Source organism: Ictidomys tridecemlineatus, chromosome 11 (genome assembly GCF_052094955.1).
Source record: "Ictidomys tridecemlineatus isolate mIctTri1 chromosome 11, mIctTri1.hap1, whole genome shotgun sequence".
Lineage (NCBI taxonomy): Eukaryota > Metazoa > Chordata > Mammalia > Rodentia > Sciuridae > Ictidomys > Ictidomys tridecemlineatus.
The window spans coordinates 95,793,710-95,937,888 of NC_135487.1; the positions used below are offsets into that span (position 1 = coordinate 95,793,710).

The 144,179-nt window shown below is 36.1% G+C and overlaps 1 protein-coding gene across 3 annotated transcripts; it reads left to right on the top strand.

The window, feature by feature from the left end:
* The first annotated feature begins 52,680 nt into the window (after window positions 1-52,680).
* On the top strand, window positions 52,681-109,877 carry LOC120890497 (uncharacterized). 3 transcript variants are annotated; one of them, XR_013427974.1, is made up of 6 exons: window positions 52,681-52,828; window positions 75,100-75,196; window positions 88,715-88,777; window positions 90,441-90,504; window positions 103,004-103,130; window positions 107,913-109,877. XR_013427974.1 is itself a non-coding variant. In XM_078026852.1 (3 exons), the coding sequence occupies exons 1-3, from the start codon at window positions 56,831-56,833 to the stop codon at window positions 80,465-80,467; spliced, it is 417 nt and encodes a 138-aa protein (XP_077882978.1). In that variant the 5' UTR covers window positions 56,683-56,830; the 3' UTR covers window positions 80,468-81,106. The 3 variants fall into 3 exon arrangements, 1 of the variants encoding a protein (XP_077882978.1); XR_013427973.1 differs by lacking the exon at window positions 52,681-52,828 and adding an exon at window positions 56,639-56,877; XM_078026852.1 differs by lacking the exons at window positions 52,681-52,828; window positions 88,715-88,777; window positions 90,441-90,504; window positions 103,004-103,130; window positions 107,913-109,877 and adding exons at window positions 56,683-56,877; window positions 80,195-81,106.
* Window positions 109,878-144,179: the final 34,302 nt, after the last annotated feature.

The window sequence follows — 144,179 nt, forward strand, 5'->3', positions numbered from 1 at the left end:
AAAAAAACAAATTCTGAATGTTACCTTTGATATAAGGAGGCTGATTGATAGTGGGATACGGCAAGGGAGCATTATATTAATAGACAAACTCTAGATAGGGCAGAGGGGTTGGAGGGGAAGAGAGAGGGCATGGGGTAATTAATGATGATGGAATGTGATGATCATTATTTTTCAAAGTACAGGTATGAAGACATAAATTGGTGTGAATATACTATGTATAAAACCACAGATATGAAAAATTGTGCTCTATATGTGTAATAAAAAATGTAATATATTCTGCTGTCATATATGAATAAAAAATGAAAAAAAATCCAAAATATGAAAAAAAAAACATTTGTTTATATTCTAGGTGCATTACTTCAAATACCAAAAAACCCTTAAATAACTAAATACAATATAATAGACAATAAATTGAGAAATACTATGCCACAAAATACTTACATAATAACTAAAAAAATATCTTCTTTTACAATGTACACATCATGAAAAAGTTAATAAAGTGAAAGTTATAACCTTTTTAACTTTTAATTTTATTTGTAAACATTATGGAATCCCACTACATTATTTTTGTACTTGTAAAATTATGTGTGTCAAGCAAACTAGTGAGTAAGGAAAGACAGTTATTGAATAATTAAAAGAAACATCTTCGTAGAGGCTGTCCTACAAACAAGAAAGCTTCTTACTATTAGGCTACAGAGAAAATTCAGAGGAAAATGGTGCCTATAGCCAAATTCTGAAAACGTTATGAATTTGTTTTGTTTTTTGGATTGGATAACTTAGCATTATCTTCTGTAATTTCATCCATTTATCAAATGAGAATGGTGCATGTGAAGAGTGATCTGGAAGTCCAAAGATAGGGCAGGAAGTTTAAGGAGAGAACTGAGCAGCATAAGTAGGGGATGCATTTAAGTATTACAAGAAAATAGGGTCCCAATGAGTTTGCATGATAGTTATGACATAAAGTTATGCATGTCCATAGTATAGTGCCATTGAAAACAAATTAGGAACTATTTCTTTGGAAGGACTAGATCCAGGTTCTGTAGTCAGAATGCTCAAGTACAATACACAGTCTTTTTTTTTCTTGAATATTTTTTGTTATAGATGGACACAATACCATTAGTAGTTTGTTTGTTGGTTGCTTTTTAATGTGATGCTACACAGAGTAATTAAGGCACATACTAAAAGCTTGGTATAAAACATAGAGACAAAAATAACTATAGAACACCATAGAGAATTATACCTAAGTGCTAAGTAGCAAATTCATAGTCTTTAAGTACATGAAGAGACAAGTTATCATAGCAAATTTTATAACTCAGTTGCTGCTAATATACAGAAATAAAGATATTTATTAAGAGATGGTTTTATGCAGATTTTTGGTTTAAAAAGGGAAAGATCAAATAATGTAGGTGATTCAAACATGAGCAACAATATTTTTCTGCATTCAGTACCTTTTTTGCAGATATATAAATTATAAGTAATTCCAACCAGTAAAATGCAGAACTAGTGTAAAGATAATTCACTGTGAGTAAAACTACTTAAAAAGAGAACCAAAACTTCCATTCCTATCAAAATGTTTATTCCTGACAAAAAGACTGCTTCTTTGAACCATTTCTGTAGATATAATTTTTTGTAATAAATATTTTGGTGATTTTTGTGCATATCACTTAATACATTCATGCTTCACACTTTCTCTTTTGTACTACTTTACTACCTATATTCTGATAGAAAAAATTTCTACCTCCTAAACTCCCTTGATATTTGAGATATCTTTTAATTTTTAAGTTTATATCATTTCTATAATGAATACTGTGCTTTCAGTAAGGGATGACTATTCTTATGCACCTGGCTAATTTACAGGAGTTTTGTTGTGTTCTTTGGTTTTATCTACAGTGAAGTTAAAAAAAAAAAAAGGTTGGGCTGGGGATGTGGCTCAAGCGGTAACACGCTCGCCTGGCATGCGTGCGGCCCGGGTTCGATCCTCAGCACCACATACCAACAAAGATGTTGTGTCCGCCAAGAACTAAAAAATGAATATTAAAAATTCTCTCTCTCTCTCTCTCTCCCCTCTCTCACTCTCTCTTAAAAAAAGGTTAATTTTAAACCAAAACACAAAGACCACCAACTCCAATTTTAAATCTAATTAAATAAAGATTGTATTGTGTACACAAAAGCTGGCCAGGACTATCTCTTACAAGATTCCATGCTACAGATCATCTCCCTGATCTTCAGGAAAATATTTTTACAGCACAAAAATTTACAAAGGAGGTGGGTGCTAACATTCAAGGGAGGGAATAAATTCAGCTCCAGACATTAGAATTTATAAGCTGCCACTGAGATTTAGAGAGAATTGTTATTTGGTCAGCAGGAGCCAGAATTTATGAGGCACCAGTAAGGTTTTAGAGATGGTTGCTATCTGGTAAGGGATAGCCAGGCATAGGTGAATTCAAAACACAGGTAGAAATTGCAAGCAAGTGTAAAACATCAAAATATTGTCAGGCCAAAGAGAAATTTTAGTTTTCTTACAGAAAACAGAAATAAACATTTTACCTCTGAAAGCTCTAAGAGAAGATAATAGTTTTTGTATTTTCTCACATCTAATGGCTTTTGGCATTCCTTTGTTTGTGAGCATAAATGCTTCTCTTCTGTGTTCATGGGGCTTCCAATCCAAACAATATAGGTAATCCCTTCTTATAGCGAAGATGTTTCTAACATAGCAAGTAACTACCTTTTAACCCACAGGGTTTGACAACCATATTATAGGATATGAAAGACCCTCCAATGTGCTTGTTCTTCTAACCATTGTTGGCAAAGACTTACAAAAGTCAATTCATTGCACAGAATGAGTGAGGTGGGTCTCTGCTCTTCAGTCCAGAACAGGAGGTAAAAGAGCCCCCAAAGTGAGTTTAGCCAGGGCTTTACATGACATAGCTGACAAAATCCTAAAAACAAGAGAAAACATAAATTCAGAGAGAACCATACCCACATAATCTCATTTGACAGAATCAAATTCATAAGAGAAACAGAGGACCGAGGCAAATCTAAAGGGATTTAACTATATTTTCTTTCTCTAAATTGCTATTAATGTCTCCCACAATTATAGAATTCTGGATCTCCTCAGTTATTACTTTATCATTACCTTCAACCTACAATGAATGAGGCACACTGAATTTACCCTACTCATGTACTTATCACTTATTTTTTTCTATAGAAATGCATATGAATATGAATATATTTTCCTACATTTCCAAGATTCTACCATGAAAATTTCTGTGATATTACTTCCCTAAAATGCATTTTCATTATTTCATGTCAGTTCATCTAAGTATTCCATATCATGTGTTGGAAAAAATGAGACAACTCTAAGGCCCTTCTTATTTGACTATTTATAAACTATAATTAAAGGTCAATCTCAGTACCTCCAAAGAACTTAAGTCTCATTCACCTTTCTCATTCATAGGGCTTTATTTTTTAAGTAGGTAACAGAAATTTTATTTTGAAGAAGAGTAAGTAATTTAAAGCCATTCAGTGTACTTTAGAGGATCCCAAAATCCTATGGTTGTGGTTCTTAAACAACCTTACCACTGAAAGACCTGGATTACACTCCAGGTTGGACACTGATACTATGCTTCCATGGGAAATGGTTTCTTGGTTGTGAATATTGTCTTTCCCTTTCCTCTATAGTCTTGGAAATGTGTAGATTGTGTGAACTTTTAGAATCACCATTTTAAACACACATAGCATGGACCCATTTGATAATAGAAGACATCTATATCCTGAAAAAAAAAAAGACCCCTCACCAAGCCCTAAAGAAGTGATAAAATAGTCTCTGGAAAAAATAACAGTCAACCATTACATTATTAAAAAAAATACGAAGAATAAGGTTAGTTAGTAATAAATTACTAGGAAAAGTAATATAAATTGATATAAATGATATAAAAGTTATATAAATGCAATTTTAATTTTTAAAGTTGTTTCTGATTACTACAAAGAGAGTATAAAAAGCTGGGTACATGGGCTGGAGTTGTGTCTCAGTGGTAGACTACTTTGCTAGCATGTGCAAAAGCACTGAGTTTGATTCTCAGCAATACATATAAATTTTTTTTTTGTTTTATTGTTTAAATACATGACAGCAGAGTGCATCACAATTCTTAATACACATATAGAACAATTTTTTCATATCTTTCTTTGTATATAAAGTATGTTCACATCAATTCCTGTCTTCATATATGTACTTTATTTTTTTTAAGAGAGAGAGAGAGAGAATTTTAATACTTTTATTTTTCAGTGCTCGTCGGACACATCTTTGTTTGTATGCAGTGCTGAGGATCAAACCCCGGCCGCACGCATGCCAGGTGAGCGCACTACCACTTGAGCCACATCCCCAGCCCCATACATGTACTTTAGATAATAATGTCTATCACATTCCACAATCCTTGCTAATCTTTACTCAACACTCCTACACTGGCTACTTCACATAAAATGCCTCAGGGATTTAATGCAGTAATCAAAAAATTTTCTGCAGTCTATGCAGTGCTGTTGAAATGGCTATTATAAAAATCTAAAATTGTCATGTATGGTGGCATATGCCTGAAATTCTAGAAGCTATGGAAAATGACACAGAAGAATAGTTAGTTCAAAGACAGCCTCATTAACATAACAAAGCTACAATAAACTTAATCAGAGCCTGTCTCAAAATATAAAAAAAAATGTGGATGTATCTCAGTGATATGCAACTCTGGGTTCAATACTCAGCACCAAACCATACAAAACCAAGCAAATATCTCATAATTAATAGGGATTCCAGGGTACACAAATATGTAAAAATATTGGTGAAATTTTTAAATACATTTAATAAATATATTTTAAATAAATTTAATAAATATCTTTTATAAAAGGGTTAAGGTTCTTTAAAAGCCCCCCAAAAATGCACATAATCCACTAGTAATAATTAGGGATAGCGGTGCAAGGTTGTACATGTCTGTACTCCCAGTGGCTTAGGAGAATAAGAGGTAGAAAACTAGGGGTTTATTCTCAAGTTAAAGACCAGCCTCAAGAACTTGGCAAGGTCCTAAGAAACTCAGTAAAATCCTCTCTCAAAAATCAATAAATAAAAGTGTTGGAGATTGGGTATGTAGCACACTGGTAAAGTGCCCTGGGATTAATCTCCATTATTTAAATAAATAAAAAGATATAAATAATAATTATTGGTAAAAAATGCCATACAATCCAGTAATAATAACTCTGGGTATATATGTAAAAAATTTGGAATCCTTTTGCTAAATATATTGCCACACATCTATTTTTATTGTAACTTTATTCACAGTATTTAATAAAAGGAAACAAATGAAGTACCTTTTAGATAGAAAGTATATCAGAAAATGTCTTCCAGCTGCAAAACATCCAATTAGTCCATCCCTTCAGAAGCTACACACTTAAAATTCAAACTGGTCCCTAGAAGACAAGACTCAGATAGTGGTGTTTTCTAAATACTCCAAAAAATTTGGAATCTCTGAGAACCTTGTTTAAAATATTTTAAAACTCAGAACTAGATCATATGGGAGGTCAGAATGAGAACACAACACACAGTAAATTCTTTAATGGGGAATCTTATCTCAGACACTGTTATAACCAAAAGCAGTGTTGGAAAAAAAAATAGATTCCGTTTCACTGTTATGTATTCAAATCAAATATATATTAGAAAAAAGTTAAGGCTACTGGTTAAAATCTACTTATAACAGGTATTAAAAATGTACCAGGGACAGGGTGTGTGGGTGCAAGCCTGTAATCCCAGTTGCTGAAGAGGCTGAGGAAGAGTTATCAAAAGTTCAAAGCCAGCCTTAACAGAAGCGAGGTTCTAAGAAACTCAGTGAGATCCTGTCTCTAAATAAAGTAAAAAAAATCCTGAGGATTTGTCTTAGTAGTGAAGTGTTCGTGAGTTCAATCTCCAATATCCCCCATAAAAAATGTTCCAGGGGGCTAGGACTGGAACTCAGTGGAGCTCACTTGTCTGGCACATGTGAGGCACTGGAATCAATTCTCAGCTCCACATATAAGTAAATAAAACATAAGGTCTATCAACAACTTTATATATATAGTACCAAGATATTGAGATGGACTTTGATCTAATTTGCCTGTACTTTAGCCCTTAAGATTGAAGTTGGCCAGGCATAGTGGTGCATGCCTGTAATGTCAGCTGTTTACAAGACTGAGACATAAGGATAATGAATTCAAAACCAGTCTCATCAATGGTGAGGCACTAAGCAACTCAGTGCAACCCTGTCTCTAAGTAAAATACAAAGTAAGGGTAGGAATGTGGCTCAGTGGTAGAGTGCCCCTGACTTCAATCCCTGGTCTCCCCCCCAAAAAAATGAGACTGAATAAATAGCTCAGCTTGTAGAGTGCTTGCCTTCTAAGTATGAGGCCCTAGGGTCAATCCTCAGTACAGAGAGAGAGAGAGAGAGAGAGAGAGAGAGAGAGAGAGAGAGAGAGAGAGAGATTGAACTTGCATGTATTTTAAATTCAAGTGAGTCCCACTTTTATTTTTTCCTGCCAGACTAGAATAAAAGAGTTTCCTGAAATGTTTGGAATGTTTCTGTGGGTCATTTATTTATTCATTATTTGCTTATTTTTATTTGGTGCTGAGGATCGAACCCAGGACCTTGCATGTGATAGGTGAGTGCTCTATCACTGAGCCACAACCCTAGCCCCTCTGTGGGTTATTTTAATGAAATGATCTGACCATAAATAAGTAAATGAACAAATTAATTAATAAATAAATACACCCTCCATTGATGAACCATTACAGTTTTTAAAAAAAATTTAAAGGGGACACATAAACCTCATTTAGGAGAGATTCATTCTTTTTAATGTCACCTAATTTTATTCTGCTTTTTTTTCATGTGAAAATCTCAGATGATAAATTAAAATCTTTTAAAAATGCCCTCCAGTTTTTGAAGAAAAACATTATAAATGATGCATACATTTGAAATAAAACATGGAAAAATAATGACTAATAATGCTGAAAGTGGAGTTTTGAGATGAACCAAAATTTCTCAGTTTGTCAATTGAATCTGGGTGGTTGTCTCATAAATTTTAAAGAAAAAAAATCTACTTAAGCAAGAAGAAATAGAATGACCACCATGTGGTATGAGGATTGATATCAGAAAAAAAAAAACTCATTTTTGTGTGCCATCTTAGAAGTTTACCGATGGTTTTGGGCAGAACACAGAGCATAATGCATTTAGAATAGGCTTTGGAAAAGGCATCCTGACTACCATATGGGTTCACTTTTATTCTTTCTGTGACCCATCCTTTTTCCTTCAAATTCAATGAGGAATCACCCCTGGGACAAAGGACTTTGTAGAAGGTGTTCCCACAAGTGTGTACCAAGGTCTTTTACATGTGAAATAGGCCTTAATGGTGCTCATTAACATCTTTCAGTTAGCCACCAGGTGTCTTTGAGTGAGGCCCATTATTCTATTCGCATTACATGGTCATTATATTAGCTATTCTATTTTATAATTATTCTCTGTGAACAGAGAACCCTAGTTTTGGATATGTGAACAGAGAGCTAGAAAACTAGGGGTTTATTCTGAGACCTATGGAGAGATAAGCTGAAGTTCTGGATTTCAGATTTTTGTTCTGGATTTGAGATACTGCTTCTGCTAACATTTAAAAATTTCAGGACTCATGAAAAGATTTAGTTAAAAGCCATCATTATCAAATTTGTGAGGCCCTAAGAAATTCAAAGGGACCCTCTCTTTAAATAAAAATATTCCTAAAAAAGGGGGTGGGAATGTGAATCAGTGGATGAACACCTCTGGATTGAATTTCTGGTACCAAAAAGAAAACAACACACACACTCTCTCTCTCTCTCTCTCTCTCTCTCTCTCTCTCTCTCTCTCTCTCTCTCACACACACACACACACACACACACACACACACACACACACACGCACGCACAAAATAAATAAATAAACAAACAAACCCTCATGAGTAACAAGCCCTAAAATCAGCAACCTCTCTCATGCATGAATACATCAAGTGGATTTTGGGTTCTCTCCTGGTAATTATCTCAGTCTTCACTATGCAATCTGGAGACATGCTGGACTCATTGGACATGGAAGCCCACAGAGGAAAGAAGCTGAAAACACCATACAATTAGGAATAAAATTTCCAGGTTTTCAACTTCTGGTCTAAGCCTCACTAGACTAGTCAGACGGAGGTTAAGGCTAAGCTGCCACAGAGACTCTCTTGCCACAAGACTCTGGAGAGGACCATGAGGAGTCCCTAGCCATGACTACCAGTTACCACCATTGCCACTCCTGTCAGCTTTAAGCCACCTTCCTACCCAATCTCAATATAACAAGGCACACTTACCATTCCCTGGCTCTCAGGGTTCTCAGTATTCTCCCTGTGGTTTGTTTTCAGATTCTGCATAGCACAGACACCTGTGCTTGGATCCAGGAGAGAAGCTTACAAAAAGATTGAAAAAATGGTGGGCTCCAGACACCAAGGGAACAGAAGATTTTGGACCCTCACGGCTGCGTGAGGGTTGGACAGTTCTCACCTAAGTGACTGATTGGTCAAGGCTTCAGGCACCGCCTCCAACCTGAGATAAGTGAGTGCAGAATCAAAGTCTGAATGACAGGCTGCTCCATTATCACTTTTAAAAGACTACCTCAGGGGCTGTGGATGTGACTCAAGGGGTATCGTGGCTCGCCTGGCATGCGTACTGCCAGGGTTCGATCCTCACAGCTACTTATAAGCAAAGGTGATGTGTCTGCAGAAATTCTCTCTCGATTTTTATTTCTCTTTAAAAAAAGACTCCAGATCAGGGCTGGGGATGTAGCTTAGTCAGTAGAGTGCTTGTTTTGCTTGTATAAGGCCATAGATCCAATCCCCTGCACTACACGCACACACTCCCGCCAAAAAAAATTAATTAAGTAAAAAACTTTGGGGACTAGAGTTATGGTTGAGTGGTAGAGTGCTTCCCTAGCATGCATGAGGTACTGGGTTGACCACCCAGCATCACATTAAAAAGCCAACCAACAAACAAACTACTAATGATATTGTGTCCATCTACAACAAAAAATATTCAAGATAAAAAAAGACTGTGTATTGGACTTGAGCACTCTGACTACAGAACCCATATACACTTTTTATAAATAATATTTACATATATGTCTTCAGACAGTGTATAAAATTATCCTGTGATTGCTTTTCAAGTAACTTATATTACAGATATGATTTACAACCCTGAAATCTTCCACACCTCACTTATTATTATTATTATTATTATTATTATTATTATTATTATTATTATTTGATGGCCTATTAATTGCATTAAATCCCTCTGTATGGGGTTATTTTAAGGCAAAGTTTTCTTCCAATAATAGGACCCAGCCCAGAGAGAGAAGTGCATTGACACTTATAACTGTTTATAAGGTTAAAGCAATTTGTGAATAAATATGTATATATTTTTATTTATTAAAATGATACCACAATTGCTTTAATATTTTTTAACTTTTCTGTTCTTTGTCTTATAAAAAAAAAACAGTTTGAGCTTTAAACTTATTAGCAATGTTCTTATATCCCTTCTGCCACAAAAGTGACTCACAGGTCAAATTATTGAGACTCATAATTTTTTGATCCTTTATTTTAACTAGTGAAGTCTAAAGATTTTCTTTTTATTTTCACCTTTAAAGGAAGCCCACTTTTTATAGCTTTTTTGTTGTGTAACTTACCTTTAATATTCTGCAAATTTTACCCCCATTCTGATCACATTGGACTATTGATGTTTTGATGGAGGGGATCTCAAAGTGGCCATGCACAAGGTTGGAAATGGATATATTAAGATATAAGATTGGTAATTGCTTAGTATGTAGATTTTGCTATACAAAATAAGTATTGGTGGATGATATGGTGGTAGGGAGAAAAAGAGCAATAAAAAAAAAGAAAAACTTGAACAGTAGAGGGGTTCACATGCTACATGTCTACAATGATAGCATGAATATAGAGGGTAGTATTCTTGGAAGCAGCAATAAAATTTGAGGGAAAGAAAAAGGTAATTTTTTGCACAGTTCCAAAGTGAGAGAGCCAGGTGAATGGGTTCTGGGTTCAACTTTTCCCACCTAGGAGTAAAATTTATAGTTCATAGGGTATGTCTCAGTAAGTAGTAAAACACCATTTCTATGTACCTTTACACTTTTTCATGGCTGCAAGCTGACTTTGACAATTCCAGTCACATTACATCTTTGTACTTGTTAGCTATTTATTAATGATTTCATTCATTACATTATCTATTTTTTATTAATTCATTTTTTCTTTAGTTGTCATTGTTTTTACATTACTGGTGATTACATAATTGCATAAATGTTCAGAATGTTGACTTTTGGTTAAATATTGTGTTATGTGTTTATTCATACATTTACTATTCATTGAAATGTTTTTCCTTTGCCAAGCCTGATTTATATTAGACCTCAATCTTCATTTATGAAGACTCAATAGAATCACATTATTCCAAATAACTCAAGGATTTGTCATCTTGGCAGAACCCTAATCACCCACTAAAGTTGACCCAATCTGGGTCAACTAAAAGCTGTGTCAAAACTCCCCTTTTTTCTTTTACACACCTTAACAAAGAATTCCTCTCTTACTTTTATATGTTGGAGAGAAGACTAATTTTCTAAAGCATCAGTTAATAACCTAGATGTGTTTTCCAACTAGCTCACTATTACATTTAAATTATTTACATCCTTGACACTAAGAGTGTTACTGATTTTTTTTATTTTTGCAAGATCTCTCTCTCTCTCTCTCTCTCATATTACAAATTGAAATCAGATATGATTTTTGCTAAGAAACACTCTCAGTCTTTAATAAAATATTCTATAAAGAAAAAGGGTTTTGTTGATTTCCTTACAGCTTCACAAAGTTGCTGAGGCTGGCTGACTTTAATGTTTTAGAAGATAATGTTATAGAAGTTAGCATTATATATATATATATATATATATATATATATATATATATATATATATATATATATATATATAAACACACACAATTGTGTTTGTGTTTGTGTGTGTGTGTGTGTGTGTGTGTATCATTGAATACTCACCAGGAGAATATACAAAATAATAGTAAAGCAAAAGTGAATGAAAAAATTGGAATGAATAAATAAATAAATAAAACAGATAAAAAAGTACAAATATTTTATGTGACTGGAATTTTCAAATGTTGATTGTGGCCACACAAATTTTTAAAGCTACTTGGAAAATGCTTTATACTACCTACTGAAACATACTCTGTGAATTATCAATTCCACTCCAAGGTGGGAAGAAATAAACACATAATCCATTCATCTGACTCTTTTGAGCACTGTGACAGAGTTACCTTCTTCTTTTGCTTCTACATTATTTCTGCCTCCAAAGTAATTACCCCTTACCCTCATGCTACTATTGATCCACCACTAGACGTTTTAGAACTGAACCCTTGAGCTTGTCATTTTTCCCTCTCTCCTTCACAGCACTTTTTTCTCTTCCTCTATCTACTCCACCAATACTTTTTCATGAATACTCACTACTACATACTCAGCATACACCAATCTCACATCCTGACCCATCCTGATCCTGCCTTTTCATTGGATCACTTTGAGATCCCCTCCACTCATATATCAATAGTACAGAGTAAGGTCAGGTTAGGGTGTTATATATGCAGGTTTTTAGAAGTCATTTACATAACAATAAATCTATAAAAAGTGGGATGTATTTTAGCTGAGTTTAAAAAAAATCTACAGACTGCACTGTTAAACTGAAGTGCCTAATTCACTAATCTCAATAATTTGGAAAAAGAAATTCTATAAAAAGGAGAATAAAGAAAAGAACATAATACATAAAGTGACAAATTTGAAGATACACCAAGTATATATATCCAAAGAGTGTCATATATTGGTGCTTTCAAAAGACAAAATTAATTTGATATCAATTTGGTTAATGTGAGATGTAGTAATCATTTATTAACTATATATATAGGTAGTATATATGTATATGTACCAAATGCATCTCATATAATTATGAGTATATGTTGCAAAAAAATGAGCTCTACAGTATTTTTTAAAATTTTTCTGAAACACTATAAATATCTAAATCTGGGTTTATGTATCACCAAATATTCAGGATACATTTTGTACTTTGTAAAATGTATCACTGACCAATAGCCCTTTTTCTTCAAGTTTTAAAAGGAGCAGCATTTATTTCCAATTACAACATAATGCCATCTTTTATTTTTATTTTTAATTACTTTTTAATTATATATGACATCAGAATCCATTACAATTCTTATTAAACATATAGAGCAAAATTTTTCATTTGTCTGGTTTTGTAAAAAGTATATTTACACAAATCCACTTTTAATATATGTACTTTAAATAATAATATACATCATATTCTACAATAATTTATTTTTTAATAAAGTTGTTTTAAAGAGAAAGAGAGAGAGAGAGAGAGAGAGAGAGAGAGAGAGAGAGAGAGAGAAAAAATCTTTTTTTTTTTTTGTAGATGGACACAACACAACACAATGCCTTTATTTTTATGTGGTGCTGAGAATTTAACCCAAGTTCCACCCATGCTATGTGAGCACTCCACCACTAAGCCACAATCCCAGCCCTCCACTATCATTTCTAAACCCATGAGCCATTCCCTTCCCTCCCAACCCCCAAAAGGTCATTTTGATACACACTGAAGTATGCTATGAAGTTATAGAAAAGAGTATATACCTTATAATAAAATGAACAGATAAACTTTTGTAACTAATACATAGCATACTACTACTACTACTACTACTACTAATAATAATAATAATAATAATAATAATAATAATAATAATAATAAACTTTGCATTTAGAAAACAATAAAGTATACATCTGGTATTACTGACATCTTTCCCCCCCCCCAAAATGACATATTTTCCAAAAAAACCGGGGGGGGGTATTTGTGGGAAAAATTATATTCTATGCTTTCTTAATATCAAGAATAAATTATTATCAGAAGTAATATATATTTCAATATAAAAATAAATAGAACAAGGTTCCATGCACACTTCTAATCCCATTGGATTGGGAGGATAAGGCAAGATAATCCTGAGTTTAAAACCAGCCTCAGAAACTTAGCAAAGCCCTAAGCTTCCATGTGTGACCTGTCTCTGTGTGCCCCTGATTTAAATTTCCAGTAAGAAACAACAACAACAAACAAAAGAATAGAGAATATTGATGAGGACACTAAACAAATCCTCATGAAGTAAAGATGGAGTAGAAATTGCTGTTATTTCTTCATGAAAAGTGTTTATGTATATATGAAGTACTCCTAACCAAGCAGCATAGACCTGTAGAAATTATAGCATGTGTGTACCATGACAGTGTACAATTACATGATAGCATAAGGCTAGAGTAATACTTGTCAACACAGTGGAAATCTATGGCCTAGGAGGAAAGAGGAGATGCATTAAAAAATAAATAAATAAATATTATGAAGTTTGAGAAAAATTGGTTTCTAGAGCCCTGAAAGATTTTTGGTTTAATTAGAGTACTAAATACCTCATAAGTTTTATACTGAAGGTACATCTGTTAAATATATTACATGTATAATGTCTTTCAAAGCAAATATATAGAACTTATCAAAAACTAAATAAATATTTACAAAAATATATAATATACCATGTGTGTAAATAAAACTAATCATTACAAAGACAACTATTTTAACTAAATTTAATATATAATATTTTCCATGAAAATTTTAGCATGTTTTTCTTTAAAAAAAAGAAGAGAGCTGGATATGCTACTGCACAATTGTAATCCCAGCACCTTGGGAGGCTGAGACAGGTATATTGTGAGCTCAAAGCCAGCATCAAAAAAATTGAGGCCCAAAGGAACTCAGTGAGACACTATCTCTAAATGTCATACAAAATAGGTCTGGGGATGTGGCTCAATGGCTATGTTCCCCTGAGTTTAATTCCCAGTACCAAAGAAAAGAAAAGAAAAGAGGGGACCAAATAATTATCTTGGAAATAAAATATGTAAAATACCACAAAACCTTTAATAAAAAAGCAAATAATATAGTTATTATTATTTGACACATTTAACTATATTGCAATAATAAAGAAGAAGAAATCATAAGATGAATCAAGTCTGAAACCATATATATGTCAATAGTATTGTTAAGAGTAATAGAAAGGCATATGTAAAACCAACCATATAAAAATAACATTAGATTGAATGAATAAATCTATCCAACCTAAAGTTAGAATTGGGACCTAGTGGCAAAGTTTACTGTTAGAGTATGTGTGCAGAATGTGCAAGGTAGTCAGTTCCAACGTTAGCAACAGTATAAAAGGCAAATGTTAAGAGGAAATGATGTTGAAAATAAAGCAGAATATTAAAATGAGACACTCTCTCTCCATCTATAGATATATTTAAGAAAAAACTACTATGAGTGTCTCTTTGGCAAATTATAATGAGTAGAGTGATTTAGATACAGTGGATGTAAATCCTGTCTTGAGCAATATACCACATTTGAGACAAAATACCCAATTACCATCATCACCTATAGTAAACAGAAATGTGAGAGAGGGGCTGAGAATGTTGCTAAGTTTTTAGAGTGCTTCCCTTGTATGCACAAGGCCCTGGGTTCAATCTCTATCACCACAAAAAAAAAAATTAAGAAAGAAAGAAAGAAGAAAACATGGTAGAAGTGATACAAAAAATTGTGGTGATATCTAGGAGCCATAAAAGCCTTTTCAAGGGTTTCATCAGCTGTGATCAAGACACATAAATAGGGCTGGGAATATGGCTCAAGCGGTAGCACGCTTGCCTGGCATGCGTGCGGCCAGGGTTCGATCCTCAGCACCACATACAAACAGAGATGTTGTGTCCGCCTAAAACTAAAAAATAAATACTAAAATTTTCTCTCTTTCTGTCTCTCTTTCTTTTTAAAAAAAAGACACATAAATATCCAAATATCAAATCTGTCAATTTATCTCAAAAAAATATTTGTCAGCATATTTTACCAACTGCTGATGCTGACAGATGAAGTTCACACTAGCTTGTATTTTAGGGGAAATAGGGAGGAATCCAGTAATCTACTCTTAGTTTGAGTGAGATTTTAGCACTTCCTCAATCCAGTCCCAATCCTGATACACTAGTAATAATGCCAGAACTACCAATTGCTCCTAGAAAAAGTTGTGTGTGTGTATGTGTGTACTGAATGTCTCAACTTTAACATATTGTTTATGTTACTATGTCCCTGATACACTAGTAATAATTCCAGAATTACCAATTGCATCTAGAAAAAGTTATTTTTTTGGTGTGTGTGTGTATGTGTGTGTGTGTGTGTGTGTGCGTGTACTGAATGTCTCAACTTTAACATATTTTGTTTACATTACTATGTCCTGAAGTTCCAAGCTCTGGAACAGAAGGTGACTGAGTTTATGTAAATTTCTGTAGATTCAAACAAATGAATTTACATCCTTTCTCAGCACTTTTATGAACTATGATACCAAGCAGTAGTTCAGAAAGGAGGTTGAAAATCAATGATTCCTATTTATTCCAACAAATCTTTACAGAATAGTCCTACATTAGCTACTTATATAAACTTTTCTCAGGGATAAATTGCATCAAAGAGATTTTCTGTAGCCTGAGCAGTGTTGTTGAAAAGGTAATTTTAATAATCTGAAATAGCTAGGTGTAGTGGCAAATATACTAGTGGCTGGAGAGGCTGAGTCAGGAGGATTTCAATTTGTTAGACAGCCTTAACAACATAGCAAGGCTATAAGCAACTTAGTGAGATATTAGTGATATATCACCTGTCTCAAAGAAAAAAATGTCTGGGGACATAACTCAGTGATTAGCACCCCTGGAGTTCAATTCGTAGCACCAAACCACACCAAACCAAACAAATAACTGAAAGATAGTAGGGACTCCAGAGTATATGTGTATATGAATAGATAAAAATTTTGATTACAATATAAAGTTAATAAAGATACTTTTGAAAAATCTATCATGGTTCTTAAAAGCTCAAAATAAAAATGCCATATAATCTGACAGATCCAACCTGATCTTTTCTTAAAATTGGGAGCCATCTTGCCACAAAGCCATGAAAAGATAATTTTGGCTTTACTATAAATTACTGCAAATCCTGAACCTGCTTGGAATGTCTGCCCATGCCTTGAACTCACCCATGCCTGGCTCTCTGACCAGATAACAGCCCTCTCTGAAACTTTAGTGACACCTCATAAATATCAGCTTTTTTTTTATTAAAGTTTAAATTTAAATTAATAAAAATTTAATCACTCCCTATAAGGCATGATGTGTTTTTCACATAACTTCAGTTCCATGTGTGATTGAATCCTGGCACTCAGTTAGTGGATTAGTTACCTATCACTGAATAAGAAGAAACTATATAAAAGTTATTGTCTCATGTGTGGAATTAACATCAATTAAGGCTGATTTCATATAGGATCTTTTTACTGCATGTAATTAGGTGATAGATGATAAGGTTACTGAACTTCAGAGGGAGATATGGTTGCCAAAAAAAGCACCCTTCATCTCAGAATCAAATAAATTAAGGTGGACTCATTCTCATGAAGGTGATGGTGTTATGAAAGCAAAAACAAAGTATTCAAAATGTTTCCTGACTAATACACTTTCATAGTCACAGCTTTACATAAGTCACACACACACAAAAAGTAAGAGCTCAGATCCAAAGTTTGGGAAACATACTCTGCACTTTGGCTAGAAGAGGAGTAAGAACACATTGTCAACTTTATGTATACAGATAAAGCTAAAGAATTGCTAATATGTTGACATTCAGTATCATTTTTCATGTTGTAATAGATGAGGTTTACATAGCTGTTCAGTGTGAAAGAATATTTGAAAGGTCTCACAAATATTAAGCAACATTACTGGAATTCAGGATCAACTCTATGTGACCCTCTAGATTACATGAATTATCAATCTTTCATTATTGTCTTATAAGTTAGATCGTGTCACAAAAAAAAAAAAACACAGGATTTTTTATTTGTACAAAGGACTAGACTCAGGGCACTTTATCACAAATCACATCTCCAGCCCATTATTTTAAGACAAGCTATGTTCTAAGATGCTTAAGGCCCCACTGAGTTGTTGAGTCTAGCTTGAATTTAAAATCTTTCTTCCTCAGCCTCTTAAGTCACAAAAATTACAGACATGCATTAAAATATTGGCTCTTGTTCTCAGGTTTATGAACAGACCAAATTGAAATGCTAAACAGAGAAACAGTTGTTATATTCACCCCTTTGTTAATTCTGGCTAATTTTCTAAGGTTTAAATATTAAAACCAATATTTCAATGTATACTTAAGGTAACATTATTTTATTATAGTCAACAGTCTGTTGATCTCCATTCTATCCAGACAATTTTTTACTGACTAAACTTTGATTTAATTTGAAAATGTTATTCAATATGTTTGAACTTCTGGTTTTTCTGCTGGCATTGTTGGGATACTAGGTTCAAACCTTACAGCCTATGGAAAATTATGGTGTGGTTATAGTTAAAGAAAAGACTATATGATAAATAAAATTTTAAACTCACGAGGATGAGGTATTTTATTTGTTATTTTTATATGTACTATTGGTGAATAAGATACGGAGTACCCAGTCAAATCTTAAATCATACAAAGCAGGCTCTATCTCTAGTTAATAAAGAAAAATATCAAATACAAAATGTTGTGTTGCAAAATCACATGTCACTTGGTTTGTTAACAGCAGCACCTAAATGGATTTCTGCCATATTCAGTTGTATGTATATTCTAGATCTCCAATATAATATTAGTATTACTTCAATACATATTACATCTTTAGTTGCAGCCACATAGCAGTTGATCAATGATAAGTGGAAAGAATGATGAGCTTGTCAGGATACCATCTGGAGATGGCTTTTAGTAATCCTAGGCAGGGGGATTGTGTTCAACTCATATCACAATGCAGTGTATTTTTTGTGGCTTGTGGATGCAAAGCTCTTACTTCCTTGCTAATAGATCATTGCAGAAGACTTCAGGTGTGTAGATTTTAATGATGATGAATTCTAAAATGATGGATCATTGGAAAGGCCAAATATGGCTATAGCTACTCTCTTGTTGATGCTTCCAACAGGTTATTATTATAATTATTATAATTATTTTTATTGTTATTATTATTTATTCAAGTAACAAATACCCTGATTTAGTTTATGCATTCATTGTCATTAACATTTTCTTTTTAGCATGTGTTCACTATGTAAAAGATTGACCATTCAGAGATCGTGGTGAGAAACGGGAGTGCGGCCTGCTCCCCCGGGCCCTCTGGGGCCCCCGGCCCCAAGCCGGCGGGTGTGCTGGGGGGCCCCGAGGACAGCACGTGGCCTATCCTGCAGATCCCTGGAGCTCCTGCTGCGAGTGCCCACTGGCTGGCCCTGGCTCTGAAGGACCGGTGAGCCTGCCACCCAGATGGATGACCTGACCTCATGATCCTCCTGCTTCAGGTTCCTGAGACACTTAAAGATTTCAGGTGTGCCTCTGTTCAATTTTTAGAGTTTTCCTTGTGTCCTTCCTTTGTCAATTTTTTTTCATGCTATATTTAAAATGGATGCAGTATTTCAAATTTTTTTCAAGAACTGAATGGAAGTGTGTAAAGTTTTGGTTTCTTTTGTGATCATGTCACATGGAAGGAAAAAAGGCAAGTGTAACTTGACAATTTGAAAAATAATAACAAAACCCTCTCTCTCCTCCCTTTGCCTTCCCAGGTACAGAAATTATATTACAACCTCTCATTTGAGATTTCTCCTTGAAGAATTATTGTGTGATTTGTCCTCATTGCAACTCCCCATATTTGAATAGTTTTTGGTTTCCTTACTTCCTGACACAAATTTTTAATAGATACCATTTCTAAAGTCTTTGGGGGTGCCTAGAGAGTATAATTCTGTGAGACTTTCCTTTCTATAAAGTAGTATGGAGTAGAGGCTCTCAAGGGCACCTTTGGAAGCCCTTCAAGGGCATCTTTGGAAGCCTTTCAGCTGACAAGGATCTTTTAGTAATACATGGATGAAGCCCTCTGGGAAACTGAGGTAGTGTGAAGACACACCCCTTTAAATGCATTTTTTTTCAATCAAGACATAAAGTTTATAGACTTATCACTCAGAACAGAAAGCCATGTGTTTATTAGAAGTGATGTGAAAGAAAAAAAATGAGACACTCTGCAGGGAGACAGTGGATCCTCTTAGAGATGAAAAAGACAATATGGCTCTTATTCACTCCAGTTTATTGGGGATCTAAGAAAATATTCCAAAGAATCCTGCCCCAGTCCACTGACTTTGGACAGAGAGTAGGATAACATAAAAAACTCAAGTACCCACATTCATGAAAATTTTAGGTTAACTATGCCCATGCTCACCATTTCTTATTGGATTCTTAACGATAAATTGTTGTAAATTTTATGGCTAGTAGAAATTATTTTTATCTTCCTGAGATCTGGTCTTTGTTAGGGTCAAAATTTTTGCCTTTAGTGTAACTTGGGTTACTCTTATACACATTATTTTGGGACTGAATTTATTATGCATTAAATGTTTTGTGAAGGAATATGACATATCCTCTCTAGTTAAGCTAGGCAGTGCTGCAGGGAAATTGCTTCTTAGAAAAAAAAAGAAGGATGGCATTAGAATATTGGGTCCATTTTAAAGACTTTCTCTTAATTTGCTTCTACCATTCACATATTTCTGTCCCCTATCAGTAGGGTACCATTTATTTATTTATTTATTTATTTATTTATTTATTTATTGGTTGGTTGGTTGGCTTATTGTTGGTACTGTTTATTAAAACCAGGGCTACTCAAACACTGATCTATATTACTAGCCTTTATATAAATTTTATCTTATAAAAGTGTTGATAGTCTTTTGAGTTAAAATCTTGTTTAGTCACTTAGTGGCTCACTGACTTTTTAAACCTTTTTTTAACCTATGACCCTTCACTTTTGGCCTTTAAATCTGCTGTAAATTCCCAGCCTACCCTTTAACCTGAAGGTGCTTCAGTTCTTTTACCAGGTTTGTGAATAATTCTACAATGAAAATGGGAGTACATTGTTTTCTATGATATAATGACTCCAATTTCCTTAGGTACATAAACTGAATTACTAACACTGAATCATTAGGCATTTTAATTTTGAATTTTTGCAGAACCAAGATACCATTTTCAATAACATCTTTATTCTATTTATGCCCTCACTGACATTTGTACAAAGTCCATGTAATATGATCTGGAGTACCTACTATCTTTTAGTAGGTACATTTTTTTGTTGTTTTCCTCCTAAGTATTATTTTTATTTACTTGTGTTTAGGTGCAGGTGAACACAATACCTTTATTTTATTTTTATTTATGTCTATGTGGTGCTGAGGATCAAACCCAATGTATCACACATGCTAGGTGAGTACTCCACCACTGAGCTACAACCCTAGCCCCTAAATCTCATATTTTTAACTTAACCATTCTGACAGAACTGTACAGGCTGCAGGAAACTAGCTATCTGACTGATGCATTAAATTTTGAATATAATTTTGTTAGATTTCAGGTTGTCAAGTAGCCAGAGGAAGACTGTGTTCTAAATGTATTTTGTGTTAAAACAGGTAATGTAATTTCTAAATCATTTTCTGCAATACTGCTGTGAATTTTAGATCTTGGAAGTAGTTATAAACAATGCAAATCCAATTGTTTGCAATCTATGAAGATTTGCTCATGGCCAGTCACCTTTGCTTCTAAAACTTGGAAGTTTAGGATATACTCCCTTGAGCAGAGGAGCTAAATTTATACACTCAGTACATGGACAAACTCATTTTGGGAAAATTATGTAGGCTTGAAATTATTACTGCAGTGAGCAAGGGTAGTCGTGGCTCAGGAAGTGCTGAGCTGTCAATTATTCTCTCAGTGGTTTGCTGAATTTTGCCCTATTAAACATGTAATTGAAGCAAGAGAGAAACTCATGTTTTGGCAGTGAAAGTTGGCAAAACTTTTTCTAGGAATAAACTAACACCTTTGAGATATAATTTCTCTGCCCTGCTTTCAGGTGATGAAACATATGGAGAGACTTGCTAAGCCATAGAAGATTACCACTTTGTCATTTTGATTCTTACATGTCACTTGTTCTCTAACCACTAGATAAATTAAAATGAAAATCACAGAACATTCTACAGTTCTCCATACTAATCCTCTTTATTCAAGGTGGCCCTGAGTTTGGGGAAATTCGTTCCAAATATGTGGCACTTCACTCAGCAATTCTAATGCCCAGGTATACCCGAGCTTTTCTACCCATTTGGAAGGCAGGCATTTTCTCAGTTGTCTAAAGTGTCTAAGTCTCTCAACTCACTTATGACTTTGTCAAAGAGAAACAAATAACATGAGTGGATGTTGATTCAGTGTATCAGTAGATTGAAGGAGAGTCAGAAGTCTCATATTCTGCTTTATTTCTGACGTGACTTTGATGTGACATATTTCCCAAAAGTTTATCTGTGACACAATGCAGGAAGGTTTGTAGGACAAAGGATTGGGTTATAACCTTAACATCATTAGTGAATTTATCTATGAAGGGCTTAACGGTATAGTAACTGAAGTGGTGAGTTGTGGCTGAAGAAGGTTGCAATTGAGGGTGTGGTTTTGGGATTATACTTCCATATACCCCAAATTCAGAGGCTCTTTCACTGATTCATGATTACAAGGTGAGCTACTTCCCACTGTCATACACATCTACCTTGATGTTCTTTCTCACCTTGAGTCTTCAGGAATGGAGCCAGCCTTGTATGGACTAACACCTCTGAAACTGTAAGCCTCCAAATAAACTTTTCCTCTCTACAATTTAGTGTTGGGTCTTTTAATTACAGTGGTGAAAATTATATTTAAAACAAATTCCATCTTCTAACCTTACAAGTCCTGACCTTAAAATCTACTTTTTGTTTTGAGTTTGAACCCAGTATTTTAACATACTCTGTACACAAACTCTCAGAGAACTGTTTTTCAAGCTCTAACCACTGATTTTAAATTGTATTTATTACCCAGTTAGATATAGAGATATTTTTCATAGGGCTAGTTGTAGACCACTTTATTGCTCTTCACAATACAAAAAATTACATGTTTATGAAGTCATCTTTATGCTTGGTTCATATTATGACTTTTTTATTTTTGTTATTGTGTTACAGTTTTAGAATACACATAAGTGTCACTTAATGATACTGCTACTTCATTTGCTTCTCTACAGCATAAATCTTGGGGTATTTTATACATACTTTTCTTCACAGATGAATTTTATTTATTTATTTATTTATATATTTTGCTTTAAGTTTCTTCTTTCATTAAAAGGCAAGAATGCTCAAATTTGATGGAAAATATTATAGATTACATTGAGAGAAAATTATTGTTTTTGTAATGCTGAGTTTTATCTAAACACATTATGTGCTCTGTAAGTTTTTATTCCTCTGTAAAATGTCCATATTTTTTTTAAAACTCCTATGTAATGTGTGAAGTAGTATGCAAATGTGACATTTATAGAATACTAATGTGGTGATTTGTACTGTTATACTAGATGTATTGTAGAAAAAAATATGTCTGAGCTTTAGAAAAATTCTTCCTTGCACTTTATTATTTGTCCCTTTTAAAATGTACTTTTTTTTAAAACTACCAGATTTTAGCTGTGTAGAACAACACTAATGTATTTTTATATTTTACTATATTTTACAGAGACATATATTTCAATAAGTCAATGCTACTGGTGGGAAATGATGATGTATATTCAATAGTAATATAATTTTTACAAAGAGTTACCAACTTACACTCCAACGGTAGTTCATGATAAATTTTTTACATCATCATCAATACTATTTAATTTTATGTATTTGTTACTTTATTCTATAATTCTCTAATTTCCTAAGGTGTTGACCTTTTTTTATGAGTATTGAACACTTAGATATCACCTATATAAGGAGGCTATTCAAGATGCTTCCTGTTCTCCTCTTGGTGTCATATTTCTTATTAAGTATTTGGTTATAGGTGAGGTAATTATTTCATCTCATCTGTCAATTTATATCTTTAATTGTGCCATTTCAAAAGTTGATTATTTTAATGCACAATGAATTTATTGTTTTTTTAAATTTTTTTATTTGTAGATGGACACAACATCTCAATTTTGTTCATTAATTTTTATGTGATGCTGAGGATAAATCAAGTGTCTCACATGTGTGTGGCAATTGCCCCACCACTGAAACACAATCCATCTTCAATTTATGATTTTTTTAACATTTTGTTTTGTGTAACTTTGAAAAAAAATCTCTATTTTTTGTTATTCTTAGTTTTGAAAACAATTGTGTCATTGTATTCAAAATTAGACCCCAGTATTATTGTTGTTTTGAGACAGGGGGCTATATAATCACACAGGCATTCCATTGTTCCAGCAGCTTCCTTTAGAAAAGATATTTTATTATCAGCAGTGTAAACTCTCATTTATCATTGTGTAGTTGATGTCTTTTTAAAGATTCACACTTCAGTTCCACAGGTCTATTTATTCATAATATTTTAAGGTGTACACTGATTTCTCTAAGTTCATAATATATGGTAATGTGTCACATAATGGACTTTTGGTCAGTAATGGAAATTATGTATAATGATAGCTACAGCCTATAGCCTAAGCTTGTAGTAATATAAAATCTGCATGTCAGTACATGGTATGATGTTTGCAAAAATAACAAAATCACTTTTGAATGCATTTCTCAGAATGTATGCCTATCACTTAAGGAGACACCTTTGTACACATAATGTATATTAGAAGTAGAGATATAATTAATATATGATTTTTATATTTCATATTTACCAGAGCTCTTTCAATTTTATTTGTCATATTAAAGAACAAATATCTGACATTACTGACAAGCTGGGCATTAGTTCATCTTGAATATCTTTTAATTTTGTTATTTTACTTAGGATCTGCTATATTCTCTCTCTCTCTCTCTCTCTCTCTCTCTCTCTCTCTCTCTCTCTCTCTCTCTTTGTAAAATTTGCCTTTTCGAAACTATAGAGATTCTCACAATTAGCTAATGAAGTTTAGATAATTTTAGAAATCTAATTAAGTTTTTATGTTTTCTTTTTAAGCTCAGCTTTAAATGAGGGTTAGGGGCCTAGTAAAAAAAAAATGTATAGAATCTTATTGGTGCATATCTGTTTTTCCCAGAAGTAGAATTGGTGGTTCATAGGGCATGCCTGATTAGATAGTGCCAATCCATTTTTCCAAGTAGCTTTATAAAGGTATGTGGACAAATAGTGTTGGACAATTCCAGTCATTTAATATTTTGTAATTGTTAGGTCTTTATTAATATGTGTATGCCTTAACATTCTGCTGAGTATACAATACTCTCTGCATTCTGAATGTTAACTTATCTCTCATCATATTGACATACATGTATATACATATATTTACTCATTATTTGCAATGTTTTCTCCTTGTTAAGTACTTTTTATAACCTCTGTTTTTGTGGGACTGACGTACCTGGGATTGATCTCAGGGGCACTCAAACACTGAGCAACATTTCCATGTCTTTTTTTTTTTTTTTGGTATATTTATTGAGAGGCAGGGTCTCACTGAGTTTTTTTATCTTCTCACCATTGTTGAGGATGCCATTGAACTCATGATGCTTCTGTCTCAACCTCCCCAGCTGCTGGGATTAAAGGTGTGCATCAGAACACTTGGCTATTGAAAAATATTTTGACTGTTGTACTTCTTTGTTGAGATTTTATTTCTTAGCCATGTGTACTATCTCCAGTATTCTTCACTTTCACTACAAGACTTTTACTAGGGCTGGGGATGTGGCTCAAGCGGTATTGCGCTCGTCTGGCAGTCATGCACCCGGATTCCATCCTCAGCACCACATACCAGCAAAGATGTTGTGTCAGCCGAGAACTAAAAAATAAATATTAGAAATTCTCTGACTCTCTCTCTCTCTTTAAAAAAAAGATTTTTACTAGAAATGGGTGATACAAACATTATCTCTATTTCTACATCTTACATTCATATAGTCTTAATTACATTATTTGGTCTACATTATTCTAATTCTGATAAAGTTCAACATGAGTTCATAGTACTTTTTTTATATTTTATTTAATTTTCATAATCAGTGTAAGAAGATTTTTCCAGTAACACAATAAGTTTTTTCTGCAAAATTAATTTTTTGAATTTGAATCTATTGATTTTCTGTATAAAATGAGATTATAGAGATTATATATTTTGTTTGTTTATTTTATTTTATTTTATTTTTTTATTTTTTTGGCACAAGAGATTAAATTCAGACATATATTACCACTGAGTTAAATCCCCAACTCTTTTGACTTTTTTATTTACAGATAGGGTGTCGCTAAGTTTCTTAGTGCCTCACTAAGTAGCTAAGTCTGGTTTTGAACTTGTAATCCTTCTGGCTCAGCCTCCCAAATCACTGAAATTAATGGTGGGTACAGTTACTTCTGTTGAGAATATATATATATATATATATATATATATATATATATATATATATATATATATATATTTATTTAAGAGACATTTATTTGATCCAGCAGCTCTGTTTAGAATATTAGTAATGATGTAAAATAGCAAAAACTACACTTTACATTACATTTCTACCATATCAGGAATTGCATATACACACTTCATTTTACTTTTGCAAGTTTAGTAAAGTATGAATACTTATTTTAATTTAGAAATTAAAAATGAAATTCTTAGAGCTTAGCATGTTTTCCGCCAATAATAATTACTTATCAAAAGAGTGTGTTTCTAGGTAAAGTGGTGCAAACCTGTTTTCTCAGTGGCTAGGAAGGCTGAAACAGAAGGATTGCAAATTCAAAGCCAGCCTCAACAATGATGAGGTCCTAAGCAACTCCGTGAGACCTTGTCTCCAAATACAGTGCAAAATACTGCTGAGTGCCCCTGAGTTCAATTCCAAGTACCAAAAGCAACAATAACAACAACAATAACAAAAAAAACAATACAACAATACAAAAAACAACACAACAATACAAAACAAAGTGTCTGTAGACTCAGTAAATGACATTCACAGATTCTTCCTGGGGGGTTTTTGATTCAAATATGAAGATTCTCATTTCCTGAAGAAATGTTACACAAAGAACAAAGTAGAAATATTTAAAAATGCTGAGAAAAAATATTCAGCAAACATTTTAATATAATGTTGATAGTTAAAAACCTAAAATAGAACAGATAACTCCTTGTAGTCATTGCAAAGCTCTTTAGAGATGTCCCCTGCTACCTGGATTCAGACTGACTCAGAGGGCAAGAGCCAAATATTGGTTTTCTTAGCCCTTTTAATTTAACTTTAATTTTGAAACTTAATCTTAAACATCCAGCAATTAAATTTCAACAGTCTTATATTAAGAGTACTGGGCTGTAATGTTCATCTCTCTATCCTATAGGTGATAACTCATTATCTTAAATCAACCCAGATAGTGTGTTTTTAAATCAGTATCTCTGCAAAACATTAACAGGCAATCTTTATACCATTTATAAGAAAATGACAAAATAAAATTATCAAGAGTAAAAATATATTTAGTTCATGTAATAGCTACCTTGAATTTTGACAGAATTATACATTATAATCCCATGTTTGAGATCCTAGTGATCTTGACAAAAAACAACTTTTGGACACAACTTTAAATGTACTGAAATCTGGGCTACTTCTTTCATAGTCGTTTTTACATGTAGTGAGATGGGACACAGAGCCTTATTTCAGGTAAGGCAGGGCTCTTCATAAATCTTAAGTACTGTAGTTCTGAAACTGATCTTTGCTATTTAACAATCATTTTACCAAGCCTACATAAAGTGTTGCTCAAGTTCACATGAATATTAACTAATGCGATATTATATCTCATCTAAAACATGAATTAATAAAAGGCTGAAAGTTTTTGACCTTTTGTAGAAAAGTAGCAAAGTACTTTTATTTTATTTTACAATAAAACCTTTATACAGATTACGCTCTCATTAACTTAAAAATACATTTAAATTGTATCTTAGTGTAAAATGTAACATAGAACTTTACATATCTTATTGATAAAGAGTCCAGTTATAGAACACAAATGATATAAATAAATATCCAACATGTTTTTCTTTTAAGTCTAAAATTACCATACAACTTTAGAACACCAGCTTGATATAATGCTCTTTTAAAGCTTCTACCTTACAGACTTATATACCTGGAAGATATGAACACATTAATTGCACCACAATTACATTGATGATTTTATATTAACCAAGTTTAGCTTTTAAAGAAATAACATATTACAATATTGAAAAATAACAGTTGTTGTTTAACCATAGTTGTATAATTTTAATTTCTTTAAGATTAATTGCTCAAAAAACTTACATATATAACCAACTTACACAGACCTTCTTTATCACTTACTTAAACCCTCTTAATTACTTAATCACATAGACTCTCTTATCCAAAAACACATTTTCCCTCTATTAAATCAATACCTAGAACCTTCTAATTTCTCTTTTGCATCTGTTGACCTCCTTTTCTGTTCACATTTTGAAACAATACTTGTAAATTTTTTAATTTAGGCAGATTATTTTATAGACATCAACATTTTATTAGTTTTTTATCACCTAGGAAAAACTTATAAGCTTAATTTTAAAGACATCTTTACTTTCATCTGTTTACCCATTTAAATTGAACAATTTGAATCATGTGAATAAAAGATATTTGGATCTTTTTTTTTAATTTCATGAGGCTCCTCATATATCTGCCAATTGTCATATAATTGCATGATATATGGATATACCCATACAGACATATAACACATAACACAAGTGTGCACACATAAACAATAGTAGAGGCCTTGTAGCTTTTCTCAGGTAAAATCTCCATTGCAATGTTTTAAAAAAAACTCCACAGTTGATAAAAAATAGAACTGGTCAGAAAAACATTAACCTAGGTCTTTAGGATCAAAATAATTAGCTCAAAAAAAAATACAGGATCCAAGAAAAAGCAAGAGTCCTAGAAAAAAATGACTGGCCAGTAATTAGTAAATACCATACAATTTACTTTTTGGTTAATCTAGTTTGAGTTCAGGTAAAAATTCACTTTTACTTTTTTTCCCTTGGGCCTCAGATCTGTCTCCTACTGAGCTCACAGGCTTCCTCTATTGCATTTCAACTTAAGTCCTGGTGGAGGTCTGGAAGGAGCAAGAAAAACTGGAATTCCGAGGAGAAGCCTCATGCCTAAGACATTTTAACCGTAAGTCACAATTTTCAGGTTTGGATGTTGAAAATTATGATACAAGTTTAAGATACAATTCGCAAAATTTTATACCTTTACATCTTCCTACACTGGAAAAGTGAGTTTTGCTCACACAAAACTGAAAATAGGATCTTACTTGATAATATAAAAGCTACCATCAGAAGAAATTTCTTCAGGATCATTAAGCCACATCCTTTGTTCTGAAGTTTCTAAAATAGTATTAAGTTACATTAAATCACCTGAAAAAAATTCCAAAAGATAACCACACACTACCATGTACATCCAAAATTAAGCTTTAAAAATTCCCAAGACTGTTGCTATTCAATGCATTTCAATAAGCCAGACCAATGTCCCAATCCAACACTTTTCTTTCCTAAATCCTACACACTGAGGGGAATAGATACCAAAACATAATTTATTATCCTTGCCCAAATTAATGCACTGGTACACCTAGTGAAATCTTCCCAGGCTACCAGTTCAAAAATTGATGAAAAAAAAAACTAAATTATTGGGAGTTACTTGCCAACTTGGAAGTAGAGTTCTTTAATTTTCTATCCTAAGTGTTTAAGTTCTTCAGCATGAATTATCTGAGATCATTACCTAAACAAATTACCTAAACCCAACTTTTAACTCCAAGATTGTGCAATGCTTCAAAAACCCATTCAGATACCAGATTGTTACAATAAAAAAATCATCTTTTAGATACACATTCAGCAAAGATCATCCCTAAGAAACAATCTATAATAACCTTTAAAATAGATTAAATAAGAGAAAAATCTCCTCAGGTTTCTAACTCCCATTATGACTCCTACATTAATGGCACCATAGATTTCTCCATGAGTGGACCAGATGTACTCACATAGGGGCAACCAGAAGTGTAAAATCAAGGGTCTTGGTGTGGCAACATTACTGCATTCAGTGTCCCCTTCATTTTAAATAGACAGAGATAGAGCAATCCTTACAGTGCAGGGAAGAAATGAGGGAGGTTCCCCAAAGCAAAAGGGGCTTCGGCAGCTGCTGGGAGTCCCTCAGTCCCTCCTTTTATTTACAGGATTAGTTCCTTTGGTGAGGTCTGATCCCAGGCATGCTCGCATATCTCATAACTTTCCAGTAGTCAGCTCTCAAAAAGTTAATCCTCTGCTTGCAGTTGTTTCTAGTGCTAAGCTTCCCCAAAAAGGCAGAGTGGGGACTCCTCTAAAGTCCCCTCTGAGGTCCCAAAATTTGTGACTGAAAGTTTGGTTTCTGTTCTCAAAGCCAATCAATGCCAATTTAATAATGAAGACAGGGTTTTGAGAAAAAGAAAAAGTGAGGTATCAAAGTTCTTAGATCCCCAGCAGGCATTTCCCTCTGCAGTGGGTGCACTCAAGCCAACTATGGGAAGAAAAGAAAATATTGCTTTCCTAATCTCGCTTAACAATGGGGAGTGAAGTTTTATCAAAGTTTTTTAAAACACAGCTAAAAGGGGTGTAAAAGGTGAGAGCAGAAAAGCTGGTGGTTCTATTAAATTTTGGTCCCTTACAGGAGAAGCATACTAGGTACATTCTTAGGCTAAAATTTAGCTAAAGTTACCTCCACACATCTAAGGCAGATTGGAACTTGGGACTCTGCATCTGTCCAAAGTAAAACAATGCCATCACACTTAACACAGTCACAGACAAGAAGACACGCAAAGACACACAAAGACATAGATTCTCTCTTCAGATTGTCAAAAAAAACGAAAGTGGGTGCTGGCCCCAAGCCAACTGGGGCCTTCCCTTCAGACAAAAGGATTGGGGGAGCATCCTCCTCAGATTGGGTCTGATGATCCCAGATTTGGAGATTAGTTCCCTTGCCAGAGTATTGGGGTGAAGATGAACAGGACAATAGAAACAAATACACATAACACAAAATTCGCAGCGCGGCCACAGAATTCGCAGCACGTCATGGATTGCTAACCAGAAACTAAAAGCACAGGCGGACCGAGGATCCGTCAGCTACAAAATACTTTTATCAAATACTTCACAAAATACTTTACCACAGGCAATCCACTCAGAACACAGAAAGGGGCTGGGGAAGTCTCCCATAAACCACTTTGGCTGCCCTTCGGTGCATCCACCTGGACCTTTTGCCCACCACAAAACACAAAACCTGAACCTGCATGCAAGAAGAGTACAGAAACTTACAGATCGGCAATGCCTTTACTTACCAGCCAGGTTTTTATCACCTCTCAATCGGAGTTTCTGGGTAGGCTTATTAGGGTGATCCTGGATGAGACCCCATATGTTATGCTTGAATTCAGGACCCCTAAAGACCACCAGAGACCCAAGATAGATGTAAGCAGCAAAGAGGTGTTTATAGCGAACTAGCTTGGTCCTCCGCGTGCACACACAGCAAATGGTGACGTTGAGAGGCCCCAAGCCCAGGGTTTGCAGCAGTTTTATACATTCTTTGGAGAACGCAGGGACCTCCACATACATCATAGCATATCTTACCAAATCATCACACACAGTGGTAAAATCAAATAACAACTCTAAAACATGATTAGCACATTCACTGGCGGGAACAAGTTGGGTAAGGGTGATTGGTCAGTAAAAAAGGGGTATTTATTTGAACTGGTTGATTTAAGCCAAGAAGGGTGTATGTGCTGAACTACATGGTTTCCCAACATGTTATCAATCCCCATAAACTACTGGGAGCGTCATCTGTCATCCCAGGAATTTCTCTGTCTCATGCTGATTGGTGGCTGCAAGGGGGTTGTTATGGATCCCCACCTAGCCTGACTGAGTCAGGGACACCTGGCCACCTGGTGCAGCAGATCTCTCCTGTTGTTTGTAATAAACATCTTAGCAGGGTGGGAATGTGCCTAGGAGCGCTCTTTGGGTCTTTCCAAGGACAAAGGTGTCCCTTCCTTGAACAGGTTTTGCTCTGAGATAGAGACTAGTTTTTCAGAAGCAAAGTCAATTTTGAAGAGCTTGATCTTAAACACCTACCAAAAGGAATTAAGCTAAAACACAGTCATTCCTGGGAGTAATGAAGGACAGGAACAGTTAGAAAAGAGGAGAGAGCAACTAGACCAATAGGCTCCAAGGGGCATGTTCAGTCAAGTGTGGCCTTGGCTCCTCCCTCTCAAAGGACTCCTATTAGTCCTCTTTATGTTTCTCCTAATAGAACTCTGTATGTTAAATTGCCTACAGAAGTTCCTGCAAGATCAGAAACACAAATTCACCAACCAGCTGGTCAATCAACTACTTCTTTAAGACTACCAGGCCCTGATGCCCAAGCAGAGACCTACGACTCATGACCAGCTCTTCTAGTAAAAAACCAGCCTCTACCTCAGAGCAAAACCTGTTCAAGGAAGATACATGACCTTTGTCTTTGGAAATCCCCACAAAGCACTCCTAGGCACATTCCCACCCTTCTAAGTGGTTTATCTACAAATAACTGGAGGGTGTCTCTGACTCACTCAGACCCATAGTAAGCCCCTAGCAGCCACCAATCAGCATGAGTCACTTAAATACCTGGGATGCCAGATGACTCTCCCAGTAGTTTATGTTGTTGGGAAACCATGTAATTAAGCATGAACACCCCCTTTGCTTAAACCAATCAGTTCAAATGAATATTTGCAACCAATCACTTCTACTCAACTTGTTCCCACCAGTGAATGTGCTAATCATGTTTTAAAGTTGTTATTTGATTCTCTGCCTTCTCCAAAGAATGTATAAAACTGCTGCAAACCTTGGGCTCGGGGCCTCTCAGCATCACAAGTTGCTGTGTGTGTGCAGAGGACCAAGCTAGCTCACAATAAACACCTCTTTGCTGCTTACTTCGATCTTGGGTCTCTGGTGGTCTTTGGGGGTCCCAAATTTGAGCATAACACTTGCTCCAGAGACTCTGCCTTCACCTAACACCCTTCATAACCTCTTTTACAGATTTCACAACCTCTCTTTCACTTCCTAGAAATGAGATCTGCTCTCTGTCAGGTCCACTCTGCTTGGTCTGTCTGCTCTACAGCATCCCCACAAGGAAGCATCAAATCTAAACTCCCCACACATCAGATGAGGAGCCACCAGCCAGATGAAGACTCGCAGATCAACTTCACTCACATGCCTAGGCACAAAATGCTTCACTACCTACTTACTTTGGTTGATACTTTTTCAGGTTGGATAGAAGATTTCCCTACATCCAGGGAAACTGCTGACACTGTAATCTCCATCCTCATCAAGCAGATCATTCCCAGGTTCAGTCTTCCCACTTCCACCCAGTCAGACAAAGGTCCAGCCCCCACTTCTCAAAAAACAAGCAGACCAGTGCTTTCCTGCAACATTCATTGCCTCAACCCCAGCACAACCACAAACTGAATTGAACCTTCTTCAACTGGGTGATTCAGTATTACTTGAGGAACTGCATTCTCAGTCATTGCAACCTCGCTGGATGGGACCCCCATACTGCTGAGGGCCATTACCAAGTAGGAATGACGCATCGAAATTTCCTTGCCAAGCATACCCAATGCTGCTTAGAGGACATTTGATGGAACATTGCGTGCATGCTTTAATAAGGTGACCTTTCTCAAGGACCAAGGCGGATCTGGGTTTAGAGCTGATCAGGTTTGAGGAAGTAACGGGTTCCTTGAGTTTAAGGTGGTGCCAGTTTAAGATAATGGGTTTTAGGGAAGTTAGAGGTTGAAGATTATTGCTGGGATTAGGGTGTTCCTGCTGCTTGTTCCCGTTGAGTTCTCGTGAGATTAAAGTGGGATTTGGAGATAGCCTCTTGGAGTAGGTGAATTGTGCGGGAGAGGGCAGAACGCGATTTGCCCCTGGACCTATGTGGAGGCGGTGTGAGAGCAGGAATAAAGACTTGCTGTTTGAACCTGCAAAGGTGTGTGATGGCTCGTGATTCTGGTGCCAAGCCGAGACATTGGCATTTTGGTGGCCCGTACGCGGAACGTCTGAGATTTGGAGGTGAGTAAAATCGCTCACCCCTGAGGGAAGGCGAGAGAATGGGTGACCATTTCAAAAAACAATGTGTTCTTGTTTTGATTTATTTTATTTTTGTTTCAAGCTGCCTATCCCTAGAAATTTCTCAGGCAAACTGGGAAAAATGGTTGGCTCAAGGTTTGAAGTTTGTTAGCCCCGAGAAAGAGAAAATTGATACAGTGAATTTTTATTCAGTTTTTGTTTCATTCAGTTGTGGTTTTGTTTTGTGTTATCTTATTGGGTTGTGTTATCTTTATAGAAGATTAGAAATTATTAAAAAAGTAACTGAAAAAGTGTTACGTAAATTGTTAGAGATTCAGACCATGGAGGAAGACATTTTAGATCAAGCAAAGAGAAGGTCTCTCGAGCTAGTCAGAGAAAGGGAGAAAATTTAAAGGAAAAGGGGTTATTAGGAAAAAGGCCACAACAAGAGGCTGTTACTAACTCTGTTTTACCAGAGGGCGTAATTCAACCAACAGCCCCGCCGATGGAGACAGCTAAGTGGCCCTCAAACTCCGTACTTGATAGATGGGATCCTGAGACAGGACCTCAAAGATTAGAATGCCCTGTATTTGAACAGGTAGGAGGGCAGCAAATTCACCGTGCTTTAGAATTTAAAACAGTGAAGCAGTTAAAGGAGGCTGTAACAACCTATGGTCCTCAAGCCCCCTTCACGGTAAGCATGGTGGTGTCCATTACTAACTTGGACATGACGCCAGCAGATTGGGCTAGCATGTGTAAATCTGTGCTAAATGGAGGACAATATTTGTTATGGAAGGTTGCCAATGAGGAATTTTGCATGGAGACAGCTAGGCGAAATGCAGCAGCTGGTTACCCTCAAAGAAATCTGGATATGTTGTTAGGAAAGGGACCTTATGAGGGTCAGCGGCAACAAATGGAATATGATCCTGCTGTATAAGCACAGATTGCTGCAGACACAGTTAGGGCATGGAAGACTTTACAAGGACATGGAGATTTACAAGGTCAGCTATCTAAGGTAATACAGAGACCTAATGAACCTTACGCTGACTTTGTAGATAGGCTTATTCAAATGGCTGCAAAAATTTTTGGTGACACAGAACAAGCAATGCCATTAATAAAACAACTGGCTTATGACCAAGCAAATCATTGCTGCAGAGAGGTTATTAGACCATGGAGACATAAAGATTTAAACACATATATTAAATTATGTAGAGATGTTAATGAACAAGGGCAAGTCTTGGCAGCTGCAGTACAACAGGCTTTAGATGCCAGGCCAGGAACATGCTATAATTGTGAACAAACAGGACATTTTAAAAGGAGTTGCCCCATAAGAGGAGGGTTAAACAAAACTAGAAATCAAAGGAATAGAATACCGGGTATTTGCCCACGATGCCGTAGAGGAAGACATTGGGCTAATGAACGCCGTTCTCAAACCACCATAGAAGGTACTCCCTTATCAAAAAACAGATAAGGATCAGGTATTCACCCACAATATCGTGGAGAAAGGCATAAGGCTTCATTGCCAAAAAAGGGACTGGGGGGCCAATGCTCCGGGGCCCACAACCACAAATATATGGGGCAGTGGAGGATCCCAGCAACACCATCAGGGTGGTGCCCAGGACACATTGTCCATTAAATTCCTCATCAGACAAACCCAAGGGAGCGCAGGGTTGGACATCTGCGCCTCTGCCAGAGCAGTATTAACTCCAAAGATGGGAGTTCAAATCATTCCTACAGGAGTAAAAGGACCTCTTCCCCAAGGAACAGTAGGCTTATTATTGGGACGTAGTTCATCTACATTAAAAGGACTTATGATAAGTCCTGGGGTAATTGATCCCGATTATGTAGGTGAAATAAAAATTATAGCTAGTTCTCCAGGAGGTATATCAGTAATTTCACCTGGAGATTGAATAGCATAGTTGTTAATACTACCCAGCCTACATAATAAGTTCTCTAGTCTTAATGTAGAAAGACGTTCTGCGTACGGGCCACCAAAATGCCAATGTCTCGGCTTGGCACCAGAATCACGAGCCATCACACACCTTTGCAGGTTCAAACAGCAAGTCTTTATTCCTGCTCTCACACCGCCTCCACATAGGTCCAGGGGCAAATCGCGTTCTGCCCTCTCCCGCACAATTCACCTACTCCAAGAGGCTATCTCCAAATCCCATTTTAATCTCACGAGAACTCAACGGGAACAAGCAGCAGGAACACCCTAATCCCAGCAATAATCTTCAACCTCTAACTTCCCTAAAACCCATTATCTTAAACTGCCAACGCCTTAAACTCAAGGAACCCGTTACTTCCTCAAACCTGATCAGCTCTAAACCCAGATCCGCCTTGGTCCTTGAGCAAGGTCACCTTATTAAAGATGCATGCAATGTTCCATTAAATGTCCTCTAAGCAGCATGGGGTACGCTTGGCAAGGAAATTTCGATGCATCATTCCTACTTGGTAATGGCCCTCAGCACCATACAGTCATACTTACTACCCCAGTGGTTAATAAGCTTTTAAACATTCTCCCAGGTACCATGTCTCCCACCTGAAAAACGCACCTCTTCCAAAAATCCAGTCCTGGACTTCCACCATGCCCACCAAACTCAAAATTTCTCACCAATCTGTTCTTCTTTTACTAATCATTAAATTTCTTTTAAATTTCTATCCCAACCACAGATGGTGCTTTAACATCCAACAGACATGGCACCAGGATTACACTATCCACTCTCAGTTTATGGTTAAGATGATTGCCCTTCCACTGGCTGAAATTAGGCTGTCACCCATAACATTACTGGATTTAACCAAGCTGCCTCTGATACTTCCTATAGTCTCTATGACAGGACCAATGGCTGATACCAAGGATCTCCACTGCCCAGGACTGATTTGATGGCATTGATGACTTGTGGTTTCAAGCAACTTTTATGGACTTTACCCCTGCCAAAATAACTGTTTATAGCCACAAGGTGTTATTTCTAGCTGCCTGTTGTTTTTAGACCTGTCCCTGAACATTCTTCCACTTTTCCTCCTAGGTCTCATGCTACCCACCATTAAGCAGGATGTATCCAGAGAATTTTATGATTTCCCCATGTCAATTAGAAAAACAAAAAGGAGGAATGTTAGGTTCAGAACAGGCTGGACCAAATTGTCTGTAGTGCTTGCTGAATGAATGTTAGCTACAGGATAACACATGCACTCACCCCCTCACACACCCCCGTTTGGTCCTTTATTACCTGTTTACATCAAGTCTGAACACTGGACCCCCACCTATCTGGTGCAACAGAAACCCACATCTGACCCCTGCCCCATCTTCCTGAAGGCAGAATAGGATACCCTTAGCAACTACTGTGTAATCCAATTAGTGTCCACCAACAAGGCAGCTTGCAGACCCAGAGACCCCATTAGAATTTGGCTTTAAAAACTCCCTCCTGCTGGGGCCTCAGTCTCTTGTTCTCTCTGTCTCAATCTCTTGTTTCACTCTCTCTTGCTCTATGTATACTAGAGCTCTCTCTTACTAGTCTATGTATACTCATTATAATTTTAAATTTATGTTGAGGTAATGTGTAGTGTGAAAAAATGAGCACTAATTTTCAGACAGTTTCCTTATTCTCCTGAAGCATCCCTTACTACTTTGTCTTATATAATTAGGGGCAAGGGGTGTAGTTTCCTATAAAAACTTTTAAATATTGTGTCTTAAAGTAATGGTCATTTAAAGTGGGCTTGATTAAACCATTTGAAAATCAAAATTCTTGTTACCAGGATGAATCTTGATGATTCAGATCCGTCCCACCCAAGCACTGTGTGAAGCCTAGATCCTTGCCCCCAAACACTAAATTTGTGTCCCTCAATACCTTTGATAACTAAAAATTTTCCTTAAGGACTGTTCTGCATTTTTGAGAATACTATTAAGAACTATTATTATCTACTTTATTTTAACAAGAAAGGGATGACAAACAACTTCTTTCTGGAAAAATTATTTTTTTCTGATGTGTCTAACATATAAAAAAAGGCCATGATCTTGGTTAGTGACACCTTTGTCAATTATTCTAGAATCTTGGAAGGCGAGGTTGTGTTTGTGTGGGTTTAATTGGAATTCACATTAGAAATGTTGGCATCTAAACACTAATATCATTTTAGCAGTTTGATGTGAGAACAGAGTTGGGAAGTGACAGCAGTGTGTAAGATAGCAGTTCTGAGTTGAGTAGAATATACATTCGTGTCATCACTTTGCAGGGTGGGTTACTTACTAGGGGTGGAACCCAGAGGCACTCTTCCACTGAGTTCCAGCCCTTTCTCCCTTCTTAGAATTGCAGTCTCAAACTTGGAATCCTCCTACTTCAGTCTCCCGAATTGTTGGGATTAACAAGGAAGCAGCACTATGCCCTGCTGTAATCACTTTTAAAATAACCCTTTCTACTTACAGGTGTTTATATTAGCAAATTTGGAAAATGTAGATAGATGTACATACAGCAGTCCTTATGGTATGACTCATTACAAATTACTTTTCATTTGAAATACTGCTAGTTATGATAGAAAAAAATTAAAATAGCATTTAGCTCAAGCTAGCTACAGTGTACCAATTTTTTTTCAACTTGTTTAACTCTAAAAAGGATGTTTATTTTGACTTTTAAAAAATCTTGTAAGGTGTACTATTGAAAGTAATAGTAATAAGTGCTGTGGAAACAAACATGTAAGTAAAGACTTCTCAGAGGAGAATATATGTTCAATTATGTAGAGATTTATTGAATCTCTTTGACCTGAGAAGTCAGCCAAATTGAAAATAATTATTATTTTTTATTTTGAGCAAGTTAAATGTCCCAGAGTAAAAAAGGTCAGTACTGTTAAAAATACTGTAAAAAATCATTCCTTTTTTTAATATTCACATATTCATAAGTAAACTAAATAAATAACAAGTCACAAAGATATTGAAAATGTTCCAGTTTCTAAGCATGGAGGAAATGTTGTCAAATGGACAAAACATGCATGCTTTTATGGAGTTTTACATTTGAGAGACATAAGAGTTAATTGGAAGAAAAACAAATAATTTACCATACAATACTGTGGTTTATAATTAAGGCATTTCATTGATTTTTAAGATGCGTATCTGAGATTGATGGAATCTTAAAATTGACATGTTATAACAACATGGCAATTTTTCTTCTGAGTAGTACATAGAATAAGAATGTTCTAAGTGTCTTAAAGGTGATGGCATCTCAGAGACAATGAAATAGGAAATATCTAAAAATGACAGCACATTGGTAAATTTTTAGCACCCAATAATATTCAAAGGTGACTTGCAAAAACAAGTTACATATTTCTATATCCTTCTTTTTTTTGGAGGGGGGTGAGTACCAGGGATTGAAATCAGGGGCACTCAGCCACAGAGCCACATCCCCAGCCCTCTTTTATATTTTATTTAGAGACAGGGTCTCACTGAGTTGCTTAGTGCCTCACCATCCCTGAGGCTGGCTTTGAATTTGAGAGACTCTTGTCTCAACCTCCAGGGCTGCTGAGATTACAGGCATGTGCCACCACGTTCCACTTCTAAATCTTTCTGTATGAACTAGAATTATTATTTTTTTTATTGCAAAGGTCAAGAATATTTTATTGTGGCTTGGGGCGGAGGGGAGTGCTGCGCTGCCCTGCACCCTGAGCAATTGTTGCGAGCCCAGAGGCAGGGAGAGGGAGGGCGTCAGGCCTGGCCGCTGCAGCCAGCTGGCCAACCAGGGCCCTGACCATTGGCTCCCAGGTGGGGCGGTAACCATGGTGACAGAAATTGCTAAGGGCCAGAGCCAATCAGGGCGTCACCTGGGATGTTTCAAAAATCTCCCTGCAGCGCATGGGGGAGGGGAGGCCAGAGCACCTCGTGGGGTAGGAGAGGTGAGGTCGTGACCCAGCGGGGACAGTCTCCCTCCAGGTTGTTGCGTGTGGGACCAGGGTGCTCACTTTCAGCCCTTGGGCACCTTGGGGACACTGGGGATGGCTGCCTTCTTCAACTTCTTGCTCCCAGCCTCTGCCTTCTTGGCCTTGCTGCTGCTGCTGCTGCTGCTGCTGCTGCTGCCCTTGTCCTTGGTGGCAGCGGCCTTCGGGGGGTGCGTGCTTGTCTGCTGCAGCGCTCTTGGTGGGCCAGGTGTCCGCTGGCGCCCTGCTACCAGCTTCTTGGGTTTGTGCACCACAGGCACGAAAAAGGTGCTCACCATTAGCTGGCCACCTGCTTTTGGTGATGGAGCTTGAAGGAGCCAGTGGTGCCTGTGCCCTTGACCTGCAGTAGCAAGTCATTCTGCACCAGCATGCACCAAGTACTTGAGGTAAGTGCGGCTGTTCTGCTGGTCCAACCCCCACCACTTTCTTGGCCTCTGCATAGATGCACGCCAGCGACAAGCCACTGCTCGCCCAGCCTGCGGTCTCCACCACCAGCTGGCTGTACTTGCTCAGCTGGTTCTTCTTGCGGCTGCTCTTGGGGACACCACGGTTCTTGTCGCTGCCCCCCATGTGTTGCCGCCCCCCCATGGCCCCCTCGGTGCCCGGGAGCTGCAGGGCCTCCTCCAGCTCCATCGACTTGGTGGCCAGCGGGTTGGTGGCAGGTGGCGCCTGGAAGAGGAAGGTGAGGGGTGGGGTGGGGCTCGGGCTGTGGGTCCTGGGGCTGGGCGGCAGGCCTGGGGACAGGTGGGCGAGCGCCATCAGGGAGCCAGGGTGGGAGTTTGGGGCAGCTCTGGGGCTCAGGGAGGGCTTCAGCTCGGTTGGAATCCTGCCGCTGCTGCTGGCCCCACTGCTCCAAAGCTGCCTGCCTTCTGGACCTGTGCGCTGAGCTCTGCTAAACTAGAATTTTTTATACAGAAGATTCCTATACAGATCTTTCTCCTTGTGTAAAACAACTGGAAGACCAGTGTTTATCAATATGAGGACAATTTTTTTTAAAAAGGGTTTGAGGAAAACAAACTTCTCGGTGCTTTTCCATGAAAGCACATGGTGTGCAGTTAATGAATTTGTGATTAAGTTGTTGAGACAACACAGGCAGAATTTATGGAATATGGATTATTTTTATTTTTCCCCTATTTCTAAAAGTTTGTAGGTCCACTTAAAATTTTTTTCAAGTGAGACATCCTTAAGTTGAATTTCAATGATTCATAGTTGTTATTGTTTTTATAAGAATGTATTTGAAAACATTTATTCTCTGTGGACACAGTTTATGTAGGAAACTAGTTTTTTTTAGAGAGAGAGAGAGAGAGAGAGAGAGAGAGAGAGAGAGAGAGAATTTTAATATTTTTATTTTTCAGTTATCGGCGGACACAACATCTTTGTTTTATATGTGGTGCTGAGGATCGAACCCTGGCCGCACACATGCCAGGTGAGTGCGCTACCACTTGAGCCACATCCCCAGCCCTGCATGACAATTTTTAAAAAATATATTTTCACCTACGATTGGTAAATCCAGTTTGAATACCACAGATACAAGAGGGCAGATCGAAGTGTATGAGAGAGTTCCTATTTTTCTGGGGCCTTTCCAATGTACTGTGTACAACTCTTGAATTTGTTAACAGTTTGATAGATGAGAATTATCAATATAGAGTAGTTTAATGTGGATTGCTATCATTATTAATAAGGCTGAGGATATTGTGCATAAAAACTAACTGTATTTTTTTCTTGTGAACTCTCTGTTAATGGGTTTTTTCACATTTTTGTTTTTGGTTGCTTTTTTCCCATTATCAATTTCTAGAAATTTGTAAATTGGAGACATTAGCCCTGTGTGATATCAATTATAGTTTTCCCCTGATTTTCACTTATTTTTATTTACCTTCACATATTTTGATATACAAAAGTCTTATTTTTTTTCTTTAAATATTACAGTGTATATTAATCAATATGGTATCTTAATTTATTTTTTTAAATCTTTCTTTATTTCTAACTGGTGCTGAGGATCAAACCCAATGTCTCACAAGTGCTAGGCAAGCACTCTATCACTGAGCTACAGCCCCAGTCCAGGTACCTGGAGTTGAAGGCACTGAAAGCCCTCCAAGATTTTTAGAATTTGTCCATGGTTTCTTTTTGTACTTTTATGGTATCACTTTTAAATTTAAATGTTCAAATTAGGATTTATTCTGGTGTTCAGAATGATGCATAGGTTCAACTTTATCTTTTTCTGTGTGTCTGTTATTTTCACCTGTTGATTTTAGAGCCCTCTTTGAATCTGTTATGGTATTGTTAACTTTTGGAGGTATTTGGGTGTCTCTGGGGTTCGTATTCTATTAGTCTTTTTCTTCATATACCAGTATCACATTATTGGTTTTATAAAAGTTTTAATATCTTTTAAAACTAGTTTTCCCTTGTTGCTTTTCATATTCTTGGGAATTCTTGCTTGCTTATTTTCCCATGAGTACTTTTGAACTATTTTATCTAGTTCCAGAAAAACAGAAATCTAAAGGAAATAAACATCAGATTAAATGTATACATTTAAAATCTATTTAACTTCTTCAAACTTTTTTTTCAGGATCTTTTTTTTTTTCTGATCAAGCTGCAAACTTTTATTGTTCACACAGGGGTGTTTATATGCTGGGGATGGGGAAGCTCTCCAATCAGCAATTGCTGGATGTGGGTGGGTATTCATATGCTGGGGATGGGGAAGGTCTCCAATCAGCAATTGCTGGATGTGGGTGGTAAAACTGCCAGCTGCAAGATGTCTGATGATTCTGATTACTGCAGAACGTTCCAGGGAGATAGGTAGCTGCAGGATGCCTCCCAGGCAGGATGTCTCCCAGGGGGCTGTCAGGCTAATCTTTGAATGAGAATGTCCTTCTAGTCTCCGACATTTCCCCCTTTCTTATATAAAATATTTGACCATACCTTACCGGCCATGTTTTTAGGGGGTGATAGAGGCTCTGTTTCTCTAGAAGGCCTTAGAATATCTCCTGATCCGAGATATTCTAAGGTGTGGTGGCCTTGGCATGTTTTTGGAGGAGACAGCTTTGAGCGGGGAGCATGCCAACTGCCATCACCAGAGCGTGTCACTCAGAGGTCTTGGGTTTTGGGATCCGTGGATCCATCCTCCTGCAGTCCTTCCTGCACCCTCCGTTATTATGGCCTAACGTTTTCACTCCATGGGTGCATTATCCCCCAAGCGGAGGGGCCCATGGAGGAGCGAACCCTTATGGCAAGGGCAGAAGATGGTTGTTCAGAGCTGTTACTTATACTTTTATATAAGAAAGAGAGATCTGTGGGGATGTAAACTTAAGAAATAAGCCTGTGAAAAGGGTAGAACATCCTTTTAAATGTTGGCAGCACGGTCTTTCATCTCCAAATGATGATAGTGGACCTGTATGGGTGACAGTGCCTTGGCATCCAGCTGACTGTAACTTTGTGTATATGCCTTCTCCTCGAAGACATGGGGGACATGAGTTCCCTTTTAGAGGTCAGTTCCATTTGAGGTCTGGCTGGGGAAAAACAGGTTGTCATCTGGGGATGGGTGCTTTTATGAGGGAAACAAAAACCATGAGTACTGAATAAGTGTTGTAGCAGCTGGAACATGTCACTGTACATAACTTCCCTCACCAGGCTTTAACATCCTCAGTTACCAGAACTGTAAACATGACATTTAACTTTTAGGGTTATAGATGTCTTTTCCCTTAAGACACAGTTTAATAATTTAATGTCATCTGATCTTGTAAAATCCTTTTATTAGTATGACCTCTGTGTCTAATAGAGAAATCTTTAATTCTATTACTTAGGGCTGGATAACCATACTAGCAAACACCAAGCCTAGCTGTGTAGGTTAGGGATATCTGTGGGCCTTAAACTAGTACTACTCTGGCAGTTTCTTTTGATAGTTATCAGGCATTCCTACCTAAGAATCTCTTTTGTAGCCTCCAGTTTACTTATTTTTGGAAGTTACATTTAAATTTTATTATTATTATTTAAAATGTCCAGGAATAGCTGTGTTTGGGCTTTAACTGTCTTTGCTAAGTGTTTAAGATGAAGCAAGTCAAACTGACTCTGTTTCTATCTATAGTTAACAGTCAGCTGAGTTACCCTGGGAGTCCTCAGGAACTTCACAGCAGCTTCTCAGTTCTGCTAGTGCCATTTGCGCTAGGATGGGTCCAGGCCTTGCTTGACCATGTGGCTTTTCTCGGAAGCATCAGGGATGTCTCTCTTTTCTGATGACCCTTCTCTTCACAGCAATTGCACTGATTGGCTTTTTATCCTCCAGCTGTCTCATTAATCTCCCTGATCTGATTGGGAGGTTATGTGGCCCAGAGTTGTAAAGCTCTTTGGAGAAGTCCCCTATTCCCTGATTCAGACTGACTGAGGGCAAGAGCCAAATATTGGTTTTCTTGGTCCTTATAATTTAACTTTAATTTTAAAACTTAATCTTAAACATCTAGCAAATAAACTTCAACAGCTTTATATTAAGATTACTGAGCTTCAATGTCTATCTCTCTATCCTGTAGGTGGTAACTCCTTATCGTAAATTAAACCAGGTTGTGTGTTCTTAAATCAGTAGCTCTGCAAAACAGGCAATCTTTAGACCATTTATAAGAAAACTATAAATTAAAATTATCAAGAGTAAAATCATTTAGTTCACACAATAGCTACCTTGAATTTTGGTGGAGTATATCCCCTGTTTGAGATCCTGGCAATCGTGACAAAAACCAACTTTTGGACACAACTTTAAATGTACTGAAATTTGGTCTACTTCTTTCATAGTCACTCTCACATGTAGTGAGATGGGAGATAGAGCCTTATCTCAAGTAAGACGGGGCTCTTCATAAATCTTAAATACTATAGTTCTGAAGCTGATCTTTGCTTTTTAGACATCATTTTACAAAGCCTACATAAATTGTTGCTCAAGTTCACATGAATATTAGCTAACACAATATAATATCACATCTAAAATATGAATTAAAGAAAGACTAAAAGCTTTTAACCTCTTGTAGAAAAGTAGCAAAGTATTTTTGTGTTTTACAATAAAACCTTTACCCAGATTAGGCTCTCATTAACTTAAAAATACATTTAAATTGTATCTCAGTGTAAAAAGTAACATAGAACTTTACATATCTTATTGATAACAAATCCAGTTATAGAACACAAATGATATAAATAAATCTCCAACATGTTTTTCTTTTAAGCCTAAAATTACCATACAATTTTAGAACACCAGCTTGATATAATGCTCTTTTGAAGCTTCCACCTTATAGACTTGTATACCTGGAAGATATGAACACATTAATAGCATCATAATTACATTGATGTTTTTATATTAACCAGGTTTAGGTTTTAAACAAATAACATTACAATATTGAAAAATAACAGTTGTTGTTTAACCATAGTTGTATAATTTTTAATTTCTTTAAGATTACTTGCTCAAAAACTTACACATATAACCAATTTACACAGACCTTTTTTTATCACTTACTTAAACCCCTTTATTAACTTAATCACATAGACTTTCTTATCCGGGAACACATTTTCCCTCTATTAAATCCATATCTAGAACCTTTTGGTTTTTCTTTTCCATCTGTTAACCTTCTTTTTTGTTCACATTTTGAAACAATACTTGTAAATTTCTGAATTTAAGCAATTATTTCATAGACATCAACATTTTATTAGGTTTTTTTTTGGAACACCTAGAAAAACTTATGAGCTTAATTTTAAAGACATCTTTACTTTTATCTGTTTACCCAATTTAAATTGAATCATTTGAATCACGTGAATCAAAGATATTTGGATCCATTTTTTAATTTTTTATGAGCGCTCCTCATATATCTGCCAATTGTCATATAACTGCATGACATATGGACATACACACATACAGACATATCAACATACAACACATAACACAAGTGTGCACACATATACAAGGCCTTGTAGCTGTTTTTTCAGGTGAAATCTCCATTGCAATATTTAAAAACTCCACAGTTGATCAAAAATAGAACTGATCAGACAACATTAACTTCTCTGTAGGATGAAAATCATGAGCTCAAAAAAAAATACAGAATCTAAGAAAAAGCAAGAGTCCTAAAAAAGATGAACAGCCAGTAATTAGTAAATACCATACAATTTACTTTTTGGTTTGGTCTAGTTTGAGTTCAGGTAAAAAGACGCTTTTACTCTATCTCCTACTGAGCGGACTCCAGGCTTCTTCTATTTGCATATCAACTTAAGTCCTGGCTGAGGTCTGGAAGGAACTGGGAAAACTGACTAAGCAGGGTTGGGCCTGGTTAGGCAGAGGAAGTGGGGAAAAATATCTGAGGGGGCAGTTGGCCCCTGAAGGGCCAGAGCACAAAAAGCTGGAGGGATATAGGAGGGAGGTGGATATGTAAGTCCTATAGGGTGTGGCAGGGTCCCGAGGTGGCAGGTCTTCTGAATGGTAGCCTTCCCCCCAGGGGTTAATGTGTCTCCCCGATTTAAAACTGGATAAAGGCGGTTGGTAACTATTGGAGCCTTATTGATTAGGGCAGGATTTTGAGGGGAACCAGGAAGGTTCCCAGGGTCCTGGGGAGACTGAGAAGGGTCTATGTCTATACTAACTGAAGGGCATGCCAAGGGGGGATGAGAGGTCTTTTACATAGCCTCTTCCCCAATCCTGACAAGTTTTAAGGTACCATTATCAAAGGGTGAAATTTTAAGAAGTTAATTAATTAAGTTCCACAAAGAAAAGGTGGGAACAGGCACCTTTTCTGGGCTAAAAGATTCATAACAATCTTTTAAACAGTCTCCTACTCTAAGCCATCTTTTACCATCAATGGTCCCTTCAAGGGGAAATCATGGACACAATTTTCCTATGTATGAAAATAATTTTAAGTCCTTTTTCTTAACAATCCCCCCCTCGTGTCTTGAGGGCCTCCTTGAGGCCTGACAAAAATAACTCATGTGATGAAACTGCTAGTCCCATGGTGGGTCACTCATCTTACATCGTCCTAGCTCTCCTCCCAGAGAGGATCTGTCTCTTGGTCGTGTCTGCCGAGGCGATCTTGCACTCCCACTTGGCCATGTCTTCCCGGAGGAAGGCGTTCCTTCTCAGTCAAAGGCTCGAGCCCCACACTAGGTGCCAGATGTCCCGTCCGGCAGGACACATCAATGTGGGCAGCGAACCTAGATAGGGAGGAATGAAGGGACAAGAGACACGAAAGGTGACAGCAAGAAAAAAGTTCTTATCAAGCTGCCTTTTTTCAGAATCTTAATAAAGATGCTATGAAAGAATGTAAGACAGAAAAATAATTAAATATATTTACTGTGGTAAGTGTTTTATGATTTTACATTTTTAAAAATTTTTAATTATTATTATTATTATTATTTTAGTCTACTTCCTTAATGTGTAAAAGGGATATTATTTTAGGAGTGTTTGAGTTCATATAACCAACCTCTGGGTGATAAGTTGGATGCCAATAATGTAGGCTGTTTGAATAATGATGTTTGTCTTTAACTATCTCTTTGACTCTAATATTTTAATTTCTATTTTCTTGTCATTTTAAAGTGTGGTTCTGAGAAGGAGATCCTGTATTACATTTACTTGCAACATTCAATGAATTCTTTCATCTTAAATAGGAAGATGAAAAGATTTGAAGTAATTTTGGTGATATAGAGGCACTTCTTTCTCTTAAAAGTTTGTTGTGATTTTTTTATTATAATAATTAGAAAAATTTTTACCCATATAAAACAACATAATGACAAAAGTAAGCCCTCAACTCCTGTACAAAGAAATGGCCATTTTGAACAACCAACAATAAAAATTAAAAAAAAAAAAGAAATGGCCACCATTAACTCACTTTTGGAAACTTATTGATGGATATAAAAGTATATATAAGACTTTGAATACACAGCAGTCTCTCTATATGAAGTTATGTGGGCATTTTTACAGTGTTCTATAAATATATATATATATATATATATATATATATATATATATATATATTTGTGAGTTGAACCTGATGTGCATAATCATGGGTGATTATTTTACTGGCTGCCTAGTTTTGTTTTTTAATTATTTTTTTAGTTGTCAATAGATCTTTATATATGCAGTGTTGAGAATAAAACCCTGTTCTTCACAGGCAAGTGCTCTACCACTGAGTTATAACCCAGCCCTGCCTGCCTAGTTTTCTATTATTTAGAGACATCATACTTTATCTAGCTACTCCTTTCATAACCATTTAGATTGTTACTTGTTCTTCTTTCTTGAGAATGATGGTATGTTGATTATAGTATACTTATTCACTTATCTTCTTAGAGGTATAACTGCCAGGTCAAAGATTATATACATTTTAAATATTGATAAATATAGCTAAACTGTTATCTGTAAAAACTGTTCCCCTCAATGTCCATGAGAATCCTATTTTAAAAACACTTGCTCACACCAAGTTTTGTTAATCTTTTTAATCTTTGCTAATCCAATAAGAAAAACAAAGTACATTTTTGAGATAACATGTTTTTTATTGGTACTGGGGATTGAACCCAGGGGTACTTCACTAGTAAATTAGATCCCCAGCACCTTTTATTTTATTTTATTTTGAGACAGGGCCTCGCTAAGTTGCTGAGGCTATCCTTGAACTTGTGATCCTCCTGCCTCAGTCTCCTGAGTTTCTAGGATTATAGGTGTGTTCAACTGTAAACTATTGAAGGAAACCTTGTGTTATTCAAAGATTTCTTTTTTTTAAGAGAAAGTGAGAGAGGAGAGAGAGAGAGAAAGAGATTGAGAATTTTAAAATATTTATTTATTATTTTAGTTCTTGGCGGACACAACATGTTTGTTGGTATGTGGTGCTGAGGATCGAACCCAGGCCGCACGCATGCCAGGTGGGTGCGCTACCGCTTGAGCCACATCCCCAGCCCCATTCAAAGATTTCTTTCACTCAACATTCTTATTAACATAAAGAATTCTCTTCCTTAAGAACATACTAGTGATTCTTACATGTCAGATATTCTTAGGCATTAAATGTGAAGAAAATATTTAAATATATTGAGTTCTTTTTAGGTCTTTTGCCTTGATTTTAACTCATTGTTTATATTTGAAAACTTGAGGGTTGGGGATGTGGCTCAAGTGGTAGCACACTAGCCTGGACTGTATGATAAACTGGGTTCAATCCTCAGCACCACATAAAAATAAAACAAAAAGATTGTGTCCCACCATAAAAGAAAAAAAAAACCCTAAAAAGTAAATATTAAAAAAAAATTGAAAACTTGATCAACCAGATACAATTGTTTTGAATACATAATGATTTCTTCTGCAAAGAGCAGTACTTTTGTGTTTTATTCACCTGAAGAGAAGCCTAACGTAACTTTAAAAATAAATTTCTTAACAAGTTTCAAACATGGATACAAATGGCTGAATAGCATACAGAATATTATTTCCATAATGGGGTGATAATATAGTTTTTATGAGTTATATAAACTATATGATTGTGAAATCATGTCTAAGACTATTCTTATCTCTTCTGACAAAGATTTTATTACTTCCTGATGTAAATATAATTTTTAATTTCATGTTTGCTTTAGATTTTATTTCAATCAAATAAGAGTTACATATAAAGATGGCCTCACATGAAGCAGATTCACAACTTTATCATTGACCTACTGTTTATTCTTTGAACTGTCTTCTATACATAAACTACATCTAGATTGACTTTCCTGAGAGTGCTTTTTTTTTCACTTCAAATGACATTGAATAATAAAAAAAACATTGTTTGCTTAATAACCCAAGGCTGGGACAATATGGTCCAACTGGAGATTTATTCACCAGTTTTCATTCAGCACTGAATACCTACCTACCTGGTAGGCATTCACAGACACCAAAATCATTATTTACTTCTTTGTTTAATTTTTTGGTAGTGGGGATTGAATCTAGGAGCACTTTACCACTGAAACACATTCCCAGCCTTTTTTTTTAATTTTTAGACAGGATCTTACTAATTTGCTTAGGGCCTCCCTAAGTTCCTAAGACTGGCCTTGAATGTAGGATCCTCCTGCCTCAGCCTCAACCTCCCAATGCTTGATGTATATTGTCATTATTAAGTTAAAGATGCAAAAGAGAATAGTATACATTTTAATTTAGAGAACACTAACATGTTTTCTTTTAAATTTAGATGTTCATAACTGTATGGCACTTGCTGCCATAACATTTGATGTTACTTTATTTCAAATTTTGATGTGGACTATATTCTTTTAGTTTTTAGAATCACATAAGTCCTGTATTTTAAATCTGTTTTTTTATTTTTAATGAGCAGAGTAAGTATTTAAACTAAGTATGCTGCTGGATCTTGTTTAACATCTGTTTGTGTTTCTCAGTATAGACAGCAATATTTTTCACAATATGTTGTTTGAAAATAATGATAAACAAAATGCCCCCCAAAATAAAGTAAATATAATTGTATGGTTCACATTTTTAAAATAAAAGCAGAAAATTAGATTGCCAGACTTTTAGTAGAATGAATAAGTTGTTGTCTGAGACTTGCCTGTGAAGCTTTTCTGACTCCTGAACCAGTTTTTTCACAGCCAAAGTAAACAGAGAGATGGAACAATTAATGATGTAATAGATTTAAGCAGTATTTTGGTCTCTATTTTATATACTTTATTTCTATTAGAATACAGGATTCTAAAGAATTAATGTAACTTGTTTTAATTATTATTTTTGCAGAAGTAATTTGCATGTGGAACTTTTAAAATCAATTAAATAATACTCTAGCAAGGTTTATTTGCACTTTATTTTGCCTAGCAATTATTTCTATTTTTTTTAATATTTATTTTTTAGTTGTAGTTGGATACAATACCTTGATTTTATTGATTTATATATGGTGCTGAGGATTGAACCCAGGGCCCTGATGTGCCAGGAAAGCACTCTACTGCTGAGCTACAACCTCAGCCCCTAGCAATTATTTCTTAATACATAGTCTGAAATTAAATCAAGTCAGACTTGAAATTACTAAGTCTTCATTATTGGGCCAAATTAATGAGGTTTTCCTAGACTTTTCCTTCTGGTATCTTATTGTGGCTAATGAAGTAATCTTATTTGTTTTCTAAAATATTGAAGTTTTAGGTTTTTGAATCTTTTCTGTAGAAATACAGGAATTTGTTTATACAGGGCCTTTCATTTTACTGATGAGTTAATTTCTTTATTTTTGTGCCCTAAAACCTATTAAAAAATATTCCTGGAAAGTAAGGGATTAAACAGAAGTTGTAATAAAAATGAAGGCCTTTTACTGTATTTTTCCTGTTAGCTGCATTTGTTAAAATTTTTATACTACATTTAAATAAATACTAAGAATTTATTACAGGGATGGGTTTATGTATGTGTCAGTGTAGAGCACCTGCCTGGCATGTGGGAGGCACTGGGTTTGATTATCAGTACCACAATACATAAATAAATAACAAGAAAACCCCAAATAAATAAATAAAGCAATTATGACTATCTACAACTACCCCCCCAATAAAAAGACTTTATTACATATTAAATGGGTTGGATTTTCTGTATTTGAAACAGTTTCTTTCTATATTAGGCATAAAGCTTAATTTAGAGTGGCAGAGTAAGTGATCATTTGACTAAAAAGTTGGGTAGACAGTCTTTGGTTACTTTCATTTTGTAACCTTACAGCTAATTGTTGAATTGCATGCTCTTTTGTTTTTTGTTCTTTCTAGTTTGGATCTGGTGTTATGGTTGGTTGAAATAGGAATTTATTGGTAGGAACATAGATTATTTTACCATTTGAACAGATTGTGTGTTTTTCTGACAGCTTATTCTGTCACAGGCAGAATGATTCAACCAGACCCTTGTGCAGAAATGTCAGTATATGATTTGGGCAGCCATTTTCAAAAATAACAGCTTTATTGATATGTAATTCACATTACCATTATAAGGGTCCAGAGAAACATCAGAGAAAGAGACCACAAGAGACTGTCTTATGCAACAGCAGAAGGGTGGGTTTATTTAGAGACCAGCATGCTGGGGCCCAAGCTCTCTATAGCAAAGAGAAATAGAGCCCTGAGAACAGCTTGAGCAGAGCTTATATACTTTCCCTGGAGAGGGCAGCGAGAGAATTTACATTTTGTAGTTTGGCAGTTGGGGACAGCTCAATCTGGGAACAAGATTAGCAGAAAGTCCACAGTTAGGGACAGCACATTCTGGGAACAACATTAGCAGACAGTTCTTAAGATTTCAACAGTGTTTTGTTAAGCATATAGAGAAACAGAGTGACAAGTACCTATTTTATTAACCTTTCATTTTTTACTTCTTCTTCTGGTTACTTTTAATCATAAAAGTGATCATTGGGGGGTGTCACATTCTGTGTCTGCTAGTGGGGTATATTGTTGTCTGTTTACCATAAGTTTGATTTGTCTAATTTAGGATTGGAGAAAGGAAACTACACGGTTGAGCGAAAAGAGTCCTAGAGTTAGCAACAATATAAGAATTATTAAAGGACCGGCCAGGGCTGATAAAAGCGTAGTTAACCAGGGGGACTGTGTGAACCAAGATTTATATCACCCTTTTTGGGTCTCTCTCATTGATGCTCTTTAAGGCATCTTTTTAGTTTACTCATAGATTCTTTTACAACTCCAGTATGGTCGGCATAAAAACAACATTTTTCCCTTAATGCTGCACAAAGGCCTTTTTTTTTTCTCATGAAGAGGAGGTCCAACTCTTGCCTGTTCTGTAAAACAATTTCAGAGAGAGAGGTTAAAGATTCCTGCAAAGCTGTGATGGAGGTTTCTAATATCTTTAAGTTTTGGTCCATTGCTGTTTTTAATTGGGTCATTTGTTATGTCCCACGGACCAGGGCTGTAGTCCCTGTGCTCACCCCTGCAGCAATTCCCATTCCTAATAAGATGGCTAAAGTGAGGGATACAGGTTCCTGGCGGAACCTGGTTGTATGTTCCTCTATTTGATTTTCAAATGAATCTGCGTCATGATAGAGCACGCTGGGAAACATCTGCACCATTATACAATTAATTGTATCTGTTGACCATTTTATGAAAACATAAATAATGTTTAAGTATATAGAATTATACTGTTGTAGGGACGGACAAGGCAAGGCACCTAAGATAGCACTGAAGACAGGGAAACAGTTCTATTTGGTTGCAACCGGATTCAGAGGGCATTGCGTCTGCTGTAGTCAATTAATCCCTTGAATCCCAAGTTTAGGTAGTTTTAGAATTTTGTACTTAACATGTAAGGGAAGGGGCTCAAAAGTTTCCAGTCTGCAGAAGTTCACAAAAAGCAGTTTTTGTTTCTGTTATTTTTTTTTCTCTGTTCTGGGCAAGTTAACTTTTCAAGGACACCTGGGAGGGGGAGAATTTTTTCTTTTTCTTTTTTTTTGCCAGATGTTACCATGGAGCCCAGTTGATAACTTTTTATCTTAGAAATGTAGCCATCTCTGTGAAGCCCCAGCTCAAGGCCAGAGGCTTTGTTTACATATTTTGTGAAAAACTAGTAAGGGGGTGTCTAGCTTAGGAGTGCTGATTTTTTCAGCCAGTGGCCAAATAGAACAGAGCAACATGAAAAGAGGAAGTTTATCTATACTGAACTCTTTTATAGGGACTCTTTTGCTGAAAGTCCTAAAGTCAGCCATAGTGAAGACTTCTGGAGAAGGTCAGTTAAAACTTTTCTGTGGGCCTGGTATAGAGAGGGAGGCTGGGGAAGGTGGTGCTGAGAGCAGCTCCGTGGATCTGAGAATGAGGAAGGAGAAATGTAAAAGAATAATGGGAAAGGGGTTTGGGATTTTTCTAGCAACAGAAACTTGAGTAGTAGAACAGGTGGAGCAGAGGGGAAGACTGGAGTGAGTATCCCAAAAAGCCTGTGAGGGACTTTAAATTTTTAGTAACCTGTTTTCAGTGATGACAAAGCAACTTTAAAGGCCATTTCATTACATCTCGGATAGGGGTCTGAGGGCTCTCCTCAGCTGGTTTGAGCTTTGGGTTAGCTGGTAAGAGGACCTGGTGGGACCTGGTGTGGGCACTGACAAGAGAAGAGAGGAGTGAATGGGTGGAGAGATACCTCAGTACCTGTTACTTCAGCAAGAAGCAATGGTCTGAGAACTGGCGGAGGTTTGGGTTTCATCAGGTAGCCCCTGTATGTTCACATCCTTATGACTTATAGAAGAAGTTGGTTTTTCCCCCACACAGCCATGACTGTTTGTGGCTTTGATAGTCCACCGGGCAAACATACTAATCTAGGTTAGCCAACCTACATCTGGCTTGTGTGTCCCTACATCCATAATGTTTGTTTTTATTATCTATGGTATGGAAGGAATTTAATGGAATTTTAGTGGGAACCTCTTCATCACGGATACCCAATAGGAAAGACCTATAGCCAACTGACAAATGTCTGGGTGGAGAGATGGCCATCAGTTCCCTAAGTGGGCAGTATGTGAGAAAGATCATACTTTCTGTCCAGTAGGATTTATGATCAACCATCGCTGCTGAATGGGCTGATGAGGGTTAGGACTACTGGTGGTCAGGGGGAGAGTCCATAGCCCTATTCCACATGGTGAATATGCAATTTGAGAGGGTTACCAGTTTTTTCTAATTTCCAGCCAGAGTCTGGACAGGGCGCAGGATTGAGATGAGAGGCATGGATCCAGGAAGTGATTCCGTCTACCTTTACCACTGTAGCACCTGGTATGCTCCTTTCCAGCGGGGTTCTAGGGATGACACCTGATGTCATCTTACATAGATGAAGTTTCCCACTTGATATCGGTGTGGAGTTCCTTCATCTCCAGGTTGGTAGGCAGTGGCCAGCTGTTTCCACAGGTATCAGTTAGTTTTTTCAAGAGCTTTAAGTCTGTCAAGCAAGGGGGTGTGGAAGGGATTGTTAGGTCTTAGAGTTGGGGTCAGGTCCCTTACTGGAGGAGGGGCACCATAGAGAATTTCATAGGGGGTGAGGTTACACAAAGAAACAGAGGGAGTATTTCTTGCACGAAACAGTGCATAAGGCAGGAGCAAAATCCAATCTTTTATGCCTGTCTCCAAGCTTAATTTTGTCAAGGTCTCTTTAATTGTTCTATTTATTTTTTCTACCTTTCCTGAGCTCTGTGGTCTATAAGCGCAATGTAACCTCCAATTAATCCCCAGGGTCCTGGTTAACCCCTGACTTACCTGGGCCACAAACGCCAGTCCATTATCAGACCCTATTACCTTAGGCAGGCCGTATCTTGGAAAAATATCTTCCAGGATCTTCTTGACCACCATTTGCGCCGTTTCTTTTTTTTGCGGGGAAGGCTTCAATCCATCCTGAAAGTGTATCTACGAAGATTAGGAGATATTTAAGTCCATACCTTGCTGGCTTAATTTCAGTAAAGTCCACTTCCCAGAATTGTCCTGGTCTGGTTCCTCGAAGGTGCCTTTCTATAGGAAGCTTGGAGGGGTAAGCATTAACCAATTGACAGACCCGACAGGCTTTTGTCACTCGTTCAGCTATTTTCTTTCACTGTGAGCTGGTTAGTGAAAAACTCTGTTCTTGATCCTTTAGGAATGCCTGCAGTTTCTTTGAACCAAGGTGAGTGAGTTGATGTACATTTTTAATGTAGTGTAGGGCTTTCTGAAATTGCAGGCTGGGCTCAGTAAAGTCGAGGAGTTCAGTGTCAGTGTCCTTATGTTCCCCTGGTGTGGAAAGTGTTAACATGGTTATTCTATTTAGGGCTGCCAATTTAGCCTCTTCATTTGCCCTCTTGTTTGATGGGGGTGGTATCTGAACAACGGTTTGTTTTCTGGGCTCGGTGAGCCATCATTTATTTCCCGTAATGGAATAGTCCAGGAAGATTACTTCTTGCTGGCAAATTTGGGCCTTTTTGGCAGAAGCTCTATACCCGAGTTGAGCAAGCTCAGATAATAGTGCTTGGGTCCCAGACTCACAGTTTTCCTTGGTATCCGCTGTCAGTAGCAGGTCATCCATATATTGAAGCAGGGTGACTTCGGGATGTGTAGTTCTGAAGTTGTTGAGATCTCTGTGGAGGGCTTCATCAAAGAAAGTGGGGGAGTTTAGGAACCCTTGTGGGAGTCTGGTCCAAGTTAGTTCCGGTTTCTGGGTTTACCCACTCGAAAGCAAACAGCAACTATCTTTATGCAGAGGCAAGCAAAAAAAAGCATCTTTTAAGTCCAGGACAGTACACCATTTTCGCTCGGGGTTAAGGGTGCTAAGCAGATTGTATGGATTAGGTACTGTGGGGTGAATGTCCTGCACTCTGTTGTTGGTCTCTCTTAGGTCTTAAATAGGGCAATAGTAGCAGGGGAGTGTTCCAGGCCGATTGACAGGGCTTCTTTGCTCAGAGGATATTGTTTAATATTAATTGGGGAGGCTGAGGTTTTTAACTCCACCATTATTGGAGGTTCTTTTACAGCTAGGCCTAATCCAGCAGTTTCTGCACAGGCATCTGAGTAATCTGTTATCCATTTCTGGCATAGCTTGCCTGTTTGATCAGTCTTGGGGGGTGTGAAGAGTTGATGTTCATCTTTTACTGAAATAGTTAAAGCCATGACTATAGGAGTTTTTACTGAAGGATTTAGAAATTCCATTTGGGGGCCTTCAGGGTTAAAAGTTATTCTGGCCCGGAGTTTGGTGAGCAGATCTCTGTCCATCAATGGGACTAGGAATTCTGGGATCACTAGGAAGGAGGAAGGAGTGATGGACATTTTCTTTCCCCAGGTCCATGGTCCTCTTAGTTGTCCAAGCCCAATATTTACTGCCATTAGCCCCTTGAACTAGAGACCTTTTAGTTAATAGAGGGCCCAATGGGGCCTTAAGGACTGAGTGTATTGCCCCTGTATCCACTTTAAAGTTTATTGGGGTCCCCTCCACTTCAAAAGTTACCTTGAGCTCGGAAAGGGGATCCGAGCTCTAACTTTCCTAGTTATTCTCCAAAGTTAGAATGGCTGGTTGGCATGGCTGTTTCTTTCTAGGGCACTCTTTGACCTAGTGTCCTTTTTCTCTACAGTAGGCACATTGATCTGAGGCTAGGTGTGGCTTCTGGCGTGGGCCCAGGTATCCCTTTCTGTCTCCCTGTCTCTTAACTTCTGGCCTATTTGTTGTTGTGACCAGGATCTTAGTCAATGTCTTAGTCTGTCTTTTGCTTCTTTCATCCTCCCTTTGCTCCCTTTCTTTCTCTCTCTTTTGTTCCTTCTCTTTCTCAGTTTCTCTCTTATAGTATACCTTCTCGGCTTCTCTGACTAAATCTCTCAGAGTCATATCTTGTAATCCATCTAAGTTTTGTAACTTTTTTAAATATCCAGGGCAGCTTGCCCAATAAAGGCCATCATGACAGATGTTTTTTGTTCCTCTGCCTGAGGATCAAAAAAAGTATATCTCCTATATGCCTCCATAATTCTCTCCAGAAACATAGAGGGTGATTAATTAGGCCCTTGAATAATCTCTCTTACCTTGGTCAAATTAGTTGGCCATCTAGTGGCTGCTCGGAGACCTGCTATTAGAGCCCAATGATAAGTGGACAGATGCTCCCTACCTTCAAAGGTGTTGAGGTCCCAGTTGGGTCAGTTCAAGGGGAAGTTTTGTCGGTTGCCCATCTTGTCCAAGGATATATATATATATATATATATTTTTTTTCTAGCTTCCAGGAGGATTCTCTTTTGTTCCTCTGTCATGAAGAGAGTGCCTAAGAGTTGTTGGCAGTCATCACAAGTAGGCTGGTATGAAAACATCAATGACTCGATCAGATGTGTAAGCCAGGTGGGGTCCTCAGAAAAAGGGGGATTGTTATTTTTTCAGTTATATAGATCTGAAGAGGACAAAGGCCAATACTGGTAGACTTGCATTTCTCCACCATGGCCATTCTCTATCATTGGCCATAAGGACGGAGGGGAAGTATCAACGGGGGCTTCAGGGTTTTTAATCATTCACTGCTGGCATGTTCCTTTAGCCAGGCCAGCTTCCTCCAGTGTTTAGGGGCTATGTGTGCCTCGGGGAAGTCATCTGAAGGGTTCTGGGTCTGGGCTTGCTTAACCTCCTTTAATGGTGGAGAAGCTGAGTCATCAGCAGGGGAATCACTTAGAGGGTGTTGGAGATTGGGGCATGGAGGCAGGGGATAAGGAAAGGGAGGAGAGTCCAGCAGAGTCAAATCTTGAGACTCAGGGAGAACAAAGGGTGGAGGAGGAGGTTTGAGAGATAGAATCGTGGGGGGAGGGGTAGGAGCAGGAGCAGGAACAAGAAAAGGCTTCATTCAAGGAGGAGGAGATTCACAAAGGTCCTGCCAAGTTAAGATATATGGCTATTGATCTGGAAGGCTATGTGGTCCCAGCTGAAAGACAAAGACAATATCTCTGATTTTTCAAATTAGTGGGGAGTAGAAAGATCCTTCTGGAGGCCATCCAATTCCAAAGGCGGGCCATTCTGAGGCACAGAGAATCTGCCAGGTCCGGTGTTTTACTGAAAAAGAAAGATTCTGAGCCCTTAAGTGGACTTCAGTTCAGTGAATGATTCTGTCCCATGATGAAAGTTACTTGAACAAAGACAGGGACAATACAAACGTGACACAAACATGGGCACACACTAAACAGTAAACGTGTAACACAAGTTCAGAGGCAAAGATTAAAAACAGAAAGTGAATTTAACCTGAGAGAAAGAATAGTTGCCGGCAAGACCAGATGGGTTGGCAGCAGAATACAGATGAGGGCACCTTGTCCCTCCCAGATGGGGGCACCTTCATCCCCCCCCCAGAGTCTCCCAAAGCGTCCCTTGAGGAGACGTGGTCTGTGGCTTCAGGGACACGTCTATCCACCACCGCCAGGGGGAGCTTACGCTCTTTGCTGACTACCACAGTCTGCCAACCCAAAACCAAAAAACCAGAAAAACCAGAAGGCTCTGAGAGCAAAGAGAGATAGAGCCCTGAGAACAGCTTGAGCAGAGGTTATATACTTTTCCTGGAGAGGGCAGCGAGAGAATTTACATTTTGTAGTTTGGCAGTTGGGGACAGCTCATTCTGGGAACAAGATTAGCAGACAGTTCTTAAGATTTCAACAGTGTTTTGTTAAGCATATAGAGAAACGGAGTGACAAGTACCTATTTTATTAACCTTTCATCATCAAGGTCACTTCTTAAATGTGCAATTCACTGAGTTTTAATATATTCACACAGTTGTTTGCCTATCCAGCTATCTAATACTGAAACACATTTGCCATACCCAAAGAAGACCCATACCCTTTAGCAGTCAGTCTCCACTCACTTTTGCTCCATTTAGGCATAAATTTTCTTTCTCTCTTTGTGAATTGACTTGTTCTGGACATGATATATAAATGTAATCATTCAATATATGGTCCTCTGTATCTTTTTTTTTTAGTCTGTTTTTGAGGTAGCACAAATCAGAACTTCATTTCTCTTATTGTTAAAAAGTGTTCTGTTATATAGATACACTGCAGTTTGTTTATCCATTTATCAGTTGATAGATATTTGGGTGACTTTCACTTTGTGGTTCTTATGATCATGCTGCTATGAATTTTTGTTTTTGAGTTGACTTATTTTTTTTTGGGTAGATACTTAGGATTGAAATTTATGAGCCATAAGTAACTCTGCCAGACTGTTTTATAAGGTGACTCAACCATTTTATATTTCCATCAGCAATGTTTGAAGATTCCATTTCTCCATATCTTTGCCAACATTGTGCCATGGTATTTTTTCCATAGTAGTCATCCTAATAGGTATGAAGTGGAATTTCATTGTGGTTTATGTTTGCATTTCCCTGACAACTAATGATATTCAATATCTTCATGTACTTGTTAGCCATTGTTTATTTTTGTTAGACAAATGCCTATTCAGATTCTTTACCCATTTTAAAAATTGAGCTGTCCTTTTCTTGTTTGGTTGTAATAGTTCTCCTGTATTCTGGATATACACAAATGTACACTTATCAGATATATGAAGTATAATTTTTTCTTATTCTATAGTCTTTTCATTCTTATAAGGCCAATAGGTTTTTTGTTCAAGTCCAATTTACCAGTTGTTTGACTGCTTATGAATTTCTCTCTGAAATTTTCTATAAGTTAAAAAAACAGACCTTATTTTTCAACATCTTCCATTAAATTTTTTTTCCTACAGAAACAATGATGATTTAGTTAACTACACAATAGGTTACAGATATTAAAAATATTTTTTGTTTTCAAATATTTTCATCACACTTAGTGAAAAAAGCCCAAGTTTTCTAACTTGATATCCAGTGCACTTTTTTAAAATCAGGAAATGTCTTTGATTTTTCTGCTTAACTCAGAATGCACACATTAGTCTGTAAATATCGACAGGTGTCTAATGTATTCTGAGGACTTGACAGGGCTTGGAGATCCAGAGATTCTTGGAACATGGTCCTGTCCTTAAGGAACTAGAGGTCATGTCCCAGGCTACAGATTTCTACAGAGAGTAGTGGCGGCACCAGTGGAGGAAGAGGGGCATTGTCTGCATGAGAAAGCCTCTCAGGGAGTCATAATAGTGCTCTGTCTACAGAGACTCATCAGTGATCATCAGAACCTTTTGTTATAGCCTATGATTCTTCCTTTCAGACATTTGCTGCTGCTGTGTGTTATGTACATTGGCACCAGTTATTTGTAATAGCAATATTTAGGGATACTGATGTAATGAAATGTAGACATCAATGTGATGACTTTGATACCTAGAAGCAAGCTGGAAGAAAGCCATATTTCTTTGATTTCTTCAGGTTTTCAAGAACGGAAACTTTCTACTTACTAATTAATTCAGAGTGGTGAGAGTGTGTATCTGAGCTCCAGACCAAACCCAAGAAGTTTTTGGTAGTCAGAACTAAAATGTGAGTCAAGGAATGAACAGCTGTTTGACTGGAGAGAAGATTTTATATAGAGATTTGGGCGAGTCCTGTTAAGGAATTTAGATCGTTCTTTAATAATGAAGAGCTATTGATGAATTTGGGTGTGTATGGGGAACATGGTCCCTCCTGTTATCTGTACCACAGAAGCTGTTTGTGAGGACTAGAGACAGGAGTCTTGTGGGGCTGTGGGACTAGTTCAGATGAGAGCCAATGAGGACCTGACCTAGGGCACTGCTGATAGAGGTGGACACACAGACTGGAAATGTTTAGACGGTGCAAGTCAGGATGCTTGGCTGCAATCAACTATCATAAATTAAAAGGAGGATTACTGAAGAAAGTTTCAAAGAAATGAAATGCCACAGAAACCAGCATGATTTTAGACACTTCAGGGCTGAGCAACAGAGCAGGGGCCATACTCAGGCTCTTCCACCAGAGGGAGAAAATAGGGTTTCCTTCCAGCTTTGCTTTTTAAAATCCCAATAGCACTCTTTTTAAAATTTATATTATTTTTTTTAGTTGTTGATGAACTTTATTTTGTTTATATTTATGTGGGGCTGAGAATCAAACCTGGTGCCTCACACATGCTAGGCCATTGCTTACCACTGAGCCACAACCCCAGCTCCCAAGAGTACTCTTAGCCTTGGGTTTTGTGCCTCCTGCTCAGGCAGAAGCTTTGCTGGGGGCTCCGTGCCCTCATCACTTGCATTGCCAGAAGTGGGGAAGGATTGTGGAGCAGAGCCATTGTTTCTCTTTGGTTATTCAAGCTGGCTTGGGCAGATGTTTAGATCTAAAGGGAAAGGTTGGGAATGCCTCGGAAGTTTGTGGCCTGGGTAGACCATGATGACAGCATTTCTGTGCAAGAACAAGTTTCACAAGTGAGTAGATTGAATGCAGAAAGTAAACAGAGTTCACTTTTAGACCATCTTAGTTTGGGATGTGACTGTCAAGATGTTATGTTTCTGTGATAATTCACTTGACTTCATTCATTAACAGAAGCCTCTCTAGGGATTTGTTATTTTCTTTGCTATGACTTTGTAGAGACTAGCATGGATTTTCAGAGGTATCTTTATTAGCTCTAAGATAAATTAACTAAAATTTATTTTATACAGTGCAGCTTATTCTGTTTTTGTGTTTTCTGACTTTTTTTTTTTATTCCAGGAATTGATCTCAGGGTGCTCAATCACTAAGCCATATCCCCAACATTTTTTTTTCTTTTTTCTTGAGACAGGGTTCTGTTAAGTTGCTTAGAGCCTCACTAATTTCTAAGGCTGGGTTTGAACTTGCAATCCTCTTGCTTCATGTTTACAAGTCACTGGGATTATAGTTGTGTGCCACCGACCTGGCTGAACAGTCTTTCTTAATGGACAAAGAACAGTAAATGCTGTTTAACTGGTTCTTGCTCCTATGTTAGTGAAGTCTGAATTGACATTTCTTTCTGCATCTCAAAGAGTACAATGTAGTGTACAGAAATTCTAAAAGGGTGGAATTTATATAGTTTCTGTAAACTTCTTTTCTAGATGTAATCCATGGAACATCAGTGTTGTAGCAGTTAAATAGGAATTTTCATCAGAGGACAATGGAAGGCTTGGCTGGCACTACACTGTTACTCCAACAGCATCATTCAAACACCAGCATTCTGGGCTGGGAATGTGGCTTGCCTCACATGTGTGAGGCCTTGGGTTTAATACTCAGTTCCACAAAAAAAAACTCATTGTTCTGTTTTCATTAATGAAATACAAAGTCATTTTTGGAGGAATGAAGGATAAATTACTCATTTATATATCTTATGTGTTATAACATGACATGAATCATTTGCTTACGTGATAAACACTGCTACATTTAAGATCAGAATTGTTTTGAATATTTAAAGTCACTTTAAACATGGTCAGGATTGATAATAGCATTGCTGGTAAGGCCATTCCATAGATGTCATTTTACTAAAACATCTTGATCTTGCCTGGCTTTGCAAGATATGACAATGAAGGCTTGCTGAATGCCAAAACTTGGAAGATAAATTGTTGCCCACACAAGCTTTGCCACTATGTTTTTTCTCCTCCATGCCAAAGCAGATGGTCAGATTAAGGTGAATTAGAAAAAAATAAATTTGCTGAGATTAAATGGAAGGTACTCATTATGGGATGAATCCATATTCTCTGGCAGGTGTGGTCCCATTTGGCGCCCCCTTGATAAAAGATTCAAGATATACTCTGTGCTGTTAGTAATGGGAAGTAGCTCAGTGACCTTGGACAAGTATATTAAGGTCAGTGACACTCTACTTGTCTATAATATTCTCCATCATAGCATTGTTCTGAAGATGAGCAGAGCTGCTGCATATCAACTGGTAAGTAGAGTGCCAAGAACATTTCAAATTACAAGTAGATCTTACTCCACACAACAGTGTTTTTCTTCAAAGTGAAATGCTACAGAAGGGCAATACTTGACAGCAGAGGTATCACAAGGAACCACAAATTGGCTCTTAGCTTCAATAGAATTCAAGCTGTGGCAGGTGTTATTTCACAATTTTAATTAAAATCAGCATCAGAGGTGAGATGTAAATTTTCATAATTTTAATTATAAGCAGTTAAATTTCTGTGCTTTTTTTCACCAATTTACCTAAAGCAAGCCATTTTTATTTGAAAAAATCTAAAAATCAATAATTAGAAGGTGCAATAACTGAATACTATTGTTGGTTTTATCTTTTGTTTAGTGGATACTGTTTTTCAGTGAAGATGATAATACTTGGATATTGTGCTTGCAGAGCTCATGATCTAGGTTCCATGGTTACTGAGCATTCAGGATTAGTAGTGTTTAATGTAGATATGAATTTGGGTATGATGTCTTTGGAACACATGCAGAGAAATCGTGTCAGCCAAAATTCACTAAAAGCTTATGGTTTAGCAAAATTATACCTTTGAGAAAACAAAACATGACAGTCCTGAAGAATCTGAAAAAAATGAGAAGAAGAGTAATTTTCTAAGGGAATACAAAACACATACCATCCACACTGACAAGTAATTTTTATAGATTTTGGTGGATGTGGCATAAGTTTGTTGGATTCTTTAAAAAAATTATTTACTAGTTCTAATCAGTTATACATGAGAGTAGAAAATGCTTCAATTCATTGTACACAAAAAGAGCAGGTATTGGGTTCTTTTAGAGAAACAACCTTAAAGGGTAGTATCATTGCAAGAGAAAAAGATAGTGGATGGTTTTCAAATGGATATCCTTGCTAAGCTTTAAAATATCTTGAATATTGTGGCAGAGCTATGGATGGTTATATTTATGATGAATAATTAAGGTTGTATCTTCTATAAAATATACTAATTTTCATTCTTGGTCCAGTTAGCTTAGCTCAGTAATGAAGAATATGCTTTTAGAGTCTTATATTTAAGACTCTACCACCTGATAGAATATTTACTTAAAATTTCCTGTTTGTTATTGGTATTTAAAAAAATCATTTTGGGTCTGTATTCACATCCTTTTATATTTCTTATCCAGAATGACCTCTTAGTGCTGGTAGACTCTATACTTGCTGTTTGTGGAATAATTTTTAATCTTTTTTTCTGAGCTCATTTAAGATATGAGAGATACTTGTCATTTTGGAATTCTAAGCTGTTAGGATACAGTTCTTCAGTCATGTTATTGTTGAAATTTAACATTTTAACCTTTAATTAGAAGATTCACTGTTCTAGACTGTAGCATGTTTCCATTTCTATTCTTTCATCATGTGATTTAAGTGTTGCTAAACCTTACAAATTATTCCAAAATGAGACATGGAATAACTTTGTAATTTGGTACTGTCTTTTCTGCATGAAATCTAGCACTTTCAACAGTGTCATACAAAGAGCACATGTGCAGTAAATATTTATTTGAATTAGAGAATTGCTTTAGGGCAGCTTGCAAGAGTAATGTTTTCAGTATTCAGTGACTGAGCCTTCAGTACTGGTAGTTTAGCTAAACATTCAGACTTCATTTGAAGCCAGTAAACAGACAACCGTGCAATCCAGGGAGACCAATTTCTTCAATTTTCCATCTAATAGTAATTTTTTTACAGTCATGTTTATATAGAGTAAAAGTCAAAGGAAAAGGTGTATTTGGAGCAGTTACATGAGTAAGTTTGCTGCAGTGAAAGATGTTCAGTATGCTTATGGAAAAGGGACAATTTAAATTAGAGATTATAAAATTTAGGTAGCTCTTTTTAAAGACAGTTTTACTGAAGTCTAATAGACATTCAATAGACTTCATGTTTAAAGTGTATGATTTTGTCAGTTCTGACACAGGTGCACACCCATGAAACCATCATCACAATAAGAATGAGCAGATCCATCACCACCCCAAATTTCTTTGTACTTCTATCCTCATGGTTCTCTGTCCCTTTTTCCAGCCAGCCACTGACCTCCCTCTCTACTGTCACTGTAGGTTAGTTTGCTTATTCGAGGGTTTTATGTAAATAGAATTCTATAACATGAAATTTTATTTTTTGGCTTCTTTCATTCAGTGTAATTATTTTGAAATTTATCTCTTTCTGATGATATCAATAGTTTATTCCTTTTGTGTGCCAATGAGCAAGGCGAGCTGGCAAGAGAAGAACCTTGGCACTGCCCTCTCCCTCATCTCCTCTGTGGGCCTCACTGTAGCCTGAAAAGTTGGCTAATACTCCAGAGTAACAGGAGGCAGGAATCCACTAGGCAGCTCTTTGGTCAGTCGTATTTCTTAGAATGCTGCTGCTCTTTTTTTTTTTTTTTTTTTTTTTTTGCATTTAAAGCAAGCTGTGGTTAGGTGCTGAGCAACTTGTTGAGGCAGCTTTTCTTCCTGGCCTCCTAATGATGCACCTGTGGTCCTCACTATGCATTCTGCTAACTGACAAGGCATTCTGCCAGCCTCAGCCTCATGTGCTTCTGGTGTGTTGCAGGCTCTGCAGGTGACTGGGAAGGTGAGAAAGGATGGCCCTGCCTGATACAGGCACTCTGTGCTTGTGAACTGCCTTTGTTCCACTAGGCTGCATTTTCAGAGCACAGGTTCAAGGATAAAATTGTTGAGGATTTCAAGATGGTGAGCACAGCACAGCAGAACAACAGGGAGGCCTTTATGGGCATGGGACCTTTGGTACTTGTGAGGCTGGCACTGTCTGCCCAGAGTCAGAAGAAGGAATGCTGTTGGTATTTCATGAAAATATGGCCTTGGACAACGTTCACTTGGACTGGAGGAAGGCTCTGTTTGGGAACTCAGTGGTCAAAGACCTGAGGAGAGGATCACAAGCCCAGTGCTCTTGCCTGAATTTACCTGGAAAAGATGAACGAGGCATCTTTGAGGTTCCATGTATTTTGGATAAGAAGTGTGACTATCAATCTGGATTTGGTCCTTAAACAGTGCTACATGTGGGAGGAGGGGCCTGACCTCTTGGACTCGTGTCTCCATTTCTTTCTGGAGAGAACAAATCTGACTTTACAGCTGCTGCTGAGATCAGGCAGTGGGGGGGGGGGACTGGTGCTTTGTGGTCCTGTGCTCAGGTAGTTACGCAGTCAGGTTAAGTCCACTTACCACCAGTGGCATCCTCGCTGACTACATGCTTGAGACCCAGGGCCTCAATCCTGAGGAGCCTTGGACCAACTCCATGTGGCAAAACTGCACTCAACTTCACATGAGGATCTGTGTCTCACTACCACACCTAGGCAGTCATATTCAGCTTTGAACATCTGAACACACAAGGTAATTTTCATGGAAAAACTGCCCTGCCAGGGTCAACCACATCATCCTGGCTGATGGATTCTCTTCTCATTTTAAGTTTGAGAAGATTGAGGCATGGGCACTAAAACAAAATGCAGAGGCATGTGAAAAGACAGCTGTAATTTGAGCCATGAATGATATGGAGCCCACTCTCTTTCTCCTGTGTCACCCTGTCACCATGTCCCTTCTTGGTTTGAGAAAAGCCTACTTATCGCAGAATGTATAAAAGGATAGAGTGACATATAGCAGTCTCACAAAGCATTTCATGTGATGTCTCTTTCTGCAGAATTGGGTAGTGGGAGGCAAAGCCACCTTCCTAATAGCCAGGGAAAGGATGCACTTCATTGTCACTTGGCAGGGGCCTCTGCCCACTTGAGGCCAAAGAGAAATGAAGGACAGAACCTTAAAAGACAAAGTGATCTTTTCCAAACCATGACTCATTCAGGGGATTTTCCAGGCAGCACCTTTGAGGAGCACCTCTGTTTTGTACAGTGTCTAATTTTGTGTTTGGTCCACAGATATCTGATGTCCCATTATTCTTTCTCCTGACCATCACTTTGACTCACTACTGGGCATCTCCTTCAAGACAGCTACCTTTGGGGCAATAACTCATCCCCATGAGAAAATGTGAGACACCAAAAAGACCAAAGCAAAAAACTAGTTAAGAAACTACAAATAATAAGTAAAATCGATGGCCTTTGTTAGCTTTAACAAACTGATTGGTTTCTTTTCCCATGAAACAATAAAAGTTAACATGGATTACACAGTAAGTTTTGAAATACAGACAACTGTCATTATTCCAGGATATCAGGTTAAAAACATTCTTAGGAAAAATTCAACCTTGTTAATTATGTTATGTTTTTTTTCAAACTGGAGTGAATAACAAAATGAAGTTTACTGCCTGACACTAAATTTGTTACTGCTCTGCTCTTCACAATCTCACATTTTTATTTTACCCATAATGTACATTTATTTTCTTCAGGCTGATTGATTTTCATGTGAGAAAGATACTTGCCTTTGTGGGCATAGCAGGTCACTCTCAGGCTTTATCATAATGTGCTCACTAGGCCCTCATGTGCTCAACCATGAACTTCACACCCATCTTTCCTGGATGTACAAAACCACATCATCACTAGATTCTTAACCATGAAAATTTCTTGTGCCACCTTTGCTTATGAGCTTGATGGAAAGGGCTGACTCAATGAATTGTTCTCTCCTTAGAGTTTCTGGTGATGCTGATGATGGCAATGATGGTGATGACAATGATGGTGATGGTGATGATGGTGATGACAACTTTATTAAAATGACATTTAGAAGCATTCCTAATATTCAAGCAAACTCCTTTGTCCTGGTGTGGCAGGAAATAAAAGTGGAACTGGACTTTAATTTAAATAACAATAAAGTTCAATTGCAATGGCTTAATTAGAACACAGATAATTAGAAGGTTACAGGCCATAGCACTGTTGTAATATTTTAAAATAATTTTCTTCTAAGTTGTAGATGAACAAAGTACCTTATCTTTATTATTATTATTATTATTATTATTATTATTATTATTATTATTAATGTGGGTCCAGTATCAAACAGATTGCCTCAAGCTTACTAGCCAAGCACTCTACTACTGAGCAACAACCCTAAACTCTTACCTGGTATTTTTAAAATATTTATTTATATTTTATTTATTTGTATGTGGTGCTGAGAATTAAGCTCAGGGCTTCATATATGCTAGGCAAGAGATGTACCACTGAGCCACACCTTCAGCTCTTTACTGGTACTTTTAAAATACCTGTTTTACATAAATTTTAATTAGTAGCTTTAACCCTTTTCCAATATTTGTTTGGATTAAATCAATAATCTAGAAATTAGCAAAGTCTAGTTTTATATAAAACTCTGATTTTACTTCCTCTTTTTTCCCCAGACCAGACACCTTATCACAGTGTCTGAATTAAGATTCCCCCTTGATGAATTTACTGTATGTTGTCCACATTCCAAACTCCAAAATTTATCTATTCCTTAGTTTTAGAAAACTCTTACACAATTTTTCCAGAGGTACCAAAATCTCTTAGAGTACTCAGAAAAATCCATATCTGAGTCTTGTCTTTTAGGGAGCAGTTTGAATTATAAGTGTGCAGCCTTTAAGGCAAGTAGATGGATGATCTGCAGTTGGAAGGAACCTGGTCATCAATACCTTGCATCTAAAAGGCACTTCATTTGATTTCTTTTATTAGATACTGTGAATAAACCTAAAATGAAAGTGGAAGTGAAGTAATTTCTTTAACAAAAGTGTTCCAATTTCTTTAGATATTTATCCAGAATTAAAATTACTAGGTTATAAGGGCATTTTTTAAATCAAGAATTGTTATTTATTTTTATTTATTTAGGCACTTTACCACTGTGTTACATCCCTATTTTTTTTAATAAGAAAAGATATCACTGAGTCACTTAATCCATTGCCAAGTTTCTGAGACTGGTCTTGCATTTAAGTTCTTCCTGTTTCATCCTCCAGAGCCACTGAGAGTGCAGACATTCACAATAAAAAAAAATCCTGCTTCAAAAAAATTATTATTAGTGGATTATATGGCATTTTTATTTTGAGCTCTTAAGAACCATGATAGGGGCTGGGAATGTGGCTCAAGCAGTAGTGTGCTTGCCTGGCAGGCATGCAGCGCTGGGTTTTATCCTCAGCACCACGTACAAATAAAGAAGTTGTGTCTACCGAAAACTAAAATGAATAAATAAATATTAAAATTCTCTCTCTCTCTGTCTCTTAAAAAAAAGAACCATGATAGTTTTTTCAAAAGTATCTTTATTAACTTTATATTGATACTAAAATTTTTTCTATGCATATACATATATACTCTGGAGTCCCTACTATCTTTCAGATATTTGTTTGGTTTGGTGTGGTTTGGTGGTAGGAATTGAACTCTGAGGGTGCTTACCACTGAGTTATGTCCCCAGTCCTTTTTTTTTTTTTGAGACAGGTGATATATCACTAATATCTCAATAAGTTGCTTATAGCCTTGCTATGTTGTTAAGGCTGTCTTTCAAATCACAATCTTCCTGATTTGCCTCTCCAGCCTCTAGCATATTTGCCACCACACCTAGCTCTTTCAGATTATTATATTAACCTTTTCAACAACACTGCCCAGGCTACAGAAAATCTCTTTGATTGATGCATTTTATTCCTGTGGAAAGTTTACATGAAGTAGCCAATGCAGGACTATTCTGTAAAGATTTGTTGGAATAAACAGGGATAATTGTTTTTAACCTCCTTTCTAAACTACTGTTTGGTATCATAATTCATAAAAGTGCTGGGAAAAGAATGTAAATTCATTTGTTTGAAATCTACAGAGATTTACATAAGCTCTGTCACCTTTTGTTCCAGAGCTTGGAAATTCAGGACATGGTAATGTAAACAAAATATGTTAAAGTTGAGACATTCAGTACACACATCCACACACACACATCCACACACATATAAAAAAAAAACTTTCTAGGAGCAATTGGTAGTTCTGGCATTATTACTAGTGTATCAGGGATATAGTAATATAAACAAAATATGTTAAATTTGAAACATTCAATACACACATACACACACCCACAAAAAAGGCCAAAAAATTTTTCTAAGAGGAATGGGTAGTTCTGGCCTTATTACTAGTGTATCATGGTTGGGGCAGGATTCAGGAAGTGCTAAAATCTCACTCAAGCCAAGAGTAGTTTAGTGGATTCCTCCCTATTTTACCTACAATACAAGCTAGAGTGAACTTCATCTGTCAGAAACAGCAGTTGGGAAAATATGCTGAAAGATTTTTTTTTTTGAGATAAATTGACAGCTTTGATATTTGGGTATTTTTGTGTCTTGGTCACAGCTGATGAAACACTTGTGAAGGCTTTTGTGGCTCCTAGATATCACCATTTTTTGTATCATTTTTTTCATATTTCCTTCTTTCTTTTTTCTTTTTTTTTTTTTTGTGGTGCTAGAGATTGAAACCAGAACCTTGTGCATACAAGGCAAGCACTCTAAAAACTGAGCTACATCCTCAGCCCCTCTCTCACATTTCTGTTCACTAGAGGTGATGATGGTAATTGGGGATTTTTTCCCAAATGTGGTACATTTCTTAAGACTGGACTAATATCCAATGTATCTAAATCTCTCTACTCATTAATGATTTTGCCAGAGATACTCACAGTAGTTTTTTCCTTAAATGCATTTATAGATGGAGGGAGAGTGTCTCATTTAATATTCTGCTTTATTTTCAACATTATTCCCTCTTAATATTTGCTTTTTATAGTGTTGCTAAGGTTGGAACTAACTATCTTGCACATTCTGCACACACACTCTAACAGTGAACTTTGCCACTATGTCCCAATTCTAACTTTAGGTTAGATAGATTCATTCATTCTTGTCTAATGTTATTTTTCATATGGTCAGTTTTACATATGCCTTTCTATTGCTCTTAACAATACTATTGATCTACATATGGTTTCAGATTTGATTCATATTATCATATATTGGTCTGTATTATTTCAATTTAGTTTCATAATATACATTAAATGTGTCTCACAAAAATAACTATATTATTTGTTTTTTATTAAAGGTTTTGGGGTATTTTACATATATTTTATTTCTAAGATAATTTTTTTTGGTCCCTTCTTTTCTTTTATTTGATACTTGGAATTAAACTCAGGGGAGTTGAGCCACATCTCCAAACCTATTTTGTATGACATTTAGAGACGGTGTCTCACTGAGTTGCTTAAGGCCTCACTTTTGCTGATGCTGGCTTTGAGCTCACAATACACCTGTCTCAGTCTCCCAAGGTACTGGGATTACAATTGTGCACCAACAGGTCCAGCTCTCTTTTTGTATTTAAAGAAAAACATGCTAAAATTTTGATAGGAAAATATTATATATTAAATTGAGTTAAAATAGTTGTCTTTGTAATGATTAGTTTTATTTATGCACATGCTATTTTATGTGCTTTTGTAAATTTTTATTTAGTTTGTGATAAGTTCCACATATTCTCCTTGAAATCCATTATACATGTGATGTATTTAACAGATGTAACTTCAGTATAATACTTATGTGGTATTTTATACTCTAATTAAACCAAAAATATTTCTGGGCTCCAGAAACCACTTTTTTTCAAACTATTATTTTTATTTTTCTGAATCATCTCCTCTTTCCTCCTAGGCCCCATTTTTCTACTGTATTGACAAGTATAGCTCTAGTCTTATGCTATCACATACTTGTACACTGTCATGGTACACACATACTATAATTTCTACAGGTTTAAGCTGCTTGGTTAGAAGTATTTCATATACAGTTTTCATGATGAAATAACAGCAATTTCTACTCCATCTTTAATTCATGAGAATTTGTTTTGTTTCCTCATCAATACTTTGTATTCTTTTTGTTGTTGTTTCTTACTGGAAATTTAAATCAGGGACACACAGAGACTGGGTCACACATATTTTCTTAGGGCATTGCTAAGTTTCTGAGGCTGGTTTTAAACTCAGTATTATCTTGCCTTAGCCTCACAATCAAATGGGATTAGAGCTGTGTGCCATGAAACCTGGTTCTATTTTATTTTTTATTGAAATATATATTACTTCTGAAAATAATTTATTCTTGATATTAAGAAAGCATAGAATACCATTTTCCCCCACAAATAACCCCATTTTTTTGGAAAAGATGTCATATTTTTGAAAAAGATGTCAGTAGTGCCAGATGTATAATTTATTAATATCTAAATGGCAAGATTATTATTATTATTATTATTATTATTATTATGCTATATATTAGTTGCAAAACTTTATTTGTTCATATTATTATAAGGTATATATTCTTTTCTATAACTTCATAGCATACATCATTGTGTATCAAAATGACCTTTTTGGGGTTGAGAGGTGAGGGAAAGGAACATGGGGTTAGACATGATGGTGGAGTTTGATATATATTATTATATAAAGTATATGCTTAAAGAAGTGAATTCATGTAAATATAATTTGTATACAACAATAGAAATGAACAATTGTGTTCTATATGTATAATAAGAATTATAATTCATTCTGTTGTCATAATTAAAAATTATTTAAAAATTAAATATAAATGATGACATTATGTTCTAAATGAAAATAAATACTACTACTTTTAAAAGTTGAAAAAAAAAGGTCAGTTATTCAGTTTCAAACTTTATAAAGTACAAAATTTATCCTGAACATTTGGTAATACATAAACCTAGATGTAGGTATTTATAGTGTTGTCAGCAAAATTAAAAAAAAAATTACTGTAGAATTCATTTTTTGCAATCTATACTCATAATTATATGAGATGCATTTTGTACATATACATGTATACTACCATTATATATAATTAATATATGATTTCTACATCTCACATTAACTACATTTATTTTAAATTAATTTTTGTTTTGAAAGCACCAATATATGACAGTCTTTGATATATACACTTGGCATGTCTTCAAATTTGTCATTTTTATATATTATGTTCTTTTCTTTATTCTCCTTTTTATAAAATTTCTTTTTCCAAATTATTGAGATTAATGATTTTTAAACAATTCAGTTTAACAGTGCAGTCTGTAGATTTTCTTTTTCAAGCTAAGACAAAATACATCCCAATTTTAATAGGCTTATTGTTATGTAAATAACTTTTAAAAACCTGTGTATATAACACCCTTACTTGACCTTACTCTGGACTATTTGATATCTGGTTGGAGGGGATCTCAAAGTGATCAATTGAAAAGGCAGAACAGAGATGGGTCAGGATGTGAGATTGGTGGATTCTGAGTATGTAGTAGTGAGTATTCATGAAAAAGTGTTGGTGGAATAGGTATGGGTAGAAAAAAAAGTACTGTGAAGGAAAGAGGGAAAGAATGACCAGCTCAAGAGTTCAGATTTAAAAAGTCTAATGGTGGATAAATGGTAGTATGAGGGTAAAGGGTAGTTTCTTTGGAGACAGAAATAAGGTAGAAGTGAAAGAAGAAGGTAACTCTGGTACAGTCACCAAGAGAAACTTCTATAACATTAGATTAAAGTCAGCCAGCCTCAGCAACTTAGTGAGGCTCTAAGAGAATTAGTGAAACACTTTTTCTTTAAAGAATAATTTAATAAAGGCTGAGAGTGTTTCTTAGTAAAAAAGCATATCTGATTCCAATTTGTCATGAGAGAGAGAGAGAGAGAGAGAGAGAGAGAGAGAGAGAGAGAGAGAGAGAGAGATCTTGAAAAAAATAAAAAAAAAGTAATCAGTGACACTCTTAGTGTCAAGGATGTAATAATTTAAAAGTAATAGTGAGCTATGTGGAAAACTCATCTAGGTTATTAACTACTGCTTGGGAAGTTAGTCTACTCTCCAAAATATAAAAGTGAGAGAGGAATTCTTTATTGAAGTGTATATAAGAAAAAAATGGACTTTTGACACAGCTTTTAGTTGACCCGTCTTTAGCAGGTGATTAGGGTTCTGCAAAGATAATAAATCCTTGAGTTATTTGGAATAATGTGATTTTATTGAGTCTTCATAAATGAAGATTGAGGTCTAATATAAATCAGGCTTGGTAAAGGAAAAACATTTCAATGAAAAGTAAATGTATGAATAAACACATAACACAATATTTAACCAAAAGTCAACCTTCAGAATATTTATGCAATTAAGTAATTACCAGTAATGTAAAAACAATGACAACTAAAGAAAAAGTGAATTAATAAAAAACAAATTATTAAGGTAATGAATGAATTAATTAATGAATAGCTAACAAGTGCAAAGATGTAATGTGACTGGAATTGTCAAAGTCAGCTTGTAGCCATGAAAAAGTGTACAGGTACATAGAAATGGTGTTTTACTACTTACTGAGACATACCCTATGAACTATAAATTCCACTCCTAGGTGCTAAGAGTTGAACACAGAACCCATTCACCTGGATCTCTCACTTGAGAACTGTGCAAAAAATTACCTTTTTCTTTCCCTCAAATTTTATTGCTGCTTCCAAGAACACTACCCTTTATATTCATGCTATCATTGTAGACTTGTAGCATGTGAACCCCTCTACTGTTCAAGTTTTTCTCCTTTTTTTCATTGCTCTTTTTCTTCCTACAACCATATCATCCACTAATACTTATTTTTATAGCAAAATCTACATACTCAGCAATCACCAGTCTTATATCTTACTATATCCATTTCCTACCTTGTGCATAACCACTTTGAGATCCCCTCCATCAAAATATCAATAGTCCAAAGTGATCAGAATGGGGGTAAAATTTGCAGAATATTAAAGGTCAGTTACACAACAAGAAAGCTATTTATTCACAAATTGCTTTAACCTTATAAACAGTTATAAGTGTCAATACACTTTTCTCTGGGCTAGGTCCTACTATTGGAAGAAAACTTTGCCTTAAAATAACCCCATACAGAAGCATTTAATGAAATTAACAGGCCTCAAATAATAATAATAATAATAATAATAATAATAATAATAATAATAATAATAATAAATAGTAATAAGTGAGGTGGGGAGGATTTCAGGGTTGTGAAGCATAACTGTAATATAAGTTACCTGAAAGGACATCACAGGAGAATTTTATACACTGTCAGAAGATATATATATATATATATATATATTATTCATAAAAAGTGTTTATGAGTTCTGTAGTGAGGGTGCAAAAGTCCAATACAGTTTTTTTTTCTTGAATTTTTTTTGTTGTAGATGGACACAGTATCATTAGTAGTTTGTTGGCTTTTTAAAAATATTTATTTTTAGTTTTTGGCAGACACAACATCTTTGTCTATGCTTTTCCCCACGTGATCAAAGGCATCTTTGTTTGTTTGTGGTGCTGAGGATGAAACATGGACTGCCCACATGTCAGGCGAGTGTGCTACTGCTTGAGCCACATTCCTTCTTGGGTGGCTTTTTAATGTGGTGCTGGGTGTTCAACCCAGTACCTACACATGCTAGGGAAGTTCTCTACCACTGATCCATAACCCTAGTCCCCAAAGTCCTTTACTTAATCTTTTTTTTTTTCTGGGGTGGGGGGGTAGTGTGTGCATGTAGTGCAGGGGATTGAATCCATGGCTTTATATCAGCAAAACAAGCACTCTACTGACTAAGCTATGTTCTCAGCCCTGATCTGTAGTCCTTTAACAATGACAATGGAGCAGCCTGTCATTCAGACTTAGATTGTGTGCCCACTTGGCTCAGGTTGGAGGCAGGGCCTGAAGCCTTGACCAATCAGTAACTTTGGTGAGAACTGTCCAATCCTCATGCAGCCAGTGATGAGGGGGAGGGCTTCCAAAACCTTCTGTTCTCTTGGTGTATGGAACTTGCCATTTTTTCAATCTTTTTGTAGGCTTCTGTCCTGGATCCAGAGCCCAGGTGTCTGTGCTGTGCAGAATCTGAAAACAAACCACAGGGAGAACGCTGAGATCCTTGAGAGCCAGGAAATGGTAAGTGTGCCTTGTTATGTTGAGACTGCGTAGAAAAATGGCTTAAAGCTGACAGGAGTGGCAATGGTGAAAACTGGAAGTCATGGCTAAAGACTCCTCCTCCTTCTCTTCAGAGTCTTGTGGCCAGAGGGTTCTTTATGGTAGCTTAGCCTTCACCTCCCTCTGACTAGTCTAGTGAGGCTTAGATAAGAAGTTGAAAACCTGGGCATTTTTTTCCATAACTGTATGGTGTTTTCAGCTTCTTTCTAAATATCTTAGTGGGATTCCATGTGCCATGAGTCTAGCATGTCTCCAGATTGCATAGTGAAGACTGAGATAATTATCAGGAGAGAAATTCAAATCCATTTATTGCATTCATGCATGACAGAAGCTGTTAATTTTAGGGCTTGTTACTCATGAGGGTTTGTTTGTTTACTTATTAGTGTGTGTGTGTGTGTGTGTGTGTGTGTGTGTGTGTGTGTGTGTGTGTTTCTATTTGGTACTAGAAATTCAACCCAGAGGTGTTCATCCACTGATTCACATTCCCACCCCTTTTTTAATATTTTTATTTAGAGACAGGGTACCTTTGAATTTTTAGGGCCTCACAAATTTGATGATGCTGGCTTTTAACTCATTCTCTTCATGAGTCCTGAGATTTTCAAATGTAGCAGAAGCAGTATCTCAAATTCAAAACAAAAATATGAAATCCAGAACTTCAGTTTAGCTCTCCATAGATCTCAGAATAAACCCCTAGTTTTCTAGCTCTCTGTTCACATATCCAAATCTGTCCCGACTGACAGGACACATCAACATCGATGGTGAACCTAGGTGGAGAGGAATGAAGGAACAAGAGATACCAGGGATGATAGCAAGACAGGAGTTCTGATCAAGCTCCAAATTTTTATTATTCACACAGGGGTATTTATATGTTGGGGTTGGGGAAGCTCTCTAATCAGCAGTTGCTGGATGTGGTTGGTAAAACTGCCAGCTGCAGGATGTCTGATGATCCTGATAACAGCAGCATGTTTCAGGAAGATAGGTAGCTGCAGGATGTCTCCCAGGCAGGGTGTCTCCCAGGGGGCTGTTTCTTGTAAATGTCAGGCTATTCTTTATAGGAGAATTTGTTTCTAGCCCCTGACATTTCCCCCTTTCTTATATAAAATATTTGACTACACCTTATTGGCCATGTTTTTTAGGAGGTGATACAGGCTCTGTTCTTCTAGAAGTCCTTAGAATATCTCCTGATCCGAGAGAGCGTCTTCACTGGGAGACTTTGTGGCCTTGGCATGTTTTTGGAGGAGATGGCTTTGAGGGGGAAGCATGTCAATTGCCATGCACCAGAGCGTGTCACTCAGAGGTCTTGGGTTTTGGGATCCTTGGATCCATCCTCCTGCAGTCCTTCCTGCACCCTCCGTTATTATGGCCTAATGTCTTCACTCCATGGTGCGTCCTCCCCCAAGCAGAGGGGTCCATGGGGGAGCGATAACTTAACCCTATGGCAAGGGCAGAAGATGGTTGGTCAGAGTGGTTACTTATACTTTTATATAAGAAAGAGAGATCTGTGAGGATGCAAACTTAAGAAATAAGCCTGAGAGAAGGGTGGAACATCCTTTTAAATGTTGACAGCCCGGTCTTCCATCTCCAGATGGTGATAGTGGACCTGTATGGGCTTAGAGGCAAAAATATTAATCTGTTATTTAATAAATTGTACCAGCCTGTTTATAATGCAGGGTCCTATGGACACCATTAAAAGTAAACCCAACAAAGGGCCTAATAGGGGAAGAAGGTAGGGTAGAAATCCATTAAGCCCAGTCCAGAGGGGATTTTCAAATAGTTCCCTTCTTTTATTTTTTAGATCTTCTTGAAGCTGCTTAATTTTAGTTAGTACTATGCCTGACTTATTGGCATAAAAGCAGCATTGTTCCCCTAGGGCAAAGCAAATACCTCTCTGGTTAGCTGTCAGCAAATCTAAGCCTCGTCTGTTTTGAAGGACCACTTCTGCCAGGGAGTCTATTTCGTCCTGTAAATCTTTAATGGTTCCTGATAGAGTTTGTACATCATCTATAAGTTGTTGAGATAGGCGACGGCAAGAGTGTATAGCTGTGCCTAAGCCTGCTGTACCTGTGCCCACAGCAGCTGTTATTCCAAGGCTGGCAAGGAGTGGTAAGGCCTGTATTGCCCACCTGTGTCTTTTTTCACGACCCCTTGCCCGCAAGGAAGATGCAACTCAGGAATATTCTTTCAGCAGTTTATTCAGGCCCTTGATGTTTCTTCTAATAATCCTCGGATGCCCCTCCCAGCCTTAATAAAGCATCTCAAATCCCAATGCAAAGCTGCCACGTGGAACTTTCTCATAGGGTGCTGAAAAACCATGCGCCAACTCTCCCAAATAAGGAGTTGTTTGTCACATACCACAGCGGAGTCAGCACCATCTTATAATGGCAACCATAGTCTGCATAAACGGCAGAAGTGGCTCACCACAGTTCCCCCTTTCTGTTTTCTAAAAACAATACAGGCGAGAGTAGAGGTCCTATCCCACTGTGCAGAATGGCTGCATAGTATGGCTCAGTCCTAAGGAAGGCTAGATCTGACTCCATATCAGCCGACGCCTTTTTTCATGGGGCGGGGTGTGGACATGTCAAACCTGCATGCAATAGGACATGCTCTCTTTGAGGTCCCGGTCCACTGCGGGATCACTCAAGTGCAGTGCCTTGCCTCGCATCCTGTATCGTGACGCTGGTGAACAGACGGAGGGGGGGTGGTAGCCAAGACCGTCTTTTATTGGCCTTACGCCAATTTGTTCTCGCCATGCCTGAGTCAGCCAAATCCACATGAGGGAAGTCACAAACAAACTGGCCACACCCCAAGAGAAAGGCACGGACCTTAAAGCAACAGATAAGCACCTCCAGTCCGGAAACCCATCTGCGTGTAATGGTAGCAAGACCTGCAGAGTGCTAGGGCTTTCCAATACTAGAAGTGTAACAAAAAAAAGACATGTCGTTCCCAGTGCAATGTTATAATAACGTGGGGTGCAACGACCATGTCAAAGGCACTAGTGTGGAAACCCATCTGTGTGCAATGGCAGCAAGACCGGCAGAGTTCAAGGGCTTTCCAACACTAAGAGAATAATGAGGAAAGACATGTCAATCCCAGTGCAATGTTACAATAACTTGGGGCGCAATGACCATGTCAAAGATTTACTGTTTAAGATGCGCAAGCCAGACTTGAGGTGAGTTGCCATTTTCTAAAGCAGCAAGAGCTTGGATGAGCATTGCCTTGTCCCGAGCATTGCAGCATTGCGGGCCTTGAGACGACAGAGAAGCCACAAACAAAGAATCACACCAAAGCAACACATAGTACCAAAAATGCCTACTCCCAGCCACTCTTTAAAAAAGGAAAAAGCAGAAGATATCCAATTAGTGAATTGACCCAAAGTCACGGGATCAACATGGGTGTTATTCAAGACAGCTATCTGAGTCAGTTGAGACTGGATCATGTCTTCTGCCACCATGGACCAATTCCCGGCCAAATAGTCACTGATGATGCGGGAAGCATTCCTGGAATCATTAAATCTGACAGAGGTTATACACAAATGTGCATGTTGGTCAATGCAACCCAAAAGTACCAGGTCAGACAATTCTTCTATCTGAGCTTGAAGTAGATCTATTCTTTGGTTAGCAGCTAAAATCCCTGACAAAAGATGTTGGTTAACTTTATTTTGAGATTCGAGTATGGTGGAAGTTTGTTGAATAACATTATTAACAGTGACAGCAGTTTGCACCTGGCTGGCCATGGCTACTCCGGCCGTAACTGCTGCAGCAGCAGACACTGCTACGGCTGTCACTATAGCTGCTGTGATTTTGAGCAGCCTGTTCTACTGCACCCTCCAATATGAATGCTCTCCAATCTAGATATTTTCCCGGGGAGACACAGGCTTGGATTAAGCCAGCCCAATCTGAGGGGGTCATGCAGAATCTAGTCACTCCTTCCACCTGAGTAAGGGTGAAAGCAGCATCTATGCCATAAGTACGGACAGATTCTGCCAAGGTTTTAATTATTTTAAAATCCAAAGGCTCATGATACCTTCCCCTATTATTGTCCTGAAAAACTGGGTATGCTAGTCCCATGTCTGTATTAACTGTTCTCCACACTTGGGTATGGAAAGTCCTCCCAGAGCTTTGGATTCCTCCCATGTACAGGGGCAGAGCAATGGGTGGATCTATGGGTGGAACATCAGGTATAGAGCCCTCCTCTAGGTTCTCAACTTCCTCCCCAGAACTGGATTTATTACCCTTCTCACAACAGGCTTTTACATCTGTTGTTTCCCGTTTTTTCTTTTTTATCTTAGTCTTACGTAATTGTTGTAATAACTTGCACAATTCCTCAGAACTGTCCAAGCTACTTGTGTCCTTGGGAGTTTTTAACTCAGTCAAGTCCGGATAGAGCCTTCTCCTCTGTTTAACTTCAGACTCCCTTGTCTCTTCACCACTCTTACTCCTAATACTTTCTGCTACCTCGCTATGTGACCCCTCCGATTTTTCTTCATGCAATTGCTCAAGAACGGCCTGACCCTCGCTCACAGCTTTCTGGCATTTATCATCCATTATACACCCCCTCACTAATTTCCAAAGTGGAATGGTACCGACCTTTAAAGTTCCTTGTTTGTAAGCAAAATCCAGATTTTTCCCTAATTTGTCCCAACTGGGAATCGTGAGACTCCCTGAAAAAGCAAACCAAGGAGCTACAGAGTCAGTCTCTTCTAAAAACCTCTGTAATGTGCTCTGCTTCACTTTAAGTCCCTTAGAACGCAGTAACCCGTCCAAGGCCAGCAAAATTGGGCTCTAGGAAGTAGCGCCCATACTGTTCCAAGCAATATAAAAAAAGTGAAAGTACAAAACCCCGCTCTCTCCTTATTTACAAAGGAGCAGACGCTTATTTTATTATTTTTTCCCGCTCTCTCTTTATCTACAGAGGAGCGTCTTATTTATTATTTTTTTCCCACTCTCTCTTTATCTACAGAGGAGCTGCCCTGCTTTGATCGCGGATCCCACTTACCTGGGACTAACCGGTGCACCACCCCTGACCGCTGAAAGTTCTGGTTCCTGGGTTTCGGCACCACTTGTCGCGACCCCTTGCCCGCAAGGAAGACGCAACTCAGGAATCTTCTTTCAGCAGTTTATTCAGGCCCTTGATATTTCTTCTAATAATCCTCGGATGTCTCTCCCAGCCTTAATAAAGCATCTCAAGCCCCAATGCAAAGCTGCCACGTGGAACTTTCTCATAGGGTGCTGAAAAACCATGCGCCAACTCTCCCAAATAAGGAGTTGTTTGTCACATACCACAGCGGAGTCAGCGCCATCTTGTAATGACGACCATAGTCTGCATAAACAGCAGAAGCGGCTCATCACATCTTTTGACTAAGGTGTTTAGGCTAGGAATGGGTAGAGGTTCATCTCCTGGGACAATAGTTATATCAGGGAGTAATAAGGCAAGAACACAGCAACCGGTCCAATTTGCTGGAAGCCTGGGGAAGGCTGAGTTACCTCCACACATAAAAACTGTGCCACTGGGGGGACAAAGAGATGGGGTAGGTGAGTAATAATTTTGTACTGTTGAGCAGTTTCCAAAGGAAGTAACTCCAACATCAATATCATAGGTATTATTCTGCATCGCGCCTAAAAGACATGATGTCAAAGTGCCTATAGGCTGTACTTTAAAAGGAAATTCGGGTTGGCATGTATTATCATTGTCTATGATAGAATTAATAGGAACTGCCATAGGCATGATTGACCCTGTTGTCATGCAGAGCCAGCAATCAGCAGCAAGGGTGGGGTTGGAATTACTAAGCAAGGAGAAGGTAGTTTCCAAAATATCTAATGTATTGGTATCTAAATCTGGGAGCTGGGATTTAGGAAGCATTAAGGGATGATATGTGAGCTAAGGGATCTGGGGTTTTAAAAGTTTGATTATCTGAAGATGCTTGACAGCATCAGTGGGTCCTCCACCATCAGAGACTCCTGTAGGGGCCTTAATGGGCCAGCAGGAGGGTTTACCGACAGTGCCTTGGCATCCAGCTGACTGTAACTTGGTGTATATGCATTCTCTTCCCCAGTCAAAGAGAATGGGGGTATAATGAATAGTGGTGCCCCCAGCTGCATGAGTTTCAGTTAGGGTGGCTTCAAAAAATTGTTCTCCCTGCTTGTGAACACAAATTGAGGTTGACGCATAACAAAAGACATGCATTGCCTGGGTATGTGTACAAGTTGCAGAACAATTTTGGAGAGCTTTACTTGTACTAGGGGGAATAATCTTTGGCTTGTTAACACATACCCATTTAGGCTGATGAATTCCTCTCAGTTTATGGTCAACCTCGGCAAAGAAGTAAGCCACCTTAGTCATGCAGTCAGCAGTCTGGGTCCAACTAGTGGAAGCCTGAGTCCAAGATCCTCTCTTGCATTCACAGGGGGGGCCAAAAAGATACTCCCTGGTGTTGGAAGGTGGAGAGCTAAGGCCTCCGTGTACAAACCTGTTCAGCAGAAGTGCCTTAAGCAGGATCCTCACACAAATTGTTGGCTGCATCTGAAAAAGAGGAAAATTTGAAAATTTGTCCTCAGGGGGAGGGCCTCCATCCCTGGGTTGAAGTAAGTCATTAACCTGTTTAACCAGGTGTTCTGGTAACCATCTTATGGCTGCTTACTCTTGGTTCAAAATACAAGCTGAGCCTCGTCCCCAGATGAGGACAGGATCTGGGCCTTTCCATTTATTTGTAAGGGGATTGCGCCATATAACAGGTGGGTAAACAGAATTGGACGAGGGATGCCAGTGTCTGTCTGCAGCCGAATGGCCTTTACTGTCTAGGGTAAGAAAATTAAGGGCAAGTAATACATGGTTAAGGCGATCCCTGGGAGTGGTAAATACAAGGGCAGAAGCCTTAAAGCAGGTTAGGCAAGTCTTTAAGGTAAGGTGGGCATGTTCCACAATGCCTTGGCCCTGAGGGTCTTATCGAATTCTAGTAGTATGACAAATTTGTAAGGTAGCACAAAACTGTTTAAACTTGGCACTGGTATATGCAGGGCCATTGTCTGTTTTAATATGTATTGGTTTACCCATTATGGAAAAGGCTGAAAAAAGATGAGAAAATAATGCCATGGGAGACCTGAACACCTTTTAAGATAGTAGAGGCTCTTCTAAGAATAAGGGCACATAGATGGAGGGAGACCCATAATTCCATTGGGTATTATCTGGGGCCCTTGCATGGAGTCTAATATTGTATCAGTGGTGGCACAGAGGTCCAATCCTTCGCTGCCTTGGGTGGCTCCTTGGAGGGAGGCAATCATGGAGAAGGATTTTGAGGTAGGTTGGGAGTTTTGGAGAGAATAAACCTTATTGCCCCTGGGTTTGTCCTGGGAAAGGTTGGGGCCATGGGAAGAAGTAGGCTGTTCAAGGGCATTTGTCTTTGATCTGCACTCACTGGCCCAGTGATGACCTTTACCACATCTAGGGCAAATGGTGGCTGGGGGCAGTTTAGTTCCGGTTTGAGTAGACGCTATCCCTAGGCTTTGTTTGCCTGTTGGACACTCGCGTGCAAAATGGCCAGGTTGTTTACAAGTAAAGCAAGTACGTGAGCCAGGATTGCGAAAGGCCTTGGTAAAGGCGGCACCTATGGTGAGACCCATGGCATGGGCTTCACCCACCCCAGCACAGAGTCTAATAAAGTCAGAAAGTTCCCCTTTATCCTTATGTGGTCAAAGAACATCCTTACATGCCGGGTTGGCCTTTTTCAAAGGCAAGATGTTTTACAATGGTGCTTTTGCTTTCGCTTGGTCCAAGCAAGTGTTCCCTGGCTAGGTTAAGCCAGGCAACAAAGTTGCTATAAGGCTGGTCAGGCCCTTGTCGAAGTTTTGCCAGGGAATTGGTTGCCTTGCCCTTTTGAGGGAGGCGTCTCCAAGCATGTAAGCTAGCCATCTGAATCTGCGCCAAATGTCTAGCAGGGAAATGCGCCTTTTTAGGGTTAGTGTCAAAAGGCGCATTGCCCACTAGCTTAACATAAGTCCAGGATTTAGAGGAGGCCTTAGTCAATTTTTTTTTGAGCAGTTTCCCGACAGTGCTCTTTGAAATCTGCATTCCATAACAGGAAGTCTCCAGCACTGAGGGTAGCTCGGGCCAAAAATTCCTAATCCTTAGAAGTAAGCCATTGTGCTCTGTGACTCTCTAGTAAAGCCAATGTGTAGGGCGCAGTGGAGCCATAGTGAGCATAAGCCTTTTTAAGTTTTTAAAGAAAATGCAGGCTTAATTTTTTGTCGACACTCTGGGTTCCTTCCTGCCTAGGGGTGAACTCCTCATCCTCCGAGTCCTGATTTTCCTCTTGCCATTGCCCCGCTTCCTCCTCATGATCCTCCTCTTTGTTCTCAACCTGGGTGGGCTTATCTATCTGACTGTGGGTGACTGGGAAGGCGAGAACAGGCCAATGGCGTGACTTAGGCTTAGCCTTTGTATTAGACCGCCTTGGGCCAGCTGGGGTTGACTCAGTGCCTAAGGCTAATGAGCAGAGCTCAGAGTCAAGGGATCTTAATTCTTTTAAAAGTTGGATCTGTTCCTGTCTATGTTGGAGAGACTCTCGCAGGGGAGGCAGCTTAGGCAGGGGAAGTGGGGGAAAAAATATCTGAGGGGGCAGTTGGCCCCTGAAGGGACGGAGCACAAAAGGCAGGAGGGATATAGGAGGGAGGTGGATGTGTAAGTCCTATAGGCTGTGGCAGGGTCCTGAGAGGTGGCGGGTCTTCTGAATGGTAGCAAGCTGCTTACTTCTCCAAGGTAGCCTCTTCCCCAGAGGTCAATGTGTCTCTGGGATTTAAAATTGGATAAAGGCTGTTGGTAACCGTTGGAGCCTTATTCATTAGGGTGGGATTTTGAGGAGGACCAGGAAGGTTCCCAGGGTCCTGGGTGATAAACCCAACCTGATCTTTTATTAAAATTGGAAGCCATCTTGCCACAAAGCCATGAAAAGCTAATTTTGGCTTTACTATAAATTACTGCAGACTCTGAACCTGCTTGGAATGCCTGCCCGTGCCTTGAACTCACCCATGCCTGGCTCTCTGACCAGATAGCAGCCCTCTCTGAAACTTTAGTGACACCTCATAAATATTGGCCTTCCCTGGCCAGACAATGACCCTCTCTGAGGCTCTAATGGTCCTCATAAATTCTGATGTTGGGGCCAGCAAAAAATGTAAACTACCATTAGTGTGATGCTTGTCAGAGTTCTGTTATCTGTAACCCCCCCCCTTTGTGTAACTTTCTGGGCTATAAATCTGGGCTGTAGGAAAGGTGGGGCTGCTGTCTTGTTCCCACCGTTTTGGGAGGAAAAGGCAGTCCAGCAGGTCGAAATAATAAGCTTGCTTTAATTTGATTTTAATTGGAGTCAGTTGTCTTTTTTTGCATCCTGGTCTAACACTAGGGAGACTGAGAAGGATCTATGTCTATACTAACTGAAGGGCATGCAAGGGGGAATAAGAGGGACAAGAGGTCTTTTGCATAGCCTCCTCCCCAATCCTGACAAGTTTTAAGGTACCATTGTCAAAGGGTGAACTTTTACGAATTTCATTAATTAAGTTCCAGTAAGAAAAGGTGGGAACAGGCACTTTTTCTGGGCCAAAGGATTCATAATAATCTTTTAAACATTCTCCTATTCTAAGCCATCTTTTACCATCAATGGTCCCTTCAAGGGGAAACCATGGACACAATTCTCCTATTTATGAAAAGAATAATTTTAAGTCCTTTTCCTTAACATGCGCCCCTGGTGTCTTGAGGGCCTCATTGAGACATGAAAAAATAAAATCATGTGACGAGACTGCTTGTCCCATGGTGGGTCACTCACCGTGCATTATCCCCACTCTGCTCCTGGATCTGTTTCTCGGTCCTGTCTGTAGAGGTGATTACAAGCTCTTGTTGGCCAAGTCTTCCTGAAGGACAGCATTCCCCCTCAGTCAAAGGCTCTAGCACAAAATGTTGGGTGCCAAATGTCCCGATCAGCAGGACACATCAACGTGGATGGCAAACCTAGGTGGAGAGGAATGAAAGAATGAAGGAACAAGAGATACTGTAAAGGTAAAATTTCCAGCTGATTCTAAGCCACAGAGCCTGAGTTAAAGTGTAAAGGACCAGGCTTGTAAACCTGCTTCTAAAACTGCAAAGCATGGGTTAAATTCCTGAGGCAGTTAGGACAAGGCCCTACTGGCCATTTAGTGATTTATGGACTGGGGTCCTGTGCAACTCCTCACGTAAGCATTCAAGACCCTGTGCAGTTTGTCACGTAGATATTCAGGGTCAGAAACCAATCAGTTTGAATGTGTACCCCACCTAGGAGCACCAATCACTCCTTCCCTGATTGTTCCCGCCAATGTATGTACTAATCCTGACTCAGGGTTGTTGTTCAATTTTCCCGAGCCTCATGATGATTTGTTCTGATGTATGCAAAGCCCCCCACCCTCTCTGAAAAGTGTACTTAAGCTCCGCTTGAACTCTCCTCTGGGCTCTGAGCTGCTCTCCCTTCTTGAGTGGGCACAGAGTCCCAGCGCGCTGGAACAGGATCCTCAATAAACTTCCCCCTTGCAATTGCATGAAGTGAGTCTCTTGTGTGGTTTCTCCCCTCCGCCTCTCCGCTGCACCCCAACAGCTAGACTTTAACTGGAGAATGAATCCCTAGTTTTCTACCTCTTATACTCCTAAGCAACTGGTAGTACAGGCATGTACAAAATGCACTGCTACCCCAAATTATTACTAGTGTATTATGTGGCATTTTTATTTTTGGCTTTTAAAGAACCTTAACACTTTTATAAAAATATATTTATTAAATTTATATCATCACCAACATTTTCACATATTTGTGTACCCTGGAATCCCTATTTATTATGAGATATTTGCTTGGTTTTGTATGGTTTGGTGCTGAGTATTGAACCAAGAGGTGCATACCACTGAGATACATCCACATTTTTTTTTATGTTATATTTTGAGACAGGCTCTCTTTAAGTTGATTGTAGCCTTGTTATGTTACTGAGGCTGTCTTTGTACTAACAATTCTCCTGGGTCATTTTCCATAGATTCTAGAATTTCAGGCATATGCCACCATACATGACAATTTTAGATTTTATTATAGACATTCCAACAACACCACATAGGCTGAATAAAATCTATTTGATTAATGCATTAAATCCATGAGGCAAGATTATGTGAAGTAGCCAGTGTAGGAGTGTTGTTGTAAAGATTAGCAAGGATTGTAGAATGTAATAGACATTATTATCTAAAGTACATATATGGCTGGGGATGTGGCTCATGTGGTAGTGCACTCTCCTGGCATGCCTGCGGCCGGGGTTCCATCCTCAGGACCACATACAACAAAGATGTTGTGTCCGCCAAACATTAAAAAATAAAAATACTAAAGTTCTCTCTCTCTCTCTCTCTCTCTCTCTCTCTCTCTCTCTCTCTCTCTCTCTCTCTGTCTCTCTCTCTCTCTCATCTCTCTCTCTCTCTTTAAAAAAGATAAAGTACATATATGAAGACAGGAATTGATATGAACATAGTTTATATACAAACAGAGGTATGAAAAATTGTTCTATATGTGAATAAGAATTGCAATGCATTCCACTATCATGTATTTAAAAAATAAAACAACAACAAAAAAATCTTTATATGTATTGCTGAGAATCAAACTCAGTGCTTTGCACATGCTAGGAAAGTAGTCTGCAACTCAGACACAAGTTCAGCCCATGTACCCAGCTTTTTTATATTCTCTTTGTAGTAATCAGAAACAACTTTAAAAATTAAAATTGCATCTATATCACTTTTCCTAGTACAGTAATGTATTACTAACTAAAATTATTCTTAGTATTTTTAAAAAATAATCTAATAGATGACTGTTATTTTTTCCATAGATTATTGTTTTACTTCTTTAGGGTTTGGTGAAGGGTCTTTTTTTTTTTCAGAATATAGATGTCTTCTATTATCAAATGGGTCCATGCTAAGTGTGTTGAAAATAGTGATTCTAAAAGTTCACACAATTTATACATTTCCAAGACTATAGGGGAAAGGGAAAGACAATATTCACAACCAAAAAAAACAATTTTCCATGGAAGCATACTATCAGTGTCCAACCTGAAGTGTAATCCAGCTCTTTTTAAGGTTGTTTAAGAACCACAACCGTAGGTTTTTGGGATCTTCTAAAGTACACTGTATGTCTTTAAATCACTTACTCTTCTTCAAAATAAAATTTCTGCTACCTACTTAAAAAATAAAGCACTATGAATGAGAAAGGTGAATTAGACTTAAGTTCTGTGGAGGTACTGAGGTTGACCTTTAATTATAGTTTATAAATAGTCAAATAAGGGGCTGGATATGTGGCTCAAGCAGTAGCGCGCTCGCCTGGCATGCGTGCGGCCCGGGTTCAGTCGTCAGCACCACATACCAACAAAGATCTTGTGTCTGCCGATAACTAAAAAATAAATATTAAAAAAATTCTCTCTCTCTCTCTCTCTCTCCTCTCTACTCTCTTAAAAAAAAGTCAAATAAGAAGAGCCCTACAGTTGTCTCATCTTTTGCAACACAAGATATGGAATACTTAGATGAACTTACATGAAATAATGAAAATGCATTTCAGGGAAGTGATATCACAGAAATTTTCAGGGTAGAATCTTGGAAATGTGGGGAAAGTATCTACATATGCATTTCTATAGAAAAAATAAGTGATAAGTACATGAGTAAGAGGGTAAATTCAGTGTGCCTCATGCATTGTAGGTTGAAAGTAATGATAAAGTAGTAACTGAGGAGATCCAGAACTCTATAATTGTGGGAGTCATTAATAGCAATTTAGAAAAAGAATATATAGTCAAATCTCTTTAGATTTGCCTATGTCCTCTGTTCCTTTTATGAATTTGATTCTGTCAAATGAGATTATGTGGGTATGGTTCTCTCTGAATTTATGGGTTTTTTGTTTGGTTTTTTTTGTTTTTGTTTTTAGGATTATGTCAGCTATGTCATGTAAAGCCCTGTCTTAAGCTCACTTTGGGGGCTCTTTTACCTCCTGTTCTGGACTGCAGAGCAGAGACTCACCTCACTGATTCTGTGCAATGAATTAACTTTTGTCTATCTTTGCAAAAAATGGTTGGAAGAACAAGCATATTGGAGGATCTTTCATATCCTATAATATGGTTGTCAGATCCTGTGAGTTAAAGGGTAGTTACTTGCTATGTTAGAAATATCTTCCCTATGAGAAGGGCTTATATATATATATATATATATATATATATATATATATATTTTGTTTTGGAAGCCCCATAAACATAGAAGAGAAGCATTTATGGTTACAAACAAAGGAAAGCCTGAAGCCATTAGATATGAGAAAGTATAAAAAAATAAAATCTTCTCTTAGAGTTTTTAGAGAAGCAAGACTCTTCACCAGTAAACAGCCCTAACACGTTTAAATTTATTTTGAGAAAAGCTCTAGCTAAGTTTTTTTTTTTTTATAAATTTAATATTTATTTATTTTTTTAGCGGAAACAACATCTTTGGTTGTATATAGTGCTGAGGATCAAACCCGGGCCGCATTCATTCCAGGTAACCACGCTACCGCTTGAGCCACATCCCCAGCCCAGCTCTAGCTAAGTTGCTGAGATTATTTCTGTTATGGTTTGATTTATCTAGAATTTGCTATTGCAATAATGCATATTGTTTTTACATACATATGTGTTTATATGGGGATCATATTTATATTGTGATTCTTTATTATTGTAATATTATAATTTCACAATATATGAATAGTAGGCCATGATAAGTTCTATTTTTGCTCTTATAATTGAAAGGTTTTTGACTAAAGTTACATATAACTTTGTAGATGAATTTTAAAAATTTATGATTTGGTTTCTTACTTCATTTAAAGTAAAGCTTGATAATTTTTTTATTGCATTATTGTTGTATTTAATAGTCAGATTTATTTTGACATAACTATAAAACATGAAATATAATTTGCTCCCCTTCAGTATCCAGTAGTTCCCCTTTTGCTATTCTCCTACTTTTTTCTATCATATATTTGTTTATAGTTTTTTAATTATTGCTTTATAGAATACAAATAAATGTACACTTCACTGTGATATTTTTATATTTTATCATAGCAGTTTTGGTGAGATATATTGTTGTTTAATTTTTGGGAAAATTATCTCCTTCGTAATGATGAGTTTCATTATTTGCATGGGATGTATAATTCTGTTTTATATGTGCTTTTTGTGACTTTTATTTTCTCATAAGTTCTACATATTTTGTTTCTAAATATGTACACATGTGAAATGCCACTTGCATAAGGCACTTATGTAAAATTTATACATAATGTTTTATGCTCTTTTTAAAACTGAATATATTATGAAAGGTGACTGGCCTCGGGGACCATTTTTCCTACAGATTATTATTTATCTTTTCCATGATGTATATTGTATTGAGCCATGCCCTTGGGCTTCAAGTGTTTGGATGAGTACCATTGCATACTTACATGTTATCATGATCACATATGCTCTAATATCAGTAAGTCTCTGTGATGGGGAGTATCATGTATATTCAAAAAGAAAATAGTTTCCACAAATAGATATTAATTTAAAAGCCTTTTGAGTTAATAATTATTAATTTGTTTTAAATGTTAATCAATATTACTTAATTTTTTCCCATGATGGGTTTTTAGTTTGTATTTCTTAAATTTCTAAAGATTTTTAAATTTTATAGGTAATAAACATATCTCATGTATAAATTTGAACTTCACACTTTTGTTTTTTATATATTTTTGGCATAAAAGATGAGAAAATGAACCAAAAATGCAGCTAGATATTGATTTCAAAAAAAAGAAAAAGGTTTAAATTATTTTTCTAAATTGACTTTTTTCTGTACTCATCATTTATAATAGGTTTCTTGTATGATCGTAATTGTAGGTTATTTAAAGTGAATTCTAGGGCTTATATTTATTAAATACTACAGGAAAAATAAATAAGAAATTTCTCTCCACTATGGCTGCAGGAAAATGAATAAATTTCTTTAAAATCATATGGTAATAAAAGTGTTTTTTTTTAAGTTAAGGACAATGGGAGGATTTTCATTTTGGTTTATTTTAATTCAAAACTTCACATACACACAATTTAAAGGTCTAAGTAACTGAGAGAGAGGGAGAGAGAGAGAGAGAGAGAGAGAGAGAGAGAGAGAGAGGAGAGGGGATTTTTAATATTTTATTTTTTAATTATAGGTGGACACAACATCTTTGTTTGTATAGGGTGCTGAGGATGGAACCCTGGCTGCACGCATGCCAGGTGAGCACACTACCGCTTGAGTCACATCCCCAGCCCGATAATGAAATTGTTAAATGACACATTTACTTAACATCCACTTCTTTAAAAGTTTTTTTTTTCTGTAATATTTTTGGAAGTGAATCATGAATTCTATTATCTAGATTTTGAGATTTAATATAAAATCATATGGAATAAAATTTGGCCAATCCTAGAAATATTCACACAAAATTTGTTGTTTACTTAATGACATGTTGTGGAGATAGCAACTAATGAACATATTTATTATTAGAAATAGTTACTCTGTTGCTTTTCAGTTTCTAATAAGCCTTTTATATTTATTTCCTTACTGAATCACTCAGGGCAACTGATGTGTGTGTGTGTGTGTGTGTGTGTTTAATCTCCAGGCATTTAACCCTTCTAAGAAATCTGTCTTGTGAGCTCTGTTTCTAAAGAATTTCTTAACATGAAAGAAAATAAAATTATTTATGTTGCCCCTGAAATGTATTCTCAATGCACTCTCTTCAAAATGGAGAGAAAATAATATTTCCCCAGACTGACATCCCTGTGTCAGGAGCTAACAATATATTGATGGTCTTTGAAAAAAATTTCATACAGTTCTGTCTCTGGGTAGTTTTATGTGGGCTGCGGAATTGCCATTTACTATCCAGATACCCATGTTTTTTTTTAATTTTTATTTATTTTTATTTTATTTTATTTTATTCAAATTGGTTGTTCAAAACATTACAAAGCTCATGACATATCATCTTCCATACATTTGATTCAAGTGGGTTATACCCCAATTATAAGTTGCAGAATCATATCGGTTACACATCCACATTTTTACATAATACCATATTAATGACTATTGTATTCTGCTACCTTTCCTATCCCCTACTATCCCCCCTCCCCTTCCCTCTCATTTTACCTCTCTACCCTATCTGCTGTTGTTTAATTCTCCCTTGTTTTTCCCCCCTTTCCCCCTGACAAACTCTGAATGGATTAAAAAACTGTGGCATTTATACACAATGGAGTATTACGCAGCACTAAAAAATGACAAAATCATGGATTTTTCAGAGAAATGGATGGCATTAGAGCAGATAATGCTAAGTGAAGCTAGCCAATCCTTAAAAAACAAATGCCAAATATCTTCTTTGATATAAAGAGAGCAACTAAGATCAGAACAGGGAAGAAGAGCATGAGGAAAAGACTAACATTAAACAGACGAGTGGGGTGGCAGAAAGGGAGAGAGAAGAGAAACTTTATTGAAATAGAAGGAGACCCTCATTGTTACCCATGTTTTTTTTTTCATCTGTCCTATGGGAATAATTTTAGAGGGCACAGATAAATAATGCTCTTCATGAGGCTATGAATACCTGTATGTTCTGTAGTGCACAGGTGACAAAGCCCCTGGAATACACTATGCAGATTCTATTTGGTTAACCATTATCTGCCACTCACATGAATTTTCTTTCCAAAGCTTGTAATAACCTTTTCACTTTTGGCGTCCATGTCATCCACATTCCCAAATATAAAAGTTTGAATCTTTATTTTCTAAATTCCAGGTTCCATTTTTCTTGGGGTTCACTGTGGTACAAATAATTATTTTTTTCTATCTTTTACACTGTGTTTCTAACAAAAATGTTCTCTGCTCCATTCCTATATTTCCCATGTCCAGCTATGTTTAGAAAATGACATAGATAATTGTATTTGATAATTTATAAAGAAGAATTGAGAATAATTCTTGCTCGTGTTTCCCTTTCTTAGAAACTAAACCAGAACTGTTCTTGGTCCTGAAAAGGGATGACCATAACCAGTCAGATAAAAAAAAATGTTGATTGATTACATATTCTTTTCTAAGAACTCTCTGTTCAGATCCTTGGCCCATTTCTTGATTGGGTTGTTATTATTATTATCATTATCATCATCATCATCATCATCATCATCATCATTATCACTATTATTATTATTTGCTTAGTTTTTTGAGTTCTTTATGTACTCTAGAGATTAGTGCTCTATCTGATATGTCAGGGGTAAAATATTCCTCCTAAAATGTAGGCTCTGTCTTCACCTCACAGATTGTTTCTTTTGCTGAGAATAAATTTTTTAGTTTTATTCTATCCCATTTATTGATTATTTGTTTTAATTCTTGTGCTATCAGTGTCTTATTAAAAGAATTGGGGCCTAATTCCACATGATGAAGATTAGAGCCTGTATTTTATTCCATTAGACACAGAGTATCTCATTTAATTCCTAGGTTCTTGATACACTTGGAGTTGAGTTTTGTGCATGGTGAGAGATAGTGGTTTGTTGAAGAGGCTATCTTTTCTCCAGTGTATGTTTGACACCTTTGTCTAATATATAATAATTGCAATTTTGTGGGTTAGTCTCTGTGACCTCTATTCTGTACCATTCATCCGCAGTCGGTTTTTTTTTTTTTTTTTTTTGCAAATGTAATGCTGTTTTTGTTATCATTGCTCTGTAGTATGATTTAAGGTCTGGTATAGTCATGCCACCTGCTTCACTTTTTCTGCTAAGGATTACTTTAGCTATTCTTTGTGTCTTATTTTTCCAGATAAATTTCATGGTTGCTTTTTTTATTTCTATGAGAAATGCCATTAGGATTTTAATCAGAATTGCAGTAAATATATATAGTGCTTTGGTAGCATTGTCATTTTGATAATATTAATTGTGCCTATTGATGAACAAAGTAGATCTTTCCATCTTCTAAGGTGTTTTTTGATTTTTCTTTTTAGGTTTCTGTAGTTTTCCTTGTATAGACCCTTCACCTCTTTCATTAAATTGATTCCCAAGTATCTTTTTTTATTTTTTTGAAGTTATTGTAATTGGGTAGTTTTCTTCATTTCTTTCTCAGAAGATTTTTTAACTGATATACAAAAATGCCTTTGATTAATGAGTGTTGATTTTATATCCTGCTACTTTGCTAAATTTATTTCCTAGTTCTAGAAGTTTTCTGGTGGAGGTTTTTGAGTCTTCTAGGTATATAATCATATTGAGCATTTGCAGGTAAATGGATAGCACTGTTAAGATAATGCTAAGTGATGTTAACCAATTCAAAAAAGTGCCAAATATAAGGAGGCTGACTCATAATGGGGTAGGGAAGGGGAGCATGAGAGAAATAGATGGATTTTCAATAAAGAAGAGGGGTGGGAGGAAAAGAAAGGTGACAGGAGATTAGCAAGAATGGTGGAAGGTGATAGAGACCATAATCAAAAGTACATGTAGGAAGACACAAATTTGTATCACCATACTTTATATACAACCAGAGATATGAAAAATTGTGTACTGTATATGAAAAAAGAATTGTAATACTTCTGTTGTCATTTCTTTAAGATCATGGATAGAAATATAAAAAAAATTGTTCATAAATTATATACATTAAATATGTGCATGTTATACATAGAATATATGCATATATATATATATATATATATATATATGCATATATATATGCATATATGTTTATATATAGATCTAGGGAAAGGCAAGTCTCTTTCCTGAATTTTTAAAAATTAATTAATTTTTTAATTTATTCTAACTTGCAAATAGAGCAGAATGCATCTCACTTCATAGTACACAAATGGAGCACAAAATTTAATTTTTCTTGTTTTGCAGAAAGTATAGTTACAAAACCCATGTAACTCTACTTTGTGTACATCAAGATTTTCGTCTCATTCCACCATTTTACCTACCTCTATACAATCTCCCATCACCTCTTTTCCCTTTGTATTATTCAAAGTTTTTTCATTTCTTCCATGCTACCTCCCACTTCCCTCGTTGTGTATCACCATCCACTTAGCACAGAAAAACATTAGGTCTTTTGTTTAAAAGGATTGGCTTACTTACCTTAACCTGATATTCTCCAACTCCTTCCATTTACTTCCCAATTCCATAATTTTATTCTCTTTTAATGCTCAGTAATATTCCACTGTGTAAATAGACCATATTTTCTTTATCCATTCATCTCTTTAAGAGCATATAGATTGGTTCTATAGTTTACCTATTGTGAATTGTTTTGCTCTGAACATTGATGTCGATATGCCTCTGTATTATGCTGTTTTTAGCTCTTGTTTGTCTAAACTGAGAAATGGGATAGCTGGGTAAATTTTGGTTTCTTTCCAAGTTTTCTAAGGAATCTTTTTATTCTTTTCCAGATTGGTGTCACCAATTTAGAGTCCTACCAACAGTGTAACAGTGGGCCTTTTTCCTCACATACTCTCCAATGTATATTTTTGCTTGTATTTTTTTAAATTTTTTATTTTTTTTATTGGTTGTTCACAACATTACAAAGCTCTTGATATATCATATTTCATACATTAGATTGAAGTGGGTTATGAACTCCCAATTTTACCCCAAATGCAGATTGCAGAATCACATCGGTTACACATCCACAATTTTACATAATGCCCAATTAGTAATTGTTGTATTCTGCTACCTTTCTTATCCCCTACTATCCCCCCACCCCTCCCCTCCCATCTTCTCTCTCTACCCCATCTACTGTAATTTATTACTCTCCTTGTTTATTTTCCCATTCCCCTCACAACCTCTTATATGTAATTTTGTATAGCAATGAGGGTCTCCCTTCATTTCCATGCAATTTCCCTTTACTCTTCCTTTCCCTCCCATCTCATGACTCTGTTTAATGTTAGTCTTTTCTTCCTGCTCTTCCTCCTTGCTCTGTTCATAGTTGCTCTCATTATATCAAAGAAGACATTTGGTATTTGTTTTTAAGGGATTGTTTTGTTTGTATTTTTAATAATTGACATTCAGATTGGAGTAAGATTAAATTTTGAAGTAGTTTTGATTTGCAATTCTCTAATTCCTAGAGATATTGAACATTTTTTTATTGATTGGTTGATTGTTTATCTTCTAAGAAGTGTGTCTCTTTAGTTCCTTAGCCCATTTCATTTAATGATTGGGAAATTTGTTTTTTGGTATTAAGGTTTTTAAGTTCTTTATATATCCTGGAAATTAGGTTTCTATTTGATGTGCATGTGGTAAAAATTTACTCCTATTCTCTGGTATCACTTTTCACCTCACTGATTGTTTCTTTGCTGAGAAGAATCTTTTCAGTTTGAATTCATATCATCTAGTTACTTCCGCTTCTATTTTTTGTGCTTTATTAGTATTCTTAAAAAAGGAAAATTTCAAATCCCCTACCTAAGATTACAGGTGTATGACATCATGATAGCAACACAACTCATATTCATTTCAAGCCCACTTTCTTTAGGAGCTTTCATCCAAGGAAGCAAAAGAAAATGTTATAGACAGGCCATTGGGTCTAAGGACATGTCATAAAATAAGGAATATACCATTCATCAATTTAAATAATAGACTCAAATCTTTGGATCTGGGGAAAAACATATAACACACACATACACACACACACACACACACACACACACACACACAACACCCCCACACACACACACCATACACTTTCTGGTTAAGTCTCCTTGCCCTGACTCAGGGCAGTTTCCTTTTGTTTTTTATATCTCAGGAGAAATATTGTTAAAAAAGTCAATGTATCTTTCACCTGTAGCATAAAAAAAAGTGATCATGTCCTTCATCTTCCTGAACTCAGGACAAGCATAACTCTAAAGTATGGTTCTGTGAACTTAGATTTTCTGGAGTCTTGACATAGCTTTGAGGGTGCTATTTCAAAAATACATATACTTTATTAGTAACATTTTAAATACATAATGGTAATTTTCACATAGTGGAAATTATGGGTTATACTATATAATTCAATTTTACTATTTTTATATGAATTCTAAAAAAATAATTATCTTTCCACCTCATATAATTTTAATGTTCAATCTGTTTCCATACAAGAGAAGTTAATTGAAATTTTACAGGATTGTCACTGTATTATTTCCATCCATAAATAATATATTTAAATATATAATCTACAAATTCAAAAGGCCTCATATGCAAGTTTAAATGCAAATGTTATTCTGGGTTGGCTGGATTTTACTTCTCCAAGGATACCTTGCCTTAAATTCGCTCTAGCCTGAGGATCTGGATTTCAATTCCCAAATCCTCAAAATAAATAAATAAATAAATAAATAAATAAATAAATAAATAAATAAATAAACAAACAGACAATTCAATAAAGAGAAGCAAGTTTTGACCATCTGGTGTGAAGTCTGCCAGAGTGGGTATCCACTTCTAGGCTTCCTCACTTATGTTCAGTGAACCTGATTTTTTTCTCCTGTATAGGTACTTTGTGATTTATAGAGAGGACACGTGGTTCCTAAAAATAGAATAAATGATGAGTGTGAAGTTAAATCCTGAGACTGGATGATGGGTCTGGTTGAAACTGGCTGCACTGTCTATGGTGGGAACTGGCAATGGTTGGCTAGAATCCCTGGTGTAATCTTTGGTTTCTGCAGTCCTGTGTCTTCTTCTGAGAAAGGTCAGCCATGAATTTCCACTGGACAGTCAACTGGACCATATATTAAGAGTAGAAACTGGAAGTCCTATAGTATCCTATAGAATATCTTCAGCCCCTACCTTAAATTCTATGTGAGAACATTTGTGGCAATATTTCCAAATCTTCTCAGATTGTGTTTTGGATTATGGAGTGAGAAGATTATCATAATCACGACTCCATTTGTTTTTTCTTCCAGGAGGGGGGTGAGATACTCTATAGGTATCTCAGTTTTTCTTTCCTCCTGAATTTTTTCTCCTTCTTATTGTAGATTGTGGTATTGTGGATTAAGCCAGAGGTACTGTTCCACTTGGCTACATACCTGCTACTTTTTTATTTTTTTATCTTAAGACAGTTGCTGAGTGTGATTTTAAATTTATGCCCCAGTTTTGTGAGTTGTATTTATATATAAAATTTTAGCTTCCTGTTCAATGACAACTTCCCCTTTTCCCAGTATTATCAATTACTTTACCCATATTATATTTAAAATGAACATGGTATTTTCAATTGTTATACCAAAAACTGAATGAGACTTTAAGGTATTTTTTCATTCTGCGTGCAATGATACATGCATATTAATTCTAGAGACTCAAGTGGCTATGTCAGTAATATTGCAATTTCAAGGTAAACATAAGGAACTTAGGTAGACTAATTAGACAATTAAAAAACCCTGTCTCAAAATTTTAAAACATGGCTGAGTACGTAGCCCAGAATTAACATGCTGCTGTTTCAAATCCCGAGTACCATAGAAAAAATCAAAAGCAAAATTTTTGTTGTTATTGTTTATGAGCATTTTACATGATTGAAAAGTAAAGAAGAATCACATGACCTTGGAAAAATCATGTGTTTCTGTACTTTCTTTGTTTCTCCAAAGGCAGACAACCTGTCAGAGTGTCTATATGCTCAGATTTCTTTTTGTGGAATGTATATTAGAGCATTCTCATTCTGCACTCTTGTATTTTCCTGGAACTGTGTTTCAGAACTATGTAATATGAGGATCCCACAGCTGGCATATCTATTGCCTCTCATAAGTCCAGACCAGTACTTGGGGCTTTTCTTGTTCAAGAGCAGTATAAATGTAGAGAGTTTCGTTTCTCAAAGAAATAACTGAGAGAACTCTCAACTTCCATTTTTTTAAAATTTCTTCACTAATTTTATAGTCGAGCACAGTGTTTCTTTCTTCCATATTCATATAATTGGAGTACTACTTACTATTCCACTTTTTGAAAGTAGCCATTCTAACAGCTGTACTCATGCAGAAGATCTTATAGTTGAATGGTGCACTAAAATTCTGATGCAAGGTTTTTAGATTCCAGAGTGCCTTATGCTCACTGGAAAAGAAAATGATATGTACCTATTTTAGAAATAAAGAGGGATTTGTAATTGTAACCATTTTTCTTGACTAATATTTGAGATTTTAGCTCATTACAATGTTTGCACACCAATGTGAAAAAACTCCCTTTTGTTCTAGGGAGATTTGCACCTGCACAGTTACCAGTGATTTCAATGCTTTGAGGTTTCAGATGTAGACCATTGAATGGAAAAAGTTAATATCGGGACAAATTACTTACAGAAAGAATTGATTAGCTCTGGTGTTATTAGTAAAGGGAGCTGGGTAAGAGAGCTCAGGAATTGCTGAACTGCCACTTTGGCTTTCAGTGGTGGTATGTATTTCCCTGTTAATTTTTTTGGTACTGTCTAGATAAAAGTCCAACTGTTAGCAACAGCTATTTGCATTTTTAGAAAATGTTGGCAAATCCCTCTAAGCGATTAAGGGGTTACCTTAAGATTTAACACCTCTTCCACTCTGGTTTAATGGAATAAAGCCCATGGATCTTGCATGGCTATAGAAAACCACTTATTTTTCCCAGCTAGAGTAAATACTCATGTATATCTTATTCCTTCCTCTGTGTGTACAGATAAATTAGTATTTGAACTTCAGGCAATTTAGAGTAAAATAATATATTTCAAACGCAAATCAATCTTCCTTTATTTATATTAATACTGGATTTGGGCATTTTTTCCCAGTAATTTTGCATATTGCTCAAATCAGGAAAATCTTCAAGTGCATTCTACTTTTCTGTTGGTCGATATTTTTTTTCCAGTTTTCCAATTTGTGTGCCTCTGATTACTTTACAGTTTTTTGAAGGACTCAAAACAGAGCTATATATTTATTTGGTATATCCGTAAATGGTGGGAAGCTTATATTCTGCTTTAATTTATTTTTATTATTTTTTAAAATTATCTCAATTTATATAAGCTGTTTGGTGGATGTTTGTGTATAATTTCAGTGTCACAAACATTCTGCACACCAGTTGCTTTTGTAACCTATGTCTTTTATTCTAACATCCTCTTTGAGGTTGGATTGTAGCATTCACTCACATTAAATATTTTATTGATATATTTTGATTTATATACTTATAATAATTAACAATAAAAATATATTTGCATACATATGAATTGTCCTATGTAGTTTTCTGTATTTTGATTTCTTTATTTTAAAATTACTACACTGTTGTAATATTATAACATGCATTAGTGTCAGATAATAATCACTAGTATATTTGCTCTTATATATGAGAGAGTTCTTTTCTAATTTTATATACTTTTAACTTTCCAGGAAAATTTTAGTTGTTTTTGCTTTGATTTCTTCTTTAACAAAAAGTAAAGAATGGTAAAATTATAACCAGTTATTATTAAATGGTACCTTGGAAAAAATGATCATTTTTACAATAGTTTTATTCTTTGTAAATATGTTGAGTATTTGAGTCTTTTATGTTCTTTTCTGTATTTTTATTTTCTCAAATACTGCATATTCTTTTTGTAAACATACTTGCATATGAAATGCAACATTCATGTGACATCAGCATAAAACATACATGGTATTTTATAGTATTTGTCAAACTGAATATAATACATCAACAAAAATTTTAGCTCCTAGAATATACATTTTACAAAATTTAATAATTATTTCTTCCTCTTTCGCCATGCCCCTTGGTTTCAACTCTGCCTGCATTCTCATGTACAGTTGTTGTAATTTTAGTCTCTGTTTCCTGTGTGGGTTTATCATATACATATGATTACAAAACAGTTTCTACAAATGGATAGCAAAATCTTAAATTATTATTTTTCTTTTTTTTGAATGCATTTATTTCACATATTCATCAATACTGTTCATTTAATCTATATGATGTGATTTTTTCAGTGTTACCTAAATTTCTAAAAATTTTGAGTTTTATGATTATTGAACACTTAGATATATCCTTTTTAAAGTGACTCTTCAAGAATTTTTTGTTTGTCTTTTGTAAATGGTTATATTTCTTCTTCTTATAAGCATTTGATTATATGTGAGGAAATTAGGTTTTTTTTTTTACCTTGTCAGTTTTTCCGGTTTTAATGTAATCATTTGATGAATAGATTTTTTGGTATTAATATTTTGTAATTCATAAGTTTAAGTCTACTATATTGTATAATATTGAAAACAAATAAAAACTATTTATTTTACTTTGTGATATTAGGGATTCAACCAAAGTGTCTTAATGCTGAGCATATTCTCAGCTCTGTTTTAAATTTTATTTCCAGATGGGGTTTGCTCGATTTCTTTATTTGGCCTTAAATTTTGAACTTCATGCCTTAGACTCCAGAATAGTGGATATTTCGGGTGTGCACCACCATATGAACCCTATTTTTTGTATGTAAACTTTTGATCTTTTTACTTTATTATACATTTCAGTATTATTTACTAATAACTTATATTCAGCATTTCATGTGTCAAAATATGTTGTAATGTTTGGTGAGTGAAGGGATAAAATAGCATTTTATTATCACACTCTTTTCCCACTATCCTAGATGTTTGAAGAGTTTTGTTGTTGGTGTTTACTGTAATTCCACCATTTATTTCATTATGAGGTTTACCATGATTGATTTTACTTCATAACATCAATCATGTGGCATCATGGTATTTTTGTCTGCAGTAGACTTTATGTACAACCACGGATCTAGCAAATATCTTAGCCATGTACAAGACTATACCATCTATATTCTGTCATTGTACTCAGAGAATTAGAAAATTGCAGAAGATTCTTAGGATAAATTTTCCAGAGTGTATTTCCATAAAGTGAGAAATCATTATATATGCCTATATTTGCTATTAAATACTGTATAATTGATACAATTTTTATTTGTTGAATTTCAAATTTGCTAGTGCTTTTTCAATTGTTTCTGCTTTTTTTTAATTTGTACTGAAGATTTAACCCAGGGTTGCTTAACAATAAAGCCACATACTCAGTCCTTTTTTTTGTATTTTATTTAGAGACAGTGTATTGCTAGGTTGCTAAGTGCCTCAATAAGTTGCTCAATACCATATATATAAGACAATATTATATATAATATTGTCTTAGAATTTATGGTCCTTTTTTCTTATACTCCTCAGTCACTGGAACTATAGTTGTCCATCATTAGAATGGGCTCATTTGCTTTTCAAAAGCACCAACATTGATACTGGTAACTCTGTTATGTTTATCTTTAATAGCTTCTGATTTTGCTCTTTTGATTAAGACTTTCTTTACTTTTAGTTTTTAAATTTTACTTTTTATTGGGATGGATAATTTGATAATAAATTCTAGTCATTTTACGGCTTACTAATTTTTTTTGTATGTTTTATTTTCACCTCAGGTATAGATGAATTCCAATTTTTACAGCTGTATGGAGGTCTAAGTGAAACATAATAACCTGTATGGATATTGTTAAAAAAAATGAACCACAATTTTACCCAGTTTTTTAAATGCACTGTATATGCCCAAAGGACATAAAATCAGCATACTACATTGACACAGTCACAATAATGTTTATAGCAGCACAATTCACAATAGCTAAGCTGTAAAACAAACAATTCAATGATGAATTGGTCCATTCAATGATGACAGGATAAAAAACTGTTGCTTTTGTACACAATAAACTATGAATCGGCCATAAAGAAGAATGACTTTATGACACTTGCCAGGAAATGGATGCATCTGGAGATTTTATGCTAAGTAAAACAAACAATTTCTTTAAAACGAAAAGTTAAAAGTTATTGCTGATATGTAAAATCTAAAGCTCATAAAGTGGGAAGGGTAAGAAATGAAGATCAGTAGAGTGCACAATGGTAAACAAAAATTAAATAAAAGAATAAATAAATAAACAAAAGGGACAAGGATAGAAATATAAAAGATATATATCTGTAAGTGAATCCTACCATCGTAGCCACCAAAAAGAACAGGATTTTAATTAGGATACGATATATCCCATGCTTGCATAATACCATAAAAATCGATTTTACTGTCAGGTAGAACTAGAAAGAACCAATAAAATTAAAAAATAATTATATTTGTTTGAAGAGCTATATGTATATTCTATTAAAATGTCATACAATATAAACATCAATCAAAGTTTGTATATATATATATATATATATATATATATATATATATATTAAAATTATAAAAAGCAAAATGCAAACAGGATTGTTTTTGCTATTTTTATATTAATAACATACATAAAAAACATAAAATGTTTGAACTTAAATAAACTGTTAAATATTTTCTTTAAGTGTTCTGTCTGCCTTGTTACATTTCAAAATTCCTCTTATACCATTGATGTTGGAATTACTAGAGATCTCACTACACATTCAGAATAGCCAGCTCTATTAGAAAAATAACAAATAAGATTCTACACATTAGTAAATCTCTGATTAGTGGTTATACAATTAAAATTTGAGGATTCCCTTTCTTAATTACCATAATTTTCTCATCTGAAAACTATGTATAATTTATATCAAGTATACAAAATTACAAAATATATATTTTGTGATAATGCCTGAGTTTTGTATTGTGTTTCATAAATGTGGAGTATGTATACTTTTTTAAACTTCAATCACTTTTTCTGCAGAAGTAGATAATAGTATCATTGTTTTCCAAAACACTACCTACATGATAGTCTACTAACTCCCATTTCAACTTTAATTACATTATAGACTGTGCAAATGTTCATGTGGTCAAAGTATTATTTATCTACCTATTCTTATTTTAGGAACTGTTAACATTTATGGATATAGCCATTGATTTTACTGAAGAGGAGTGAGAATGCCTTCAGCCTTCTCAGAAATATTTATATAGAGATGTGATGCTAGAGAATTATAGAAACTTTGCCTTCCTGGGTAAGTTTAATTTCTCTTTAAAATTATTAACTACTAATTATTATTTAATTTATTTTTGTTGCAGAGTATCTTCTGGGAACTTCTCTATAAGAATGAGTTTCAGATTTGTGTTTCAAAGAAAAAGGGCATTTTTAGTACAGATATTTTACTCTCTCTCTCTCTCTCTCTCTCTCTCTCTCTCTCTATATATATATATATATATATATATATATATATATATATATAATTATATATATATTTTTACTCTTTAATCTGTCTCTTTTTTTGTGTGGTACACATCCTTCACTTTATATAAGTAGTACCTAGTATAATTTAGTGATGTAAACTATTGTAGACTACAAATAGCAGGGGACATAGTTGAGTCATTCAAATGTCAAGGAGAAAAACAAACTGAAAAATATTGAAAGAGTAGTTATCTTTCAGAAGAAATTTTCAGAAGCTTAGGTTTATTTATTTTGATTGTAATCATTGAACACATATTGCCCTATATTTGGCACATTTTCAAATTCATTGTTGTTCTCTGTTTTCCTCTTTAGTGATGTCCCATCTTATTCAGATTAACCATCAAAACTTACCTTTGGTTTGTAGGGCCAGCATGATCTCTTTCAAATCTTCTTGTGAGGACACCTTTAATGAAGCAAACAAAAGAGAGAGACACACACACAGTAGAAGGGAAAAAAGAAAAAATACTGGCCACCCCTCTTAACAGCTGCACATATAATACTCCAAAATTATATACCTCATGATACCATGACTACATTCTATCCCAGTGTTTCTTTAAACCCAAGTGTTAGCTAACCAAGATTAGGTATAGTTAATACAAATATAGAGCCCCTTTTCCCTAAGGACATTACCACAGAAACTAGATAGTGCACCTGTAGAGTTGTCTTAATAGCTTCAGGGAGAAACTGCTGGGCATTACAATTTTGGGACTTGGGGTGCCAGTTACCATCACTCCCACACTTTCCTGTCTATTCCAAGGTCAGAATACCTAATACCTTCCCTCTTTTAAGAGGCCTATTGAATAAATAATATTACTTATCTTCTTAATTCTGGTGGGGGCAAAAAATAGGGCAGGCATAGACAACAGCAAGTTCCAACATCAGTAAACATCCACCTATGAATATTTTTGACCCAGATGAAATTGAGTAAACATGAAGTTATCCAATCTAACAAGTCCAAAATCCATCATCTTGTTGAACCTTATTAATGATATCTTTAAGGTAATCTAAGTCTTTTGAAATAAAATTACAATTATAACTTAAACTAAAGGAACACATGTATTAAACTTCTGATATGCTTTATGATGTAACAATAACAGACAATCAATTGCAGCATAATTGTCAAGTATGGCTTGACAATGTTGTTTTTGTTCTTCATTAAACATATTTATATCCATGGAGGCATGACTAATACTGTTTATGATAGCATAGGCGAGTTTCATAGAAGTTTTATAAGCCTTTAAAGCTAGTCTAGGTAAACCCACTAAGGAGAATGTGAAAGCATTAAATTCTGCCTTAGAGAGAAACTTCATTGAATCATCACAGTTTTTATCAAGAGGAATAGACCTTTTATGAATAAGTTGCACAGGGTGGTGACCTATTAAATACTATGTGGATGGTAAGGACACATTATTCTGCTAAGAAAACAATAGATACCATGAGACTTTTTTGCAGGGATATATCAATTTTATGCAAGTGAGTCAAAATATTGTAATGGTTCTAGAAGTCCAGGATCTGACAGTACTGAATTTCCCAGAGCTGGTGTACAGAAACAGAGCAAAATTGTTATTAAGACCAAAGCATTTACAGAATTTTCTGTGAGTTTAGCAATCAAAGCAGTAACAAAGTTATCTAGAGTACATTCTAACCCCATTTTAGCCAACACCTGTTGAGCTGGGGCTGTTAATGATTTTATATCCCCCCAAGTTACTAGAATTCATGTATCTTGGGGTCCTATTTTAATGATTCTCCTCTTTTGAGGAGAATGATTATTCTCTTGCTTGGATGAACTCTTATCTTCCAGGGTTAAATGAAACTTAGAAATCAGCTTGTGAATTCCCTGATGTACATTTATAATTGCTATTTTTCATGCATGAAGCTAGAGTCCAAACAGGATATGTTGGCATAAGTGTAGCAGTCTATGCTTTTTCCCACGTGATCAAAGGCATAGGATCTTGTCATGCTGGTCAGGTGAAACCTCAGATATTACATATTTTTTGGTAATGGCTGTAAATAAAACAATATTTAATGCATATTAACATATGAGAGGCTAGATCTTTGTTTCTGTTTTTAAAGGAATGTGTTAGGATACAATTTGCTCACTCAACAAAAGCTTATCCAAAAGAATTATGAGGAATTTCATCATTTAAAACTATATCTCATTGATTAAAAATTGTACAAAAGGATGAGACATAAAGGCAGGAGCATTATCCATCTTTAAACAAATAGGGCCTCTAGGAGCAGATCATGCTTGGTTTTTTCCATGATCTCTGCTGGAACTGACTTGACATTTTCTTTTCATAGATTCAATTCTGTTAGTAAATATTTTTCTGTTGTTTTGTGTTTTGCAATAATGCATTAGTAATCATAAATATTTTGAAGTGAATAAATTATTATACTTCTACTTTTTAATTTTTTAATATTTTTTAAAATTTTGATTAGTGATTTAATTTCTTGATCATTGTTTTTTTATTGTGGTATGCTTGGATTATATTCACACTTCTTACATGTATAGGAAATGTGAAAATATATATGGAATCTTTGACTATAATATCAACCATACACAAAACACAGTGTGTGTGTGTGTGTGTGTGTGTGTGTGTGTATATATATATATCCATCCCACTTCTCTTTATATATCCTATAGATTTTTAATTTTTACAGTATTTTACAAGTTGCTTAGACTTGTCTTAAACTTGGTACTGCTAGATTAGCCTCTCCCATATTGGTAGAATTTCAGATTTGCACAGTAAGAATGCCCCTCTTATTTTTTCTTAAAGAATTATTCACATAAACATTGTGCTCATTGATGTTAATATTTTTCAATTTGACTTTCTAAACTTTTTTTAAATAGTTATTTAGTGTTCTTTGAGTAATTCATAACTCTCAGTATCCTTATGTTAAATTCTTAATTTATGTTTTTTTTGTCACTTGGATTTAGCCATGCTTATCTTTGTTTATATTTGCTGTCCTATTTTTTACTGGTTTATTAAAGGATCCATCAGTAGATTGGGAAAAAAGTATAAAAAGTTTAAATAAATAAAAATAGGCAAGAACAGTTCTGCATCCTTTTAATATTTGCTAATTGGGAGGCCATGAAAAAGTACTTCATTTGAGAGAAGTCACAGAAATTTAGAAACAACATAGCTCAAACAATTTTAAAAAGACTTGTGTTGTAGTTTGTGATTTAGAATTTTTGGGATAATCTCAAGAATTACACATGAAACATTAAAAGTTGGATTACCTAAAAATCCAGAATTGCCAGTATTAAATATGTATCCATGAACAATTAAATCAGAAAATTGAAGAGATACTTCTGTTTTTGTGTTTAGTGCAAATATTTTTCTCAGTATTTAAGCTAGGGACTCAATGTGTGTGCCCATCAATGTCAAATGTGTAAAAATATGTACTTATATACTATTATTATTTAGTTATAAAATATTTTGTCTATAATAGTGTTATAAGAAATATATGCAGGACTTTGCATTAAGTGCAATGTGGCAGATAGATCTTAAGTTGTAGAAGCATTTGATTCACATGTGGATGTCAGATATTTAGTGAGCAAAATTTTGCTCACCAGGTACTGTGTTTTGTGTAGGGTTGATATTATAGTCAAAGTCTTGATATTTTTACTTTATTGAGCATAACAGTTTTAAGAGTTTTATTTTACGACATAGTGAGTGTATTATGTTCTTCATAAATACTAGTAGAAGGAATACAATACCGTGTAAGTACAAAATTGATAATTATATGAAATAATGATTGTGTTAATTTATTCTATTTAGTCCTTTTACCTTGTATATATAGTATAAAATACCATGATATATTTATAAATAAACAAAGTTGTATTTGAAAATAAAGAAAATTCTCATATCACATGAATGTAAAAATATAAAAATCAATTTATTATACTTGACTGTCATATGTTGAATTCATCCAAGTATTATGGCCATAGGCTATGCAAGGGTTTATAGTCTTTTAAAAATGTTTTTATGATAAATGTTATAGACATATGTGTATATTACTTAGTAAATTTTTTGTTCATATTTCTTTTTAAGAGTTTATTGCCTCTTTACATTTGTTGAATATTTATGGTATTATCACTCAAAATCTACTAGTTATTTTCATGTCTCTAGGTCATAGTAGAAAAAAAATATTTTTTGGACACACTTTGAAAAAGCCAGAAATGTTTGTATATGTTTTACATTCCTCTTATTCTACTGACAGTGAAGGTAGGTGGTAGATATTTCCTAAATACACAATACTATTTTATAGAGGACAAAAGGCTGTTCATGATACTTTTCTACACTTTATTATATTACTCTTCTTAATGATGTACTCCTCTTGGATACTGTGGTCTCTACAAGAATTTTTGTAATATTCTCAAGGTAATTTTGTATATTTTTATTCAACTAATATATTTTTTGGATTTATGGTGACTTTGAACTTACTAATTTGCTACACTCCTGATGTACTTATTTTACCTTAATGTCATGTTATGTATGCAGAATATATTTATCCCAGTCTAATAGGTATTTTTTTAAATTTTTGTTTATTTCAGCCATGACTGCTAATCATACCCAAGAATATTTACCAGAAAAGGGCTTAAAACATATATTTCATGAAGTGATAAGTGCAAAATATAGAAGTTGTCATCTTGACTATTTACCACAAAAAAAAAAATATGGAATACTACAAGTGAGAGTGAACACCAGAAATCATATAAAAAATCATGCCTTGTTCACCACCAGAGAATTTATACTGGAGAGAAGTGCTACAAATATAAAGAATGTTGTAAAGCTTTTAGTAAAAAAAAAAGGTCTTATTTACCACAGAGGAAACCACAATGGAGAAAATCCCTACAAATGTAAAGAATGTGCCAACACTTTTGGTAAAAAATCAGGCCTTATTTACCACAGCAGAAGTCACACTGGAGAGAAGCCCTACAAATGTAAAGAATGTGGCAAAGATTTTGGTCTAAAATCAAGCCTTATTTGCCACAGGAGAACTCACACTGGAGAGAAGCCCTACAAATGTACAGAATGTGGCAAAGCTTTTGGTCAAAAATCACAACTTATTTTTCACAGCAGAAATCACAGTGGAGAGAAGCCCTACAAATGTAAAGATTGTGGCAAAGCTTTTGGTGAAAAATCAAGCCTTATTTGCCACAGCAGAACTCACACTGGAAAGAAGCCCTACAAATGTAAAGAATGTGGCAAAGCTTTTGGTCTAAAATCAAACCTTATTCGCCACAGGAGAACTCACACTGGAGAGAAGCCCTACAAATGTAAAGATTGTGGCAAAGCTTTTGGTCAAAAATTACACCTTATCTTCCACAGAAGAAATCACAGTGGAGAGAAGTCCTATAAATGTAAATAATGTGGCAAAGCTTTTACTCAAAAACAGGCTTTATTTGCCACAGAAAACTCACACTAGAGAGAAGCCTTACAAATGTAAAGAATGTGGCAAAGTGTTCAGTCAAAAATCACACCTTATTTGCCCCAACAGAACTCACACTAAAGAGAAGCCTCACAAATATAAAGTATGTGTCAAAGTTTTTACTCAAATATTACACCTTATTGACCACAGGAAAATTTACACTGGAGAGAAGCCTTACAAATATAAGAAATGTGCCAAAGCTTTTAGCAATAAAACAGTCCTTTTTTGCCACAATAGAACTCACACTGGAGAATAGCCCTACAAATGTGAATAATGTGGAAAAGCTTTTTTAAAAAAATAAAATGTTATTCACCGCAGCAGAAGACATCCTGGTGAATATGAAATGTGAATAAAGTGATAATACTTTTAAAGAAAGAGTAAATCTTGGGCCTGGGGTTGTGGTTCAGTGGTAGAGTGCTAGCCTCACGTATGTGAGATTCTGGGTTTTATCCTCAGCACCACATGAAAATAAATAAGTGAAATAAAGGTATTGTTTCCAACTACAACTAAAAAATAAACATTAAAAAAATGAAAAACTAAACGTTATTAACAATAAGATTTATACAGAAAAGAACCTCTACAAATTGAAACAATGCAGCAAAGCTTTTAATAAGAAATTAATTATTTTCACCACTAGGCTACTTATTCTGGAAAGAAGACATATAAATGTAGAGAATGTAGAAAGATTTTAAATTACATATTATATATTACTAGACATCTGAGAAAACACACTCGAGAGAAGCTATACAAATGAGACCATTGTACCATTACTCTAAGAAAGGGACGACATTTAATCATCACCACTATAACCATAGCATAGAGATAGTTTTGAAATGTGAAAATTGACAATGTGACAATTCCTCCAAAATTTATTTACCAATACTCAGAACCTGTGGATACAGACTGGTTAGAGAAAATAAAAATGGAAAAAAAATTGTAGCTACATGTTTCTTAAACACTGCTTATTTTTGGCGAATTCATTGTGCCCAGAAATGCTAAAAAGTTAAATAATATATCAAAAATGTATTTAAATTTTAAATTCATTGAACATATGAAAACTTATACTAGTAGTAAAAATTGAACAGATTTTGCCCAAAATATATGCCTTATATAACAATAAAACATTTATAATAAATGTGAGAGTAAAGTTATTATCTGTATATTACACCTTGATGTATATGAGGATCAGTAAAATACAGAACTCATTTAAGTTTAAAAAACAAGTAGTTGTCTTTCACTTTTGCTTAAATTTATTAAGCATTATCAAGTTATTTTGTAGAAATATCAGTCATAAGTATCATACATTCATAGTGAAGAAACTTCATCTTTGAAAGAATATAATTGTTTTTCTAATTCAAACATTACTATTTTCACTTTTGAATACTGAGAAAAAAATTATATGAAATCTATTTTTGATGTTTAACACTGAAGTGTAATATTTTAAACTTTAATTTTTTTTTTTGTATTTCAGTTTACGTTTAGGTATTTTTATACACTGAGCCACATTCTTAAGCCCTCTCTCCACTTTTTCAAATTTTGAGACTATCTTGCTAAATTGCTTGAAACCACACTAAGTTGCTGAGGCTAAATTTAAAGTTCTGAAACCACTCAGCTTCCCAATTTGCTGGATTACAAGCATGGACCATCATGCCAGGCTTACAGTGAATATTTTTACCTATATTTACCTTATGTATTCAATATGTCTTCATAACTGAATATTTGTTTATATGTTAACACTCATGTATTGCATACTGTTGTTAAATGACAGACATAATAGTGTTCCCCTTGACTAAATTTTCTATGTAACAGTAAAACATACTGTTGAGTAAATAATACTTTAGCATCTGTTAATACTTTTACAAATTTTAATCAAACTTAATGTGGAATACAATTTATATAAGTCAGATCATTATTTTTTTCTGTTTGTATTTATGGTGAAATTAAGAGTTTTAAGAAGGATATCGATATAGGAAAATAAGCCCCAGATTTTCATATCTTGATTTATAAATTTTAAAATTTTAATGTTTTAATATTTTAACATTTCCTAGTGATTTGAATAGACTGAATTTCCACAAACTTAAAGGTAGCTCTTACAAGAGAGAAGAGCTTTATCTTTCTTGTGTGCATAATGGCCTTCTAGACTTCATCCTCATTGGAGACATTTCATTTTTCTGTGAATGAGGTCAATGATCAGTATTTTCATGTACATTAGTAAATTCTGACATCCTTGTTATTCCATAGGTAGTGTTATTTTAGAGCAGAAATTAGAGAAATGGATGTGGAGTCAAGGTTGAGTGAGGCCTTACACTTATGACAAAATAATCAATGAGCTATGTTTTATAGTCTCATTTTCTGAGGACCAAGTAGTAAGAGGTAAACTGAGAAGGTTGTATTTAAAGATTATGTTTCTAATCATAAAATGTTGGCTTTTCAGCTACAATAGGGTAAAAGCTTCTTATACACAGAATACATAAAAAATCATATTGAATATCATTCACAATTTTATTAACATTACATAGAATTCATGAAAAACTGAGTTTACAGCAACATATGCCTAAGAACAAGGTCTGGAGACATTGTACACTCTCCAATATAGACATATTTATACCAATTTAATTATATCTGAAACTACAATAAATGAGATGAAAAATCAATTGGATCAACACACAACAATATAGAAATAAAAACTTGTAAAGACTTAAGAAAGAGACTAATAGTGGATAAAGTGTCATTTCCAAATGCTAGGGGAAAATTGGACATATAATCAGTTAATGGTAATTGAAGAAAAATAAGTTACCCACTTGGAGCTACAACAGCATTTGAAAGGAAAAGAGTCACAAAGTAATCAAAGATTATTCACTTTCATTTGTATGCTTTGTAATATTTTCCAAAAGTTTTCTGCAGATTTTAATGCAGTCAAATTGGGAAACAATCCAGAAAGTTACAAAAGACAAGTATTGCTCCTCTGGTTTTAAAAGCAAGAACAGGAATAGAAAGAGATTTATTGAGCTAGAAAAATTTACTAGTTAGAGTTTAAAAAAAAAAGAACTGAGATTTCCAGAGTCTAAGTATAATGTATTTCAGCCATCCCTGGCTGCACAGGGCATTTTTGCTTAACAAAGAATTTGTTTACCCATATACGTTTAAAGAACGTTGCTGTTTTTAGTCAGTCTTTTTCATTAATAACAATGATGTACCTTTCAACAGTATCCAGCCACAAAAATTCACAATTTCAGAAATCTTCTGGTTCATCCTCCATATACTCTGCCACAATATTCTCCAGGACAAGATAATATAAACCTTTTGGCAGCCCCATGAAGGCATTCACTTCTATTAATTTTAAGGCCAAACATATACTACATAGAAAAGTATTATACATGGAACAACATAATTTTACTTAGTAAAAATATTTTTTTCATGAAAAATATATCTCAACTCCTTTGTCTTGGGATTACATTAGAAAAATATGAGGTAATTATACTGTGTATTATGACCTTAGGCCATGAGCCTTAAAATTACCTTAAAATACAAAAGAATATTAATGTTTATTTTAAATATAGTTTTTATATTTCAAATATTAAAATTCCACAGCAATCAATGATACAAAAACATGAGAAAAAAATGCAGTTTGATGTCTCATCATGACATTTCAATACCTGCTGTAGATGGCCTGTGGCTTCCACTTTTAATTAAAAAAAATAATCATGATTTTCCCATACAATTTGGGTGAAGTGGAGCACAAAATCTCCTGCATTGCTTTCCTTCAAGCCATTATACTTGAAACAACTGAACCCCAAGTCAAAATATGCTTACTCTACATTATAATTATATCAGTTCTTAACTCATCTAGCAGAAAACAATTCCACTTTCTTCTGGTTGAAAATCTTGAGCTCAAAGATATTTTACCTGGGAGCTAAAAGAAGTATGACATAAATAATTAGGTATTTTTTTTGCATAAGGCATTTTCTTACAATGGTATTATGATTGATGGTGACTTGTGTGATTACAGGAGGCTTAAAATGTGTTTGAGTCCTTTCACTGGTAAAAAATACTATAATTTGTACTCTAATAGGAGACTCAAAACGGTGCTAGAAAAACGTATATATATATATATATATATATATATTTTAATCTGCCTCTTTATTCATGATTTTCTAATGGTTTTGATCTAGTCAGTTCAGACAATTTCTGATTAATGGGTGTCGTCAAGATGTAAATTCCCTCTATAATCATTAGCAATGAGACAATTCTTCCCATTAAAAATAAAAACATTCTCATGAAGTCTTGCTATATTCTAAGGAACCACACTTGCTTTTGCTTTACTAAACAAAATAAATTCTACATATTTGAGTCCCAAAGTAAATAGGAATACACTAACCTAAGCACCATGAGGAATATAAGAAATACAAGATATCATCTTTGAAATATAAAAACAAATAAGAATCAGAAATGCTAAGCCATTACCATCTAAATTATACCAGAGCTTTTAAAATGTAAGCTTAGATGTTTTACTCACTCTCATAGTAAGATGGCTTCGAATCAAAGATATTTAATCACTCACTAAAGGTCACTCAGTGCATGCATAATAGTTTTTATTCTAAAGCTTTTACAGATTTTTTTGATAATATATTCCAAAGTCTCACCTGTCTTTTTTAGAAATAAGACACAGAGGTTGTTTTAATCTGTTTTATAATGTTATAGAAAAATACCAGAAACACGTCAGTGTATAAAAAGAGATACAAACCCAGTCTCCAACACTTTTATTAATTTGTTTATTTTTGAGATGGGGTTTTACTGGGTTTATTAGGACCTTGTCAAGTTCTTGAGGCTGGACTTTAACTTAAGAATAAACCCCTAGTTTTCTCCCTCTCATCCTCCTAAGCCACTGGGAGTATAGTCACGTACAACCTTGCACTGCTACCTCAAATTATTACTAGTGGATTATGTGAAACTTTTGTTTTGGGCTTTTAAAGAACCTTAACACTATTATAAATATCTTTATTAAATTTATATTGTTGGGGCTGGGGATATGGCTCAAGTGGTAGCGTGCTCGCCTGGCATGCACAGGGTGCTGGGTTCGGTCCTCAGCACCACATAAAAATAAAATAAAGGTGTTGTGTCCACTGAAAAAAACTAACTAAATAAATATTTGAAAATTATCTCTCTCTCTCACTCTCTCTCAGTTTAAAAAAAATATATTGCTACCAAAATTTTTACATATTTATGTACTCTGGAATTCCTATTAATTATGAGATATTTGCTTGGTTTTGTTTGGTTTGGTGCTGAGTAGTGAACCAAGGAGTGCATACCACTCAGATACATCCACATTCCTTTTTATGTTATATTTTGAGACAGGCTTTCACTAAGTTGACTGGAGCCTTGTTATGTTAATGAGGCTGTCTTTGAACTAACAATTCTCCTGCATCATTTTCCATAGTTTCTAGAATATCAGGCATATGCTACCATATATGACAATTTTAGATTTTTATAATAGCCTTTCCAACAGCACTACATAGGATGCATAAAATCTATTTGATTAATCCATTAAATCCCTGAGACAAGTTTATGTGAAGTAGCCAGTTTAGGAGTATTGTATAAAGATTAGCAAGGATGGTGAAATGAGATAGACATTATTATCTAAAGTACATGTATGAAGACACAAATTGATGTGAAATACTTTATATACAAACAGAGGTATGAAAAATTTTTCTATATGTGTAATAAAAATTGTGATACATCCCACTGTCATGTATTTAAAAAATAAAACAAAAAAAACAAGATTTCTTGGGAATAAACAGGGATTTTTTAACCCCTTTTGTGAATTATTGTTGGAAACTATAGTCCATAATAGTTCTAGAAACATATGTAAATTAATTTGTTTTCAAGTTGTGAATATTTGTACATGCTTAGTCACATTTGCATCTAAACCTTGGAACTTCAGAAAATAGTACGTTGAACAAAATATTTTAAAGTTTAAAACCTCAGTGCACAAACACATTTATTTTAGTAGCAACTTGTATTTGTTGAGTTATTACTGTGGTTAGCTATGTTGGGGCAATGCTCTGGAAGTGTTAAAATCTCACTTAAGGTATTGGCAATTTACTATATTTTACACTATTTACACCCACGATACAGTAGGAAATCAGAGATTATTTCAAATTAGGTCTTCAATGTGATCAAATTTTCATCATGATAATCATGTGATCAGCATTAATATTTGTCAAAACATTGACCAAAGCTGCTAAAAACCAAGATTGAAGCTTCACTGACTTTTCTGAGTTTTAGCAATAGCTTGATCAGGCAGATTTTAAGTTTTAATATATATGTATGTGTAGTTGTGATTCTTTTCTTACTACAAGCTTATTTGTGATGTGAACTAGGTTTTGTTCCCTAAGAAACTATACCATTTATTCTAGCCACTAAGATGTTTTCTTTTATTTCAGTTACTTCTGGAAACTTTTGCCTTAGTGATTCTTATAATTGTAACTTTATGAAAGTAATGAGGAAACATTTTATTTTGTTAAACTAAGAACCTGATATTCACATAAGGAGATTTACCACTGTTATTAATTTCTTGATCCCTCTTATTTTACATTTTGGTGATTCACTGATACCTTTTCAATTTTTTTTCATATTCATTTGAAACTTCTGCAATTTATTAAATTTATTTTTTATTCTAATCGATTATTCAGGAGAGTAGAATATTCTTTAATTCATTTTGCACACATAGAGCTCACAGTTTTACTTCTCTGGTTGTACACAAAGTAGGGTCACACCTTTCATGAAATCATAAAAGGGTAAATGATGTTGGTCTCATTTCACCATCTTTCCTTTCCTCATCGCCACTCCCTTTCTCTCTGTCCCCTTGGACCAATCCAAAATTCCTCCACTGGTTCCATGCTTCTCCAAGTTATAAATTAGCATCCAGTTATCTGAGAATTAATTTGTCTTTTTGGGGGGAGAGGGATTGATTTGCTTTATTTACCATGATATTGTCCAACTCCATCCATTTATCTGCAAATGTCATAATTTTATTCTCTTTTCATGCTCAGTAATATTCCAGTGTGTGTGTGTGTGTGAAAGTCTTTATCTATTTCTCTATAGAATGGCATCTAGGTTTGTTCAACACTTTGTCACTTGGAAACATAAGCATTTTGTTTACTGCTTTTTTCTGTCATCTTTTATATTGAATGAATGTGACTTGGACAAGAATAGAGTTCCATCTACTTTTCTAGCTTTTAGATATTTGTGCCTTCTTAGTTTTACATCAAAACCTTTGACTTTATTAAGGGTACTGGAGATTGAACTCAGGGGCACTTGACAACTTAATTACAGCTCTATTTTGTAATTTATTTAGGGATAGAGTCTATCTGAGTTTCTTGGCCCCTTATTATTGATGAGGCTAGCTTTGAACTTGCAATCCTCCTATCGCATTATCCCTAGCCACTAGAATTACAAAAGTCTTTTACTTGTGACTTCATCAAGTAAGGAACCTTGGGTATTTCTGTGTTTTTTTTTGCATTCTTAGTTTGGTTTTGTCATCATAATTGCCATAAGGTAAAAATTTGTTTCATGAGGATATTTTTAAAATAAACACCAATGCAAATGTGAGAAATTGAGTAAAGAGGAAATAAAAAAGAAGTGAAAGTCAACAAAGGGTTTGGGACTGTGATAGAGACCATGTGAAAAATCTGATCTTCTTTGTATGTTTTCTTATGATTTTTTTTATGGTCCCAAGAATTGAAACTAGGGCCTCATGCGAGTTAGACAAGTACTCTAATATTTTGTTACACACACAGCCCCTGGTTGAGTATTCACTAAGGGACTGCATTTTATGTTACTCAATTCTCAGAAGGATCATGGAAATATGACACTTTTTTTCTTGTAAAATTTAGCTACCAACAATATAACTGTTTTTACAGGTAAACTGATGAAGTGCTTTTAGATTTGAAAAAAAATCTGTGCTCTAAACCTGAGTTTCAAGGCTCAAGTAGCAAAATACATTAAAATAGACACACACACACACACACACACACACACACACATACACACACACTGTGCTTGGTTTCCACATAAGAGATTGTCTTCTACACCAGTAACTAGGCTTTTAGGTGGAGCCAGTATCACGCAAGTTTATATGTATTTGTTTCTTAGTAGTGTTGAAAGAAATTGAAATTATACTTTTAGTTGCCATTTTCTTTATACATTGTACAATGAGAGGTAAAATCTAAAAAAGAAATATAGAATTTAAAGTATAAAAAATTAATAATTCATGCTACCTCAACAGCGTTTAAGGTTAAAATTGATATTCTTACTCAGGGGGACTCGACCACTGTGTCACATCCCCAGCCCTATTTTGCATTTTATTTATTTATTTATTTTTTCCTGGGAGGAACTGGAAACTTGGGGGCACTTAAAACACTCAGTCACATCCCCAGCTTTTTTCTTTTTATTTTATTTAGATACAGGGCCTCACAAATTTTCTTAGCACCTTGCTTTTGCTGAGGCTGGCTGTGAACTTTTGATCCTCCTCCCTCACCACCCCCAGCTGCTGACATTGCAGGCATGTGCCACCACGTCAAGCTAGATCTTAAATCTTTTAATATTATGTTATGAAAAATTTGCACATGCAACTAAATTCCATTTAGATAAGATATATTTCCACAGAGTAGGTACCTATTGTTGTAATAGCAAAAGTTTTGTGGTATGTTTCTCTATGATTTTTCAGTATTAATTACTAAATTAAATATATGATATATCATTAGGTTAGTTTAATATTCTTGATGGTGTTTTATAACATTTAAAATTTTTTAGAGAGAGAGAGAGAGAGAGAGATTTTTTTAATATTTATTTTTTAGTTTTCGGTGGACACAACATCTTTGTTTGTATGTGGTGCTGAGGATTGAACCCGGGCTGCACGCATGCCAGGCGAGCATGCCACCACTTGAGCCACAACCCCAGCCCAACATTTAAAAATTTTGTAGCTATGTTGTAACTAAAAGTAAATGAGCTCATATTTTTTCCATTTTTCTATGATTCCAATGTAGTTAGTTCAAGAAATACTTTTTAGTGTTTGCACTCAAATTTGTCACTTTATTATAAGCAGACCAGGTCACCATCATATCTAAAAAGCCTATAATGACTTCTTTATAGGATGTTGTGAATTGTTTCAGTTTAATTCTTAGTAGTTAATGTGTTAGTACAATGAGTTCATTGGAATCACAGCTCATAATACACTCTGTATGGCTGAGGAAAAAAATCATTCATTTTCAGTTAATTCATTCATTTTCAGTTAATCCATTTCAGTTAAAAAAATCATTCATTTTCAGTTAGTCCAGCTTTTTTTTTCTTTCTTGTTAGATGTATAGGAGCAAACTCTTTTTTGTAAATTCTTTATATCTACTAACTTAACTCAGATACTAATTAATTTATTCTTTTAAGTTCTATTTTGGAAATTACTGTAGTAAATTAATTGCTCTATCCCTATACTAGATACTTTTTCTAAGGAATCTCCATGGTTGTATGTCTTTATCTCCATTATTATATGAGTTTATTTTATTCTTCTTGTTCATCTTTTACTGAGGATCAAATCTAGGAGTGCTGTATCCCTGAGCAATTTCATATCTGGCCAAGTTGCCCAATTGGTCGTGTACTTTAAAAAAAAAAATTGTACCAGAGATTAAATCCTAGGGCACTTAACCACCAAGTCACATCCTGAGCCCATTTTTTGTTAGTTTGGTTGTTGTTGTTGTTGTTGTTGTTGTTATTATAACAAAAATAACAATATTCTAGGCACTTAAACCAGTGTTGCATAACCACTAAGCCACATCTTTAAGTATTTTTATGTTTCATTTTGAGATAGGGACTTATAATATTTATATAGTTTTCTAAATTTCTAAGGCTTCCTTTGAACCTGGAATCCTCTTTCTTTAATATTTAGAGTAACTGGGATTACAGGCAGGCACAATCAGGCCCAGGTTAATATTTCTTATTATAACTTCTGAGACAAGGTCTCAGAAAGATTCGTAGGGCTTGCAAATTTACTGAGTGTGCCGTTAAACTTGAGAACATTCTGCCTTAGCCTCCGAGCTGATGGAGTTACAGGCATGTATCATCATGACCAGGGTCTTGTACTTATTTGGGTGGTCTCACTATTGTACTTACTAAAATTATAAAATTATAAATATAAAATTATATCTGGTGTATTTTCTTTTTAAATTTGTTCACTACTTGTGTTACCTCTAATTTATTTATTCCATGAGGTTTGTCCCTTCTGTTTTTAGACATTAAAGTATTAATCGGTGTTTCTGAGGAGAAGATCAAGGTATACTTTATATAATTTATTGACTCTTAAATGTAGCAGTTCTTATCTGATTAAAAACATAACTGGTCAGGTATAATGGTACATGCTTGTAATCCCAGGGCTTGGAGGGGGGACAAGAAGATCACAAGTTGAAAGACAGACTCAGCAAAAGTGAGGTGCTAAACAACTCAGTGAGAAACTGTCTCTAAATAAAATACAAAATACTGCTGGGAATGTGACTTAGTGGTTGACTTCCCCTGAATTCAATCCCTAGTACAAAAAAATACTTTAGGCGCTATTGTTGTACTTCAATGGTTGTGTGCTTGCTGTGCCTATGTTAGATGCTGAGTGATTCCGAGCACTGCATATAAATAATTTTTTAAAAATATTAGAGTTAATTTAATATATATACATACATATACATATATATACATATACATATTTATAATAATATACATAAAATGTAAATATAGATGAAATATAAATATATATAAATGCCTGAAGCCAGATACACAATTCAAATATTTTATTTTACTGCTAAATTAACATTCACTTTTTATTGACCTTGTGTTATTATAATTAGGTTTCATGGAACTGGATAATGAACTAAAAAAAATGTATATGTCCTGCTCTCAGGGGCTCCCAATTTTATGGTTAGTTACAACATATATCATGCACCCGAGATTTGTAAATTTAAGTTATCACTTCTATATAGGAAGTAAAAATGAAACTAAAGAAGATGTGGATCATTTTCAGATCAGAACTGAGTTCTGATTTCTTAATTTAAAGGATACCTAGATAATTGATTAGTTAATTTTTTACTAAATTGCAGGTATTAAATGTTTCACAGTGACTTACCATATTGGCACTTTACAAATGAGCCATTGCCTGAGCCCTTTTAGTTTTGAAAGAGTTTCCACTAAATTGCTTAGAGCCTCACTAACTTGCTGAATTTGAATTTGAACTTTTAATCTTCCCACCTGAGCCTCCAGTGTTGCTGGTATTTCAATAGCATGCTACTACACCTGTAGAGATATCAGATTTTAAGAAAGCACAATTGGAATTAAAATGAAGTTGCTTACCTGGCTTTGACTAGTAATCCTCTGACCTTAGCTTCCCCGATTGATGGGATTACAGATAAATAATAAATTGTCTAAAATTGATCTTTGTACATTGCTCATATAACCAATGTGTAACTAATATGGGATCTTGATGCACAGGATCTCATTTTTCAGGTTTCATTTTGTGTTTTACTAACTACTATGCAACTCCCTTTTCACACATCTGAGTGTTCCTTTGAGTAGTTTCTTCTGTTGGAAAATGTATATGAGATAAAAATGTAGTTTTCTTGTTATTCTTATACAATCCTGTTTCTTTCTGCACTAGACTCAGACCCAGGACTGCTGCACTAGCATATGTAAAGAGATAGTCAGACTCAAGACTTATGCACTAGTATAGGTAAAAAAGACTGCCAACACAGAACTAGAGGAAAAGTAGGAGTTAGGAGGCTAAGGTGCCCATGGAACTGAGAACTGTGTGTGACTGAGCACACTAATCAGCAGGAAAATCAAGTTTATATTTGTAAGAGTGAATATATTGTTAATAAAAGTAATTGGAAATTATTCTCACTTATCATTAAAGGTGTTAATTCTCAGTAAAATTGAAAGCTGGAAGTGAATGTTCATCTCTAAATTACTGACAATTCTTGAGATGAGGGTGTGTTCAATTACATCATTTTTTAGTATTGATTTATTTAAATAATTAGTTGCTTTTCATTTATTTGTCATTTTTATTATAACTTATATTTGTGTTTATCTCCATTAAATATTTAGAGTAATTTCTTGCAATTATATTTCTATCAAAGTATATATACCATAATCATGGAATGTACTTTCCACTTGAATCTATTAGAAATCCTTTTGTATTGACACAAGTTTCATGTATCTTCATGTTCTTTTATAGATATGTCTAGATAATTATTTTATCAGGGAGTTCTATTGCATTCTTTGGTATCTTATTTAAATGTGCTGTGCTCTCCTACACTTTTATGGGTTTTAAATTTTTCCATTTTTAGCAGTATTGAGACGCACATGCAGTCTTCTTTTTCTAATGTTTCATAGAATATTTTATCATTATTCTTGTGGAATGCATTGTAGCATTTTCATATTTCTCATATGGAAAGAAATTTAAAATGTATTGTTGATTATTGATTTTCTATTCTAGATATGAAGCATCATTGATTTTTATTCTAAGTTTTTTCTAGAAGCTTTAGAATCATACACTTGTGGATATTATTCCCACTGGAGGTATGCACAATATAGAAACAAATCCTGCTGTTTTGGAATATCTCTATCCAAAAACTAAGACAGTATGAAAACTTGGCATGCAGTCTGTGTTCCAGTGGAGCTCTTTGGAACTTGAGTCATGCAGACTTGATTCTGAATTCTACCTGATCTGCTCAATTGCTGTGGGCTTTGACATTTTTTTTCATTCAAACCATTATATAAAATTTATGTATAAAAACGTAGAATAATATTGAGTGTCAAGATGTTAAAAATTACTTTTTTGTATTTATAAGCTACATACATACAGTAGTATTCATCTTTACGTGTGAAAACATAAAATATTTTTCCAAGTTCTAGGATCTGATACTTCTTTCTTTCTTTTTTCTTGGGGGGAGGGGTGAAGGGGTACCAGACATTTAACTCAGGGGTACTTGACTACTGAGCCACATTCCCAGTCCTATTGTGTATTTTATTGTAGAAAGGTCTAAGTTGCTTAGTGCCTTGCCATTGCTGAGTCTTGTTTTTATCTCACGATTTATCTTTCCTCAGTTTCCTGAGCCATTGGTATTGCAGGTATATGCAACAATTCCTCACATTTCTTTATTTTCTATGGGATATAGGAACTGCAACTATGAAGGTGCTTACTCTGCTAACTACAGTCCAAAGACCTTGATTTTTTTTTGATTTTGCTTTTCAAACACCACTATGTCCAAAATAAGAAGCCCATATTAGAGAAGCAGGTGAATCAAGGTGCTCTGTGATGAGGATAGCTCACCTTCTGAAGTTCAGCAGTCATCAGGTAACTGTTCCCCCCTGCCAAAAAAAAAAAAAACACAGATAAGGCTTCATGAATAGATAAACCAGACCAATCATGATCTAATAAGTTGTACAGTGATTCATACACCAATTATAATTGGAAACCAGATTTCTGTAACATGTTGTGAGAAATTTCCCTGAGAAACAGCAGTTGCCTTATTTGCAACTGATTTTCTTTTTTTGTAACTTAATTCTGGACCTCCATTGAAATGGTATGCAGCTTGTATACATCAGATTGGTTCTAAACCTTTCATAGTACCTTATACCAAACAAGAAAACAGACATTACAACTTAGGCATTAGGTCAAGGGATAAGTTGCAAAATAAAATCTTTGTCTTTAATGCTTTTAAGTTCTAGAATCAAGGCTGTTGAGAGATATATTGGCATGTAGCCTCCAACTACTCGAACTGTCTTTTCTATGCTGTCTGAAATCTGAAATAGAAATAAATTTGTGTTCAGCATCAGGTGGTAAACAATCATCTCCTTTTAGACTCTGTTTTCTTTGTTCTCTCTGCTCTTCCTGAGGGCACTGCCACTCCTGCTGTTTAGTTATATAGAAAAACATTGATTACACCTCTTGTATGGAATGCAGTGATCCAGAGTCTTTGACTACCCAAGGTCAGAAGAGCCATAACTCACAAAATGGAATGTGACCACTGTGAATTAAGATGTGCTAGGGGCTTCACATATAGTTGTGAGGATATATTCTAAATATGTATATATTCAACATTAGAAGTTTGATGTTTGTCATGTAATAATAGTATTCTTGATATAATCTTCAATTTTGTGAATCTAATGAATTTAAACTGTGTCTTATTTTTTTTTAGTGTAAATAATAGAAAAGTCAAAACTTCACCTTTGCCTGATATTTTACTTATATTGGATTGTCTTCTCAGAAAATAAATCAAAAAATTAAATGAAAAACATACTGTCCATTATATTGTTTTCAATAATTAACAATATGTATGCATATAATACATATAATGATTTCTCCTTATTTACAAGGATAAATTTAAATATCCACCTGTCATGCTAGATTTCACCACTTTAGGAAAATTTTGCCTTTATAAAAGCTGAAGCTGCTATTTGTACTCAAATGTGGCTTCATTCATTTATGGTGTTGATGTCATCTACTGTCACTTGGACAGTACACTAACTGGGTTCAGACCCAGAGGGCAGGTCTTTTCCAACCAGGGGCTCTTGGATGAGAACTGTTCAATCCAATATACAACAAGTATGAAAAGTGTGGCTTCCATTGTAGGATCCAGTTTTCATCTATGAAGATTGCCATTTTTTGGGATCTGTTGCTAGGCTTCCTCATCAATGCTCAGGAAATTCTGCTGCCACTCAGGTGATAAAAAAAAACCTATTAGGAGAATGAAAGGCACCATAAAAAAAAAAAAACAGAGAATAGTGGCTGTGCAGATTTTTGAGACTGCATCTGCAGATTGGAATTGGAGACAAATTAGAAGAAATTTCAAACAGCAATTGCTATGGCTAGAACTGGTTTTTGTGGATGGGAACTACCAAGCATAGTCTCCAGTGTCTGCAAAAATGAATCCTTTTGTGGAGAAGTTTATTTTTAATTCTCCTTTGGCCAATCAAGTGGAAAATATATCAGCAGCTACAATTTTGGAAATTCTGTTTTCTCCATTTATGGTATCTTCAATCATGGCCCAAAGACCATGTGGACAACTTTGTCCTGGCATATTGGCATCTTCTCAGATTATGTAGTAATGAATGATGTGATTATCAGGAGAGAATTTCAAATAAAAGTGTGATTCTTTTTTCTCTTCACAAAGTGTTGCTGGTATGTAGGTGAGAAGCAGGGCCTCAAATTCAGAGTGCTGAAACTTATCTTTAGTTTTTGTTCTGGTCTCAGACTATATCCTATATTTTCATTTTCTTGTTCACATTCTAAATGCCAACTTTATTACTTCACAATATAATAAACTTTTCATCATCATAGCATATTTTAAATAGATGCAGTATTTTGTAATTATTTTTCTCCTACATTAGATACACTCTTTATGAGATTTTTTGTCTTTCAGTTGGTATTGAATATGAGAGAAACAAAAGAGAAGATTCACTTGACTCTTTGTAAAACAATGCTCATTTCTGGCCCCTGTTTTTCTTCCTTAGATACAGATTCCTTATTGGAAAGTCTTTGATTGAGAATTATGCACTGTAGACATGATAAAATAATGTGACTTATGTCACTGTCATACCTTCTCTTGGCTCAGGAGTTTCTGAGGTATCCACAGCTCTATGTCTATTTACTTTGAGGGACTGGCTCATCTGAGTTTCTGTGTCCTCTCTTGCCAAGAGAAAGAAGTCTGAAATATGGTGTGAAGATTATCAGGGGAGTAGTTAGACACCCTGCAGTTGAAAGAAATGTCCTGGTACATCCTTCATTTAAAGACACTTTATTTCTTTTCTTTTCTTAACGACTTACAATACTGCTACATAAAAATGGGCATGCAGTTATTTCTTTAACTTCCTCATTCTAACTCCTTGAAATTATACCTAGAATCATTTTAACCATGTTATATGTTAGTTGTGTTTTAAATCGTTTAGAGTTTACACTATTTTCAAAAATGGATTTCCTAAACTTGCATTCTCACCAACAGTGTACAAGGGTCTTCTTTTTTCTATATCCACAACTTTTTGAATCTTTGCTTTCATAAGCTTATTGACAAAAGGTGTTGTCTCTCTTTTCGGGGGAAGGCTATTGGGGATTAGACTCGGGGACACTCCAACGCTGAGCCATGTCCACAGGCCTGTTTTGTATTTTCTTTAGAGACATGGTCTCAGTTGCTTAGTTTCTGTCTGTTGCTGAGGCTAGCTTGGAACTCTGAATCCTCCTGCTTCATTCTCTTTTTCCTTTTTAAACAGAGAGAGAGAGAGAGAGAGAGAGAGAGAGAGAGAGACAGAGAGACAGAGAGACAGAGAGAGAGAGAGAACTTTAATATTTATTTATTTATTTATTTTAGTTTTCAGCGGAAACAACATCTTTGCATGTGGTGCTGAGGATCGAACCCGGGCCGCATGCATGCTACCACTTGAGTCACATTCCCAGCCCTGCATAATCCTCTTGACCAGCTGGGATTATTGGCATGTACCACCACAAATGGAGATAAAATCTATTCTAAAATTTTTGCTTTAAATACGATTGTCCACTCTTGGACTTGTGCATCAAATTCCTGATGGAAGATTGTAGAGTCCAGTCTGTCATGTAGCCACAGACAGTATGTGTTGCAAACGTTTTTTGGGGACAAACAGACATGTGTTCTTTTTAACTCCTTCTCTGCACTACTACTTGGGATTTTAGCAGCTGAGAATCTTGCACACCAATTGAAAACCATTGGTTTGTAATCTAGGGGAGATTTGCATGTGATCAGCAAGCTTTACTCCCGTAGCCTGAAGATTTAAAACGGCTTCCTATTTTGGGTACTTCTGCATAAGCCTCTTACTATTCTTTTGAAGAGTATTTTGTTACATGTGAGGCAGATACTTACTTTTATTGAATGTAATATAACAAGATAAAAGAAACTCAGAGATGAAAGATTTTTATTCTGGAAATAATTGGCAGTCCTGGAATTTTTACAGGGGCAAGCCCCAGATGGAAGCTCTTTGTGTGCTGAACACACTTAAAGGCATATACTAAGTTCTTTGAGATTTGACTTTTTCCTCCTGATCCCTAGAGTTAAAGCCCATGATATCCTTGCGTGAACATAGATAATTATTACTTTTTTTCTGATCTTAGCACTTAGGAATGTGTAGATTCTTTCTCAGCACAGGCTAAAATATAATCGAAAGCACAGAAAACTATTTAGTTAGGGTGTCATATATACGGTCCCAATCTTGATCTCAGGGTGACAATGGATGTTTGTGTTTCTGTTTCAATTATATAGCAAATTGTCAAAGGCTGCACTAAGGCCTAAGTCTATTTTAGCTTTTTAAAATAATTGAGTGGTAGATATGTTCCTACTTATATGCATAAATATCTAAATGGAAAACCACTGGTTTCTTCTATTTTTTTTTAACTTTTTCTAAGAGGGACTTGAAGCATAATATGTATATTCAATATATCTATGAATTGTGAGAAAATCAGGAGCTCCTATTCTTTCATATTCCCAACATCACTCTCAGTAAGATAGGCTTGACAAGGTAATGTGTCCCCATGTCACTGTCATACCTTTTATTTTTATTTATTTATTTACACTGGATTTCACTCCTGGGTCTTGTAGATCATATACACAAACCACACCAGTGAATTCTGCCTTCAAGTCAGTCTTCCTTTAGATTTGGCTGTGTCATCTATCCACATATAGTATGGTTCTTGAGCTATTTAGACTTATGTTGACTTTTCAATTTGTATTAAAAATACATAAATTTTTATATACATGTATATTAACTTTTAAATTTTCCTTTCAATTATATTTCTCTTCTTTTTATTATTGCAAGATATGTTTTTCCCTTTTCATTCAGAATTGCAGAGCAAATTTTATATATATAATATTTCATATAAATTTTAGAAGTTTTTTTTCTCCGATCTCTTCTTCCATTAAAAGTAAAAAATGTTGACATTTTAATGAAGTAGTATTTTGCATTTAGGGGGAGTTTTACATTTTGCTAAAGATGAGTTATGTCATGTATACAAATGATGTGCATGGTCAATTTTTTAATGTCCTTTTTTGTATTTACTCGAATTCTACATGCTTTTAAATGTATAAATGTAAACTATTATATATATGTGACATTTATATAGAACTATGTAATAATTCACAATATTATTCTAACTACATACATTATAACAAAAATAGGATTTGGACTTTATTTTTTCCATTTATTTCTCCTTATCTTTCTCAATGTACATTGTCTTTTCTTCATGTTCTGTATTTCAATTGTGTGAACCAATGCTTTTATTTCCTTCTATGTTACCATGGTTCAGACTGCAATGATTTTTATAAGCATATGCTTCTGCTGGGAAATGATCATGTATTTTTAATAGCCAGTTTCTTCAAAGATATTAAAATTTTTATTCTCTCTTCATTTAATGGGAATTTATTTGCTCCATGTGTTTATTGATACTATTTGTCTCACAGATATGGTTTGATTTTGCCATTTTCTATTTTCTAAAGCTGTTGAGCTATCTTATGTTTATTAAAACTTTATGTTTCTCTTTAAGAAGTGGCTATTCAACTTGCTTTCATTTTTTTATTGCTACTGAAATTGAATTCAGAGACACTTCATCTCTGAACCACTCAATACCTCTTTTTTAATGTTTTTCTCTGAGACAAGTTCTCACTTAATTTCTTAGGAAATTGCTAAATTGCTGAGACTGGCTTTGAACTATTCCTCTCCTCAGTGTTCCAAGCTGCTGGGAGTACAGGCATGTGCCACCATGCATAGGTCTTACCTTCCTTTTTTTGAGGTCTGTGTTTTTGACATTTGTTTTTTCATTTTCATTTACTTTCTTTTTGTAACAAGTTATAATATTAGAAATATTTACCAACTATGCAATATGACCTGCAATTTTTTTTGAGATAGGTTCTTACTAATTTGCTTATGGCCTTGATAAGTTGCTAAGGCTACCTTTGAACTTGGAATCCTCCTGCCTTTGCTTCTTTCCATCCTTTTTTATATTTCAGGCATTTTTTATTCCATTTGTGAGGCAATTAATTTTTTTCCAATTTCTAACTTCAATTTGTACCCTTTAAATATATCATATCATAAATATATTTTATTTTAATATTTTACAGTTTTTTAAAATAAAGTTAGTATTTAAATTTGAAAATGAATAATGACATTTCTGTCTTCATTGTCATTTTTAAAAATATTAGACGTCATGAACAGAACATCCAAGAATAATTGGACAGCATCAAAAGACCAAATTTAAGAGTTATTGGTATAGAGGAAGGCACAGAGTTTCAAATCAAAGAAATGCACAATCTTTTCAATGAGATAATATTAGATAATTTTTCAAGCATGAAGAATGAATTGGAAAACCAAATACGAGAGAATTCCAGGACACCAAATATACAAAATTATAACTGATCTACACCAAGGCATATTAGAATAAAAATGCCCAGCATACCAAATAAAAATATAATTTTTAAAGTCACAAAAGAGAGAAATCAGATCACAAATAGGGAGAGACCAATTCATACCTAAGCAGTTTTTCAACCCAAGCCCTCAAAACCAGGAGACTGTAAATCAACATATACCAAGCTCTGAAATAAAATGAATGCCAATGAAGAATCTTATATCCAGCATAACTAAGCTTTAGATTTGATGATGAAATAAAAACCTTCCATGATAAACAAAAGTTAAAAGAATTTACAGTTAGAAAGCCTGAACTACGGAACATCCTCAGCAAAATATTCCAAGATAAGGAAATAAAAACAATGATGAAAATCGGAGGATAAACCAAGCCACAATAAATATCATAAATTTAAAAAAATGGCTGGGAACACAAATCATGTCTCAATAATAATCCTGAGTGTTAATGGCCTAAACTCACCAATCAAAAGACATAGACTAGCAGATTGGATTAAAAAAAAAAGACTAACCATCTGCTGCCTCCAGGAGACTCATCTCATAGAAAAATATATCCACAGACTGAAGGTGAAGAGTGGGGGGAAATTGTCCCACTCAAATGGACTGTGGAAGCAAGCAGAAGTTTCCATCTTTATATAAAATAAAGTAGACTTCAAACTAAAATCAATCTAAAAGGATAAAGAAGGGCACTACCTTCTACTCAAGGGAACCATACACCAACAAGACTTAACAATTTAATATATATATATATATATATATATATATATATATATATATATATATATATATCCAAAACAATGAAGCCTCTACATTCATCAAACAAACTCTTCTCAAGTTCAAGAGTCAAATAGACCACAACACAATAATTTTGGGTGACTTTGACACACCTTTTTCTTCACTAGACAGACCTTCCAAACAGAAGCTGAGCAAAGAAATAATAGAACTTAATAATATAATAAATTATTTGACTTAATTGACACATATAGAATAATTTATCCTTCAATGAAAAAATATACTTTCTTCTAAGCAGCACATGGATCCTTCTCTAAAATAGACCATATACCATGCCACAAAAAACTCTTAGCAAATATAAAAAGTAGAGATACTACCCTGCATTATATCAAAACATAATGGAATGAAATTAGAAATCAATGATAAAATAAAAAAAAATCCATTCCAACACCTGGAGTCTAAATAATATTCTAATAAATAGACAATGGGTTGCCAAAGACATCAAAGAGAAAATTTAAAAAAAATAGAGGTAAATTAGAACACAGACGCAATATATCTGAATTTCTGGGGCACTATGAAAGCAATTCTAAGAGAAAAGCTCATTACATGAAGTTTATTCTTTAAAATAAAATAAGTCAACAATTAAATGAGTTAACATTACATCTCAAAGCCCTAGAAAAACAAGAGCAAATCAATATCAGAAGCAGCAGAAGGCAGAAAATAATTAAAATCAAAAGAGAAATCAATAAAATTGAAACAAAAAATAATTGAAAAAACTGACAAAACAAAAGGTTGGTTCTTTGAAAAAACTAAATAAAATTGGAAGACCCTTAGTCATGCTAATAAAGAGAAGAAGAGAGAATACCCAAATCACTAACATATATGATGAAAATAGAAACATCACAACAGACACTACATAAATACAGAAGATAATTAGAAACTATTTTAAAAACTTGTACTCCAATAAAATAGAAAATATTGAAGGCATCAAAAAATTTTTAGAGTCATATAGTTTGCCCAAACTAAATAAGGATGATATAAACAATTTAAACAGATCAGTTTTGAGTGAAAAAATAGCAGATGCCATCAAAAGTCTACCAACAAGAAAAACCCAGGAATGATTGGATACACAGCCAAGTTCTAAAAGACCTTTAAAGAAAAACTAGTACCAATACTCTTCAATTTATTTCAGAAAATTAAAAAAGGCAGAACTTTCAAACTCATTTTATGAGGCCAATATCATCCTTATTTTAAAATTAGGCCAAGATACATTAAAAAAAGAAAAAAAAACTTCAAAACCATTATCGCTAATGAACATAGAAGCAAAAATTCTCAATAAAATTCTGGCAAATCAAATAAAAAACATATCAAAAAGATTGTGCACCATGATTAAAGTGGGATTTATCCCAGATAGGCCATGTTGGTTCAACATATACAACCAATAAATGTAATTCATTATATCAATAGGCTTAAAGATAAAAATCATATGAACATCTCAATAGATGCAGAAAGGGCATTTGACAAAATACAGTGCCCCTTTACATTGAAAACACTAGAGAAACTGGGGGTAACAGAAATATATCTCAAATCATAAAGACTATCTATGCTAAGCCTCAGGCCAATGTCATTCTAAATGGAAAATAAATTGAAGGCATTCCCTCTAAAAACTGGGCCAAGCCAGGGGTGCCCTTTTTCAGCAATTCTATTTAACACAGTTCTTAAAACACTGGTCAGAGCAATCAGACAAATGAAAGAAATTGAAGGAATACAAATAGGAAAAAAAAAATTCAATTGGCACTATTTGCTGATGATATGATTCTATACTTAGAAGACCCTAAATGTTGCACCAGAAAATTTCTAGAACTAGCAAATAAATTCAGCAAAGTAGTATATATATATCAACACCCCTATATCAAAAGCTTTTCTCTATTCCAGTGATAAATCCTAAGAAATCTGAAATGAGAAAAACTACCCCATTTACAATAGGTTCATAAAACATAAAATACTTGAGAATAAACTTATAAAAATGTGAGAAATCTACATAATGGAAATTACAGAACTCTACAGAAGGAAGTCAAAGAAGACCTTAGAAAATTGAAAGTTCTATCTTGATGTTGGATGGGCAGAATTAATATTATCAAAATGACCATACTTCCAAAAGCAATATACATATTTAATGCAATTCCAGTCAAAATTCCAATGGTATTCCTCATAGAAATATAAAAAGCAATCATTAAATACATCTGGAAATATAAGAGATCCCAAATAACTAAATCAATCCTTAGCAGAAAAAGTGAAGCAGGTGGCATCACTATACCAGACGTTCAACTATACTAAAGAACAATAGTAACAAAAACGACATGGTATTGGCACCAAAACAGACTGGTAGGCCAATGGTACAGAATAGAGGACACAGAGTCTAACCCACAAAATTACAATTATCTTATATTAGACAAAGGTGCCAAAAAGATGCATTGGATTAAAGACAGCCTTTTTAACAAATGATGCTGGGAAAACTGGAAATCCATATGCAACAAAATAAAATTAAACCCCTATCTCTCTCCATGCAAAAAACTCAACTCAAAATTGATCAAGAACTTAGGAATAAAACCAGAGATCCTGCAACTAATAGAAGAAAAAGTAGGCCCTAATCTTCATATGTGGAATCAGGCCTCAGCTTCCTTAATAAGACTCTTGTGGCACAAGAATTAAAATCAAGAATCAATACATGGAATGAAGCAGCAGCAGTGGTTGTGGCGGAAATGGTGGCAACCAGGGCAATAATCCCATTGATGATAAGTCTAATTGCCTACCTTGTCCAGTGTAGTATGTCATTTAGAAGATTCTTCATCTCCATGTCCCATGGACTTCTCCATTTTAAAAGGAATTGCCTCATAGGAGGAGGGTTTAACAAATCTAGGTATCAAAGGAGTAGAATACTCTGTATTTGCCCATGCTGCTGTAAAGAGAGACATTGGGCTAATGAATGCCATTCTCAAACCACCATAGAGGGTACTTAGTTATCAATAAACGAACAAAACCCAAGTGTGTGAATAAAACACAAAGCATCTCAAAGATGGATGTTGAAATCTTGTTTTCACTTAGAACAAGCTCAAGAAATTCTAGCCCTGGGTATTCCAGGAAGCCAGGCCTGTGTCAAGCTGCTTCACTGAGATTCAGTTCCTCCAGGACCCTCGATACAATCCCTTCTACTTGCAATTCCATGCTTAGATCCACCCATAATGTAACCCATTAGCACATTCTGTCATGTGCTACTCCCCTTAACTACAAGAATTTGCCATGTTTGGAACATGGAGGCCACAGCCACCTTCTACCCTATCAACCAGGTTGCAGAGTTAAGCAGGATGTACATGGAGATTAAAATACATCAAGAGACCATTCATATGATTGATTGCAATTGCATTTTTGCTGCAATTTGGAATCTCAATGGGAAGAGTCAAGCACCATGACAAATTGAGATTTGTCAACCTGGCATGACTAGGAGATGTGAGTGGCACTTCACTTGGTTACTGTGACTTCACTGGGTTTCCCACCTTTGTGATAGGCATGCAGCCTGGACCCTATGGTTCACTGGGAGATCAGAGATCATTTGCATGATATCGTGCTAAAGTCACTCAAGGCCTTCACATGTACCACTTAGGAGTGCCACCACTTCACATTCAGTTCCTTTAGAGGGAGCACCTCACCCAGGATGCAGCCCATGTGTCGATATGTTCTGCAACTACTTTGGCTTGACTGTGGAAGAATGAACATGCACTCATGCACCCACCCCTAGAATGTGAAGGTCTTCAGTCCACTTCAATCTAAAGCAGATCTATTTGATGTCAGCAGTGGATAGTCATGAGACCTGGGCCAAATTGGCAGATAGGAAAGCAAACAGCAAGTTCAGGCCAACTCCAAAACTTGAGATAAAATGTCCTGTTTGTTCACAATTGTAGCATGTTTTTGGCCTGGCATCTAAATCCTGATGTACTGCAGGTGCCAAGACTTGACCTTGTTCAATAATGTCTCTATATAATTTAATATATGTGTTTAAATCTTCATGTTTCCATGATCTAATGACTTCTCTGCACCAACAATTCGCTTGCTCATGAGCCAGTTGTTTTATTAATGGCATTGCTTGTTCTTTATACCCCAAGAAAACACATTGGGTTAGCATTAGCCCTCCCATGAGTCCATTCTAGGGCCAGGCACATTCATATAATTGCCTTCCAGCCAGCTTGCCATTGTACAGGTAAGGCTAAGTCTAGGGTAATGGAATTACAGTGAAGACCAGTCTGAACCCAGAATGGTGATCACAATGGATTACTGTGAGAGTCCTCCAAACAGAGGACTTTTTTGCCTCTGCCTTTCTGTGGCATGATTCTAGAGTTCCCTCCTGAGGGAGGCCAGAGGCACAAACACTGTTCTCATGTCCAAGTTCACAGTCCAGACACTCAGAACCTGTGCCTTGGGAATCTACTCCCATTACAGAACTCATTGTGGAAAGAGGCTTTAAGAATGCTGTCAATGGGAAAATGTGGCAGCAGGACGTCCCTGCTGAGGGCACATTAGGTAGCTAAGAAGCCAAGATGCATCTTTCGTAGCTTCATCAGTGTCTCACAGAGTGTAACAAAGCCTGGTGTCTGACTCCAGGTCAATTTCAGCTCTGCCCACAAGACTGGCTTCACTGTGAGGTGCTTTGAATAATGGTTGATTAAACAAGAAGTAAGAGCACAAGTCAAGATCCTTACTCATCTTTTGAGCAAGAGGTCATCGAACCCCAGTCTCCCTACTAAGATCATTTCTTGCATTTTCTCAGAAAGAATGCTATTTTAAGGTAGTTTGGTTTAGCATTCAGAATGTAGACTTCTAGGTCAGGGGTGGTAAGACAAATCAAGTGTTCAGACACTTCAAGTGGTTTACCATTACATCATGGCGTCTTACGGCAATCTTAGTGTGGACCTAGACACGTAGTGGTGGGTGTAGTCATGCTGAGAACAAGAACGTTACTTAAGGTACAGTAGTGTTCCCAGTGAATTCGAGTTTTTAGCCAAGCTGTACCTAAGAGATTATGTAAGCTTTGAGGCTTGTCATTGACATGCAAGTTATATTCAGTGCATAGGTGTATCTCGTCTTCCCTTCTATGTTTGGTCTCCCAAGCTAATATGGAACTTGCGGTGGACTGTTTTTATAACACAAGGACTTGTAGGTCACAGAGCACATCTGACTAGATGTATTGTCCTGTTGTCCGTAAAAACCAAAGTTCTAGGCAGCCATAGTGGGTGGCCTCTGAAGGCCCTCAGCTTCTAGAGGAGCTGTCAAGATCAAATCCCAGAGACACACTGGGACAATTCTCACTTGCATAAGTGAGTACTTCCTGGGCAATGCTAATGGCTGCAGGCTCACCCATAAGGGAAGTTGAGGATTAGGTCTAGGAAGTACATTCAAGCCAGCATTGGGTTTAGTGCTTTTTGATTTTGTCGTTCTCTACATTGGAATAGCTGACCATTGGGTATATGGGCAGGTGCACAGGTACAGGATTCTGGCTACATGCCCAGTTCTAGAAGCCAAGGAGTGTCCACAGGTTTCTGCCCAGGTTTACACCAGCCCTGAAGAAGCAGTCCGGGCTCTGCACGCAAGATTTGTGGTAACTTGAGTTTCCTAGTACCTATTGGACAGTCCTGGAAGCAGAGTTTTCTCTGGCACTGGTCTCAGATATTTGAGCCATGCTTCAAGTAGTTGTGTGTCTACTGTCCAGCCCCCTCCTGGTCTGCTCTCATCACTTACCTGCCTGGGCTATGCAAGTGCTTGGGTTTAAGGTCCCAGCAACAGAGTTTGCTGTCGAATGCAACTTATTGCAGACCTCCCTCCCCTGTGGAGCTTGATTTTTCCAATCAGCTGGAGACCAGAAGAAAAGGCTATGAGTAGGACAGAAGTAATTCCAGTTATGACATTTCAAGGACAAGCAGGTGACTGCGTGTTTTTGTCCCAGGTTTAAGACTTGGGGCATGTAGAAGTGCTCCTCCTGCCATCATGTTAGGCTATGAAGTCTCCCTGTTTAGAGGTCTCCCTTCAGAGTCTCATTCAACTTTTGTAATCCCTCAGCAAGTGGCTCCCCTTACAAGGGCACCACCAGTTTCCCAGCAAAAATGTTTATTTCCCTTTAGGTAGCTTTTTATTGGGTACAAAGCTATAGTGAGAAGTTATAGCCCAAGTTACAAGTGCTCTTTGAGAACCACCTTCAGCACTTGCAAATGGGAGTTCAGACCCCAGGAAAAGTTAGGGGTGTCAGTTTGCTTCCTTTACAAGGACAAACTGACAGTATTTCATGAAAGGATACTCAGGCTTTCAAAGTAAAGTCTCAGGTCAACTTAAGACTCAGACATGGGAAATGATTTTCAGGTCTTCAAATCTACCTAGCACCTACTCAGTACTTGTCAATGGCCCATGCAGGATTCAGTGGAATGAGTGATTCAAGTCCCTAGTTTTTGCAGAACTCGGTCTGGTTACAGGCAGCCACATGTACAAGATTGTTAGGTGACAGAATAACCTGAATCTTCAAGGTAGATGGTCAGCCCAGAGTCACCAAGATAGGGGCCTCTAATTCGCACTTCCATCTACCCAGTGTCGCCCCCTCCACCCATCCTTTGCTTCAACAAGCCTTAGAGTTTGAGCAGTACTTACATTAGTACCTTTGACTGTTGGAAGGCAGGTGAGGTTTGTAGTAACCTGAGATGGACCCAATGTCCTCTACCACAAGTTGTCCCTTGGGTGCAATGGTGACGTTTAAGCATTGTTGAGGCATGATTTTTTGAGGCACGATTGTCCAACACTTTAAGTTTATACCACTAACCTAGAAGTCCAACCTCTTGCTAGTACACTTTTTCCCCACAAGGCTCACAGCCCTGTAGACAGTGCCACTCACTCCAGCTCAGAAGTCCCTAGATTCCAACCTCTGAGGAAAATGGAGGCTCAGGAACATTTGCAGATGCCCATTTGCTGGCCTGTATCTCAGATGAGGAGATTCAGAAATGTCTCTACAGGAGCACTAAGGCCCTGGTCAAAAGGAAGAAGCTATCTTTGTTCCAGAGATGGCCTGAGATGCCACCTAAGGAGGTTCTGTACTGCTTCCTTGGAGAACCAGGGCAAAAACTTAGGTCTTTCTGGTGCAGAGACTGCTACACACAGTATACCTTAGTGAGGTGGAGAACTTGGGTGTACCAGGTGCTCCAGGGAAGCCCACGTTGGGGCTCATGTGGTCATTTCCCCTTCTTCCATAAAAGGAAGCAACTGTCAACAATGGGTGTCAGGACATCCAAAGTCCCCAGGCCCTGGGGGAAGTCTAGCCAAAGACAGTCACATGTACACAATTGTTAGACTGATAACTCACACTAGCCTAGCTGTTGAGTTGAGAGAGAGAATTAAATTTCCCATAAAAAGAAATTTCAAGCCCAAGACACCTACTATTCACTTGGGTCGACAATGTCCACCTTCATTCTTTAGAATGGTGGAGGGTCAACCCAAGCTACACATGGCCTACAAGATGTGCTTTTAGGAGCCACCATGTTGGTCCACTAAGCAGGACCTTTGTATTTTATGATCAAAAATAAAATGACAACATCCTTACAATTTGCCAAGTTCCTTATTTCAATTGCTCCAGGGCTACCTCCCCCTCCCTCCTGGGGCTGGGTGAAAGCGAACTTTCTGGTTAGGAAACTGTTCTGTTTCCTCTGCAGCTGGTTTTAGGCATAGAAGAGACTCAGGCTAGCCCATAGTCCGAGATAGGTTGACGGGTCTGGGAAAGCCCCCATTTACTGGCCCATCTGTTGTGCCCGCCATCTGTTCCTTTAACTTGTGAGGGTTTATGGTTTTTTAAATCTCTTCCACATATGTGGTATATTCTACTCTATGTTTTTTGTAGTCCATGTACTTTCATCTTCTGTTTGCCCAAGTTATGACCCAGGACACGTACGTACATTCTGCAGTACTCCCTCTTGCTCCCCCTAACAAACAAACAAGATTTTTCCCTCTAAACACCTAGTGGTGCCAGGATCCAAATCAGGAATCTACCCAGTGAGGGTTGCTGGTTCCAAGTGAAATCTGACCCGAGGTCTGCACACCTACCACTAGAAGGCATCTTAGGGAAACTAAGGTCCACCACACACATTTCAGTAGGAAGACAGCAGGATAAAGCAATCTCATCTGAAGTAAAAACTGTATGCCTTTTGTGTCTGATTGGCAGTTCTTGGGAATATGTTACAGCCAGACCCATCTTTCCCTGACCTCTATTTCACTATCTTGACTTTCTAGCTAGTGTTTTTAAGACTCGTTTTTAAGAATCAAGGTTTACTCCTTTAGGAGAATCTAGTGAACTTCTGAGAGGAAGCATACCTTAAGTCTTGACAGTGGGATGCCTTGCAGATCAAGGGCTTCCATGTCTAGCAAAGACTGCAGGTCAGAACCAGCACCCACAACTCCCAAGTTCTGCCTGGGTCATACGCTGGCTTCAATTTTCTTCATAGGTCATGCCATTACCCAATGTTTTATTTGGGTCTTGAAAACTTTCTGCAAGAAAAGGCATTCTCTGCCACATATTCAGCACCTAGGAATCCGGTGCACACGAATTTGCTGAAGAATGGTTTACTCAGGTGTTTCCAAGCATCAAGAAGTTTGAGATGCATTTGTGTTTTCCAGAACTTCAAGCCTTTCACAGCATGAAGGATTAGGAAGTTGGGTGGAGGTGGTCGATACCAGCACTGATTTGACCATTTTCCACCCCAGTCTTTGTAGTCCCAGATTGAGATGCAAACCAGCGCCCAAGCACATCTGAAACGTTGCTGTTGATGTAGGTGCCCGAGCATCAGTATCTAAAGAACTGGTCACTACCCCTGGCAGAACCTTCCAGGCCAAGGCCCTTTGATGTCTCAGAAATGCCTACATTCACTTAAAGTCACTACCCATTTTGATATGGCAGCCAGAGAACAGTACAACCCAAGGGCTAAATGACATACATAAGCAGAGAAGGTTGAGGCTGAGGAGGAAGACTCCATTGAACTAAAGCCATTCACCCTCAAGGTGAAGAGGTTGACCCAGCTCAGATGCTCACCTGGCAGCCAACTACTGGCAGAGAAAAGAGGCTCATTCCTCATGAGGTTATACTAAGAGCCATAGCCAAGTAGGAATGACCCATGGAAAGGTGACCGTGCTCAGGGATTAGGGTGGCTCCAGGTTTAGGGTGGAACCTGCTGGGAATAGGGTGTATCCTGCTGCCTCAGGCGCCCGCTCTTTGAGTTCCCATGAAGTTCTCATGGGGTTCTGAGAGTATATTCTTAGAAGAGCCCAATGGAGGGAGTGTATTTTTCCAGAATGTGCGTGTAGAGTGCTGGTGAGAGTTGGGGATTAAAGAGTTTCTGTTTGAATCTACAAGGCTTTTGTGGTGGCTCAGTTATTTTGTGCCCAGCCAGACTGCGGCATTTGGTGGCCTGTGCGGGGAACGTCTGAAGCTTAGAGGTAAGTGAAATTGCTCGCACCTGAGGGAAGGTGAGAGAATGGGTGACCATTTCAAAAACCAATGTGTTCTTGTTTTGATTTATTTTGGTTTTATTTCAAGCTGCCTATACGTAGAACTTTCTCAGGCAAACTGGGCAAAATGATTGGCTCAAGTTTTGAAGTTTGTTGGCCCTGAGGAAGAGAAAATTGATACAATGATTTTTTATTCAATTTTTGTTTCATTCAGTTTTGTTTTTCTTTTTTTTTGTGTGTGTGTGTGTGTTATCTTATTGGGTTGCCTTATCTTTATAGTAGATTAGAAATTAGTAAAAAACAAACTGAAAGAGTGTTAAGTGAATTGTTAGAGGTTCAGACCATGGAGAAAGACATTTTAGATCAAGCAAAAGGGAACGTCTCTCGAGCTAGTCAGACAGAGAAAGAAAATTTAAAGAAAAACGGGTTATTAGGAAAAAGGGTACAACAGGAGGCTGCTACTACCTCTGTTTTATCATCAGAACTCAAAGGGAACTCAAGGAGCAGGCGCCTGAGGCAGCAGGATACCCCCTATGTCCAGCAGGATCCACCCTAAACCTGGAGCCACCCTAATCCAGCAAGATTCACCCTAAACCTGGAGCCACACTAATCCCTGAGCAGGGTAACCTTTCCATGTGTCATTCCTACCTGGCTATGGCTCTCAGCATCTCCCCCCTTCTGATTAATTAAACAACAAGCAATGTGGCTTAGAAACCGTGCCTGTTAGGTTGTCCAATTCAACATATGGTCCTTACCCGTCATCAGATGAGCTGACCTCTAGGTGTCAGCCTCCTGTTTTAGGTTGGTACCACTGCAATTGGATCATACCCATCACTGGTCCAGCATACAGCCATACTTGTAGATAGGCCTATGCACCAGTGTGTGTTGGGGGGGTGAGGTTTTTTGCTTCACCTCTGTTGGCCCCTAAATTTGGCCTTTGCACAAGTGTGGAGGTGAGGTTCTTTGCCTCACCTCTGTTAGCCCCCAAATTTTAGGCCATCACTAGCAGAAGGGAGGAGGATACAGAAATGCCATGATACCAAGCCAATTGATGGCTCTTTTGGAAAAATTGTATCACCGGTGACACCATCAGCAAAGATATGCCAGCATTACCACAATTCACTGCACCAACAGATAGTTCACAATGCATACAAGTGATACATATTCCAGGCAAGTTCTGCAAGCAGTTTAAAGTGGAGGAATCTATCAATGTGTTTGTTTCTTCCCAAAGTAAATCAACTCCTTGATTGAGCATTACTTGTTGAGTTATTATTCATTTATGCATCAGTTTTTACAGTTTACTGTGATAGCTATCATAGAAGCTGTAGTTTGGTTTTATCTTTGTCTTCACCAGCACTGGGATGAAGATGGGAATTCTGGCAATGATGCTAATAAGAAATTATGTAACATTTCAACAGGTACTAAGAAAGCAATTTTCTGAACAATTTACATTATCCTGAATAGAATTATTAAATATAATGAAAAGGAAAGGTGAAAGTAAAGAAACAGATCTGCTAACCTCCTTTAAAAACAATCCTTAACAGCTGTTTACCTAATTTAAATTAAACCATTAAAATCACGTGAATAAAAAAAATTCGGATCCATCCATTTTTTCATGAGCGCTCCTCATATATGATATATGAACATATGCACACACAGTCATACAACACAAAACACAAGAGTGCACTCAAACGTACAACACATAAGACAATACTAAAGGCCTTGGAGCTTTACACAGGTGAAATCTCCATTGCAATGTTTAAAAACTCCACAGTCAAAAAATAAAACTGATCAGAAAAACATTAACCTAAGTCTGTATGAGCTCATAAAATAGGACTTTATGATGTGGGAAAAGGCAATAATAAAATAGATATTGAGAAAAGCATCCTGGTTAATCACAGTCACAGATGTAAGAATAGACAAGCTGGAGCTCTGGATATAAGCTGTTATGGATTTGAGTCAAATCATCTTCTTTTTGGTCTGTAGAAATTGTTTGGTTAGTCTCTCTGGAATCCAAATCGGTTGCTGTTCTCCCTGTGGAAACACACAAACAGAACCCCGACTCCAGACAATCAGTGGGTCCAGACCTTTCCATTGTCCTGTTAGAATATCTTTCTAAAGTACCTTAGGCTTATGTACATTTTTTTGGACACATGTGCCTTTCTGCAGCACTAAGCCCTGATGAATCCAAATGTTAAAAGTTTAGAATAAAAAGATTTATTTTAAGTTTATCTTTTGGGGATATATACCCCTTTCCAATTCCCTCTTTTTGCTTTAATAAGTATGTGTTAATAGTTTGATGAGCTCTTTCAACTATGCCTTGTCCCTGTGGATTGTATGGGATTCCTATTATATGAGTAATGTCAAATGATGAGCAAAATTGTTTAAAAGAGGTAGAGGTATAGCCAGGACCATTATCTGTTTTTAACTGTTTTGGAACGCCCACAGTGGCAAAATTTTGTAAGCAATGAGCTATAACATCTTTAGTTTTTCTCTGGCATGAAGGGAACCCATCAAAAATCCGGAAGAAATATCAACTCTAACATGCAAATATTTTAATTTTCCAAATTCTGGCAAGTGTGTGATGTCCATCTACCAAATATGGTTAGGTATCAATCTTCTAGTATTGACTCCAAGATTAACTTGTGGTAAAAAGGTCACACAATTTTGACATTGTTTTATTATATGTCTGACTTGTTCCTTTGTTATTTTAAAATGCTTTTGTAAAGTATTAGCATTGACATGGAACCTTTTATAAAAATTTGTAGCTTCTTCTAGTGTAGAAAAAATATGTATATCATGTGTAGTTTTATCTGCTAAATCATTTCCCAAACTAAGGGCTCCAGGCAATCCGGTAGGTGCCCTGATATGTCCTATAAAGAATCGATCTTTTCTGTCCCAGTTTAGACTTTGTATAGTGGAAAACAAAGAGCAAACAGTAGAGGAATGAGAAATCCTACCAGCATCTTCAAGGGATACTATAGCATTAACTATATACTGACTATTAGAAAATAAATTAGGGCTGGGGATGTGGCTCAAGTGGTAGCACACTCGCCTGGCATGCGTGCGGCCCGGGTTCGATCCTCAACACCACATACCAACAAAGATGTTGTGTCCACCGAGAACTAAAAAATAAATATTAAAATTCTCTCTCTCTCTCTCTCTCTCTCTCTCTCTCTCTCTCTCTCTCTCTCTCTCTCTCTCTCCTCTCTAAAAAAAAGAAAATAAATTAAATACAAAACTTTAAAAATCACAAAAGCTTGTAATACTGCATTAAGCTCTACCTTTTGAGCTGATTGTTTGGGTAGTAAAAATGTAAACGTTTGATCAGGGGTAACTACTGCTGCTGTACCATTATTTGACCCATCAGTGAATATATTTGGAGCATTTATGATAGGGGTTTTTATTGTCATTTTTGGAAAAAACTACAGGATGCTTAGACCAAAAAGAAAACAAAGGATTAGATGGTAAGTGATTATCAAATGAAACATTATATTTACACATGATTATTGCCCAAGTATTTAACTCATTAGCTAACTCATCAGTTTGATCCATAGTATATGGAATAATATTTTTATAGGGAGAAATTCCAAATACTCCATTCACTGCTTTTATTCCTTTGAGTATTAATTGTCCTACAGCCTCAGGATACCTAGTAAGAATAGTGTTGGGAGAATAAGATAAATGTATCCACAATAATGAACCTTCTTGCCAAAATACTCCTGTAGGAATATTTTTTGTTGGTAGTAAAATAAATAATAAAGGCAAATTTATATCAATTCTATCCAAATGCATATTTTCCATATATGTTTCAATGATTTTTAATGCCTTTCTTGCTTTAGGAGTTAACATGCGTGGTGAATTTGGATCTGATGGACCTTTTAGGATATCAAATAAGGGTCCCAACTCTCCTGTTCGTATGCCTAGATAAGGCCTTATCCAATTTATTTCTCCCAATAACTTTTGAAAGTTTTTAAGTGATTTGAGTTGATCTACTCGTATTTGAATTTTTGGTGAACGGACCATGGTTAAGGATAAGAGAACTCCTAAATAATTACTTGGAAAATTTAATTGTACTTTATCTATTGCTATCTCTAGATTATAATTTTTAATAAGTTTGTAAGTGTGGATTAACATTTCAGCAATGTGTTTTTATCTTTATGTGCTAATAATACATAATCCATATAGTGAAATATTTGTAGTTCAGGATTTTGATTTATAAGTGGCTGGATTGCTTTGTTAACATAGATTTGACACATAGTTGTACTGTTACCTATTCCTTGAGGGAGTACTTTCCATTCATATCTCTGATCAGGACCTTCATGATTTAGTGCAAGGATAGTAAATGCTAAATGTGGACTATCCTCAGGATGAATTGGAATTGGAAAAACAATCTTTAATATCTATAGCTAAAACATACCAGGTTTTTGGCAAAGCAGACAATTGAGGAATCCCTGATTGAGCAGGTCCCATAATAACCATTGCATTATTAATGGCTCTTAAATCTTACAATAATCTCCATTTACCAGATTTCTTTTTGATGACAAAAATGGGATTATTATGGGGAGATACAGAAGGTTGTATATGTCCCTCCGCTAATTGTTGTTTGACCAGGTCAGGAGCTACTTTTATCTTTTCTTTACTCAGGGGCCACTGAGGTACCCATACTGGTCTTTCTGATTTCCAAGTAATTATGATTGTCTCAGTGGCCCCTTCTGAAAACCCAATCCATGTCTATTTATACCTTGATCTATTTGAATTGGTGCTGCTGTACCTTGTTCTTGTTCTCCTAATATTTTTTTTTCTTTCCTAAAACCTTGTCTAGCCCTAGTAGTGGGCACATTAGGATTAAAGTTATTTGTTAAAGTCAAACATAATTGATCTAGGACATCTCATCCCCATAAATTTATAGGAAGATGATCCAATACATATGGCTGTATAGTTCCTTCACATCCTTCAGGAACCTTCCAATCTAATATCATTGCACTTCTATGGGAATTAGTTGCCACTCCTAGGCCTCGAAGCGTTTAATTAGCTTGTTGTAATGGCCAGTGTTTTGGCCATTCTTGACGAGATATGATGCTAAGGTCAGCACCTGTGTCCAGTAGCCCATTAAATTCATGTCCTTGAATATTTTGTTATAGCATTGGGTGAGAATCTAAATTTAAAGACAGCATAGCCCAATATACACCTGTGGAGCCTAATCCCCTGGAACCTCTTTTTACAGTAAGACTGGAAAATTTATCATGCAGGATGGGTATTATTAATGACTGCTATTTCATCTCCTGGTGAAATTACTGATATACCTCTTGGAGAACTAGCTATAATTTTTATTTCACCTACATAATTGGGATCAATTACCCCAGGACTTATCATAAGTCCTTTTAGTGTAGAAGAACTGTGACCCAATAATAAGCCTACTGTTCCCTGGGGAAAAGGTTCTTTTACTCTTGTGGGAATGATTTGAACTCCCATCTCTGGAGTTAGTACTGCTCTGGCAGAAGCACAGATGTCCAACCTTGCACTCCCTCTGGTTTGTCTGATGAGGCATTTAATGGACAATGTGTCCTGGGCACTTCCCTGATGGTGTTTCTGGGTTTCTCCACTGCCCCGTATATTTGTGGTTGTGGGCCCCAGAGCATTGGGCCCCCCAGTCCGTTTTTTG

Excerpts from the sequence above, each read along its gene's own strand:
- LOC120890497 (XM_078026852.1), top strand. The coding sequence starts at position 56,831 with ATGAAGAGAGTGCCTAAGAGTTGTTGGCAGTCATCACAAGTAGGCTG. Across the intron at positions 56,878-75,099 it reads CAGTCATCACAAGTAGGCTG|GCTTCTGTCCTGGATCCAGA; the intron begins GTATGAAAACAT and ends ATCTTTTTGTAG. Across the intron at positions 75,197-80,194 it reads TCCTTGAGAGCCAGGAAATG|AGGAGCTGCCCTGCTTTGAT; the intron begins GTAAGTGTGCCT and ends CTTTATCTACAG.